The sequence below is a fragment of the Barbus barbus genome (assembly GCF_936440315.1).
Source record: "Barbus barbus genome assembly, chromosome: 28".
NCBI classification, from domain to species: Eukaryota; Metazoa; Chordata; class Actinopteri; order Cypriniformes; family Cyprinidae; genus Barbus; species Barbus barbus.
The window spans coordinates 14,540,776-14,665,131 of record NC_136756.1 but is presented as its reverse complement, the minus strand read 5'-3'; the positions used below and the strand labels follow the sequence as shown (position 1 = coordinate 14,665,131).

General features: G+C 35.7%; 4 protein-coding genes and 1 pseudogene across 6 annotated transcripts; 2 read left to right on the top strand and 3 right to left on the bottom strand.

The window, feature by feature from the left end:
* Positions 1-3,956: 3,956 nt before the first annotated feature.
* Positions 3,957-32,835, bottom strand: LOC306848693 (growth hormone receptor-like). Its single transcript, XM_079383396.1, has 9 exons — positions 32,491-32,835; positions 24,231-24,337; positions 10,847-10,979; positions 9,245-9,411; positions 8,969-9,147; positions 7,181-7,334; positions 6,965-7,055; positions 6,635-6,704; positions 3,957-5,837 (listed from the first exon to the last, which is right to left on the bottom strand). Exons 2-9 carry the CDS (start codon positions 24,319-24,321, stop codon positions 4,914-4,916), a joined length of 1,809 nt encoding a protein of 602 aa, XP_079239522.1. The 5' UTR covers positions 24,322-24,337; positions 32,491-32,835; the 3' UTR covers positions 3,957-4,913.
* Positions 32,836-40,606: 7,771 nt separating this feature from the next.
* On the bottom strand, positions 40,607-45,857 carry LOC306847846 (F-box only protein 4-like; annotated as a pseudogene). Its single transcript, XR_013786019.1, has 7 exons — positions 45,562-45,857; positions 44,285-44,517; positions 43,821-44,041; positions 43,621-43,696; positions 41,620-41,789; positions 40,990-41,180; positions 40,607-40,885 (listed from the first exon to the last, which is right to left on the bottom strand). The product of XR_013786019.1 is annotated as an F-box only protein 4-like (transcript).
* Positions 45,858-47,195: 1,338 nt separating this feature from the next.
* On the bottom strand, positions 47,196-55,170 carry rimoc1 (rab7a interacting mon1-ccz1 complex subunit 1). The gene is made up of 6 exons (XM_079382558.1): positions 54,836-55,170; positions 53,622-53,731; positions 48,898-49,044; positions 48,431-48,562; positions 48,231-48,345; positions 47,196-47,633 (listed from the first exon to the last, which is right to left on the bottom strand). The coding sequence occupies exons 1-6, from the start codon at positions 54,924-54,926 to the stop codon at positions 47,398-47,400; spliced, it is 831 nt and encodes a 276-aa protein (XP_079238684.1). The 5' UTR covers positions 54,927-55,170; the 3' UTR covers positions 47,196-47,397.
* A 2,241-nt stretch (positions 55,171-57,411) lies between these two features.
* LOC306847824 (succinyl-CoA:3-ketoacid coenzyme A transferase 1, mitochondrial-like) lies at positions 57,412-104,842 on the top strand. 2 transcript variants are annotated; one of them, XM_079382005.1, is made up of 17 exons: positions 57,412-57,692; positions 59,166-59,274; positions 59,948-60,038; positions 64,229-64,364; positions 64,532-64,681; positions 64,818-64,924; positions 66,288-66,348; positions 77,014-77,121; positions 77,236-77,350; positions 77,752-77,846; positions 78,703-78,751; positions 78,889-78,961; positions 81,815-81,890; positions 96,666-96,755; positions 101,160-101,240; positions 103,576-103,677; positions 103,871-104,842. In XM_079382005.1, exons 1-17 carry the CDS (start codon positions 57,594-57,596, stop codon positions 103,904-103,906), a joined length of 1,578 nt encoding a protein of 525 aa, XP_079238131.1. In that variant the 5' UTR covers positions 57,412-57,593; the 3' UTR covers positions 103,907-104,842. The 2 variants fall into 2 exon arrangements, with proteins under 2 accessions (XP_079238131.1, XP_079238132.1); XM_079382006.1 differs by lacking the exon at positions 59,948-60,038 and having other exon boundaries at positions 57,526-57,692; positions 103,871-104,403.
* A 417-nt stretch (positions 104,843-105,259) lies between these two features.
* plcxd3 (phosphatidylinositol-specific phospholipase C, X domain containing 3) lies at positions 105,260-121,597 on the top strand. Its single transcript, XM_079382330.1, has 3 exons — positions 105,260-105,435; positions 115,933-116,641; positions 120,093-121,597. The coding sequence occupies exons 1-3, from the start codon at positions 105,333-105,335 to the stop codon at positions 120,247-120,249; spliced, it is 969 nt and encodes a 322-aa protein (XP_079238456.1). The 5' UTR covers positions 105,260-105,332; the 3' UTR covers positions 120,250-121,597.
* Positions 121,598-124,356: the final 2,759 nt, after the last annotated feature.

The following is a 124,356-nucleotide window of genomic DNA, read 5'->3' as shown; positions in this document are numbered from 1 at the left end:
GCCAAACAGCACCTACGGTAACACTTTATTTTAAGATGTCAATAATACAGAATAACTACCTAGTTAAAGGAGCACTGCGTAAGTTCAGAAATTTCTAACAGTTACTGACACCAGTGGCCGTTAGAGGAACTGCAGCCAATCTCATGCTCGTTCTCGGTGCGCACTAGATAAGGCTTTTTTTATTTTATTTTAAGCTTACGAGGAGTTTCCGTGGGTGTCTGGGTTGTGCTGGAGGCTGGTCACTTCTTTCCATCCGCAAAGTCCATTTCAAACACTACCGCTAGTGATTGCCGCTGTAGACGAGAACGCGCATGACGTCACATTTTGTGAATTTTCGCACCAATTCGGACCCGACTCCTCCAGACACAACTGAGCCTACAGGCTGATAGAGGCAACCGTGGTGGACAGTCAAGGTGTCATTCTTCCTATTACATTATGATTGGCTCATAAATGGACAAATGAAAACTCTATCTTAAAGATTTTTTAAGTAAAAACCTACACATAGCCCCTTTAAGTACTTAGTAGTAGCCGTTGTACTTGCATGGAACAAAATGTACTTACCATGTAACTAAGTTATAGAACAGCCTGTACTTCCAGTTTGCAATTATGTAGATGTAATAGGCAGCTACTGTTACACATATGTAACAGACCGAGTCTGTTACACAGCTACTTATGTAACCAAAAGTTTGTTACATATGTGTTGCAGACTTTATACAACGTAATTATGAATGTAAGCTACTTAAAATAAAGTGAATCAAGATTGTACTTAAGTGTACTTCATGTGTATCTATACTGTCCGCCTTATCCAGCTGCACCTTAGTTTGATTTAACCCACCAGCACACATCTTAAATACATATAATACCTTTCTAATTACATTAAAATTACAGAATATTACACAGGCATAAGCTACTTAAAATAAAGTGTATCGAGATTGTGCTTAAGTGTACAAGTAGCTGTGTAACAGACTCGGCCTGTTACATATGTGTAACAGTAGCTGCCTATTACATCTACATCATTACAAACTGTAAGTACAGGTTGTTCCATAACTTAGTTACATAGTAAGTACATTTTATTTCATGTAAGTACAACGGCTACTATAAGTACTTAATTAGGTAACTACTCTGTATTATGACACCTTAAAATAAAGTGTTACCGCACCTACATGTTGTTTGGGAGGGTTTCAAGAAAAATTTTCCTAGGTCATCCAAAAACAAACTCCAGCATATTCAGTTGTCAGACACGACTGCAACTTCAACTGGGACTGGCTTCTATGGTCAGATGAAACTAAAAAATTTGCTTTTTAGCAGCAAACACTCAAGATGGGTTTGGTGAACTCAGGGATAAAAAGTACCTCATATGTACAATGGGGTATATACTGCTGTATTTTTGATGTTGTGGGCCTGGACATCTTGTTTAGACACATGGCATCATGGATTCTATCATACACAAAAGATAAAAAAATCAATAAGTGACTGACTCTGTTAGAAATCTTATAATGGGCCATGTTTAGATCCTCCAACCGGACAATAATCCGAACACAAACCTTAAAAAGAACACAAAAATGGGTCACTGGGCACAAAACCAAGCTTCTGCTATGGCCATTCCAGTCCTCTGACCTGAACCCTGTAGAAAATGAGTGAGGTGAACTGAAGAGAAGAAGCACCAACATGGAGCTGGGAATCTAAAGGGTCTGGAGAGATTCTGGATGAAGGATTGGTCTCTGATCTCTTGTCAGGTGTTCTCTAACTTCATCAGGCATTATAGGAGAAAATTTAGAGCTGTTAAACTGGCAAATGGAGGTGTCAAAAACTATTGAATAAAAGCGTGTCGTTAATTGTGGCCAATGTGTATTAGAGAAAAACTCAAATATTTCCCCCCATTTTAAATTCTTATCCAATGAAAGGTTCGATTTTTGTGAATTTTTGCAAAAATGCAGATTAATTTTCACAGCCTTCTTTGATCATATTTACCAAGGGTGCTGATATTTTTGTACATGACTGTATATCTCTAATATGAGCTTCAGCATCAAGTCAACTCCCCTCCGGCTCATTGTTCAACAGTTTTTGGTCCCATTGGTCTTAGGTGTATCTGTGTGTTCGCACAATAACAAAGGCTTAGCATCATAATTATGGCACTTCATTCTACTGCAGTACAATAGAACACTCAAATTGTACTAAATCAATGATTAAATCAAACTATTTGACAGACTTGATAAGCCTGAGCTGTTATTATGAAAACACATACACTGCCCTCCAAAAGCAATTTAAAGAAGTTTTGTATTTAAATCGATATTTCTCAGTAAATAAAACTGTGGATCTGAGATTAAATACAGAATTTACTTGTGGACTATCAAGAATTTAAGGAAATGTTAACCTACGTGCAGGTTAAAAATAACAGTACATGTTAGACCTTTTGCATACTAAGGAAAAAACTGACCACAAAGTCTGCCTTAGACAAGCAGGGTCTGCTCATGGCATCTGTACAGATCTGGCAGAACATCAACAGGGAAAGATCAGCCTAGTTCTGTGATGTCTGCGAATAGCACAGTATGGGAAGTCATTTACAAAGATCATTTCATCCAAAACATAATATTCTGTCATTATTTACTCACTCTCATATTGTTCTTAACCTGTATAGTGTTATTTTATTCTGTGGAAAACAGAAACACCATAAGTGTCCGGACCTCAAGAACTGCTGGGACTGAATGAGTGAGCCAGTGAACAAATAGTTTGGATTAGGATTGAAATTGTTCAACTCACTGACTTCACTCTTAAAAATAAAGGTTCTTTATAGTCGAAAAAGTTTCTTTAGATTTTTTATTTTTATAAATTCTTCAAAATAGTTATTTTGGGAACTGTTCACTAAAAGGATCTTTGGGGAACCAAATATGGTTCTTCTATGGCATCACTGCAAAAATACCCTTTTGCAAGATTTATTATTAAGAGTGTTCATGAACAATCAAATGGAGCTGAACATTATCACAGAATAACAGCTTCAATTTGGGTTTGTTCATCACACAAAGCTTTCAGTTGACATCAGGAGACTTAGAATATCGTGCAGAAGTCATATTGATGACTTTTATGGGTCTTTAAAGTCATGGTCTATTGTTTTTGTAAACGATGAGGCTAAGATCTGTGTGACGAATCTGCTTAAATATTGATTGAATTGAACTATTCCTTTAGCTTCTGTTGGAATATGCAATATTAATAATTAAGAGCAATTCATTGTGTCAAATGGTTTGCCAAACTGTCTGTATACCTTTAATATACTGGTAAAAGGTTTGGGCACAAATAAATTGACCTCAAAATCAGAATAAAAAATCAAACACTTTGGGGGCACGAATAAATAAAACTCAATCAAAAGAAAATCAAATGCTTTTGGAAGGCACTGCAACTACAACAGACCCCTAAAACAAGTCAGGACCCAGTATTCAAGCATCATAGGCAAACCCAGGACCAATTGAGCTTGTAATCCAAAGGCTCCTCCTTCACCATCATATACCTCCACTGTGCTTCTCTAAAAACAGAGAACATTTAAAAGTCACAAAGCGCTCAAAATAAGCTCATCTATAAAACTTAACAAGCAATACTTTTTCTGTACAAACTTATCAACAGCATTTACATCTGTGATAAATTCGCTGACAGGGTTTCCAATGTGTCTTGAGAACGCTTAACAGTCTATGGTTGTAAATAAAAAAAATAATAATTTGTTTAAGTCTCCAGTTATTACTTCTTCTATTATAAAGCATAATTTCATAAAATAGCTGTAGTTAAAAGCAGCTTTTGTCCCTGTGTAGAGGCCGTGGTGCACAAGAGTATGCTGTTTCTAGAGGACATCACTGAATTAACTGTCCTGACAAGAATTGTAGCCTTATTTAATGTCAAGACTTTGTCTAATAAGACAAGTCCAAAAATTGGCACATCTTTCCCAGCTATTCTGTACTGTAACTCCCATTGTAAATGCATGTACACATTTATAGTGTCTTCTTCAATATAAAACTGCTACATGTACAAAGGTAACACATAAGAAAACTTGCCATACAGTTTGCATTGCACAGCAAAGCCTCTACAAGCGCTTTCTTTTGACAGTTCCCCTGGATACATTAATACAAATAAAGACAAGTTCATTTTTCACTTTTTGAACAAGTAAAGGTAACACCTTGTTCAGTGGGCTAATATCATTACAAAAACTTGTCTCAACATTTTCTAGTCACAATCTCAAATATTACAGTCATATATAGTGATGCTGAAATACACATCTGCACAACCCCATTTTTTTGTGTTTTAGCATACTGAAAAATTTCAGATGGAGCCAGATGGAGTTTATCCATCTGGCTATGGCAGAGGATAAAATGTGCAGAAAAGATGCAGCGCTCAAAATGGCTCCCATAAATCTGGGGAAGCAGTCCACAAAACAATGCAATGGGATATATTTAATATTCCATATGCGAGCAAATCCAGGTTGAGGAAATCACAGTAAAGCGATACGTCTTTCACTTGTGTGTAAACAATTCTGTATAAAGATATGTTTGAATTTATCTTATTGAATCTATTTCATCCCAATGCCACTGTAGCTTTTGATCTGCATCTTTGTAATAAGATAAACACATTTTCAAAATGGTTCTCAGACAAAGCAAGCAAGCATATTTCTGTAGTCTTTTTTTTTTGCATGTAACCAGCTGATGTTTCTGATTGTAGATTGATAACACATTTATACTCTCTCGGCGAGCTAGCATAGCACTACTGCAACAGTTGACAGAAAAGAAACGTTTTCAGCATCTTCCATTTTGTAGCGTACAGCAGAGAAAATTCATGTGCAGAATTTCCATCCCGTGTCATGCCATTCATGCAACTTTGGTTTCCAGCTGTGAGAAGGTACAACAAGACCATGAACTTTGCGCTTTTTAGTCCCTTCATGGGCTCAGGTTTCCCAGAAGGTCTGGGGTGAGGTACCCCATGGGCATGCTTGGCATTGCTGGGAGGTGTTTGTTTGGGCTGTGAGGGCATATCGCGGGCTGTGAGGAAGGAGGATTCAGGAGGAGGCTGTGCTGGGCGTCCACTTCCTGCACCACAGTATAGTCTGACACTGGGGGCAGTATGGGGGCTGGAGGAGCTTCGGGAAGAAGGTACGGCGTCTGGGAATCGCTGGTGGACACCAGGTACTCCCCGTTCCAGAGGTTTCCTTCAACAGCTTGGGTTGGAAATGTTTGGTACCCCTGCTCAGGACCAGGGCAGGGAGGCACGTCGGTGGAAAGTTGCCTGGCTGTGTTCTCTGAGGTGTAGGCTCCATCAGAAACCAGCTGGAATTGTGTCTTCTTCTCATTCTCTTCTTCCTTCTTTTTCTCCGGAGAGTTGTTCAGTTGTCCAGGTGAAAGCACCACTCCTCCTGCTGATGTGAAATCGCTTACTTGGGCATAAAAGTCCATGTTAACCCAGCTGGGCACAGCAGGTTGCGTTTGAATGGGCGTCTCCTCAACTTCTGATGTCTGTTGGAAGCCAAGGTCAGGGATGGACGAGCTGCTTCTGGAAAGCAGAGGGTGGTTATCTCCCCGTCCAGAATGGCCAGGCAGAAGGGAAGCCAAGTCTTCGGGATTTGGGATTTCTGGGTCGTAGCAGCTAGCACGACCTGAATCGTCATTGCTTTTGAAATTAAGAACGTGAGAAGAGCCTGACCGGGACAAGCCCAGCAGATGTTGTGTATCAGAACACTCATTCTTCTCTGCAGGGTCATCAAGGTCCAGCTGGATGAACTCCACCCATGGATCCTCGTGGTAGAAGTCTGGCTTGTACATATCCTGACTGCTCAGCAAAGAATTGAGCTGGTCAAGCTTTCCATTCTGTCAGTGACAGAGAGAATATATGATGTTATTAGATAGGACATAAGTGCTAATGAATAAAAAATAAATTAATTAATAAATTAATTAAAAAAATAAATAAAACTGTGATAGAAAAAATACATTAAATCATTTTCAAAAGCATTTGTATTTCAAATATGACATTTTTTTGTGGGGATAGGTGTGTTTGTTCTGGATTGCTCTCGGGATTTAATTGTTTCTTGCTTACACTACACTCTAAAAATGGAGTATGAGGATTATTTAATTAACAAGTCCCCAAGCTTTTTGGAGGTTTTAATAATTACAGGATAACACCCACAACATGCCAACAAAAATGACCTTTTCAAAACAATCAAATTCTGCAGTGATTCATGCCATTTTGCAGCTCATGCTAGATTTACACACAGGCTTAATCTCGTCAGTCTAATTTTGTAACGCAACAGTGAAATAATTCTTATGCAAGGCTCTGCGTAATGTTCTTATTCATGTATTCACCTCTCATTGTTTTGCTAACAATTGCTGTAATGTATGTTATGTTGAGCAACATACCAGGCTTAATGTCTTTGTCATTGTCAAAAAAACAACAACAACAACAACAAAAAAACAGACAGCAATTCTTAAATCTTTTATCCTGTCTTATTTATCAGCAAAAACACACTAGACAATACATTTTCCATGCTATATATACACATTATAATTACTTGCAGTAGCAAAAACAAGACAAATGTAATTTGTATAAAAAGATTAACAACATAAGGTACAATTTCATGTAAAGTTGTACATGCTTAATGCAGAATTACCTTCAGCAGCTCTGGGTCAATGCCTTTAATTTTAGGTGCAGGAATAGGTGGTAAAAATATTACCATCAACCTGTGAAAACAAATTATGCATTTGTAACTGTGTGTTGTTCCAAGTTTGTGTAGACAGAGCAATTCCCTGCTTATAGCTTAACATGAAAATTAATTACAAAACAAATCTTAAATCTTAACCTTAAATGTTAAAAAAGGAGACTTTGTTTTCATTGAGTAGAATCAAATTTTAATCTAATTTTTTTGTTTTTTATTTTGGGTTGAAATAAGACTATATTTGTGAGATACTCCTTATAGGGGTTTTAAAAAAAATAGTCTCACCTCTGCTGCTGAGAGAAGATGAGGAGGACAAGAAGAATCACTACTCCAATCACTCCAAAAATCAACACCAACGTCGTCGGGAACATTGATTCTGTGCAAAGAGAAATGGTCTTTTCTTACCCTGAAGCAATTTACTTAACTGATTCCTGATGGTTAAGCTGCACATCTGCTTTCACTTTGTGCAAACAACAAGTCAAGTTTCTGGCATCGACTAACCTTTGCTTGGTATCTGTGCCACATGCACAATGATGCTGTAACTGAATTCGCCAAAGTTGTCAAAGGCTGACATCTTGCAGCGCACCCGGACTTCATACTCTTTGTCAGTATGTAAACCGTAGATTGACTGCTGTGTGCCACTCTCTAGGTCCAGCTGCAATACGAAAGGATGAAAAAGTGAATAACAAAAGCACAAAACAAGGGACTGAGCAATAAACTAGCATTTATGAGCCATTACATTTATTCAGAGAGACAAAATCGATATGTGAGAAGAACTGTACGTTTTCTCCAGAGCTGTCAATTTAATGTGTTGAGAAATGGTAAACACATTTAACGTTAATTTAGTTGACAAATTGCAAAATGGATTACAGTGGACTGTAGGCCAGTGATATGGAAATAAAACCATCTTTAAAGCCACTTTTTCAATGCATATTTAATAACAATGACTTTTAATCATCTTTCGTTGAGGGGCTTTTCTCTACAATAATTATTATTTATTTCCTCCAAGCCTTACATTTTTGTACTAATCTAGCTTTATTTTAACCCATAAAGAGAATAACTGTCAAGAACCTCACTAAAAAATAATCCTTAAAGTTCATGTCTGAAACTCTCTTGAGGACACCAAAAAGCAAATGTACTTGTATGTGACCTCAGCAGAGGGCCTACAGGAATAAATGTAACAGTGAAGCATTCCCCTCTGATCTATTCAGGCCTGTCAACATACGGCAGTGATTTAAAATGTGCCTCAGTGTGGTTTTTCTTGTGTCTGCTCAGTCTGGGCAGGACCGCTGGGCAGGCCGGGGGAACGTGGCTGTCGGGGAGTGCAAACCAAGAGAGCCCCTGAAGATCCTGCCAGATGCAAAGATCTCCCAGAACCAAGCCGGAATTACAGAGCACATATGACTGCTCTGGACCAGTGGTGACCCTTTTAGAAAGAGTAGATGAATACTGGCTAATAATGTGTCTCCGACACAAAATTGTATTTCTCAGAATGCTATAAATAGTGCGGTATAGCCAAATTCCTCCACCGCAATGCCTGGGAGTACATCGAGAGAGGAAGCTCAAAACAGCTACAAAATGATCTGTGATGGTCTGATGAACTCCACAAACTTACTTTTAAAGATGGATTCACTAGGTTTACATTATTTCATCCCACAGCACTGCTCATTTTTAATCCTCACTGGCTGATAAAAATATTAAAGGTTAGGGTAACACTTCATTTTATGATGCCCTTGTTACAAGTTACATGTTACTGTACTTACTATAGTAATAAAAATAAATTATGCATAATTACATGCAACTACCCCTATACCAAACCCACATCCTAACCATAACCATATAGTAAGTACAGTACATGTAGTTTATTAATATTACTCAGCTATAATTACATTGTAACAAGGACACAGTCAAATAAATTAATATTAATGATATATTATTTAAGCAGCATTTGTATATTTACGCATGCTTTAATAACCTTTTACTGGGACACTACAGTATTTGCTCTAGATAGATAGATAGATAGTTCCAAGTTTGTTGACTCCATTAGAGTTGTCGACTGCATTATAGACTATTTAAAGCAAGAACATTTTATGAAAATTTTATAACAATTTTACTGTTTTCATTACATTACTTTTATTATAGTGTTGCAAATTCAGGAGCTGGGTGTAAGTTCAAAGCAAATGATATCTGTGACTATAAGTCATGTGTATGGCTTATAATCAAAATGAGTCTCTCCCACACACAATATTGTTACTTTAATAACTGCCTAGAAACATTTTTAGGACATACCATTTCCCAGTGGGAGGCGTTTCTGACCCGGTACTGAACCTGGTACACCAGGCTCATCCAGCCCATCTGCACATCTGCTGACGGAGGCGGAGCCCAGCGCACAAGGATGTCAAAGTGCAACCCTGAGCGACTCACATTCAGTAGAGTCCAGTTCAGCCCAATTGGTGGGTCAGGATGCACTGCAAAGTCAAAAAACTTCTGAAGTCAGACCTCCAACATAGATCGTTCTGTAACTGTATAAACCTTCATGGAGAAGTTTCACAGCTATTAACTCACCTATGTTCTCCACTGTAAAGCAGGCCTCGTCATAGGTTATGTTCTGACGAACTGAGCGCAGCTGGATGCAGTAGGAGGTCCAGATGTGTGTGAAGGTCTTGTTGAAGTAGCACTCGTTTTTTACAGTTCGTGTGTAGTCTGGACACTCCTGCCACTCAGAGAGGGCACTATATGCCAGTCAATAAAGAAAACAATCTTATTAGATGTATACAAATATTAGTCACCTCAGTACATTGCACTGCATGGATTTATTGGTAAATATATGGGTAGTGGACTTGAAGTACTTAGAAATTATGATAAAAACATTATATCATACAGTAAAGTAAAACATGCTATACTCTAAAACCATTTTATACCGCATTTGATAATTATTTTATAATTATTATGCATGCAGTTTTTATGACTTCATAATTAATGTACTCATATTTTAGCAATTAATTTTTTACACCACAAGATATTTAAAGGAATAGTTTACACAATAATGAAAGTTCTGTCATTAATTTCTCACCCACATGTTGCTCCAATCTTCGGAACACAAATTAAGATATTTTTGGTATTTTCAAAATGTTTATGGTTGAACCACGTTTGTCACATGAACTATTTTAATTATGACCTAACTACCTTTCTGGGCCTTGAAGGTGGTAGTTGCGTTGCTGTCTATGCAGGGTCAAAAAGCTCTCAGATTTCATAAAAGAAATCTAAATTATTATTCAGATTATGAATGAAGGTCTTACAGGTTTGGTTGATACTTTAGAATAGGGAACACATATTCACTATTAACTACAACTTTTCCCTCAATAAACTCCTAATTTGCTGTTTGTTAATAGTTAGTAAGGTAGTTGTTAAGTTTAGGTATGGGGTAGGAATATGGTCATGCAGAATAATGCATTAATGTGGTTTATAGCGAGAATAGGTCCTTAAAGTGTTCTCCAGGTTTGGAATAACATGAGGGTGAGTAATTAATGGCAGAATTTTCATTTTCACTATCACTTTAATATAAATTTTACCTTAAAATGTTAAAGGTCCACCAAATGATACACAATTTAAATGAAAAATTCTCAACATTTATCAATATAGGCTGCATTTGTAATTTATTTCTGTGATGGTAAAGCAAAATTTTCTGCCGCCATTGTGCAAGTCTTCAGAAATCATTGTAATATACTGATTTGCTGCTCAAGAAACAATGTTTTCAACATTGATAATATTAATAATATTAATTTAAACATTTCTTGAGTAAAATAAGAGACTTCTTTCAAAAATATTAAAAACTCTTCATGATTCCAAATTTTCGACTGGTATCTAAATTTTCAAATTATATTATATTATATTACATTATAAAATTGGCTGATTTGTAGTCTTCTAGACCCTGAATACTGTTTAGGAATTTAATTGATTAATCACATAGTTTAAACTCTGTCTTCTCATGCTCCTGTGTAACTTCAATCTCTCCATTTTGCCTTTCTTTATCTGCACATGTGACAGTACAAGTTCTGCATCTTGGCAGGAGTAAAGGCTTTTGTTTATTAAATGAAAAGTATCCTCCTCCGCTCTGTCTTTTTAAAACCTTAAGGTAGTTGGTGTCTTTCAGTGTATGTCTTTTACTTTTTTGTCTGGTAGAAGACCCTGAGATCTCCAGGCTCGGTGAGGTTCTGGAAGATCCCAGCGCTCCACCAGCAACGGAAGGTCTCCTGCTCTCTGGAGCGACAGCCCGTAAAATGAGGTCCTCTGCTTGGATCTGAAGCAGGAAGAGAAAAGTGAATGGGCTATAAAATGAATGAACAGCATGTATATACAGTATTATTATTTAAATAGAAAAATACATAAATACATAAATTCTTATTATTATACACTGTATGTGCAGAATGTTATCTTTTGGCTCATTATCTGCTCTGTCCTCTGCAGTTGAGCTCCTCTGGTGCCAAGTTTACCAGCAGTCCTCTCTGTCCTCTGCTTTTGCGCAGCCATAAATAAGCCTTGGAGGGTGCAATTGATTTCTCGTCCTCTATTTCTCCGCTCCTTGCCTAACTGCAGTATAAATCAGCAGAGCTTGCACATGGCACCAGATCCGCTAAAGGTATCAGGATTTTCTATGACAGTGTTTTTATTTGATCCCTTTCTAAATTGTAACTGTAAGAGTAAATCCATGTTAAATTAATACCGGCTTTCGGGATGGAGAGGGCCGTTAAAAAAGCTAATTTACTCTGAAGTAACGTTTCTGCCGAGGATCCCCTACACACCAATTTTTCCCCGTTCTCCTTCGCCCAGCCTCTCGTCTAGTGACAACAAGATGTATTTCCCACGTCCCACAGCTGCTGAGCGCCACAAAACTGCACCACGGTGACACTGGTCAGGACTGATCGTGTGGGGAAGGGATTACCAGTGGCTTAAGTGTGTGAGTTCACAAGCACACATTAACATACACATAAAACGTAAACACAAACCTTGCTTATGATGGTGCGCTGAATTACAATACAATGAGAAAATCACATTATGATGTGATTTTAAAAACAAGGCTACTTCAGAATCACTTTACAATGATAAATATCGATACACAATGATTGTAAAACAACTTGACAGACTGTCAGGGTCCAAAAAGGACAAAAACCAGGGATGCACAATATATTGGTACCACTATAGTTACTGGAACTTCAACGGAGGAATTCAGAATTATTAGATTTATTTAATTGTGCATACTAATTTTTACATTTAAATTACGTTTCCCATTATCTAATGCCCACTTAAGGTTTTTTAAAACACAATCCTCCAATAACTCAGCAAATCTCAAAATGAATATCAATTCTTTGTACTCTATTATAATAATGCATAAATTCACTTATAGAATTTACAAAGACTGATTTTAGTTTTTTATTTTTAATTTATACAGATTAAATTTATTTAAATAGTACAGAATTTTTATATTAGCCAATTACAGAAAAAATATATTTCAGCCATTGTTAGTCATCATTTAATAAAAATTGCTCTCAAATAAAATCTCAAAATGCCACATAAAACTGTTGTTGTATGCAAAAGAGCTGCGTGAAAATTTTTCATAATGCTCCTTTTGTGTACCAGGTATTTAAAAAAGTAACAGTACATGAGAACGACACAGAGCTACCTAAACAATCACTAATAGACACTAAAGCTTTAGTCTGGATTTTCACAGTGTCTAGAACTCTCTCTCTGTCTTCCCCTTTCTGATTCCCAACACTCTGTTATTGCTACTCCCTCCCCTTCGAAATTCCGGCATGTGCAATAAAAGAACCTGCTATGGAAGCGATTAGGTGAACAGATGATTTGTGGGCCACTGTGGAAAGGATGGGGACAGAACAGATAGGGACATTATCACCACTAAATTGTTCCTGGTCAATATTTGGTTTGGTGCTGGAAAGGGGGCAAAAAAAAAAAAAAAACAGCACACACAATTTCCTCTCAAAAAACATTGCAAAAGCAGCTGTAAAAAGGGCAAATTTCAACTTCGGGACCAGTTTCAACTGTGTTAGATGTCAGTTTGGGAAACTTTTTATCACAAACAAACCAGATGTGGTACAAGTGGGAAAAAATTACCAATGTGCTTTGGCTACGCTTTTGATGAACTATAAAGTATAAAACCAGATGCTTTCATGCAAACACAGAATATAATTTAATGTTTTTCCTTTCTTTGCTACAAAACAACCTCCCATAATATTAACCAGAGAAAGCAAATTGTTTGTGGGGCGTTTCACCACACTCTCTTTTTTGATAATTATACAAACAGTGAGTTATGCAGTTTTTGCGCATGAAGCATGAAACTTTTGAGCCAAAGTACTTGCGCAAAATAGAGCTCATCTATCATTCAGATGTTTGGCAGAGCTGTGGAATACTAATCTGCGTATGTGGCTCTGCAGGCGTGAATATTTTGGACCTGTACTGACCAACGATTGCTACTCGAGACGTTACAAATCATTAATGAAATGCAATATGGATTTTTATACACTTGTTTCAGCATGAAATGCACCAAATAAATCTAATTATTATAATTTTTTTCAGTTAGAACTTTAACACTGATTTTGCGAAAGGCCAAAAATGCTTCATGTGATTCTGTTAATTTTTCCCCCACTCCATTTCAGGTACTTATAAATAATAAATGAGCATGTAGTTGCTTATGCACACACCTCCTGCTTGGAAACTTAAATAAAGCTACAGCTTGTGTGGGTGAAGGTTTCCCGCGAATGAAAAACATGATGTTTACTCTGCTTCCCGCAATGACAGACCACCGGTAACTAGGATACCAGCCAGACAGAAAGCCAGGACAAATGTTTTCCACTTCAGCAAGCCACAAACATCTGAATAAATATTCCACATTTCAGCAATTAAACCATCTTGATGGATTGCGATCACTTGAAAAAGCACCTTTATCACTGGCTGTCCAGCAAATGTCTCAATTGGCTCAGGGTTATGAGCTGCTGAGCAGACGCACCATCTTTTCCAGCTCATTTGCTACAAAGACGACAATTTAATAGCAGAATTAGAAGAAAGTGCGTACTTCAGCGAAGCTAAGAGACTGTCAGATAGCATGTGTCCGCTCGCACAGTGTCGGTTACACGTACACTTATGAGAGCACTTACATAAGAGCTTGTGAGCTTCTGTATGTATGCTGTTACAGTTGTGCGTCATTCTGGAACCATGTAAAACTCATTTGACATGCAGTGAGCATCACCGTGCCCTACTGACACTGAAGCACTAAGAAGCTGTAAGTCACATTAGTGGCACTTAATTTAAATCAGAATGTTACCTTGATAACACGACTTTGCTGCATTCAGTTGTTTTTAAATAGAGAAACAGCTAACCACCAAGGTTTTTAAATAACAAGCCTTCTAAAAACAGCAGTTCATTTCAATAAAGAATTTATAAATGAATAAATTATGCCTTATATTAATAGGCTACAAACTCCTTGCAGATTGTAGGATGATTTTATTTCACATTTACTGTTAAATACTCTAACTGAACATTTCAAACACAGAACCTTAAACAATTACTACATACAGTAAAAGCCAATCATACGTCAAGACATTCTATATAAATACTGTACATTACCATTCAAAAGTATGGTGTAATAATTGTAATAATACTTCACAATATTACTTTTTTACAATACTATGGCTCAAATAAATGCAGCCTTGGTAAGAACAAAAGAATTCTTTCAAAAACATTTTAAAAAATCTTATCAACCCAAACTTGTTAAACGGTAATGTATATATAGTACAGTTTACGGTTTCCAGCCTAGTACTGACGGCTGAAAACTGCCATAGCTGGCACATTTACATTACATTATAAATGTTTGTGTGGTGCTATAAACAAACATGAAAACATGCAAGGAATATTTCCTACTGATAGTCTTTGGGTGAATGTGCATGGGTATAACTCCCAGGAAAAAAAAAAATGTGACACGAGTCTCATCATCTGCCATGCTGTTTGTATTTTTATGTGTTTGGTGTGAGGAGGTCACTTGGACACCTCAAGCTATCGGAAACATCACAAAGCGAGTAATCAAAAAAAAATAATCCTGGCCTTTCTGAGAAAAACAGCATGAGAACATTATGTCCCATTAGCATATGGATGCGTTCATTACCAGACAGGGATTCCAAGCCTTTATCACAGAGAAACAGAATATGATTATTATCATCCATTTACCATCCACAGATAGCTGCATGTTTTGTTTTTTTATTTATTCAACAGTAATTGGTTCTGGAAACATTTTAACCAGTATGCTTTACAACTTATTTAGAAGTAAATAATGAATAAACAAACAACATAAATCCAAAGGTCACGACTGTCTTCCTTCATATGGCAAACACATAAAGGAAGCTCATACCATTACCATTTAATGCCTCTTTTACCTTCATTTGCTTCGAAAGCCTGAATTATGAAAGAACTCAGAAAGCTTCTCTTCATTTAAATAAGATGGTTGTGATTGGATAATTCATTACATCAATAGGCTGTTGATGGGTAAAGAGCTACACAAATTGGGTCTTTTTATTTGAAAGCCTATAAGAGCTCAACAATTTGTTCTTTCCAAATTATGCCTGATTAAAGTCCCAAGGGAAGAAGGTCTCTAAGAAAGATCCATTCCTGCAGGGTCATCTGGGGTGACCCTTTCAATTCTTTCAATGTTTATTACTGGTAAATTATAATACACCATAACACACAGCCTGCACTAAAGCACTTGTGAGACTTGAAAATCCATCCGTCATGCTGATCTGTTTACTATTGAAAAGAAAGAAATTCACTTAATACTATAATTTTCTGCTCGTAACAGATTTATATACTACAAGCACACATAATGTTGCAAATTTGTTTTGCTCTGGCAAATCTCAGAATATTTTTAAAGTGACTCCAGTGTTTTAAGTAATCAGATATCAGTCTACACAAACACTGATAACGTGATTTTGGCTTTGGCACTGCTCAGATTCCACCTATATATGAGGAAAATGGTTGAGAGACAGACATTATGAGAACATAAGAGCTGTAGGTGTTTCCAGAACTGTGCTGAACGTGAGAATTTGTGTCAGCGGCTGGGTCAGACTAACATCGGTCTTATAGACTAGCACATAAAAATACTCACTCACAGTTCAGCATGTGCACCACCTGCTCTTCTTTGTCCTTTACAAAAAACATTATGCTGAAAGGGGGGCAAAGAGGACAGGCAGTGGTTATGGAGAAGAGTGGGAGAGATGACCCTATGTTAGAGACACACACTTCCTATAAATAAGGCCCTATGAAATCCATTTTATTTTTTCCATAAATTCCATTAAATTTTTTTCTAAACTCTGTTTTTTTCCGTTTTAATTTTTCTGGATTCCATTTCTTTCTTTTTAATGGTTAAATTTAGCATGCCTAATTAATTAAAATCATGAAACTTATACAATTTAACATCAATATATTAAAGTTTAACAAAATAAATGACAGTTTTAGGGCCCTATATATGTTTTATTTTTTTTCTCATGTTCTGTTTTATTGTTACTAAATTCAGTGTTTAAGCATGTCTAATTATTTGAATGCATAAAACAACTTAATTTGTTAAAATGTATTTGTACAATAGCTCTATAAAATGTTGTTTTTTTCCCCAGGAAATTCTGTGTTGTGTATTACATTTTCTCAGGTTTTCAGATGAAGGCATAAAACAGTAATTTAATTTATATTTTAATCAAATAATAAAAAAACTTAGTTTTTTGCAAACATTTGAAATTTGAACATTATTAAAATGTGATTATTCCTTAAAAAATATTTTTAACAATTTATTATTATTATTATTAGTAGTAGTAGTAGTATTGCGTACATTCTACTGCACAATAATATATTTCAGACACCAGTTAAATTCCAGTATTTATTCCAGTTAAACCAAACTTAAATTTTGACAGGCTGCCATGAATTCCTTTACTTTTGTGTGTATGTATGATATGACGATAGTTTACTCAAATGAAATGGTAAAATGCACATGAAGTGACTCTCAGAGCAGTTCATGTTGCTCATGTATTTATATCCTCATTTAGTGAGACAGCAGACGCTGAAATCACCGCACACTTGAGTGTGTGTGTAGTAAACGGAACTGCGCATCTGTGCCATTCATTCATACAGACACACGCAGAACATGCAGGATTCATAATTAAAGCCCTTTTGCAGCTTAATATTTACAGATAATGGTCCATATTCAATTTAAGAGTAATGACCTACTTTTGATTAATTCATCCAAACTTTGACAAATTCCGTGACATTCCACGTTATACAGTAAATTCCAGTTTTATGACTGGATTCCACTATTCTGTCTGCATTTTCTGCATTGTGGAAAACATAGGGCCCTATATAAAGCAACAGATTTAACATTGAAAAAAAAAAGCCGAAATTTTAAATAATGTCCAGGTCCCTTTTTTCCATACAATGAATAGGGCTAAAGCTTTCAAGGTTCATAAATGTAGCAAAAGCATCATAATTCATAATATTCTATTTTATATTTCAATAAAACTGAATACTAATATTCTATATAATATTCAATATTTGATTATATAAAATATAATTATTTATTTAGGTCTTGTTGTCATTACGCTAGTCTCAGCCTCAGACGTCACACCCACGGACCGTTGGCTAAACGTCTGATGCATATGGCACACTTTTCTGGAAACACTTCAGGAATGTCGAAGTCGTCATCTGACTGGTTGAATTAAACCGGATTTCCGGGAGACACGAGTGTCGCATTTATTTTCAGTCCGCCAGGAAACAAAGATGCCGTGGCGCCAAACCCCCTCGAGAAAGAAGAAAGCCGTCGTGTTTACAAATGTGACGACGAACGCTTATCAGGGTCAACTAAATGCTGGATTTTCAAAAGTATGTGAAATATTTAAAATTCGCGGCATAGAATCTTTAAAATACATCCGAGAGTTTCCCACACTGGTTTGTTATTGTGGCGACATTTCCACGCCCCGAAACGTGACGCTATGAACGAAACGAACTATGATTGGTTGTTTGACATGTCGGTCAAACGGCCTCATGGGCGGGCCTTGGCCAATGAAACCTGCCATAGATTCCAGACCTTCAGCCGTCAGTCTGTAGGTCTGGCTACGCGAGACTATCATTACGCCTGCAATTGTCTGCAGCAAAACAGTCTTGAGGATGAACAAAAAGGTCGAAGGCAGCAGACACTAGAATGCAAACTGGTGTTAAAAATAACTGCAAAGAACGAGTGCACACACACACACACACACACACACACACACACACACACACACACACACACACACACACACAGGGTGTACAGAAAGGCGGGTAAGAAACTCAATACGTTGCAAGTGCACACTTAACACAAACTCCAGTACTCAGATAATGTATAGAGGGAAGCACTTGAAACCACATTATATAGAATATAATGGCAGATTTGGAGGACGAAATCCAGGCAGAGGCATCAAGTGCCTATTGCCATTTGCTAACATGCAAATGATTGTTTTTCCAAATGTAATGTCAAGCCAGTGCAAAGAGCTATAAACAAACGCTGGCCTCCAACTGCCCTGTCTAAGACCGTTATTAGCACAACATCTCTTTGATGTTCAGTGAACACAAATCCAGACCCTCAGGCTGAATTATAGCAGATTTATGTCAAGTGAATCTGCGATAATGACTGTAATCCTCCCTAATAACATAATAATGAGGCCATTACTTGAGTTAATCTACTAAATCAATTCTTTATTGGGTATTTTACTACATAAATAAAAATAAAAAAATTATGTAAAAATACAGCATTGCATAAATAAATACAATTTGATATTGTTATATATTATATTATTATACTTTGACTGACTAGAGATGCTCTTTTTTAAATTGCTAACCGTTTAACATTTTTATTACCACAAACAAAACGTTTCACATTGCTATCCCTCAAAATCTATTAAACAAACATTTAACATTTGCCTCTCATATTTCTAAAACCATTATACAGAATCTGCAGACCACAGAAGGTTTAACCATGCCTGCAGATACAGAGGAATTGTATTATGGGCGCACGTTCCTTGTGGAAAAAGTTTAATGTGAACGACCCTGTGCTTTTGCTCTCCATTTGGCAACTGGGCTCTGTTTTTCTGAACAAAAAGAGCCAACCACTGCCTTATGTAACGTCAAACTTTGCTGTCCTCTGCTGTTCTACTTTCTCTTCGGGGCTCAGCTCTCTCCCTGACTTCACCCCGCTGCCTAGCGTAAATAAACTTCAGCACAAAAGGGGCTCCGCCTGCGTCTGAAACTCCCTGAGTCACAGCAGCAGACTCTCAGGTTGCGGAGCGCTCACAGCGGCCCCTGTGCCATCTGAGGGTTATGGCAGACAGAACGGCGCAGGGAGATTTAAGAATCAACGCCAACATAATCACTAGGCTTTTAAACGCAAAACAACATGCTCTGCAGAAGACATGGCTTCAGCGGTACATGGCTTGGTCCTCAGTGAACATATTGTTAGTGGAGGAAAAATAGACAACTTCCAAGAATTCATTCGTGCTTCCGACCGTTTCCTGTGTATGCACCGATTGCTCTGAAGTCTTCGGCACTTCTGTTTGCTTATTTATTTATTTATTTAGAGGGCAATCCCCTTGAAACAGCTTTGCCTTGGCCATTGTAGTACATCAGGATTGTGTTAAGATCCAAGCTTCTTGGGACTGTAGCACATATTGTGATTATTGTAATCTGAAGGGCTCTTTGATTTTTCAATGTTAGGTCTACCGATAAATAGCACAAACAGATGGGAAGCCAAATGGTAAAGTACTTTATTTATTATTATGTTCATGTGTTGTATTTTTTGCATTAATTATACCCAAAATAAGAAACAACCATTCATGATCAGATGAGAAGTACATAATGCTTTAAACTTTACAGTTAGACAATAAAATTAAAACTATTTTGCATAAATATAATTGTATCCGTAACAATTACAATAGTTTATTATTATTCATATAAATAGTAGCAGTATACAGTTAATATATTCATAATGCATTTTGTTTTAATCACCTAATTATTACTTTTAATGTGTCAAAATGCAGAACTATAATAATGATAATAATAATTATTTTTATATATTCATAAATAATAATAATTATTATTATGTTATTTTTAATTACAATTATTAATAATAATTATATTATTATCATCATTATTAATTTCATTGTCTATATTGTAATTTAAATTTTACTAATTAACTTGTTTATGAAGTTATTTAAATATTATGAATAACAATTATATAATTATTAATATAATAATAATGTTAGTAATTATAATAAATTGCATTATTAATGTATTAGTTAATAACATCACTTATTATTAGTTATGATAACAATAATAAATTATTATTATTATTATTATATCATTACCATAATGTTGTATATATATATATATGTATGTATGTATGTATATATATATATATATATATATACACAGTCATGGCCTAAAATATTGGCACCCTTGGTAAATATGAACAAAGAAGGCTGTGAAAATTAATCTGCATTATTAATCATTTTGATCTCTTATTTAAAAAAATCACATAAATCTAACCTTTCATTGGATAATAAGAATTTAAAATGGGGGTAAATATCACTATGAAATAAATGTTTTTCTCAAATACATGTTGGACACAATTATTGGCACCCCTAGAAATTCTTATGAGTAAAATATCTCTGAAGTATATTCCCATTCATATTCACAATTTTGAGCTCTCCTGGGTGATTATGAACATGAAATTATCCAGCCATGGCTTCTTGTTTCACAGAAATATAAATAGGAGAAATATTATATAAATATAATAGTTTAATAGTATATAATAATATAACTATAAATAGGGAAAACAAAGCCCAAATTCCCTTAATCATCCATCACAACGAGAAAAACCAAAGAATATGTTTTTAATGTGCAGCAAAAGATAATTGAGCTTCACAAATTAGTGAAGTGGCTTTAAGAAAAGGGCTAGAGCAGTGAAAATTCCCATTTCCACCATCGGGGCAATAATTAAGAATTTCCAATCAACATAAAATGTTATGAAACTACCTGGAAAAGGCCGTGTGTCTATATCGTCCTAATGCACAGTGAGAAGGAGAGTTTGAGTGGCTAAAGACTCTCCAAAGACCACAGCTGGAGATTTGCAGAAAATAGTTGAGTCTCAGGGTCAGAAAACCTTTAAAAAAATGGTCAAACAGGCCCTATCACCACATGTTGTTTAGGAGGGTTTCAAGAAAAATTCTCCTAGCTCATCCAAAAACAAACTCCAGCATATTCAATTATCAGACACGACTGGAACTTCAAATCAGACTGGCTTCTATGGTCAGATGAAACTAAAAAAATTAGCTTTTAGCAGCAAACACTCACGATGAGTTTGGTGAACACAGGGATAAAAAGTACTCCATGTGTACAATGAAATATACTGCTGTTTTTTTATGTTGTGGGCCTGTATTTCTGCTGGAGGTCCTGGACATCTTGTTTAGACACATGGCATCATGGAGTCTATCAAATACCAACAGATAAAAAAATCAATAAGTAACTGACTCTGTTAGAAATCTTATAATGGGCCATGTTTAGATCTTCATACCGTACAATAATCCAAACACAAACCTCAAAAACAACACAAAAATGGGTCACTGGGCACAAAACCAAGCTTCTGCTATGGCCATTCCAGTCCTCTGAACTGAACCCAGTAGAAAATGAGTGAGGTGAACTGAAGAGAAGAAGCACCAACATGGAGCTGGGAATCTAAAGGGTCTGGAGTGATTCTGGATGAAGGAATGGTCTCTGATCTCTTGTCAGGTGTTCTCTAACCTCATCAGGCATTATAGGAGAAAATTTTGAGCTGTTAAACTGGCAAATGGAGTTTTCAAAAAGTATTGAATAAAAGGGTGCCGTAAATTGTGGCCAATGTGTATTAGAGAAAAACATTTATTTCATAATGATATTTCCCCCCATTTTAAATTCTTATTCTCCAATGAAAGATTCTCCAACAACAAATCTGCATGTTGTTAATAGTTGAAATTAGCAGCTTGCTTGGCCCACAGCGAGTTGAGTGAGTTGATCCATGCACATCTGATTTATTAGAGACACATTAGCATACACGCATGACTTTGACAGCACAGGCCTGAAGCACTGCCAGTTCACTCTCTCCTCCATAAGATATCATCATGTCTTTGAAATTCCAGCCAAACATGAAGAGTCATGCTTGCCAGACCTCCCTCACAAAAAAGTCCACAAATATGTTTTTATGCAAAAACATATTTTTAATGTCGCATCATTTGAACAATTGACACCCAGGTACACAACGGCGCCACCCATCAAACACTCAATTGTGGAAAATATCCTAGGCAAATGATCTGTTTTATGAAGCATAGCTAGAGCATTTTCATGCGATGCCTCCTGCTGCGTAGAAAACTCATGCACATTATGATCTCATATGGTGTTTAAAAACTCTATTAATTGTCTTGATCAATGCACTCTCCTGACAATTTGTAACTAATAGTGGTGAATTCATACGTTTTAATTAAAACCTGCTTACGCCCCACTGTGGACCTGCACACTTAGTTTTCTTTTCTAAAAATCGTACAAATTCATACAAATTCACCAAAACATAAAATAGTTGCGTTTTCTCATGAGACTGGGTTGGCTCAGGCAGGACATGTTTCACAAGGTAACATATTGGAATAATTAAAGATTTCTGCACATAGTCTGATGAAAATAAATACCTTTTATGCCATAAAAAGTTCTAGCACATCTTTGTTGGAACATCTTTGCATTATGGCATGAATTAATAGCCCTTTCATTAGTTTAAAATATTATAAAAATGAAAAATTACACCATGGACTTGTTCTTCACATCACACTTTTCCAAGAAACCATGCACTCCAAAGGCAATAAGGCAATATTTTCATCCACAGCAGTTAAATAATAGCTTAATAAACAATAAAAGAGTATATATTTAAACATAAAAGCTAAAAAAGTCAAACTTTAATCAAAGTGCTAAAGTCTGTGCTCCAACTTGTGTGCAGCTACTGGGTCATTAACCCAAGTCATTCACTGCATCTGTGAAAGACTATTCCGCAAATGCTACTCACCATAACATATCGATGTCTCCGTCTCAATGATAAGCTACGTGCAGTGAGGACATCCTGTTTAGTTCATCATCCCATAAGCGCCACTGTATCCTGTCCCTGGACTTTGGATGAGCACAGTCAATGTTTACTTTCAAACAAACCCTATTTATTGAAGGACAGTTTGACTAGACCAAAGAAAAATGTTCTGTGTGCTCAAAGATGAATAATCTTGACACAGGCCCAATGATTTTCCAATAATGACCTGGCACAGACATCTACAGTTTAATTCTGAGATTGATGAAAGCCCTTTGTAAATGTATTCATATTACAGTTGTCATTTTAACATCTTACATGTACATTTGCTACAACTACTTTAAAATAAATAAATGTTCATATATTTAAGTATTTATAAATGTATTTGTTTTAAATATTCCAAAACAAACAGACTGATTAATATAATATCATTAATAACTACAGTAGTCAACATTTGAAGTTTAATTATTAATTTACAATAAAATAGTGACGCTAATTAACAATCCATGCCCCCTAACTCCTAAACCCCTAAATTTCCAAGGTAATACATTTTTCTACCATTGGAGTAATTAAAAAAGTATCACCTTAATACAAAGAACATTTTTGCTGTAGTACAGCTGACAAAGTAGCCAAATGCATCCAACTGATGTACAGTATATTTAAGTAAGCAAACAATGAAAAAAATAGGCCAGACTAAATGCATAATCCGCCTAGTACAGTCGCCTCATTCCACCTTGAATAGATCTTAGGGCTCCACCATATTTCGAAATAAAATCAGTATCACAATATGGCTTTACTGTCAAATGGCTCAGACAGTGATTTAATTATATATGTGTATGCATTTTCCAGCATGCCATTACACATCTGTTGCTCACGATACAGTGTTCAGTGTCTGGTTCATTTACTCTTCATTTGCTACTTATTATTTTACAGTATTATTACAATATATTTCTTATTTTGTTTAATACTTTTATTTAATAATAATCACAGCAATCTCAATTTAAACCAACAACCACAATAAAACCATCACAATTATTATTTGATAGTGGGAATGTGGCCTATGAAAGCTGGAGTGGAATGTGATTTTTTTTTTAACTCTGAAATAGGTAATGAAAGAGATTTGAGGTGGTGCTTGTAAAAAGTAAACCCAAGTAAAAACGCACCATTCAGTAAAATTCTTACCAAAACTTTCTGATTCATTCTTCCCATATACAACTATTCAATCATCCGATGAAAATTTCTGTATTCATTCATATCGGAATATAATGCAGAAATACAAATTATCGCAAAATCGGTTTTTTTTCAGTATCGTGACTGACCAACTTAATTGCAAATTGGACTGCTGTGGCAATGTGAAATAACAAATGTTTGTGAGTGCAGTACCTGGAGTGAAGAGCTCGGATCTTGCAGACACCAGTCTGTTTCCACACAGCAAGCCCAGGTACAGCAGACCGAGCAAGAGAGAGTTAGCCATAGCTTCTGCTGTCTTCCTGAGCAGGGGAAAAAGAAAAATCATTATCAGTGGTTCTCCCGGATGGCACCCCTCTGACAAATACTGAGCTGAAACCCCCCGAGAGCCCCAGGGCCATTGCCATCTCCACAGCTTCTCCAATTAATTTCCTTACTTCTTCACGCCAAAGCGCGTTGCTGTTACCGCCATTAATTCTTAGCTGGTCTGTGCAAAAACCTATACGAGGACACCAGACAATTAATAACCAGACACAGCCTCTGCAATGCTCAGCCCTTCCAGCCATACGTGGGCTTGTCATTATCTGTTGGTGACCAGGGGTCTTTTAAGCATGCAGACAGTGCGGAGGATGTTTTCACAGGCTAATACTCTGCATTTACTGTGTTAAACTAGAGTTTCCATTATAAAATTATGCTAGCCCGACGAAAAACCTTTCAAAATGTCAAACGTTCATGCTATCTCAGCTAAAGGTCCTGGTGAAACATCATCTCACACGGAATGAAGCATGAAGAATTTAAACTGGCTTCGACATATATAGTTGTGGATGTGTGACAGAAATACTGTTGACAAGCTGCCATTGTTCATACGGTGATTTATGTATGTGGGGGCGCTTTGTGTGCTTTACTCGTTGTGCTTGGTTGAGTGTCTCGATGACCCTTGTCTCTATTCCCTCGCCACTTTTTGGTCTTATCACAATAATATTCCATAGAGGAGATAATGGTTTGTATGCAATGGCGATGACATTGTGACATAGTGACAAATAACTGTCACAAGCAAGTAGTCTGAACAGGCTGAATCCAGCTAGCCGAAGAGTTGGGCTAAAAATAAGTACACTATTTTTGTTTGGTCACCAGTGCAAATCATAGAGAGGTCAGTGGCGCTTTGGTACAGATGAGTATGATCTCAACAGTCCAACTAAGCCTGGAGATTTATATAGACAGCCTGAAAGGGGAAAAAAACCATACTGATTATAGTTTAAATGTGCGTCAAATATATGACATCAAATAAAATCTTAAGTGAACAATTAATAAATACAATCGGCCAATAAACGTTGTTTAGACTGGCCTCGTTCTGATGCGTTTCTGGATCTGGTTCGATTAATGAGGAGTTCTGGCCTAAGACTTGGCTTCAAAGCTATTTTTCTTCTGCACTTGGCAGTGGATTATTGAAAACAGCACCATGCTATAATTTCCAAATGTGGGAAAATACGCAGTCAGCAAATAACTGGCTTTGTTGCATCTGACCTGTAGCTTCACCCCATCTCAACATCTAACAATGCAAGAATAACAACATATAACCATGTTTTTTTGTTTTTTTTTGCATTGTGATAAATACATTGTAAAATACTTGGTATTTGGTATTTTGAATTTGTATTCACAAAAGCTAGCTACAATATTTGATAAAATTATAGTCAAATATTTTATAAAATTATATTGTTGATATGTTCTTGTGTCCTTGTTCCTTAGTCTCAAGTCTGGTACAAACAGAGTCAACAAGCACGCCTCAAACTCGCCTTGGTCGTCTCTATTCTTCTCAAGAAGATGGCCTTTCTCAGTCAAGGTAGTGGAGAGGCCCCAGTACTCAAAGGAATGCTGCTATCATACAGCAAGAGTGTGTAAAATGCATTGCACACCCATATTGACAGGTCCAATGCTTATTAGCAGGTCTATGAGGCTGAATTGCTTTTAGTAAAGTTTAATGAATTACTATTATTGATAGGATAAAATAGTAAAACAGTGCTATTTTAGCCTAGAAGGAAGAGGACTGTTTGGAAATGCTTGAAAAGCTGCATTTATTTGATCAAAAATAAGTAAAAACAGTAATATTGAGAAATTTTATTACAATATATTATCATATTAAAATGTAATTTCTTTCTGTGGTGGCAAAGCTGATTTTTCAGCAGTCATTACGCCAGTCTTCAGTGTCACATGATCATTAAGAAATCAATCTAATATTTAAATCAATCTAAATCAATCTAATATGCTGATAAGGTGCTCAAAAAAAACATTTCTTGTTATATTCAATCTTACTTAATATTTTTGTGGAATCTGTGATACATTTTCTTGAGGATTCTTTGATGAATAGAAATTTAAAAGAACTGCATTTATATGAAATTGAAACCCTTTCTTCTCATTATAGGCCTACATTTATTTACTGTCACTTTTAATTAATTTAATGTGCCCTTGCTAAAAAAAAAATTGCACTGACCTCAAAGTGAACATTATATTATATTATATTATATTATATTATATTATATTATATTATATTATATTATATTATATTATATTATATTATATTATATTATATTATATTATATTATATTATATTATATTATATTATATTATACAGGCAATTTTATGAGGCATATACAAATGCTCTGCTGTCCCTCTTTTGAGTTTGCAGTCACATTTCCACATTTCCACCATGTGGAGTGTTTGGAGATACTGGGAAGGGCCTGTAGGGTCCGACCCCACGAGGGAGTTAAAGGGGCATGGCAGTCATCACAGAGGGCCTGATTGTCCAGAGAGCCATGAGAGGGAGGGGGGGGGGGGGAACCTCCCTTGAATCTGATTGGCTGAAAGAATTTCCCGCTTCTCGAGTTCTTCACAGATTGCTCAGCACTGCATGCATATTAGGCAATGCTTCTCACACTTTAACCTCCAAAATTTGTCTGCTGTTGATAACACAACCATCTATGGACAACATTTACATTTTTTTGCCATTTGAGGCCCATGAATTTGAAATTAAAGTTACTGCAATGTTTCTATTTTAAATTCCTCATAGTCATGCAAACCTGTATTTAGTGATGAGCTTTAATACAAACACTTTTTTTGTATATATATCTGGGCAGCGTTGTACACTGGGTTGTGCAAAAAAACAGGTCTGTTTTACGTCAGTCGCAATGTGTGGTTGAGTGGATGACAGCCCACAGTTTGTTCAGATTTATTTGTTGCTTAAAGCATTTAGAGCAAAGCTTGATATAAATACAAAATTATTGCTATCAGTGTGGGTTTCAACCAATCCTTACCATTCCACACACAGACCACAAGACTCTTAAAACTATATAATTAAGGGAAATGATGCACCATTAACACTCAGTGCAAGACACACACCTCAAACAAATACAGAGATAGATAGATAGAAAGATAGATAGAAAGATAGATAGATAGATAGATAGATAGATAGATAGATAGATAGATAGATAGATAGATAGATAGATAGATAGATAGATAGATAGATAGATAGATAGATAGATAGATAGATAGATAGATAGATAGATTCTATCCAGAGTCACTGAGTCATACTCTGTTATGATGGTATACTCCAAACAGGAAGTAATACTAAATCTGTGTGCAGTCATGTGCTCAGTTGTAAATCGCTCTTAATGGCACCTATTTAGCAACCTTATATCAGCACTCAGACAATCAAGTAGAGATTAAATCTGAATGACTGAATCCGTGTGCACTAAGCCTAAAACCACTGTGCCTTTTTCCAGGTCTTCTGAGCTCAATCCTGCAATCTCTGATGTAAAACAAACATGTGGGCATCACCTTTAGCAAACTGTGCTGAAACTACCGATGATATCAGTCCATTACATGAATGTTGTGGTAACATGTTACACAAATAAATGTATTTGTTCAAGTGACGTATCATGTTACTTATCAAATTTACACCATCACTTAAAAAGTACAAAAGTAGCATGCATTACTTTTCCATTTATTTACTTTATTTAGTGACAAATATAAATAGAAAAACAAAGATTATTGGAGTATGTTTCACATGTACGTGAAACATGTATGTTCAAACCTAAGGGCATCAGTGGAATCTAATTGGACAAAGAAAAAATCTGAAAGAAAAACTTTTTTGTCAAAAAGGGAACATTTGGATTGTGTAAAATAAATATAAATGTTTCATTGCAGCATGTGTTATTTGCTATTTTTTAAATGAAATAGTGTGATATCATGTACTGTATATTACTTTTTATTGGCCATTTAAATATTTCATCAAGATATTAAGTTAGCATCAGCCAACCCCTATGACACATTAAAATACTGTGGTTAACCCAATTTTTGTTTGGAACATAAAAACTTCTCATAAAAGCAAAATAACACTTCTATGCCTAAAGAACCTTTTTATTGTAGAAGAGAGTCTTACAATAAGAATTACTTTTATGAGTTCCCGCAATGCATTTCTTTTAAAAGTAACACTGTATCTCATATTTAAGCCAAATTAATTACACTAAATCATACACATCTAGTTCTACCGCTTTTTTAAAATCATCTTTATCAATGGTTTACTTGTTTATTATTTCATCATTTACTCACCCTCAATTTGTTCCAAACATGTATACGCATACATGTTTGGAACAAATTGAGGGTGAGTTTTGTCTGTTCTTTTGTCTGTTGAACATAAAAGAAGATATTTTGAAGAATGTAATGTGTTGGTCTCTATTGCCTTCCATAGTAAGGACAATATAGGGACCAGCAACTGTTTGGTTACAAAATATCTTCTTTTGTGTTTAGCTGAAGAAATAAAGTTCATACAGATTTGAACAATTTGAGGTTGAATAAATGATGACAGATTTTTCATGTTTTCATCTAGTTATGGTGAATTAGGCCTTTAACAATTGCCATTAAAATGGATCTCAGTAGTGTTCAGCATGTATGTATTCTTGCAGCATGGCAAGCATCTCTGAATTTATTGCTGTAATCTAATTCTAACATAATCTTCATTAGTGCACTACTGTAGCATAGAACATTTGGCTACTGCAGAAAAGAGGATATCAGACAGTATTAAACCTTTCCTATTCTGATTGATTTAGTCAGAAGATGATATGCAAAGTTCAAAGGTCACATTCAGTCACCTCAGTTGCACAAGCAAGCAAACAGGGTGTTATGGTGAAATAAGTACAAAACCTTGTGTAAACGATTATACATGTATATACATGTGGACAGAAAAAAACTGCATGTGCTGCAGTTTAGCTGGTGGAAAGGGGGTTTAAACTTGGTTAGACAGGGGTTTAACACTTCACTGGACTGTTCAAATAGAGATTAAACAGCAGTAAATGAGAGTCTTTTCGCTTTGTGATGGCAATCAGTTCTGGGGGGTGAGACCCAATCGTCTCTGCTGCTCCTATTTCACAAGGGCATTGGAAAGGTCTGGGTCAGCAGAGCAGGCTGCTGGAGGGGGACAGAGCTACATTCTGCCAAACCAAGTGTGTGTGTGTGTGTGTGTGTGTGTGTGTGAGGAGAGAACTGAGTTTTTCGATTCTGACCCTAAACAAGAAGGAGAGAGAGATATCACGCTTCCAACATCCCTGGTAAACTGAGGTCAATCGTGTTTGTGCAGATAGTGCTTGCAAACCTGTTTGTGTTGCAAAGGTCTTCGAACGTCTAGACATTCTTCATAGAGAGTCAAAAGCTGGTGCATTGTAACGATAAACCATAATACTCTGTTCTCATACAGAGTTTGACACTTGAGCCACATCTAAAAACGTATGAATGTCTTTGCATTATAACTGCTGTTCAAAAGTTTGGGGATCAGAAAGATTTTTTTTTTTTTTAAAGAAATGAATAACTTCTATTCAACAAGGATGCATTAAATTGAATATGGCAGAAAACAATTCATAAGATTTCTCTTTCAAATAAATGATTTTTTAAAACTTTCTAATCATCAAATGATCCTAAAAAATGTATCATAGTTTCCACAAAAATATTAAGCAGCACCACTGTTTTCAAAATTGATAATAAGAAATGTTTCTTAAAAACTAAATCAGCATATTGATTGATCAGCTGTTCCATCACATGAATAAATTACATTTTAAAATATATTCAAATGGAAAACTGCTATTTTAAATTGTAATAATGTTTAATAATATTACTGTTTTTTACTGTAAATAAATATGCAGTCTTGATGAGTAAAAGAGAATCCTAACATCTTACCAACCACAAACGTTTGAATGGTAATGCATAAAATATCAAACCAAATGCCATTTGTTTTTAACAAATTGTAGCAAAAATACACTTCTTAAAGAAATAAATTCCCACAGAGCAGTATGTTAATTAGTAAAACAATATACTACTAGGCTAATAAAACAATACATTTGGTTGCACAAATGTCAGTATGTTTATTAATAATGTGATGAAGTACATTGGTTTTTCTGTTAGAACACGTCAACTTGAGGAGAACACACTTCCACTAAACACGACTTCGGAAAGGGTTAATTAAAAGTAAATACACACTGGCTCAAAAAAGTGAAGTTATTTCTGAGAAAATAGACAGATGCCACTTGGTTTGATATGTTGCATCGAAGTAATGCAGACTTTTTAAGTGTGTTCTTCTAATAGTGTGCAAATACTAATACAATATCTAACCTAAATTATAACTCTTCTCTGATTACCAGCACCTTGATCTCCTCTCTGTGTACTGTGATTTCAGTCAGCACAAAATGTTCCTGCAAGCCTGCTACAAAAAGCAATTACCATCGGCACAGAAAACATTTAATTACAGACAAACATTAAGCTGAAACAAGTAATTGAATTTACTGAGGGATGGCAACAATTTTATAATGACTTAGTTTAAATGAATAATAAATTTCAGGTTCAATAAGAGCAGAACGCATTTCGCAATTGCCATGTGAAAATCTACTAAACCCATAGAGGAAGCATTTCTCTTCTGAACAGCTCCTCAGCATTAGGGAAAAATTTTGAGAGTGGAAACCAGCCGATCAATCATCTAGCGTTTAACATAAGCGGTTCTGTGCATGTTATGCCTTGAAAAGGAAACCTCTACAACCTGTAAGCTTTTCCACAACGAAGAAACATGTCGGAAATAATCTAAATAAACTGGGAATCTTCTCATGTTGCAAAAGAAAATTAATTCTGAATTAACTTCAGAAAAATAACTCAATATATTTGAGTCAGTTTTTTTAGGAATATGCAAATCTGCAGCACTCTTCTGGCTCTATCATCTTAAAACCTCTCTCTTCATAACAAGCCGCTTATGTGCTTCATTCACAGACTTGTTTCAATAAGGGACCCGTGACCCTTCTGCTTAAGCATCTGTGAAATGGGAAATTTGATTGCAGTGCTTTTACATCTCTTTGTTCAAAATGTTGTAGAATTGCACAGGTAATGTCATGGCTGCTTAGAAATATAAAATGCAGGGAATCTCAGATGTGTAGCCTCATTTAAATGCCATTCCTGTCTGAAAAAATGTTGGAGATGGTCAGAATGCATTTTTATAATTACTTCACACATTTTTGAGTTTTCTTCATCAATATTAAAATTCAAGGTGCTTGAAAAATTGATTATGGCAACATTTAAAATTAAGATTTAAATTTTAGTGGGTTGATTTTTTATTATCTGGGGACATACATTTAAATATGAGCATGGAAAGAGTAAATGTAGCTATTTAAATACTAAAAAAAATTAGAAATGTATAAAACAGTTTAGAATTATTTGCTCAATTATTTGAATATTTGCTTATTCGAATAACTCTTAAGTGAATATTTTGCTTAAGTTATTTTTTTATATATATTCTAAAAAGTGCTTCATATTCGAAATTCTTATTTTACATTAGAGAAACAAAGTACTGATTTGTAGAAACAGTCAAAAAAAAAAAAAAAATGCCAACTGCTTTACATTCTCAAACCCCACGTGGAGTTGACGCACCTTAAGTGCCCTAAAGTGTCAAAACCTGCGGAAAACATCTGTGTATGGCATATGCCATGTGCATAAATCCAGCTGTCACGCAAATTCATAACAGGAATAAACAGCAAATGTGTCCATTAATTCCCTCTCTGTTTAACTTGTTACTCTAGCCTTGATTTAACGAGGGCAATAAATATTTTCAAACACTTTTCGCAGCAGATAAGCCACCTGAGGCCCCTTATAAACATACTGAGAAGAGCGAAAACTAGTCTACTTTTCTGCCTTATTCCAACTGTGCAGATCAAAGTTTAGACGAAAGAACAACATCAAATGAAAAAGAAATGATTACTTACTATCAAAAGACTTTCAAGCTGCACACGCAGCGCGCAAAAGTGCTCGATTTCGCAAACTGTGCCCCACGAGCTCTGCACACCCCTTTAAACCAACGCGTAGCCGCACTAAAATACAGATGTTTAGGTGCATATCATGCAAGAACACTTGATAAGAAGACAGCGAAACTCACTCAGCTCCAGAGAAGTTGTCCGCGAGGAAAGTCTGTTGCGAGTTTTCACTTTTTCAGCAGTTCGTTCATCCGGATCAACAGACTTGCGTGTTGTGGGTCTCTCGATATTCTCCCCTTTTAAAACGATGCAAAAACGTGGTCAGATCAAACTCAGAAATCACCCGAACATCTTTTCGGGAAAACTGCTGAACGCGTTGCAGGGTTTTTATGTATAACGCGCAGAAAAGTGTTGACAGGGATTTGTTCAGAGGGAGTGGGGGGTACAGCGCGGATCCTGAAGGGTCTCACGTTGACTGCGTAGCACTTCAAGTCTTCAGATTCACATTTACTGGCTTGCTCAGTGTCACAGGCTCGCGCCCTCTGTCGACAGATATTCCAGTCCTGGCGCGAGCTACGAAATACAGCGCTCTCCCACGCGCTGAGCGCACGCAACATCCAAAACACTCATGCCGCATAGAATCGAGTGAGTTTAATCAGAATAGATCTCGCGCAGAGTTTCTTTTTTGTTTTGTTTTTTTAAATCAGTACTCGTCACTTTTTTTGTCGTATTTGCCCAGTTTTCTGAGAGAGCGAGTTAGAAAGACTCACTCTTTTGGTTACTTATTTGGGAGAGAACGCAATGCTTTTTTTTTAACGAGTTTTTAAAAGACACCCAGCTCAGGGCATTCTTTTTTGTCACTTATTAGCAGTGTTGAGCAATAATAGTAATAATATGTAATTAGGATGAAGTCAGCTAGGCCACGTTTTGATCAATTATTTGTAATAGCATCAAATAAGCTATGCTTGAGATCTAGTGATATTTTTTTTATAAATTAGCACGGGTCTCTTAATTATACAAATATTTTTTAAATGTGAAAAAGTATAATTGTTTTAAAATTATAAGAGTTAGAGTATTAGCTGGTACCTTCTTGAGCCACAGCACAACATTCAGGTAAAATGGGCCAGCTGTTCAGTTAAAATGGACCGGGTAATTTCAGCTGAAATCCTTTTATTTTTAACAGTAAATTAACACTGTTGTCTTTAGTATGCCATACTAACAACATCATAAATGTATTTCATTAAATAGAAAGTTGAAGGAATATTTCATTGAACGATGCAAATGAAAAATAAACTGATCATGTTATATAGGTGTGTGTTTCTGTGCATTGGTGTCTTTTGTGTGCATGTATGTGTGTATGCTTGTCAAATATTTGTCAGACGTTTTGTTTGTTAAAGATTAACATTTCCTGTATACTGTCGGTCTTCACATTGCACTTTTATCCAAAGTGGCTTACAAATGAGGACAATAGAAGCAATCAAAACCAACAAAATAATGCAAGTGCTATAACAAGTCATGGTTAGCCTATAGAAAGGTTTTTTTTTTTTCTTTTAAAGAAAACGAGTAGATAGAATATAGAAAAAAGAAACCTAGTGGGTTTTTATTTATTTATTTTATAAGAAACAAGTAGATAGAATAGAAAAAAGAAAGCTAGTGTTTGTTTTACAAGAAAAGCTAGCAGTTAGAGAATAAATATTCAATTGATAGAGGGTCAAAAATTTTTGTGTGTTTTTTTAATGCAATTTAAAAAAAAAGTATGTTAAGAGTTTGCATGGATGCATATCAAGTTATTGTGATAAAAAAAAAATTATTCTTTGTGCAAAAATTATAGAGATATGACGCTACAACCTTATTAATAGCTTATTTCAGTGATAATATTACAGTTAGCTATCCATAAAACAGCTCGTCATAGTTACTTTTTATTCCTTTTCATTACTTGCACATGGAGTCACCAGTGCAGCAGGCAAGCTTGGGATTGGAAAAGTTTACATTCAGCGGATGTACATTGCAATCGTCATGTTTTTTTATTTTTGTTTTGTTTTTTTTCAGGAGAAAAATGATCTGAACAGCGATGTGTAAGTCGTGGCATTGTGGAAGTTGTGGCATTACTTTACATGGCTTGCCCACCCTCATCCATCTGATCCCGTTATAAATTGTATAAAATCTTTTTAGAAAAGGAAACATTATGAACTTATGTGATTTTTTTGTAAATGCATTATGGAGTATAATAGAGAAATTACAATTAGCTTCAAGCTATACATGATAAATAATGAGATTACAACACTTTTACTTAAACATTAGCCTACATCAATCACCACTTTTTGGTGGTGTGGAGTATTTGCAATGAATTATGACTGCGATCCAGTGTGGATTTTGGTCAAATGTTGAGGCAGAAATACATCGTTAGTAACATTTTAGAAGAAGTTTACAGGGATGCAATTACAACTTTATGTGGGGTGTGTGAAAGAAAAGTAATGTAATTACTGTTACCAGGTAGTAATAATATTAATTTTAAAAGGAGTAACTAATAAAGAGTAATAAATTTAATATTTTTGAGTAATGAGCCCCACACTGCTTATTAGGGAGAGAGGACACTGTTTGCTCTTTTTGGTTATTTAATTGGACAATTTTTCCCTCAATTTTTGTTCAGTTTTGTTTGACAACAGCACTCTTTTGGGTCACTAATTTGGGAAAGACAGCACAATAGTGACATATTTCTGTCATTTTTGTCAGGTATTTGAGCACGACGGGAGTGTTTTGTCAGTTTTTTTTAACTTACCCACACTTTTCTGAATCAGAATCAGAATGAGCTTTATTGCCAGGTTTGTTTACACATACAAGGATTTTTTTTCGTGACAGAAGCTTCTGCAGTGCAACTAGATGATAGTGACAGAACAAAAAACACAGATAATAAAATAATAAAAATAGAACAAGTAAATAGGGAATAACAATATACAAACTGATACGTACAGGTGCAATACAATAGACAGTTTTGTATGTATATTATGTGCAAATTCAAAATGTAAACTAAATATGTGTGTTAGATAAGTAAGTGTATAATACTGTTGTGTGTTCCACAATTATTGTCAAGTGTTCATGAACTGGATTGCCTGAGGAAAGAAACTGTTCCTGTGCCTGGCCATTCTGGTTCTTAGAGCTCTGTATAGCGTCGACCACACGGCAACACTTCAAAGAGGGAGTGTGCTGGATGTGAGGGGTCCAGAGTGATTTTACCAGTCCTTTTGCTCACTCTTGATAAGTACAGTTCTTGGAGAGTGGGGAGGGTTGTACCAATGATTCGCTCAGCAGTCCGGACTACCCTCCGTAGTCTTCTGAGGTCAGATTTGGTAGCTGAGCTGAACCAGACAGTTATTGACAGTATTGAAGTGCAGAGGACGGATTCAATGATGGCAGAGTAGAACTGTTCCAGCAGCTCCTGTGGCAGGTTGAACTTCCTCAGCTGACGAAGGAAGTACATCGTCTGCTGGGCCTTTTTCACAATGGACTCTATCTGAATGTCCCACTTCAGGTCCTGAGAAATTGTGGTGCCGTTACAGTGCTGTTCATGATGGTGAGTGGGGGAGTGCAGGGGGTTTCTCCTGAAGTCCACAATCATCTCCACCGTTTTGAGCGTGTTCAGCTCCAGGTTGTTAAGACTGCACCAGACAGCCAGCTCCTTAACCTCCTGTCAGTAAGCAGACTCGTCACCGTCCTGAATGAGGCCGATGACTATGGTGTCATCTGCAATCTTCAGGAGCTTGACAGAGGAATCTTTAGATGTGCAGTCGTTGGTGTAGAGGGAAAAGAGCAGTGGGGAGAGAACACAGCCCTGAGGAGCTCCAGTGCTGATAGTACGGGTGCTGGATGAGAATTTTCCCAGCCTCACTAGCTGCTGCCTGTCTGTCAGGAAGCTGGTGATTCACTGACAGACGGCGGTGGGCACGGACAGCAGAGTCAGTTTGGACAGGAGGAGGTCTGGAATGATAGTGTTAAAGGCCAAGCTGAAGTCCACAAACAGGATCCTCACATATGTCCCTGGTCTGTCTAGATGTTGCAGAACATAATGCAGTCTGTTGACTGCATCGTCCACAGACCTGTTTGCTCTGTAGGCAAACTGAAGAGGATCCAGTAATATTTGTGTATATGGCTGAGAACATTTTCTTTTCGTCATCTCTAACATGCAGTGAAGGAATAGAACCCAAACCACTGTAAATGTTTGTTTGGACAGCTAGATAAATGGCCTCATCTTTACTTTAGGTCAGAGTTTATCATATGTCTTCTGTCATGTGACCTGCCTTCTAATTATTTAGTGGACTTGGCTCTAATGGAGTAGTTTGACATCTGTTTTTTCCTTTTTCTTTTTTTTAGAGAAACCTTACATGCTTAAATCAAATTAGACATCCTTAGTAATGTTTCCTTGTCAAGCTTAATTTTGTTTCACCATTCATGATCTCAGATGTGAAAGGGTATGATCCAATTCAAGGTCTGCATGTTTTTACTGAAGCTTGCCTGTCTGCTTAGTATGAATTTAATCAATGCAAGGGTTGTCAATTCTCATACCCACAGGTGTCTTAAAAATATATCAGAAATTCAAGTTTTTTTCAAGAAACCATAACATGTAAGGTGTGATAGTCCTGTAGTGAATTTTGATCAGATTTTAGAAGGGTGGTCCATTGAAAGGGGCCCATTCTTTGCTCCCTATAGTGCCTCAGTGAATGAGAGTGGGGAAAAAAACAGCAACTTCACATTAAACGAATGTGGCATGTGAACAAAGCTCTTGGTCTAGATGCTGAGTGTCCAACTTCTCTTCCACCAAACTAAAAACGTTGCACCTTGCCCTTATATTTTATCTCAATAATGTGCATCGCATGCTTGGCCAACATCTGTTGTTGTTAATTGATTTTGAGTCAGGGTCAAGCCCACATTCTTGAACTTCTGAAACTCTGCCAGTACTGTGGTAATCATGTTTTGGAGCCGATTTTTCTTACCGATTTGAAGAGTGTTTAGCTACATGCATGTAGTTATAAAAAGTATAAAAGTAGGAAAATGAACAGCTGGGAGGAAAATAACCTCTGATGGACCTTGAGAAGTGGTATAAAACAGTAATACTTGCAAAATCCTTCTTTTCAGACGAAACATGGCCTTTTCTGGCTCCAAATGAAGCGTAATTCACTTAGTTGGTGTCACACCAAGCTAATGTGTATTTACCTGAGTGTCAGTAGCTAAGCCCCAATTGGATTAGAAGGGCTGTTGTGCAGCCTGTCGACTGGTTGGACACAGCATTATTTTTAAGTTCCCTGAGGCGTTAAGATAACATTATTTGTAAAAGTTGTTGTGTAATTGAAATGTCAGTAAGGTGTAAAGAGAAAAGGGAAACATCAGATTACTGGACAGGAATAGAGACAGAATGCAACCTCCATCCACATTTAGCAGATCGGCTGTTATGTTTTTTTAAGTATCTGAAAAATGCCTCAAATGCTCTTTTTTGAGTTAAAGCTGTTCTAAGAAATTTTAGGCATGATCTTGATCAGATTCTCGAAGGAGTGCCATTTGAAGACTGATTTTTATGTTAATCTTTCCACGTTATATACAGTACACAATTAATTTAACCAGTTTGTCATTCACAAATCAAGTCATTTGAATTATTCACTGAACCACTCAAAGTTTTGTCAGATGTGTACTTCAGAATCTCACTAGCAGAGTTTTATGAATATTATAAATTCGGACATACTACTCTTTTCACTTACTGTTTCTGGCCCAAGGGAAGTATGCAGTTTCAGATGCAGCCATGGTGTTGTTGGAGATAATAGCTTAATAACTTTACTAACATCAGATTTGAACACTGAATCGAGATGATTTAATAAGCACTAGTGTTTTATTAGGCTGTTGAACTCAAAAGAGATGTTTTTACCCATCTGCTGACAGTCTCAGTGGGTGAGTAAAAACAAAGCAATTAGCATGAATGATCCTAATGGAAATTAACGTCAACGAATACAAATAAGACATTTAATTCTAATTGGCAGCGAAAAATGGGTGCGTATGAGGGGAAGGGAGGGGATATGAAAATATTGCTATTGTATATGGAAATATTGCTATTAATCCAACAAAAAGAAACTGCACTGTGTCAGTAATTTGTGAAAAAGGTGGAAAAGCTATGATACAAAATACTCTCCTGTGACCAGAACTGCAGGCCTGTTGCTTAATTTTGTTATCCTGTTTGAGGAGAATGGTTACAGTAATAACGCTAGTGGATATCACAGGTATTATCTGAAGAGAAAATAGGATTAATTATTTTTACAGATAGAAAACAACAACATTGTAAGCTTTTACACAAAGAAAACAGCTATTTGGGAAGGAAAAAACATGATACACTATCAGAAAAGAGATGCTACTCTGTAGACTCTGACCCACAGTGTCATGATGGAAAAATCTGAGTAAACAACTTACATACTAACATAAGAACTGATATGTTAGTCACGTTGTTCATGACCCACGTCTTCATCTCTGCAGCACTGTTTCTGAGATGAGCCGGGTCTATGCATGCAGCTGAAGTGTTTGGCAGAGCTGAATCACATTAAAGCCACCTATGCTGAATGTATTCTTTGTCTTTACACAAAGGATTTCCAAAACAGATGACATCCATTGCCAATTATGTCCACTTAGTCATTGCGCAATTATGTCCGCTTTGCTATTGCAGCATGTTAAGATGAGATTGTTTGTTTGATTGAACATATTTGATTATTTGTCCTGCATCTATCTATCTATCTATCTATCTATCTATCTATCTATCTATCTATCTATCTATCTATCTATCTATCTATCTATCTATCTAACATATGTTTGTTATATCTTGATTGGACAAAGGAAATAGAAAAATCTACAAGATTTGGAAATATACTATAGAACTAAATTGATTTACTTACAATAAACTATAGGGAGCAATTATTATGCATGTAATTCTAAAATAATCCATGGAAATCAGCAGGCAATTTATTCTAAAAAGATTTCAGGCCTGTCTTTTTTATGGGTGCAGACAATGTGCGGTCTGTCTTGCTACATGAAATCATGGTATGAGGGAGTTAGAGAGGGATGCGTGGTGGAAAACTGTTTGAAAAAGCTTCTGGGGAGATGAAAGATAAAATTTTAATATGGAAAGGTCAACACTTTCTCCATTATGTCAAATTTCATTACAGAGCAGACTCATTACATCTCTACCATTCAGGTTAGACTTAATGCATCCAAATTGCAGCAATTACAATTTCATTTTAAAACATCCTTTTTTTCAAGACAATGATTCTTGCTATACATAATAATTTTATGAGTAAGAAAAGAGACTGCAAGAGAAAGAATTCTGTTCTTCCTCTAGGGAAATACAAAAGGACAAAACATAATTTAATACATCTTATTCCACCCGGAATAAACTATAAAACCCACCTGTCTAAAACTATCAAGTGCTCAACCTTTAAAATATGTTGGAAAGACAAAAATACAATGACTCCTGTCTCTTTTCTTTAAGGCAACCTTTCAACTCCTACTAAGTCCCATTTTTCACTATTAGGTGACTCAGTTTGACAGTTTAAGCATGCTGACTGGCAGTGTGGCCTTTAATAAGGCTGAACTTTAGGATTAGTCTTAATTACTCAGTTTAGCATGTTACCTCTGGAAAATGCTGAAAGCATATAGGCTGGCTTTCACTTTAATTAAACAGAGGAAGAGAACAAGGCCGCAGGGAGTCACCGACAAAGAGAAGACAGAGACAAAGCAATACCTAAATATTTCTGGAACATGGCCACTGGATGACCTCCACCCTGAATAAAACTGGGCAGCAGGTTATACAAGTTCAATGCTCTTATTATCGTCTATAAATCATCTTAATAAAGCTGAGGATGCTGCCTCTTTGTGGACAAATGAGGAAAAACACCCTTCAGGAGTTAGAAGTGCTGGAAGAATGATAAAAACTGAACAATATAAGTAATAAATAATAGTGATTTTCTTTCCCCCAAAAAATAGTTTGCAAAGCAAAAGAAGAGGGAAGTAACAGGCAACAACAGTAACAGTGTCTATAATGTAAGTTGATTAATATTAACTTCTTTATTGAACTGCATTGTATCACAATCATAACATGTTATTCTGATTCTGAATAGCACCTGACCAGTCAAATTTCAGACTGTTGATATTCAGTATGAAATCATTTTTGCTTGTGTAACATTGCCTTCAGGGCTATAATTTCCCTTACAAAAATGAAAAAAATAATGCTATTTCACTTTAAAAAAAAAATCTAACAAGTTAATTGAAGGAAAATATTTAGTGCAAAAAAGTCCAATGTAAAACAGTTCACTGAATTATGTAAATTCATTTAATGGTATGACTGTGGTCTCCTCCAAAAGCACAACCATTACAATGGTGTTACTTGTATGTTGTACATTATGGATAGTAAGATGATTAAAAGGCCTCTGTTATAACGCATCCAGCTGCTTTCAGATGTCTGATTGGTTATAGTTTGACTCCAGAGTGCCTCAGCAGCCAATCAATGCCATCCAGCAGTCCTGTCAGTGTTTCCGCAGCGGTGTCCTGCACCTATAGCATGACAAAACATATACTGAAGCCTTATTGCATATACAATATTCATATCTTCTATACTTCGGTCAGAAATTCTTTGGTTATGTTTCCAGATGTCTTACCATCCAAGGGTTGGTCAGTGAGCTGAGATGTAGCTGATGGGCAACGGTCACACAAGGTATCCTGCGTCTGTCTGCTGTCTCGCTAGACACACAGGAGAGCACCAAGATAGGGCGAGACACAGCGCCCACCGCAGGGTCTAACATAACCCTGATCTGGGCCCTGATTTCCTCCTCTCACCTTTGGTCTGTTCCTCCAATACAAAAAAGAGAGACATACAGTATAAACTGCAAAATCACTTTGGGGATCTGCTTACAATGTTTCAGCAAGCTAAAGAAATTCGGTAACACTTTATTTTAAGGTCTCTTAACTAGGTGCTTATTAGCATGCATATTACTAGAATATTAGCCATTAATTAGTACTAATTAAGCACATATTAATGCCTTATTCTACATGACCATATTCTACATCCCTAATCCTACCAGATACCTAAACTTAACCACCTTACTAACTAATAATAAGCAGCAAATTATTAAATTTATTGAGGGAAAAGTCATAGTCAATAGTGAATAAGTGTTCCCTATTCTAAAGTGTTACCAGAAATTCATACTAATTTATATTTGTGTACAAAACTAATTTCAAGCATATAGGCATAAGCCTTTAAATCCAAAGTGTGCTCAGGACAATCATACCTCTTTCTGTCTCAGCATTGACCACAAAGATGAATCCATTCACAGCTTGACAAACTTGATTAAACATGGGGTTGATGCTTAAGGGAATGTTGGACTCACTATCCTCCTCATAGATAAAGAGTTTACTGCGCAGACTGAGGTGCTCCAGACGTGCTCTCTCTCGCTCTGACCTAAATGCAGAGACATAGATGTATATGTACATGTGCAACAAATCAGTGCACAAGCAACATACACCTACTACCTTTCAAAAGTTTGGGGTGAGTAAGAAAATTAATACTTTTCAGCAAGGAGGCATTATTAAACTGATCAAAAGTAACTCTAAAGGCATTTACAATGTTACAAAAGAAAAAAAGAAATTCTGTTCTTCTGAACTTTTTATTCATCAAATAATTATAAATATATCACAGTTTCCACAAAAATATTACGCAGCACAGCTGTTTTCAACATTGATAATAACAGGAAGCATTTATTAAGCACAGAATCAGCATAATAAAAAGATTTCTGAAGGATCCTGTGACACTGAAGACTGGAGTAATGACTATCACAGGAATGAATTACATTTGAAAATATACTGAGATAGACAACAGTTTTTTCATCTCTAATAAGAGTTCATAATATTAGTTTTTATTGTATTTTCAAATAAATGCAGCTTTGGTGAGCATTAAAGACAATAGAAGCTTGTTTCTTTCACAAGATAAAAAGCTAAAAAATATAATTGTGTCTTTATCTCACAATTCATAAACTATTTTCTTGTAGTTTATATCTTATTTGAGAGTTTATATCTTATAGAGAGTGTTAGAGAGTAAAATGTTGTTGTTTTTTAAATAAAAAATAAAACAAATAGATAAAAAAATTGAATTAGAATAGAGAGTGCTAGATTTAGAGGGTCAAATAAAGATGGAAGAGATGTGTTTTTAGCCATTTCTTGAAAGCTGTTCGGACTGAGACAGGCAGGTCATTCCACCAGGAGGGAACAGTTAAGGTAAAAGTCTGTGAAAGTGATTTTGTGCCTCTTTGGGATGGCACAATAATACTCAATTCATTTGCAGAATGCAAGCCTTTAGAGGGCATATAACTCTGAAGTAATGAATTTAGGTAAAGAGGTGCAGAGCCAGTGGTGGTTTTGTAGGCAAACATCAATGCCTTGAATTTTATGCGAGCAGCTATTGGTAGCCAGTGCAAATTGATGAACAGAGGTGTGACGTGCATTCTTTTTGGCTCATTAAAGATTAATCAATGCATTGTTAATTAACTTCAGAGGTTTGATAGAACTGGCTGGAAGACCTGCCAAGAGAGCATTGCAATAGTCCAGCCTGGACAGAACAAGAGCTTGAACAATGAATTGTGTAGCATGTTCCGAAAGAAGGGGCCTGATCTTTCTAATATTCTGTATAATCTGTATAAACCTTTATAAAAGATATAAAAATGTATATCTGAGATATAAATTCATATTTGCATTATATAAGAAGAAAAAGTCAGAATTGGGAGATAAAAAGATTGGGAGATATACTAAATAATTGGGGCAGTCTTGGCCTAAAGGTTAGCGAGTCGGATTCGTAACCCAAGGTTGCGGGTTCGAGTCTCATGTCCGGCAGGAATTGTAGGTGAGGGGAGTGAATGTTCAGCGCTCTCTCCACCTTCAATACCACGACTGAGGCACTGAACCTCCAACTGCTCCCCAGGCACCGTAGCATAAATGGCTGCCCACTGCTCCGGGTGTGTGTTCACTGCTGTGTGTGCGCACTTTCACTTTTTCACTTTTAAAAAACAGAATTGCAATATGTAAACATAAACAGAATGTATGTCTCGCAATTATCACTTTTTACCTTTTTTTACGTTTGTCACAATTGCCTTCTATATTTTTAATCCTTTGGCAGATACAGGCTTCCATAAGACACTGCTTTCAAAAACATTAATCAACAAAAAAATCCAACCCCAAACATTTAAATAGTAGTACATGTATAACACTTCTAAATGACAATATAAAATCCTCTCCCTCACCTGTTAGTCGAATATAAAGTTGCAATATTGAATCTGTGCAGATCTTTGTACTTAAAACTGATTCCAGATCCAATGCCTGAAAAAGTAAAAATACAAAAATCCCATCAAGGTCAAGTGCAGAAAAAGCAACCACAGAACACAACATCTATGTATTCAGTTTAATAACTGACTAGAATAAACTATAAGTAAAGGCACAGCACCATCAATCTGACGCTGAGGCAGTCCTGCAACAGGCAGTACATGAGGGGAACGCATGATCGTATTCATGAGGGAAATCTCTAACTGCTCAAGCCCCGGGCCAAACATGGCAAACTGTGGCTCTGAAACCGGTACAAAGGAGTGGAAGAAGGACGTCACAGATTCAAACACTCTGGGTTGGTGTCGCCATTGGTTTCGACAGGCTGGACAAACTCGTAGATACCTGTGGGTGCCATGTTAAAGAGAATATTACAGTAAATATTAAGGCTTTTTAAATACAGGCTAACAACCTTCATAGATACAAGTTAAAAAGCACTTTTTAAAATGATTTTTCTTTAATTAAAATATAATACAAAAATTTAAATTTTGAATACATTATAAATCTACCAGTGCAACATAAACGGTGCACCTAGAGCTGATTATTTCTGATACTGAAGTGCCATGTGGCACAGTGTTAAGCACTTACTCTGCCATATAATCAAGCTGCATCTCCGAGTCATCCAGCACAGCTGAGCCACTGATCTTGACCTGAGGCACTGATAAATGGTCAACTGACTGCCAGAGTGGCATATCACGCAACAGGAAGTACTTCCACAGGACAGGATCTCGAACCATTGACCGCCAGTATGTACTGGTGCCTCCCAGTCCGCAGAGGTCTTGCGGAGACAGGAAGGTCATAATGAGAAACTGCATGTCAACCTAAGAAAGACAAAAAATGTGTTATGGAGAATTATTATAAATTGCCATTGAAATGTTTGGGATTACAGTAAAACAGCAATATTGCAAAATATTATTGCAGTTTAAAAAAACTGTTTTCTATTTTAGTATATTTTAAAATGTAATTTATTCCAGGGATGGCAAAGCTGAATTTTTAGCAGCCATTACTCTAGTCTTCAGTGTCAGATGATGCTTCAGAAATTATTTTTATGTTCGTTCTAATGTTTTTTGTTCATTCTTCTGTGATAATGTTTTTAGGATTCTTTGATGAAAGTTAAAAAGAACACCATTAGTTTAAAATAGATATTTTTGTAACATTATAAAATACCTTAATGTCACTTCTGATTAACGTAAAATTAATTTCTTTCAAAAATCTTACTGTTTACAATGTTTTGAGCAGTAGTGTAAATAGCACTAATACTAACAATCATTATTTAGAGACATTATCTGGTATTACCGTCTATACAGCTGCAGTTTAGTTGAGATATGTAGTATATTGTATTTGTATATGCAGGCTATGGCAGAGCATGCCACCATACTGCTCTTGTTACTGCAGTATGTAGTATGTATACTGTGCACAGTAAAGTGAGTGGTAAACAATAAGGCTAACTGTTTACAATACTGTATCCCTCTATTCAATTCACTTGTGTGATAAATGAACGAAGTAATAACGGCTGTGAATTTTCACATTTCTTTTTCTCATCTCATTATTTGATCAAACAAGCAAAAAAAAAAAAATATATATATAAATATATATATATATTGTAATTATATATATAAAAATATATATATATAATTACAAATTGATAACTGGACCCCATTCAAATTAAAATAAGATGATATAAATGTAGTGATGTATACTGTTAATATGACGCCTTTCAGTATACAGTGTATACTGTGCAGTAGTTAGTACGTAGTAAGCTAGCATTCAATTTGCAACATAGCCATAATCTGTAGGTTTAATAAAACATCAGTTAAATAAAAAATATGGAATGATGCAAAAAAAAAAAAAAAATCGCGCCTTACCGGCAGGTTATCCAGAGAAGGGCCCGTGACGTCATTACATGGCCCCTTACCATCACTTTGCTCATTTCTTTGTCGTCTTGTATCAAAAAACCTCTCTCTAATACTCCTGAGACTTTGCACGACTATAGATCGGCTCAGCATACTGACACGTATTTGTCAGCAATTTCTTAGAAAGTTTTCAAACTTTTTTTTAATGGAGCAAAGATGTCAATACATTTGCTTTACTTCCTGACATGACGGCCAACTCTTACTCCCGATTTCAGCTGTGAAGTATGCCTGTGAATTTTCCCGGAACTGTCAAAGTTACACGTTTCTCATGTTTTCATAGGCGTGCAACGTCACGCACAGCACTGCATTGTGGGAACTGTAGTTTTGGAAACACCGCCAAACTACACTGGAATAAAGCAGGGTCTATCACTTCAGTATTTGGGAAGACATAGTATGCAGGACTAGAAGTGACACGTATAAATAAAATGAAGGAACAAGTTATCAATGTAATAATTCAAACATAAAAATGTAATAACAGCACTTTTAAATGGACAAACATTTATATTTTATTTGTAATTTGCAAGGGTATTAGCCTATCTAGAGTTTAAAACACAAATTGAATAAACGGTTCTAAATGTCCACTTATTTCTCATATTAAAAATGATTTAATTTATTGGATTTAACTACATTTAAAAACATGAATTTGAATTATAAACCGAATTCCTTAATTTATTTCTTCATCACTCCAAGTGCTTCCTAGGGACCTACTGTGAAGCAGTTAACCTATACTTCAATATTGTTCTTTAAGTGCCCCAGTTACCTACAGATTGTAATTAGGGTCAGTTTTGCAAAAAGCTATAGTAATAGTTATTCATAACCACCAAATAGTTATCTTTTGTGTGAAAGTTTACTTTGGATAAGCATATGATTTATTTTGGTTTATCATCAACAAAATTGTTAAAGGCCACTATACCATTATGTAGTGTTGCCATTAACCCCAAAACTGATGACTGAAATGTAAGATAGTAAAGATGGAGGTTTTGACTACATCTTAAAAGGTTAGCAATAGAAGTGTAAAATACAAGTACAACCTGAACTTTAGCTGAAGACCTTTTGATAATTACTAGGGACATGAAGACAATCAGCATCTTGTATCCATTAACACTCCTCTGGTGTAACAAGCTCTCATGTGAAACCAAAATATCACGCACACATTCACATTTCCACATTTCTTAACCCAAAATTTATTTCAATGAAGACATAAAAAAAAAAATGAACTTCATTTTAAAAAGAATATGACCAAAAAGTTTAGCTTTTAAAAGTATACTATCAAAATACCCAAATTCCCATCTCTGAACATTACATCTGTTCAATGAAAGGAATAAAGATGCAACTTTTAATAAGTGAGCAGAAGAGGTGTCATATACAAAGATGTTAAAAAGAAAAGGTCCATACTTAAAAATGGTCACAAATACTTAAATATGCAACGTATACCTGCATTTTCCCCTCCTTTGTACCATTTCTTTTAACATATATAAATGTAATTAATTAAAAATAAATAAATAAAAATTAAAATAAATAAAAAGTTGTGATGTTTCTCAGCTGGAATTTTTTTTCTTAAACAAATAGTTATTTGTTTATATTTTACATTAGAAGTATTATTACACATTCTCAGCGAAAACACACATCCAGAAAACAAATCTGGACTGGAAGATAAGTGCCTTTTTTGTTTTCAATATTTTCTTTTTTAATCTTTTTTGTTTGTTTGTGTTTTTACTTTTTTTTTTTTTGCTAGCTTCAGAACAATGACATTTTGTGAACCTCCTCTCCTAAAAGCTCTCGCCAGGTTTACTGTAAAATACTAAGGATCTCCTTGGCATTCTCTGTGTTCCAGCCCTGACCCTGAAGTGGCCCCTCACATGCCAGCACATACTTATGGAGGATTTGTGTGCCAATATCTCGGAAATGAAGCCTGTCCTCTTTGCGCTCTGTGGTGTCCATGCTGCAGTCCTCATATTTCACTGCCCAGAAACACATCTCACCAATGTACATCATTGTAAGCAAGTGAGTATCAGAAAAGATACCTAATGGGGAAAAAATAAATGAGTCAGTTTTGACAAGAATATGAACACACACATTTTATTTTGACTAGTAAAAATCATTCTCTAAAAATAACATGTTATGCATGATATTAAGATGAATTAGTAAATAAAAATCAACTGTCTTCTTCCAAAGTGACTGATAAGCTATATGACTTCAAAAACTTTGCATATCATTTATTATTATTATTATTATTATATAGCAAATGTTAATCATAACGAACTTCAGTTAAAAGCAATGCATTATAAAACCACTAGCAACCTCAAAAATGGAGTGGAGTTTGTAGGCTACACATCTTTTCAATGGAAAAATCACTTTCCTTCGTAAATTAACTGCAATATTTGAAGATACTGATAACCCACTGGCTGTGCTGTTTAGAGATGTTATAAATCGTGCTTTGAAAATCCGTCCCTGCAGAGACACAATGCCTGATGTGTCTCACACAGAGACACAATCTGAATTCACGACTTGCATGTCTGCAGTTTTGAGCTCCCAAGTTCCAAACAAAACTCAGAAATGCCACAGAAATCAACCACTTGTCTTTCAGTTTTAGAACAGAAAGTACATTTTCAAAGATGTACCTTCTGCCAGAAAATTTGCAGTTGCAGAGTCATGAAAAACCACACCATCGTTCAGCTTGACTGAGTTCCTCACTTGCAACATTCTCATAAGGTAACGCACACCTTCTTGAAGACACTGTGAAGACACGGAGCATTGCAACACTTACTCAAGTCATGGCCACTAAAACTGGCACTGTGGAGTGAGAGGTTGGTGAAAGAACCTTAAGGAATGTGGCTTTGTTCTTCTTGATCCATTGCTTGCGTTGGTGTAGTGTGTGGCAGTACATATATAATAATGCCCCACGCCTCCAATATAGGCACTCCAGCAGCTCCAGCCCCAGCACAGACTGCACCTGATCCAAACCACAGCATCACAGTACAGTTACTCAGAACAGCTTTCTAATATTATTCAGGCTATGCCAATTCAAGAGTAAAGATTATTTATTCTGAACACCCACATGCAAAGACATGCATAAAAAGTTGCACTTATTTTGCAAACAAACAAACAAAATGATGCTACAGTAAAAAAAAAAAAAATTGCTGCATAAACTGCCACATTTCCTAATTGCACAGGTGGTCTGTAACCAAAAATATTAACCAGTGGGAGTGGATGCCTTATTTAGAAACAACAGCAAATGAAACTAATTGTTCTAAGTAAATATCTTCTATGCATACAGAAATACAACACCTCTTGTGCAGGCACCAGTCGCCCGGCTAACACCTCTGGCTCTGTCAAGTCCTGTAGTAACTGCTGGATTTTGAAAGGGGAAGTGTCCTCAGGAAACTCCTGATCTACAAGCCTGTTTTCCTCATAGAATGTAATGTCCAAGACAACCTGTAGCAAAGCAGGTAAAACAATAGGTCATATGAGCCATTACATCTAAAACAAGGTATCTGCAGTGTTTTTAAATTTAAAAAGTTTTGAAATTTACGACTTTATAAGCTCTGGACAAATAAAATAATGTATGCAGAACAAACTCAAAATAAATCATATATTGCATATCAGACAAACTAAACTCACTTAATTTTTACTTTTTCTGAAAAGACGACAATAATTTTTGCTTGTCTAGAAAATGCTTCTTGATTTAAGAATTTTTAGATATATTTGGACTAGAAACAAGACAAAAACTAAGTAGGAAAGCATTTTTTGCAGTGCACCACTCAAGGATAAACACCTTTATATGATTAATAGACGTTTGAGTGACAACTGCAGTCTACAATCAGCAAGGATTGTTGTTAACATGTTACATGAACTTAGGGGAAATAAACCACTGTCAAACTTCATTTCAGCACTCTAATTTTTGAAGCAGCTGACGGGCTAAATGCGAGGCGTTTCTCCGTCTTGAAACAGGCTGTTACGGGCTGACACTAGCTATGGCTTAGCGCTGCCTGACTTGAGCTGAGTGATACTAATATTACTATACATTTAACGGTATGCTTTACTTGTAGGTCGAACAGTTCTCAAATCATAGTATTATGTACTAATATATAATTACTAGGGGTGTAACGGTTCACAAAATTCACGGTTCGGTTTCGATACGCCACAGTGGTGTCACGGTTCAGTACGTTTTCGATATGGGAGGCGGGGCAATTGGTTACGTCGCAATGATGGAAATATTTATGTTTTAAACCATGAAGGCGAGCCAATGGATATCACACAAGCATGCGTTTGCACCAGGGCTTGCACACGTGCAAACTTTGCACAAGATTTATGCTGGTGAACATCTTAATCTGTCAATTCACTATAAATAAAAGTGAAAGTAAAAATGGAATGACGGAGCTTTCGGCATCTGACGCCGCATATTCTCTCAGAGAGACGAATCTACTTCAACATATGCTGATAACGGTAGGCCTATAGCTGTTTTCATTCATTTCCTTAATATTTCTCTTGTGGCCTGTACATAGTGGAAAAAAAAATAAATGAAAAGAAACGTATTTTGTGTTTTTGAAGGTTGAAAAGGTTGTTTTTGAAAGTCGGTGCTTGAAATAAAAGCTTTTTATTTAATAGATTTTTATTGATGACTGCAGTGTTAATATTTTAATTATAGGACTATAATTAATTGTAGGTAGCCTATAGCCTAATAGACCTGTTTTAAAAGACCCTTAAAAAAAAACATTTTATTGAGGAGTAAATAGCCTAATCTTATCCTCGCAGCGTGTTGCCCGTTACGTCGCTTGGGCTGCGTTGTTGAGCACGGTGGCACTGATATGTCGCACACTTTAAGCTCTTTTATTTTCCAAACGTAATAGGAATAGTCCAACAAATCGTTCGGTTTGTAATGCGTACTGAACCGAAAGCCTCGTACCGAAAGGTTCAATACGAATACGCGTATCGTTACACCCCTAATAATTACATTTAAATTATGTTCCGAACAATATTGGATTTTGCTGATATGATACGTTTAAAGAGAAGCCACTAAACAGATTATAGTGCTGATAATAATAAAATGCTCATAATGTGTTAAATAATGTTCTTAGTCTCTTCTTTCTGTAAGAGGGTGAAATTAAATGCCACATATAGTTTATTGTGTAACCAAAATACCAATAATATCCAGAAAGAAAAACCTACATAATGTGGGAGTTTTAATTATAAACAAGCATGAAAAAAACGTGACTCTTATTTTGAAATATATACATTTTAATACTTCCAGTTGCTTATTTAACCCTTAAATGCATACCTCGGGTCTTTAACGACCCGGGACATCGTTTACTACCCTCTCCCTTCTTCATTTTTTAAAGTTAGACATCAGCTTTCTTAGTATTCCTTAGTCTATTCATTATAAACAATATAACAAGAATTTTTTTTTTTTTTTAAAGAATGTCTATTTTCTGATTAATTTTTCATAAAAAGTGTATAGGGTCGCTAGAGACCTGAGGTGTGTATTAGTGCAAGTATTTTTATTTCTGCGCAAAAATATTCAAATATTTGATGACTTTTATTTTATTCTTCTGTAATGGTTCTTAAAATATCAAGAGAGTTTTTTGCTATTGCAACAGTTTAGGATCCATCCGTGCTGGATATACAGTGCCCTCCAAAAGTATTGGAACAGTAAAGACAAAATTGCTCTGTTGGCTGTGGAGTAAAGACATTTACAAATATGATTAAAAGATGAATATGAGACAAAACTACATAATGTCACATTTTATTATTGGGTGATTCAACACATAGATGTTTTACCAGCTAAGAAGTTCAGCACTTTTAGAGTGTCATCCCTCTATCTGATGTGAGCATAAGTATTGGAACAGTTGCCTCACAGGTCTTTCTAAGTGATCAGCTGTGTCCTGTTGCATTAATTCTTCAGATATTAAAAGCAGGGAATGTGTCGTATCAGTTATATCCATTACTTCTGCATTCTGAACCTTGCATTCGATAATGACACACACAAACCAGGATGAAGATGAGGGAGCTGACTTTGAGAGAAAAGCAAGCAATTTGAATGCTAAAAGAAAAGAGGAAGCCAATTAGAGCTATAGCAAAAACAAAGGGCATGGAGAAATCAAGAGTTTGGAAACCACCAGCGACACCAGCATCCAACAACTACCTGATCGGCTGAGAAAACAGTAGTTGATGACAGACAAATCATAAAAGCTGTGAAAACGAACCATAAAAGACGTGTCTGTAAAATCACCAACAAATTCCAGAAAGCTGGGGTGATGCTCTGACAATCTACTGTCCTCAGGAGACTTTGACACAGAATTACAGATGCTACACAGCAAGATGCAAACCTCTGACCAGCACCAAAAATAGAAAGGCAAGATTAGAGTTTGCAAAAAAGCACAAAGGTGAGCCAGAAGAGTTTTGGAACTGTGTTTATGGACCGATGAGACAAAGATGAACCTTTATCTAAGTGATGGGAAAGCAAAAATGTGGAGAAAAAAATGGAACTGCAAATGATCCCAAGCATACAGCCTCATCTGTAAAGCATGATGAAGATGATGTCATGGCATGGGCATGCAAGGCTGCCTCTGGAACAGGCCCTCTCAACTTTACTGATGACTTAATGTATGATGACAGTAGCAGAATGAATTTGGAAGGGTACAAACCCATCTTGCCTACCAATATTCAAGAAAATGCCACCAGATTCATTGGGAAGTGCTTCATATTGCATCAGGACAATGACCCAAAACACCCTGCCAGTTCGGTCAAGGAATTTATAAGGGCAAAGAAATGGAAAGTCTTACACTGCCCAAGCCTATCTCCAGATTTAAATCTGATTGAACATGAATTTCACCAGCTGAAGAGGAGAGTAAAGGCAGAAACTCCCCAAAACAAGCAGCAATTGGAATTGGCTGCATTAAAGGCTGGGAAAAGTTTTTTTTTTTTTTTTTGGGGAAAAGTATTTCAAAGGATGAGACCAAGACTCTGGTGATGTCTATGGGTCACAGACTCACTGCTGTGATTGTGCGCAAGGGATCTGCAACTAAATAATATCTTTTAATCTTTAATATCGGCCTTATGTTCAACTGTCCCAATACTTATGCTCACATCAATGAGTGGGATGAACTCTAAAAGTGCTGCTCTTTTTATTTGGTTAAACATGTGTGTGTTGAAACGGCTAATAATAAAATGTGACATTCTATAGTTTTGTCTCATATTCATCTTTTAATCATATTTGCAAATGTCTTGACTCCACAGCCAACAGAGCAATTTTGTTTTTACTATTCCAATACTTATGGAGGGGACTGTATAGGTCCGGGTCGCTAAAGACCCGAATATGCAAGAGTGATTGGCGAAACATTCATGCATTTAAGGGTTAAAAAGATGAGAATATGTGCACTCTTATAACCATCTACAACATTACAAATCAGTAATAATGAGCGATCACTTGGCATAAATGTGCAGTGTTCATTTTGCAGTGCTCTGAAACCGTGAGCCTGTAGAATGTGCAACAGTCTCATATTTTGACTATTAACATGCAATGCTATCATTCATTTAATACGTTTTTTCAAAGTTTATTAATTGCATTAGGGCATATTGCTTTTCAGCCTCAAATTTAAAACCCTCTAAGATTATATTTAAGACTTCAGTCCTTTGATGAAACTGAATTCAAGACATTTTAAGGATGTATGGGACCCTGAAAAATCTTAAAATCTTTCTTGAATTAACATTCCCTCTCCTCTCCACCTGTAGCTGGTGTGTGGTGAGCGCACTGGCGCCGTTGTGCTGTGGCTGCCGTCGCATCATCCAAGTGGATGCTGCACACTGGTGGTGGTTGAGGAGAGACCCCCCACATGATTGTAAAGCGCTTTGGGTGTACAGCAATACACAATAAGGGGCTATATAAATGCATCATTCATTCATTCAACATTACTAATTAACACAATATTTTCATATTATTAACTTTTTTTTTCACAAATCAAACATGTTAATATATAGTTACGCTACGCTTAAGGGACTGTTATATGAAGTACCTGTGTATAATCCTGCAGCAGTTTAGGGAGGCTGCTGCTCTCTCCTCCATGTCTATAATAGCTTTTCAACTTGTCTAGTATGGAAGATGCATTCTGCAAGTAGTCATCATCTAGGAAGGGAAAAAAAATCCAACATGTTAATATTTCATATCTAATAAAGGACATACAACATGAGAGTTTATAGTTGGTGGTCTAAAACAACAACAACAGGGGAGATTATATATCGTTCTGGCAAAATGACTTTGTGGAAGCAGGCTTCCAAACATATCTATAAAATGAAAATATTACACATCAATTTTAATGCATGTAAATCTGTAACCTAAAGCACAGCTTTTGGTATAGCCTAAAACAAATCATTAATATCACAATGACAACGAGGAAACTAGCTCTGTAAGTAAGTGACGCTTTGGATAAAAGCGTCAGCTAAATGAATAAATGTAAATGTAAGTAACCAACTGTCTGAAAAGAGCTTAAAACCCTTGTATATGTCCTCTGTTTTATTCTGAACATGACGAGAATGAGTCAATTGAAACATTTGAAAACAAAAAGCATTACTAAGTATGTATACTACGTATGACTGACAGGACCTAAACGCCAATATAGCCAATATAATCTGCATCATTTCAGTCTACAAGTAAATAAACAACACAGAAATGTTATTTTTTATTATTTGTGATTATTTATATATTACCGAGACCTTTTGTCTGGCTGAAGTAGACAAAATACTAATTGAATAATTCTGCTAAAAGAGTTTGGCAGTTCGTTAAATTGCTATTTGTCTCTTATATTGTTTAATGTTAGGTTGTAATAGCACCTTGCAGAATAACTATGACTAACGTTACATATATTATGTTTTATGTTATTTGTGCGTCGTTCTGTATCACTGCATGACCACATGCGTCTTCACTCAGTTTATGCAAAGTACTAGCTAGCCAAATAAATTGAAAAATTACAGAACGTAATAAACGTGATTTTACCTTTTACATTAGCTTGCGGTTTAGTATAAATACTACAGTGTTCGAATAAATTAGTCAACCAAACGTTTGTCGTATAAACGGGGTGATAGCTGTTCAGGAAAATGTTTGTTGTGATTCGCAAGAATGCTAACGTCGAGCGGCTAAGCTAACTAGCTGACAACACCTGGCTGATTCTGCCAGTTATCTATAATAACGAGAGTCTGGTTTTACGCAACTGGCGACAGGAATCCCGGTTACCTGGTTTCTCCGTCCGAAGAGTGGCACACTTGTTATCTAACTCAAAAATCCTCCTTTCCAGCTCGACGCTTCGTCTGTAGTCGTCGGCCATGACTGCGAACGACAGTCACGTGACGAGCGCGCGATTACTCACGTGCAGAGGATTACAGGGATGTTTTGTTCTTACGTTTCATTCATAAACTTCACGCTTGGCATTTATATCAAAGCAAGAGCTTACTTTGTCCACTCTTATCCATATTATCCCTATAACACCCGGTGTTTGATAACGGCGGATTTAAACATTGGCAGAAGTGACGAATGGGAGTCCGATTCATTTTCCGCGAATCGATTCTTTCAAACAGTTCTTTTTAAAGAATCATTTCAAAGAGAGATTCATCAGTTATTTTAGGTTATGACGTAATTATGCCATCACGTGGTGCTATGCTGTGACTTGTGCTTATTTCAAAATGAGACCGATTAGCATTTATCTATTCTATTTTCTTCTGTTCATTTTTATGTAATTTAGTTTTTATGTAATTTACATACTTTTATTGTGGGTTTTATGTATTTTTTATTATTTGCATTTTATTTATTAATGTATTTATTTGTACTAATTTATTTATTTATTTGTATTAATGTATTATTCGTAACAATTTTCCCTGACTGTTGTTGTTATTCTGAAATACTGAAACTATATTGTTTGAATAAAAAAAAACGTAATTTCCTTTTTAAAAAGCACGAGTTGGCTCACTTTATATGATAGTGAACACAAATCCAACACACATTAAATATCATTTAAAAATAGGCAAGCTATGTACATTAATTTTAATATTAGTGTAAATAATAATAATAATAAAAATATTTAGGTTCTGAATGTTTTTATGAGCTGGATCAAGGCTTCAACAAACGCGGGCGCATGATTTGCTTATTAACATTTAACCCTCTCCCTACATCTAGTGATTTTCTATAATATAATATAATATAATATAATATAATATTTTATATTATTTATTTATTTATTAATTTATATTTTATATTTATAATATTTCAGCTCTTGGACCACTTCTCTTCTCTATCTAGACTACATAGCATCACTAGGTTCTGACATTCAGAAACATGGATTTTCGTATCACTGCTACACTGCTCAACTCTATACCTCTCATTCTATCCTGATGATCCAATGATAGCTAATTGCATCTCAGCTTGTCTAACAGTCATTTCTTGCTGGATGAAAGGCCATCACCTTCAACTCAACCTTGCCAAAACAGAACTGCTTGTGGTACCATCAACTCATTGTTTCATCACAATTTCACCATATAGTTAGAAACATCAACCATAACTCCAAGGTTCGGAGTTATGGTTGATGTTTCTAACTATATGGTGACTTTCTCAGACCACATTGCTAAAACTGCCCAGTCCTGCAGATTTTCTTTAGACAACATCAAGAAGATCAGGCCCCTTTTTTCGGAACATGCTACACAATTCCTTGTTCAAGCTCTTGTTCTGTCCAGGCTGGACTATTGCAATGCTCTCTTGACAGGTCTTCCAGCCAGCTCTATCGAACCTTTACAATTAATCCAGAACTCGGCAGCAAGATACATTTTTAATGAGCCAAAAAGAATGCACGTCACACCTCTGTTTATCAGTTTGAAATGGCTACCAATAGCTGCTCGCATAAAATTCAAGGCAGTAATGTTTGCCTACAAAACCACCACTGGCTCTGCACCCCTTTACCTAAATGAATTATTTCAGACTTATGTGCCATCAAGAAGCTTGAGTTCTGCAATTGAAAGTCACTTTATTGTGCCATCCCACAGAGGCACAAAATCACTATCATGGACTTTTAAATCAAATGTTTCCTCCTGGTGGAATGACCTGCCCAAATCAGTCTGAGCAGCGGAGTCCTTTATTTAACCCTCTATTCTAATTCTATTCTTAAAAAAATACTTGTCCCTTTTGCACTCTATTCATTTACTGCTTGTTTTATTCAACCACTGTCAACCACTGTTTAGTAAAAAAAAATACTAACACTATTTGTTTTCTTTTTATTTATAAAATTAACAAAAGCAAAAAAGGCCTCTAACACTAGCTTGCTCAATTCTTTTTTTATATTCCATCTGTTTTTTTTTTAAATTCATTATATAATAAAAAAACTTGCTATATGTACTGCGTTAAGCTAACTGAGACTTGTTAGCACTTGCACATTATTGCTCTTTTGTTGATTTTGATTGCTTCCATTGTCCTCATTTGTAAGTCGCTTTGGATAAAAGCATCTGCTAAATGATTAAATGTAAATATAATATAATATAATAATAAATTATAACATAATATAAAATAATACTATACAATATAATACAATACAATACAATATTTACATTTACATTTAGTAATTTAGCAGAGTGCAAGTCTAAAAGGGCAAGTTTTATTTAAAGAATAGCGTTAAAATAGAGAGTGCTATATAATAATAGAATAGAATAGAATAGAATATGGATCACTGAAACTCAGACATGCGCTGTGCTGCGTTGTTCAGTCTGGAACCACTGAAAGATTCAGAACGAATCGTTCATGCTGGTACAGTGAACAATCACGCGATTCATGAGAATGAATTCATAAGAATGAATCGGAAGTCGCTAGATGGTGGTGACAGGGTTAAATGCAAATAAGCCAATCGAGCCCCCGACACTCCTTCGCTTACTTCATCCCCGCCTATCTGAGATCAACGAGGGCATACTGTCACCATCATTCACTATACACAAAATTAGGCCTGTAATTTGCAGACATGGCGACTCTTAGAGCGCTATCTAGAGTGGAGAGTGTGATCATCAGGAACGTGACAGCGACGATCAAGACGAACATCTCGCGGTTCTCCGTTGGCAAGGTCAGTGTTTAAAAATAGAAGACGGTGCATCCGAAATTTTGCATGATGTTGAACGTGTCGGTGCTTCTGTTTTTGCCCCACTTTCCATTGCATGGCATATATGAAGGTGCAGATCGTATAGAAGGTTATAAATAATCATATATATGATGTGTGTGCATTAGTTTAAAAGAATGGTGTGTTTCAACGCTTATATATTCACCTGAAGTTAAAAGCTTGTGTAACGTTAATTGCATATTTCAGAGACTAGTGAAACTAGTCATTTTGTGCTGCATTGTGTTCTCTCAGCAAACCTTTAAACAGCATCAGCATACTTTTGACCTTGATTTTCAGATGCTTCATGCTTCATGTTTGTTTTCATGTATTTGTTTGATTGTTGACCTGGAAACACATGGTCACTAAGCAATGCTGTCATGAGGCATAAACTACCACAGATTTTTTATCAATAACTTCCATAAATATTCTAGTTTTTAAAATTAGGACAACCAGCACTATTTCTTGGTTAACAGTAACCTAACTCTGCTCTCTCCTACTCACACACCTCCACTTTTGTTCCACCCACCAGTTTTGGCTTATTATATATCACAACATGTGAACTAGACTGCTATAATAACTAGCCCTCAGAACAAGGAGAGGAATTCTCCCTGACCGCTAAGCCTAGGTTTTGAAGTCATATATAGTTATGACACAGTCCCATGCTAGTGTCATGTGGCTGTGAGGTTCATCGGGTTGTACTGTATGCAGTCACAGCAGAAACCTTTGAATGATTGTTTCAAGGAATAACAGTGGTAATGGTCATACATGGCTTCTTTGTTGAGTGAGATATTATGGTCTTTAGATAACTACTGTAACTCAATATTTTTGTTTATTATTATTTAGTAATCCTGCTTAAGGCTGCCATATATACAAAACAGAAGCAGATGAATTATTTATTGAGGCCGAGTGATAAGTGTTCAGCTGTTTCCTCTCCTTGTCCTTTGGTGCAGCATTTGTGAGGTCAAACATGCACTGTTGTGTCAACAAATAAAGATATAAATGAAATGAACGTCTTGGCTGGACTCCCGGGGTTTATTTAGCACATGAGAAAGTGGTCAAACAGTTGTAGTTGACAGAGGAAATAAATCTTATGCCGTTTATATGAATTCAATTTTCTATGCATGCTTTAGGATTCCATGAGAGGCACAGCACTCATGAATGGAAAAGTCAACCACTGATCTATGTAGTATTGTATTCCACTAGGCTGTATTCCTCAAATCACTACTTATATGGAATTGCACAAACACATGAATTTTTCAATGGAAAATTAGGTAGAACATTGACTGGAAGCTTAAAGGATTTCAAGTGATTTACAGATTCATTGACTGTGAATTCAAGTGTGTAAATTTTTCATTAATGCTTTAAAGTTGTTGCCTTTAGTGTTTGTTTTTGTATGTTCGGCCTACTTCATTCACTCTGCTAAATGCCTGTTGTTGGCAGACGGGTTGCTGTTACCTTTCCACTTCAAGTAAACGGTCCGGACAATTTTATTCAGACTCCCTAGACGCCGTCAAAGATATTCCTAATGGAGCGACTATTCTTGTGGGAGGTAAGGGTTATGATTTATCATCAACTCATCCTTTATCAGTAACTGTCAGCTTATTACTGTCTAATTACTAATGCTAGAATACCATTCACAAGTTTTGGGGTCAGTAATATTTCGTTAAATGTTTTTAAATGATGTCACTTTTGCAAGACTGTGTTTATTTGTTCAAAAATAATTCAGCATGTAGTCCATTACTACAGTCTTCAGTGTCACATGATCCATCAGATATCATTCTGTAATGCTGATTTATTTACATTGTAATAACTTTATTGTCACTTTTAATTTACATTTACATTTATTCATTTAGCTGACGCTTTTATCCAAAGCGACTTACAATTGCTATATATGTCAGAGGTCGCACGCCTCTGGAGCAACTAGGGGTTAAGTGTCTTGCTCAGGGACACATTGGTGTCTCACAGTGGATTCGAACCCGGGTCTCTCACACCAAAGGCATGTGTCTTATCCACTGCGCCATCACCACCCCTGGTGGTTAAATTGATTTAAGTTGTCCTTGCTAAAAGTATTAAATTCTTTAAAAAAAAAAATGGCACTGATTTTTTGAATGAGACATTATTATAATTGTTGTATATATTAGTTATATTACATTACAACAGCCTTTCTAAATAGCTACAACAACCATTTTGTAAATTCTTTAATATCCTTTCCTCATTCACAGGTTTTGGCCTGTGCGGTATTCCAGAAAATCTGATCAACAGTTTGCTGAAGACAGGAGTTAAGAGCCTGACGGCAGTCAGCAATAATGCAGGGTAAGCCTTTCTTATAGGCTATGTAAACAACAACTTAAACTCAGCCAAAAACTGTGATTGCACTGATTTGACTAACTTTGTTATTCCACTAGTAGACCTCCTGTATTTCCTGACACATGCAAACAACAGAAGCAGCTTATATTGAAGTATTAAAACTGAGATATAATGGCAAGAACCAACAGTAAATGATGCTTCTGTGATTTTGAGATTTTCATTTGGAGCCTTTGGAGAAATGGCAAAATAACCAAAACAATAAACATCTGAGGTCATTGAGTGACCACTCCATAACCACAGTTGTTCTCTAGATGTCGCTACAAGAATTTCTCCCTTGAACAACGTTGAGAATCTGTGCACAACTGACCACAAATAGAAAGAGATTACCAGGATGAAGCCACCACCTTTTTCTCAGACAGGATAAACAAGTTTAATTTGTCAAGTAGGACCAGGCGTACTGGTAAATACAGAAAAATGAACACAGGGAATTGAATGATCAAAATTCCTTCTTAGAAGGAGTAAATGTTTTTTTTTATGTCTAGTTACAGTCTATGTACTATCTTATTGGATATTGGTGTTTGGTTTATTGCTGCTATGTTGCAGCTGCTGTGAACATGTGACTTCAAGTCAAGTCAAGCCAAGTCTGCTTTATTGTCAATTCTTCCACATGTACGGCGCATACATACAGAGAATTGAAATTGTGTTACTCTCAGACCCTTGGTGCATACAGTTAACATTAAACACGTTCAAATACAGATAATACAGTTTAAACATATGTACATACAACTATACAGCTATACAAATGAGGACATTGTAGGAAAATAAAGAAATAGATAAAGTGGCATAAGGCGCATGGCAGAATAGATAGAGTGTATATATATATATATAGTGCAAAAAGAGCTTATCAATATGAGGACATTGTAGAAAAATAAAAAAAAGAGATAAAGTGGCATAAGGCACATGGCAGAATAGATAGAGTGCAAACCAGTTAAATAAAACAAAACTGTGCAGATATAGGTGTAGTGCAAGAAGAGCTTGTCAGTAGGGAGAACAGTCCTTATATCAGACTATCCGAAGAGGTAGTTTGCAGTCAATGCTGGATGAGGTAGTGATCAGTCCAATGTTGCACAAGTGACAGTTGCTGGTCACAGTTTTTAAGTTGGTGAGGGGGGGGCTCATAGTGTCAGAGTTCAGTGTTGCATGGGGTAAAAGAGGGGAGGGGGGGCAAGGACGGGAGGGAGTTCAGCAGCAACCCACACTGCTGAAGACTTGACACTATGTATAGGCCTCTCTGTTCTGGCATTTTCCCAGGTTGGTTGTCTGTGAATATATTATTGCGTAATTTCTGAAAATGGGCCAGTTATGTTATTTTGGGTCTTTTTTTTTTATTGCTATCGTGACTAGAGAGTGAGGACAGTGTGGGTTGCTGCTGAAGATGGTAGAAGATTGTGATAAAGTCCATTCTAATCATTTTAGTCAGGCTTAAATAAGTCTAAATAAGACCCATAAAAGTACCCTTTTAGTTCAATACATCTGGCTTTTTTCCAGAGTTCCCTCAAGGGAAGTTTTGTCCTGTATTAAATAGAAAGTTCTCGACTGATTCCCTTCTTGAAGTTTATTTCCTTCCCATCTGACTGTTTGAGTCCTGCTGTTCTTGACTGCATTGCTTGTTGTAGACCTTGTTCTGCAAGTTTTGAATCTCTGTGGTAAAACTCTTTCGGTCTACCACAGAGCGACTTCTCAGTGCGACTGCAATGTGAAACCAGCGGCACAGCAGGTTGTTTGTCATTAGCATGCGTAGCTCACACAGAAGGGCGCTGTTTCCTATGCAACTTCTTTCCATCAGCAACCCCGGCTGATACTTTTAACGTGTTGCTCATTACTTAGAAATGGAGTGCTGACTTGTTTGGAAGTAGTTATTGGCCACTGTGTATTATCTGGTTACAGACTGGAGTGTCAAAGAGCTGCCACAACCCTGTTGCAGTGTTAAAGGGATAATTATACAACAGTTAGTTCCATGTCTTGAATTTAATTGGCTGAGAAGTATTCCAAGAGTGCTGATTTTAAGATCCTACAGTACTGGGACTTTTCAATGTTTGACTGTCAGTCTGTATAATAGTGGAGTGGATGTTTCAACTTTTTTGGCAGGTTACACTGTTACGCCAGTAGGTGGCGAAAAGTGACTGTTTTTATGACTGAATGTCACTGAATGATTCATTCCACAGATTTATTTAAAAACACATTCTTTCGGGAACAAAGCATGCGATTGTTGCATTGTTGTTACTCCACTGATGTAGTCTACTCTACTTGATGGAGTGAATGAAAACAAGTGAGCAAATTTGGACGGTGAGTGTGCCATCTGTTGACGATTTCTGGGAATTCAGGGCGCTACCCTCAGTGCATGTGAATTAGCAGCTAGTTGTTGAGCGTACATCAGTTATTAATATGGTACATTATGGGACTGAATGATTCAAACATTGGTTTTGGACACCACTACAAACGGCCGTCCCCTCAAATAACGCACTGTACACGGGTATAGGGGGTTATTTTATGCACAGCCTGTCTTTCTGAGTGAATCATTCATTTAAACAGTTGGTCAAAATAACAGATTCATTCAAGAACAAAACAACACCACTGAGATGCACTGCACTGATTTAACTTCATTTGGAACTTTTTCCACTGGCAGAGTAAGCATAAGAATAAGTAACTTCTGTCAATATTGTCTGAAATGTAAGTGACTCAATATTAACTTGCACTAGTTAAGTTATTGTGCTTTTTATATAGTACAGGAATTACCTCAGTAAATTCTAAGCACATATGACCTAGATAGCAACTTCTTTTTTCCTTTCTCTTAAAACTAGTTTAGGTTCAAGCACTAAAGAAGCCTTTGTCGTTTCTCAGGCAGGAGAAAAAGTGAAGAAGACACATTAGAAGAGAGTTAATGAGAACATGGCATGACACAGTGTGTGTCTAATTGCAACCTTTCTTGGTCCAGTGAATGAGTCGTGACATGAAGTCTGTGCTCCCTGTTGATTGAATGAACCTAAAAATATGCATGCGCTTATAAAACGTCTGTATTAACTTCATCAAACATTTCCCCCTCATGTTTCACCAGAACACCTTTGGTATTAACAGTGTAAAAATGTCCAGATCTGCTCTACTGCACTGACTACCTTTAAAATGGGATAGCCAACATTTTTATACGTCAGTGCGTTTCAAGTCTCAGTAAGTCATGCCATTAGTTAATGAGTGACTAAATCAGTTTTGAGTCACTGCTTCTGTAACTGTGCCAAGCCACCGCACACACCAAACTGAGGAGGTCTGACAGATCTGTAAAATGTTTCATGTTTTCTTGCTGTAAAAATGAGTTGTGCGGCCTTTGTCTCAGTATTCTCTACGTGTTTAGAATTTTAACGATCGGTTTGTTATAGAATGGCCAGTGGACACTGGATTTAGACCTGTTTAGGCAATAAGTGCTACTTTTCCAACAATAGTTCAACCTAAATTGGACATTGCTTTTTTTTGGAAATGTGTATTTATGGGTTTGTAGTTAAGACCGTATCTGAGGGCATTGTGTCTAACTATCTGGAGAGATTTCAACCATAGATTCAAACCTACTTTTCAAAAGTTTAATTTCATCTTTTATTTTTTCTTTTATTTTACATTGACAATAATATGAAATGTAATTGAGCACAGAATCAGCATATTAGAATGATTTCTGAACGATCGTGTGACACTAAAGACTGGAGTAATGGCTGTTGAAAATTCAGCTTTGCATCACAGGAAGGAATAAATATTTTGAAATATATTACAATAGAAAACAGATATTTTACATTATAATACTGTTCCACAGGGTTTCTGAGCACATAAAAGCAGCCTCGGTTAGCATAAGAGACCTAAAACATTTGAGACAATGACATTGTGATGTTGCGACCGCACACATCATTCTCTTTACTAGATCTATGATGTCAAAGGTAGCAAACAAAGAAAAATATCTAGACCATTTCTGACTATTTATTTGACATGGTTGCTTTTGAATAGTTGTCAATGGAGAATGATCATTTTTACAGTTATGTTGTGTTCTTAAGGCAAATAATAGAAGATGATAACAGAAATTAGTTATGTATTGGTTTGAAATTTATGGCATAAGGACATAGTAAGGTGTATTTTTTTAATTTTCTTTATGGTTTACGCAGAGTGGATGACTTTGGCCTGGGCCTGCTCCTTCGGACCAAACAGATCAAGCGTATGATCTCGTCATATGTGGGGGAGAACGTGGAGTTTGAGAGGCAGTATCTCAGTGGTGAGCTGGAGGTGGAATTGACCCCACAGGTGAGACCATCCTTTACCCAAACCTTCAGAATAAACACTTTCCCTTTGTTCTCAATGGCAAGTTTATTGCCAAGTATATGTATGCTAAAGATTTTATTGTACCATTCTTCCAAATAAATCCAATCAGGTGAATTTTGTTTCACCCATTGTACTGTGTTTGTTGGCAGGGCACGCTAGCAGAGCGGATTAGGGCCGGAGGCGCAGGTGTGCCTGCCTTCTTCACTGCCACAGGCTATGGCACACTCATCCAAGAGGGAGGCTCGCCTATCAAATACAACAAGGACGGCACCATTGCCATCGCAAGTGAACCCAGAGAGGTCAGAGCTGCTGCTTTTATATTCCAGTCTTACTGAGTGATACAATAATACAGCTGATGTCTCTGCAGATGAAGTTTGATCAGTAAAAACAGATATAAGATATATATATCGATTTCTACTGTATGTCGTGTTTCAGGTGCGTGAATTTAATGGCCGGCACTACATCATGGAAAAATCCATCACGGGCGACTTTGCGCTGGTCAAAGCCTGGAAAGCAGACAAAGCTGGGAATGTCATCTTCAGGTACAAGTGTCTATTTGTTTTTCTCAGGTTGTTCAGCCCTAGTTCAAATAGACTAGAAGTTGCTTTCCTTAGCTGTACAGTGTCACATGTTCACTGATGTGGTTGGTGTTTTGGCCAAACCTGTAAATAGCTATTTTCTCTCACCTTTCTGATTTAATTTAGCACAATCCCACAGACTATTTCCCTGAAGGGAAGGCCACATGAGACTCTTTTGTAAAAAGTAGACATAAACAGTACCTTATTTTAGATTAAATTTTAAACACAGTAGACAAGGCTAACTATTAAAATGACTGTAATTTCTAACCCAGTCATTTTATTCATTATACAACCCACAGAGAATAATGTTCTAAAAATAGTACTAAAATACATAAAAAAATATAATAGTGATGTTTTTAAATATTCTTTTTAAATGCATTACCATTCAAAGGATGTCTGCTTAACAAAGCTGCATTTATTTACTCAAAAAAAAAAAGTTATATTGTGAAATATTATTACAATGTAAAATAACTTTTCTAATTGTAACATATTTAAAAATGTAATTTATTCCTGATGGTAAAGCTGAATTTTCAGCATCATTACTCCAGTCTTCAGTGTCACATGATCATTCAGAAATCATTCTAATATGCTGATCAATGTTGAAATGTTGAAAATAGTTAAAGCTACTTATATTTTTGTGAAAATCATCATGCATTTTTTATTATACTTTGATGAATAGAAAGTTCAGAAGAACAGCATTTATTCAGCCTTTTTTTTAACAATGTGTGCAAAAGTCGTTATTGTCACATTTGATCAATTGAATTAATTCTTGCAAGATTCTGTTTTTTTTTTTTCCAAGTATTAAAAAAATCTTATTGACTCAACTTTTGAATGGTATTATGTATAAAATGCATTAACAAATGTTATAAAATGTTAAAGTAAAAACACAAAAAGCATTTTGTCATATTAAAATGATAGAATTAGTGTTATAAAAACAGCTGTGTGTGGTATATTGAGTTGGTCTTATGTTGTATTTGAAAATATTTTACATTCCCAATGTTACATAATTTTGTTCAGCGTTTTGTTTTACCACAAGGGTGCACTGTTTCCTTTTCCATTAAAAATGAATGTACTCTTGGTCTGCTTTGGTTAAAATATTTTAGCATGGCACCACTATGGATGATGAGTTGATAATAGGTGTTTTTGACAATAGTAAAACCGATTTTTAGAGCTTGTCATTCTGGCTTGTTTCACTAGATTTCATCATCAGTGCCTCGTAAACAGAGGAAAGATCATTTCAGTCTTTCATATATAACATTTCACCTCAGCTCTGGAGATTTAAAGTCAGTTTTACAGACTTTAATGTTGATCATGTACTTTTTATCAGGAAAACAGCACGGAACTTCAACCAGCCCATGTGCAAGGCAGCCAAGATCACAATAGTGGAGGTAGGTGGATACCACATAACACATGTGCTTCTTTTAGATTCTGTTTGGTGCATTATTACAAGTTTAAAAGCTTGTACATATATCATATTATCCATCCTATGAATTCAGTTGCCCGGAACATGTATCTCTTCGCCTGCGTTTTATTTCATCATTGTTTTTCACATAAACAAAATAAATTGTTAGTTTCATCTAGATCATTGAAGTCCCCCCCCCCCCCCCCCCCCCCCCCCATTCACTCCTTTTTCATTTCCTTTCTACCGAGAGCGCTTTTCAAACACTTGTCTGCATATCAAATATGCTTTTATCTAAGCCTTTGTTAAAAACACGCAGCTACGAACAAAAGACTTATCAAAAGGCATTTTCAGTCGCCATGAACGAACTCCATTAATTAATATGGTTTTCCAGCATTCCATTCTTTCTCTTGCAGCCTTGGCTGGAAATGGTTTACAATGTGACACAATAACTGAATTCAAACCCTTTGAGTAGATATTTCTGTAACTAGTCTTCACCCTTCACAGTCTGTCTACCAATCAATCCATTACTAGTAGTGTCATCAGGAAGGAAGCCTTTTAGCTCACTCATTGTTTAATTGTCTTCTGCTATCAGAACATTAGAGCTTTTATATTTCTGCTTTTCAATCTTTATTGTGGCTATGCAGCAATAGGAGCAGTTATTAGTGGCCAGTATCATCTGACAATACTGTAATTGCAGTCCCACTAAAGATAAGCTTATCAGTTCACTGAACACAGTAATGGTTAAAGGCCTTTTTCAGTGTTTGTACATCTGGTGATGAAAGCCGTCCTGCTAGGAGAATGAATCAGTCGGCTGAGTGCTGAGCAACAGTGTGTATCTTGCATTCTGCCTCTGTTTGACTGGATAAGATGTTGTTTGTGGCAGCAACTCTTCAGCTTTCGCAGCATGGACTCAGAATAAAGATTGACTCATCATGCCATGCGCTGCCATCACTGTTGTCTGGGGATGAGAAAAGAAAACAGTCATCTGGTGTACTACAGGTGTCTGTCTCAAATGTTTTAAAAGATTAACTCCAGGATTCTCTACTTATCCATTGTGCTTATACACTATCGTTCAGTTTGGGAGCAGAATTACTTTTATTCAGTAAGGATGCATTAAACTGATAAAATGTTACAGTAAAGGCATTTATACATTTTCAAATGGTTTCTAATTCAAATACATGCTGTGCACTTTTCTATTCATCACGGTTTCCAGGAAAATATTAAGCGGCGGAACTTTTTACATCATTGATAATAAGAAATGTTTCTTGAGCAGCAAATCGGCATATTAGGATGATTTCTGAGGGATCATGTGACACTGAAGACTGGAGTAATGATGCTGAAAATTCAGCTTTGCATCACAGGAATACATTACATTTTAGAATACAATAAAATAGAAAACAGTAATTTGAAATTGTAATGTTTCCTTTACAACTATTACTGTTTTTACAGTATTTTGATCAAATAAATGCAGCCTTCTTTCAAAAACATAAAACAATATTATGCTAATATTTGGACTGTAGTGTAGTTTGTGAATCAATGATTTTAATACTCAAGAACAAAACAGGGAGCAAACAGCAGAGGGATGACACACATAGTTTGTACATTGCACAAATTGCATATTACATTGCATTGATTTCATTTTGTTCACACCATTAACTGCAAATTCAGACCAAAAAATGACACAATTATTCTAGGGCTGTCAATTTAATGTTAATTTACAATTAATTATTAAAACAATGGTTTAATATATTGGATTCCTGTTATGATGTTCATATTTTTAACATTGTGTGGATTAGTAGTATTTTTATTATTAACATTAATATATAATACGATGTAATATAATAAAATACAGTTGGAGCAAGCTGCAATTGATGAATACATATAGTTCAGTTAGTTAATTGCATTTAGTTCTTATGGAGTTGGTTAATTAATAAATCATATAATTAATTAAGTTATAAATCTAATTGATTGACAGGTCTTTAGTTAAAACTTTAGACCAAATGCATGTAGTGGAGGTTTTGTGCAAATGCTTTTTGAGAGCAAAGTGGTTGTGACCCAGTTTCGTAGATATTGTGTGGTTTGCAAGTACATCTCTTTTTCCAGACAGGACCATCCTGTTATGTTAAGATGATGATGTGAATCATCCTTACAGTCCTTGATCAGCTTATTATGGTCTCTTGAGCTTGATTGGAACCAGCGTAAGCTCTGTCCCATGTTTTACTTCAAAGAGACTGCCATTTCCTTTGGCCCTTCACCTGCCTGAACCCCCCTCCCCCCTGCTGTGTTTGCATATATTATCTGGACACAGAGTACATTATATTTTAAAGCTTCAGCATTTCTTTGACTTTCTGCCATCTGATTTTTCACTCTAAAATAGCTGAGGCCATATTTAGCTCCGTGGAAGGGAGACAGTGTTTTATGATCATCCAGTTATAATCTGCCAAAAACAGCAGCCATGTTGAATTATTTCCTCTCAATTGGCTGGCTGATGAGGCTTGCCAATGGCTCAGTGTTTCGAGAGAAGCGTTCCTGTTGCCTATCAGAGCCAGGCGCTGGAAATACTGATGCCACTGGAGGAAACTGCCACCTTATTTCCTCTCGTTATGAAACAGACAGCGTCCTAATTAACAGGATATCTGATAGCTGCGCATCCATAAAGCTGCTACTTTCCTAATGAATTAAAAAGAAATGATCATGAGCATTAACCAAAGGAAATGCAGATTGCCAAAAAAACAATAATAAAGCAGGCAAAATCGATTCAGCCAGTCGGTTGCCAGGCGACAGAAGCCTGCATGGCAGATCTGTGGCATATTCCAGTTATCCTGTTATTGCAGGTACAATGAGGCCCAGAGCATTGTGGGATGTAAGGGCAGTTGGTTCAAACAAGGCCATATTTGCTACTCGCATCGGTTATAAAGGAACCGATCTGGGTTTTTTTTTCAAATTTTGTTGAAACGACAGGTTGCATGGGTTTTCCAGGATGAGGCTAATTGGTTATTGATGAATTTCATCCTCAAAGGTATTATCTCTCTTCCTCCCTCTGTCCAATTTCAAAACGCTGATTATCCTTTTGGTTTGTTGCACATAAATTACCAGTGCGACAGCTGAGGCGTCGTGAGCAAGATCAGGGATATTGCAAAATGTGAAGCCAGTAGATCGTAGTGTTGATTTTTCAATCCTGTTTCAATCAAATAACCTCCTAGTAGAATATTTGTGTTACTTTATGTAAAGATTTCCTGATTAGTCTGCAAATTCTTAGTTTTGCCCCATCACGTCTTAATCACAACTGTATAGGACACAGAAAGGTTATTATAAATAGAGATGTATTTAAAGAATTATTATCTTAATGGATACATGTTAGTTTTTTATGCAATTACAGTTAGCTTTCATTTTAGATTTAAAGGTTAAAAAGGGCACAAATGCACCAAAAGTAGTATACAGTCTTAGAGTACATGTACAAAAGTTGTCACTGGGGAAGTACCTAATAAGTATTTATTGTTACCGTAAAGTACATTACTAGTACACCTAAAGTGTACATATTAGTACCTATAAGAAACAAAAGAGTACATTTTGAAAAGGTACTGTCCCAGTGACAACTTTTGTACCTTTTTTTCTGAGAGTTTTAACAGTATAACTTGTGAACAGTTTGCTCTTTTAAGTTGAATCTTTTCAATGGATAAACTTGTGGTTCACAAAATGATTCGTTCACAACTCTGAGGTTCTGTTCAGTTGCTGAGTTCACTGATTCACTAACTCAGTGATCTGGATCAGGAGATGATTGTGTGTGTGAAATTTCTTTGCTTCTCACAGATTTACTGTAAATACAAATTTTTGCTCTTTTGATGTTGCCTTGTGATGCCTTTTTGAATACTGTTGAAAAAATCTGGAGAATTACTGGTCAAAAACTGGCAGCATTTTCAATGTCTAATTACATGAAATCTCACATTAGATTTATTACAGTTTTCACCATATAAAGTAAGTGAACAGGTTTTTTTATTATTAATTATTATTAAAACTGATTTTATTATCTGTATTATAATTAGATCTTCATACTATAGATTGCCTTGTTAGTTTATTTGAAAGGCTGCATTCTGTTTTATCAAGGCCCTTGGCGTAGATTCATTTTATGAAAATGTGCTACATGTCGATAAATACCATTTTTAACACATACCTGTTTCTTTAGAAGTCCCCTTCTTTTCAATTGGTGCATATTCCCCTCAAGGGCCACTTGAGTGAAGTGGTAATTGTATTTAGCCTCAGGTTGGCGGCCCCTCAAGGTGCATGCTGCTGATAGGCCAGGACTCTTCTAACATACTCGTACTGAGCTGAAACCTGCTTCAAAAACATCTGGCGAGGAGCAAGAAAAGAAATATAAGTAGATAAATAGACAACACTGTACAAAAACACTACTACACAAAATCAATCCTCAGTACTTTTAAACATACCTGGTTTTGTGTTTTTCAGAAAATGTCACATATTGTTAGCTTAGTTAAAAACTAACGATTTTGGATTTGGATTTGTCTCATCTAACTATTTTTGAAGATTACTGTTTATTTGTGCAACGTCTGTTGCCTGTGCTTGGCATTTGCTATGAAGTGAGACATGCAAAAATAAACACTGAATCATTTTTAGCTACCTGCCTGATTCTAAGCAATATGTAGAATATATCCACTGCATGATCGAGACATTAACTGTTTCATAACAACATGTGTCCATCAGGTTCTGTAGATTTAACCAGATTTGACAAGGATCTCAGTCCAAAAAAAGAACAAACCCTTGAAAAAAGGTTTCTCTGTGTCCCTTAGGGATTTTGGATCCCTGTTTTCCTACTTTCTAGATGTCATCAAGGTTATTTCCATTCCCATTGAAGACCAAACACCACTTCGGAGGAAGATATGTCAATATCTGTGATATCTGTATATGATATGTAATTTATAGCTCAAAAAAACCTGTCAAAAGAATATATTATTTTATAGTGTTTTATTATAAACAAAATAATATCAAACGATTAATCGCATCCAAAATAAAAGTTTTTGTTTACATAACATATGTAACATATGAGTATGTACTGTGTAGATTTATTATGTATCTATAAATACAAACACATGCTATGTTATGTTTATGTATTAAATATATTTTTAAAATATAATAATATAAATGTATATACGTGTAAATATTTTCAAAATATATACTGTATGTGTGCGCATTGTGATTAATCGCGATTAATCGTTTGACAGCACTAATTATAACACAAATTAACTAATTGATAAAGCATAATGTATAATAAAATAATATAAGTCAAATAGCATTGTAAAGCTATACACACACTGCCTTTTCACATTATAAATTAAAAATATAATACAAATGCACAAATATAAAATAGTATATTGTCCGTTATTGCAGCAATTTTTTATAATATAATATAATGCAATATATAAATGTTGCAACTGAAATCAGTATACACACTTTTTTTAACATTAAATATTAAAATATTTTATTATATAAAATATGAATGCATCATAAAGCAGTAATTTTTATATATAGTGTAATATATAATAAAGCAATATAATATAACAAAATATAATAATATAATATAACACTTCACCTCTGTAATTGTTACTTTAAAGGAATAGTTCACCAACAATTAAATTTTTTTTTTAAAGTAATGACAGTTTTCTATAATAACAGCATAAAGATTTGGCCTGACATGAGGTTGACCATTTTCATTTTGGATGTGCTGTTCCTTTAAGCAGTATACTATCTTTTTGTATCTTAGCATATATGGTAAATGCGTGCATGAAGGGTTAATGAGGCAGCAAACGCTGCAGAGAGAGTGTTGCTAACTCCTACAGATTTCAATTTGTGCTCCGCATTAAACCTTTAGGCCGTCTGGAAGCCTGAGCCCTTCAATCACTCTCTGCCCTGCACAGCCCGTCTAATGATAAAAAGCCAAACGCCACCAGCAGTAACCATGACAACAGCAACACCGCTCAATCTAGGCTCATCCTTTTGCCCTCTCTAACAGCGCCGTGTGCAGAGGACATATTTATAATATGCACCGATTTCAAGAAATGTCTCTCTATGTACGATGCACAAGTGTGCTGAATCTGACAAGTAAAGTCAGACTGGCGAGGTCTGTAGGATCCTTAGGAAGCCTGGCCTTTGTTCTCTGTTTGTGCACATCTGCAGGGCTTAAACATGCTTGGGCGCATCGATTTGCTTCTCGGCGAAGTGTTTTCTCCCCCGAGCCTTTATCTGAGCTTCAGATTTTGTTCAGTATTTTAAAAGCTTATTTTTGGTCCTTAAAGGAGTGCTAAGCCGCTCTGTGAGCTCTCAGCGGTGCTGTCTGTGAAACCGTGCGTGTGGCTTTGTGCTGTTTTCACACACACACCACCAGAACAGGTACAACATCAACATTCATCACGGGAGGATGCGGATGAAAACACGTTTATGCAACATGAGACATACTCGCCAAAATGTGCATCAATTTCTGATCACAAAGTTCATCCAAAAATTTAAATATCTTTTAAATCCTGTATTATTTTCTCTGTTCCATGAAACATAAACAGAGTTTTTTAGCAGGATGTTTCACTCGCTATTGGTTGTTGTGTACCTTGCAACTGGTCACGATTTGCAAATATTAAAGCTGCACAAATTAAATATTAATGACTAATTTTGGAGTATTACTAATAATCAGTGTTGGGGAAAGTTACTTTTAAAAGTAATGCATTACAATATTGCATTATTCCCTAAAAAAGTAACTAATTACGTTACTTAGCTACTTTTTATGGAAAGTAATGCGTTACGTTACTTTTGGCATTACTTTTGCGTTACTTTTTAAATATGAAGCTCTAATTATAGCAAATGTAAAAGCCCTTTCACAACAAAAAGTGTAATGAATAAACCTCAGGCTGAAGGAAAAGTAAATTCACGTCTGTAAAGTAGAACGCAGGAGAAGAAGGTTCAACACTCTTCAGCAATAAAAAAACAATGAAGCACAATTGTTAGATTATCTAAAATAATTTTTGCTTATTAATATGGTTGAACTGGATCATCAAAGGTCAGAAGCAAAGACATTGGTTAATAAAATGGGATTAGATACATTTGTAATGTTTAACATATTTAATTATTGGATGTTTGCGTCATATTCTGAGTTTGCATTTCATGGTTTTAATTCATGTTGATGAATACTAAATCGTTTTTTTGTGAGTGGGATGAATTAATGCGCATTCACATTTATTCTAGAACTACAGTAACAGCATGTTCACACAGTCAATAAATGGGAAAAATGTAACTCAGATATTTTCTTGTAAATTAAAAAGTAATTCTAGTTACTTGAGAAAAGTAATATTATTACGTAACTCGCGTTACTTGTAATGCGTTACCCCCAACACTGCTGATAATCACTAGGTCTGATTTTAGTAATGGTAAACACTATCTCTTGTTTCTCGTAATTGGTTACAAGTGCCACATTTGAATATGCAAATATTAAAATTGCACAAATGAAATATTAATTATTAGTATGGAGTATTACTAATTAATCTCCAGGTTTGTTATTAGTAATGGTAAACACTTGATTCATGTGTTTCTTGTAGCAAGTGCCAAATTTGAATACAAATATTTAAATTGCAGAAATTAATTAGTATTGGAGTATTAGAAATGAATTACTAGGTTTGTTATTAATTTGTTATAAAGTTAAACACCATTGGTTCTTGTGTTTCTTCTAAAACGTTTAGAAGTACCAAATTTGAATATGAAAATATTAAAATAGCACAAATGTAATATTCACTAGTATTGGGGTGTTAATATTGAATTAGGGATATTTGCACATTATTTAATATTTGAAGAACCAAATTACCTATCACAGCTATGCTGATGATACCCAGATTTACCTAGCCTTATCTGACTATAGCCCCATTGACTCCCTCTACCAATGCATTGATTAAATTAACAGTTGGATGTGCCAAAACTTTCTTCAGTTAAACAAGGAGAAAACTGATTGCATTTGGAAACAAAGGTGAATGCATACCTTGATTCTAGGGGTCAAACAACTAAAAATCAAGTCAAAAATCTTGGGGTGATTCTGGAGACAGACCTTAGTTTTAGTAGTCATGTCAAAGCAGTAACTAAATTAGCATACTATCATCTCAAAAACATTGCAGGCATTAGATGTTTTGTTTCCAGTCAAGACTTGGAGAAACTTGTTAATGCCTTTATCATCAGCAGGGTGGATTATTGTAATGGTCTCCTTACCGGCCTTCCAAAGAAGACCATTAGACAGCTGCAGCTCATCCAGAACACTGCTGCCAGGATTCTGACTAGAACCAGAAGATCTGAGCATATCACACCAGTCCTCAGGTCCTTACACTGGCTTCCAGTTACATTTAGGATTGATTTTAAAGTACTTTTACTCGTTTATAAATCACTCAATGGCCTAAGACCTAAATGCATTGCTGATATGCTCACTGAATATAAACCTAACAGACCTAACAGATCAAGTCAGTTAAAAATACCAAGGGTTCACACAAAACAAGGGGAGTCCGCTTTTAGCTATTATGCCGCCCACAGTTGGAACCAGCTTCCAGAAGAGATCAGATGTGCTAAAACATTAGCCACATTTAAATCCAGACTCAAAACTCATCTGTTTAGCTGTGCATTTGTTGAATGAGCACTGTGCTATGTCCGAATTGACTGCACTGTATTTTATGTATAATTATTTTCTATTCTAAACTGTTTTAAATTCATTTTAAATCAATTTCCATATCATTTTAAAATTCCTTGTTTTTATTATTATTTTTATTTCCTTGTTTTTACTGCTGTGATTATTATTTTTAATGACTATTTCATTTTCTTTTATGTAAAGCACTTTGAATTACCACCATTGAAATGTGCTATATAAATAAACTTGCCTTGCCTTGCCTAGGGATAGTTGAGCCAAAAAATGTAATTCTATCATTTATTACTTACCCTCTTGTCATTCCAAGAAAACAAAAATACTGACTTTATTAAACAATTTCTTCTCTTCCGTGTTAGTCTCCACCGTGCGGAGATGAACAGAGGTCTTAGGGTTTTGGAAGGAGGGTGAGTAATTAATGACAGAATTTAAATTTTTGGGTTAACTATCGCTTTAATAATGGTAAATGTGCTTGTGTTATTTGTAACCAGTTAGAAGTGTAGCTAGTATGGACTTCTAAGTGTAGTTAGAAGTAGCTAGTATGGAGTGTTAATAATTAATCACTTTGTTATAAACAATTTTTTTTTTTTAAACCTGAGTAGCTGTCAGCACTTTATTCCCTGCTTCTCATATCCTCTAGTCTCCAAAGAGAGATGGGTTAACATTTTCCCATTTGCAGGGCAAACCATCCTCAATCAGGCTGCTTACAGGTTTATTGTTCCCTGTAGGCTCCTCAAAGCTGTCCATATCAATGGTGTGTGAAGTCTCTGTAAAGGCAAAATCAACATCTCTGAATTCAGAATAAAAGCTTTTTCTTATATCTGACAAAGTGTAAGGCGTTTCCACCATTTTCAGGGGCAGTTTGACCTACATAGTATGGCACTTTTTTCAGCTGTAATGGATCGCAGAGAGAGAGCTGATGATAGATGATGATACAGGGCACTGAAGAATTGTCTGCCACTGAACTGTCATCTAGCCTGGCATCCATTTAAATTGTAGGTTTTCAACCCCACCCAAGAGTCGCAAGTCTTAAAAAATGGGTTGTCAGGATAATTTAAAGAGATAGTTCACCCAAAAATTAAAATTATGTCAGTAATTACTCACCCTCATGTCGTTCCAAACCCGTAAGACCTTTGTTCACCTTCTGAACACAAATTAAGATATATTTTGAAGTGTGTGTATATATATTAATAGCCTATTTGTATGTAATAAATTCCAAGACTCAGGGAAGAAGGCAGGAACTAGCAAATAACATTAACATAAACATAAACAACATAACGTAAGTATAGAGGCAGCTGCCTCACAGCTTATTCCTGTATTGACAAAGATGAATTTTCAGCATCATTACTCCAGTCTTCACTGTCACATGATCCTTTAGAAATTATTCTAGTATGCTGATTTGGTGTTTAAGAAACATTTGTTTATAAATTAACATCTTTTCTAAAGTATTTACTGTCACTTGTGGTCAATTTAATGCATCCTCGCTGAATAAAAAAATCTTACTGACCCCAAACTTTTGTATGTATTTGATATATACAATGATATAATGATATTCAGCAGATAAATAGGCTAAATATCTGCATTCTGTTATTGCACAAAATTATAGTCCTCATGAAAAAGGAATCTTATGGATTATGCAAAATAACCAAAATATTATTCATTGCAGGTGATCTGAAGTCCAACAGTGCTTTAAAAGGAATGAATGTAGAGAAGCAACTTATCTGACAGTTTGCCATACTGACAGTACTGATAGACTCTTAGTGTGCTGAGTGCTACAAACTGTCAACATCCTAAACGTGTCTCTGAGAGGTTACGCTTTAACCAATACACACAACATTTAAAGCTACTTAAAACAATCTTGACCGTACTTAATGGGCAGTCAGCAATTCTGCCCATCTGTTGTTCCTTTCTTATTGCAGAGAAACATGACATCTTAATCTCATTGTCATCATCAGCTGGTCTATGTTCTGTCTTCAGGTGGAGGAGATTGTAGACGTGGGCATGTTTGCCGCAGAAGACATCCACATCCCCAGCATCTACGTCCACAGGATTGTCGAGGGAGATAGCTATGAGAAGCGGATCGAGGTGAGGTGGCTTGACTCGTCTAGCTCGTTTCTATCAGTTTTCCTTTATCCATCTATCCTTTGTCATCTTTTTTTTCTTCTTCTTATTGCCGCCCCTCTGTCTGACCTTTTGCAGAGGCGTACAGTAAAGAAAGGCCAGGCAGAAAATCCCAAACCCAAGAAAGACTCTGATATTGTGAGAGAGAGGATTATTCGCAGAGCTGCGCTGGAGTTTGAGGACGGGATGTATGGTATGTACAGTGTTTCAGACCGTGTCGCTTACAATTTTATCGATTTTTAATTTTACGCTGAACACTGAAAATCAAAATTCCGTCATCATTTATTCACCCTCATGTCGTTCCAAAACTGTATGCTGGTTTTGCGAACATAAAAAGGGGGAATTTTGAAGAATCTGTCTTTGCCATGCAATTACAGTGAATGGAAATTGAAGCTTTCAGAACATAATAGAAATGAATCACACAACTTGTGTGCTATATTTCAAGTATATGAAAGTTATATTGAAATTTGGTGACGTTTTCCTTTCATTTTAACCATTTATTATAAGCAACAATGGTTTTAATGTTTGCTGAGAATTTCATTTCCTGTGTGTGTCTCATGCTAATCTGTTAATGCGGTTTGATAATCTTTTTAGCTAACCTGGGCATCGGAATCCCCATGCTGGCCAGTAATTTCATTAAACCAGATATTACCGTCCACCTGCAGAGTGAAAATGGCATTCTGGGGCTGGTAAGCTGTCTTTTCTCAGATTTGTATTGAATTTGCTAAATAGAGTTATAAATTCAGTTATACAAGCATTTGAAAATCCTGTCTGTTATGATTTTATTGTTCTTGCATTCTTGTTTACTGTAATGAGCCTGAAACTGAGTTATGAAATTTTTGAAATGTTGACATGCATAAATTATTTAAATGCTACACTCACGTTCAAGTGTTTTGAATACTTTTATTCATCAAGGACAAAAGTGATAGTAAACATTTATAATGTTACAAAAGATTTAAATGCTAATCTTTTGAATGTTCTTTCCACAAAACTATTAAGCAGCACAGCTGTTTTTAACATTGATGATAATAGGAAATATTTCTTGAGCAGCAAATCAACATATTTGAATGATTTCTGAAGGATCATGTGACACTAAAGACTGGCGTTAAGGCTGCTAAAATCAACTTTGCTTTCGTAAGAATAAATTACATTTTAAAATTAAGACAGAAATTATATTTTAAATTGTAATAATATTTCACAATATAATTGTTTTTACAGTATTTTTGATAAAATAAATGTAGTCTTGGTGAGCACAATGATTATAGTTAGTATGATTTGTATTGTATTATTGTTTAACATCAAATATTACCTCTATTATATACAGTATACAGCAGGTATCATGTATGAAAGGAACAATAATGAATCTAGACACAGAAACGATGTTCTTCATCTACATAAAGCAACAGTTGAATCCTTGGCTCCATTTAACTTTAATTGTTGATATACGTCATATTTATTTTTGTCTTAATATGAGTGATTATTGCGCTCATAAAAGCATTCATAAGTACTGTTTTTTTTTTTTTTTGTGCTTTTTGAATAATTCAGGGCCCTTACCCCACAGAGGAAGAAGTTGATCCAGATCTCATCAACGCTGGTAATAATTATCCCTCATTTTCAAACTAGTAGACAGTCATACAGCATTAGCATTGCATAAATTTCCTTTTAATAACCTAATTTGTCCATTCAGAGCACTTAATGAAATTTCTTTCCATTTCACCCTCACCCTTTCAGGTAAAGAAACTGTCACAGTTCTTCCTGGAGCCGCTTATTTCTCTAGCGACGATTCCTTTGCCATGATCAGAGGGTAAGGACGAATCACATTTAAGTCTAACGTTATTCAATCATATATAAGGACTTTTTAATATATATATTCAGTGTTTATAACCATTCCCACAAAACATTTTTCACAAGTTGACTTTCAGTAGATTGTTCCTCAGAGGGGCTGAGTACTTTGACCCATATGTTGACACTTTTAAAGAGGCCAGTTGTGGGTGGAAGAGCTCACTTAGACATTCCGGTAATAAATGTGACTTTTCGTGTCGAATGAAGCGCTGTGGCTGTTTTGTGGTGGGTTGTTTGCTGGGTGTTAATGGTGAAAGTGAGGGATAGAGCGGAGGCAGAATATGCAATGAGTCGACCGTGATGCTGCCTGCGCCTCAGGCCACGTTGGCTGACATTTTCAGCTCTGTCAAAACAGGTGGCTACTTTAATTGGATGCTTCTTGTACTGCTCAGTAGGGTGAGACGGCCGGAATGAAGGTGCTTTGTCTCTGCCGGGACCGTTCTGGCCTTCACGGAGAGATCGTGCGGTGCTGTCGATAAAGCAATTGACTCTTGCTGGTCTTAAGTGTGTGAGTGAGTAATTGTGCATCCTGTGTGTGTGAATATCAATTTCCTGATGACACTATTTTAAGTGGTGTTTTCCCAGTGTACTTTATGAGGGCCCAAAAGCTACTGGAGTCCAAGACCACTAGGGAAAATATATATATGTGACCCTGGACCACAAAACCAGTCTTAAGTATAATTTTTTCAAAATTGAGATTTATACATCAAAATAAGCTTTTCATTGATGTATGGTTTGTTAGGATAGGAGAATATTTGGCCAAGAGACAACTATTTGAAAATCTGGAATCTGAGGGTGTAAAAAAATCTAAATATCGAGAAAATCGCCTTTAAAGTTGTCCAAATGAAGTTCTTAGCAATGCATATTACTAATCAAAAATTAGGTTTTGATATATTTATGGTAAGAAATTTCCAAAATATCTTCATGGAACATGATCTTTACTTAATATCCTAATGATTTTTGGCATAAAAGAAAAAACAATAATTTTGACCCATACAATGTATTTTTGGCTATTTCTACAAATACACATTTACAAATATGATTAAAAGATGAGTATGAGACAAAACTACAGAATGTCACATTTTATTATTGGGTGATTCAACACATACATGTTTTACCAACTAAGAAGATCAGCACTTTTAGAGTTTCATCCCTCTATCTGATGTGAGCATAAGTATTGGAACAGTTGCCTCACAGGTCTTTCTAAGTGATCAGCTGTGTCCTGTTGCATTAATTCTTCAGATATTAAAAGCAGGGAATGTGTCGTATCAGTTATATCCATTACTTCTGTATTCTGAATCCTGCAATCGATGATGACACACACAAACCAGGATGAAGATGAGGGAGCTGGCTTTGAGAGAAAAGCAAGCAATTTGGATGCTAAAAGAAAAGAGGAAGTCAATTAGAGCTATAGCAAAAACAAAGGGCATGGAGAAATCAAGAGTTTGGAAACCACCAGCAACCAACAACGACCTGATCGGCTGAGAAAACAACAGTAGTTGATGACAGACAAATCATAAAAGCTGTGAAAATGAATCCTAAAAGACATGTCTGTAAAATCACCAACAACTTAAAGACAGACAATCTACTGTCCTCAGGAGACTTTGACACAGAATTACAGATGCTACACAGCAAGATGCAAACCTCTGACCAGCACCAAAAATAGAAAGGCAAGAATAGAGTTTGCAAAAAAGCACAAAGGTGAGCCAGAAGAGTTTTGGAACTGTGTTTATGTACCGATGAGACAAAGATGAACCTTTATCTAAGTGATGGGAAAGCAAAAATGTGGAGAAAAAGGGAACTGCAAATGATCCCAAGCATACAGCCTCATCTGTAAAGCATGGTGGAGGTGGTGTCATGGCATGGGCATGTATGGGTGTCTCTGGAACAGGCCCTCTCATCTTTACTGATGACTTAATGTATGATGACAGTAGCAGAATGAATTTGGAAGGGTACAAAACCATCTTGACTACCAATATTCAAGAAAATGCCACCAGATTCATTGGGAAGTGTATATATATATATATATATATATATATATATATATATATATATATATATTAGGTAGATTAAAAGAATATATATAATTCTTATATATACTGGTTATTTTGATTCCTTCCAGTTATCTGTTTTTGTGCAGTCATAAATTGAAATTTCCCTTTAATAATCCTGTTATTTGCATAGCTGTATGTTAGGCATTAGTGCCATGTCGTTTTGAAAACTCCCCGTTGATGTTTTCTGAGCCTTATCGATTTTTCCACAGGCAGCTGATGCCTTCTTCCCACAAGCTTCACTGTTATTTCTGTTTTCTCCGTCTGTGAATTCAGCAGCGGTTATATATTTAGGCCTTAATTGTCTGGTGCAATAGGGAGCACAGTGAATGGTCATGGGGTCTTTGCTGTACCCGGCACAAGGGGAGTCATGACAGCACATACATTAAGAATAGAGCCCTTCCACCCACTTACAGTCTGTCTGTAGATTCATGAATAAGACCTTCTGACAATCCAGTGGTTTAGTGGTGCACTATTTCAAGCCAATAGGCTCAACTTTTTGGCACACAGGACCTTGCTACTTAGAAGATTTAGTCTAGTCTGTTAGGAAGTGTTGATGTTTTTTGGATGGCCTTTTACATTTACATTTATGTATTTAGCAGACGCTTGACTTGCATCGCATTCAAGTTACAGTTTTTACATTTTATTAGCTCTTGCTTTCCCTGGGAATCGAACCCATGACCTTGGCGTTGCTAGCGCCATGCTCTACTATTTGAGCTACAGGAAAGCCTTGTTGATTTGATAATTTTTTTTGTTTCCTCTAGGGGTCATATCAACTTAACCATGTTAGGAGCCATGCAGGTATCCAAGTGTGGAGATCTGGCCAACTGGATGATTCCGGCAAGTTCACAGCTTCATTTCCTTATTTATACATACGCCAGTACGACCGATTTGAACAATAAGAGTGAGGCTGAAACAAGATTTGTGTAAAATTTCAGTTGCTTCAATCCAGCCATTTGTGTCTTGCACACAAAATATTTAGTTGTTTTGCAGATACTGTATGTTTTTAATTGCTTATAGTTCTGTCCTTCTTCAGTATGTTAAGACACGTGTACAAGGTAAAACCTTATCCATAGTTTCATCATGCATGCATTCATTGCTGAATCAAACCGAACTTCAAGACCATAGCCCAACTCCAATTCTTTCCCTTCTTTCCATCTGCATCCATTCTCCAGTCTCCCGCTGAAATTAACTCGAGAGCTTTCCTTTTGTTTATGGAAATCACTGAGCAGCTAATGACAGAACTCACAGCGTGAAATCAGAAATGATTTATGTAGAAGATAATGTTCTTTGAGGAGCACAAATACAGATGTATGGTCTCATTTTATGCCTGTTACGTCTCTTTTCAAGCAGAAAAGAAAAAAGAAGTTGTCACTCAGGTAGCACTTGTACAAAACCATGAAGAATTGAATTCATAATGTAACATGGTAGTGCAAACGTGCATACCAATTTTGGTCTGTATTAGCTAAACCAAAAGCTAATCCAGATTTTCCGGATCCACATTTGACTTTAGACAAGTCTAATCTGTATTTTTTTGGGTCACGTTCCATGAGTTGAGAACCACTACAGTTAAGAACCACACCGTTGAAATGTACAATAGCCAGTGAGCTAACATGGACTCCAGTTAATCAGACCCACATTGTTCAGTGTAATTCTTTTTTACAGTCATCCAAGTATTGTCTGTGCATCAGTTAGCCTGCTATTTTCCTAAATCCAAAGTCATTGCTTCCCTCTAGGTTAACAAAAGGGTTTCCAAGGCTTAATGAGAGTCAATGTTGGCTGTGTTTTTTTGGAGCCGTTTTTCTGCTGGCTGTCGCCCGTGGCGCCTTGTCCTGCTGTCAGTTGAGGGACTGTCGATACACAGCTGCCCTGCATGCAGACACCTCTGCAGGGTTATTTATAGTTCTCCAGGGCCCTCGCCCTGTCACTGACTGATGCCTCCCAGCCTCCTGGCCCTCTGCGCGTCTCGCTTATCGAGTTTGGTTGAAGGTTATTTCTTGCAAACTGGCACACATGGACCATGAGATGCACTCTGCTTTTAGTGCCCCCCCCCCCCCCCCCCCCCCTCCTTGCCTCGTTTTTGTGTCTCCTCACTTGCACTTTGGTAAGGGCAAAATGTGAAGCACACATTGAAATGCAGAGATCACGCTCATGAAAGATGTGCTACTTAATGTGTCTAAGATGGCGAAGATATGGATTGGTGAGCTGAAAATATTTAAATGAATGCATTAAATGTCAGAGGCTTTTATCCAAAGCGACAGCAACATAGCATTCAGAGTATACAGTTTATCACTTTGTGTGCTCCCTGAGAATCAAACACATGACATTGGTGGTGCTAGTGCTTTGCTTTAATATTTGGATGCCCTGCTTTACCTTTTCTACCTTCTAATAATGGAATTATTAGAAATATTTTTTTATGTGTTCCAATATATAAAATTATTTTATTATAATATAATATTATAAAATTATATATATTATTGATAAGTAATTTTTTTGTGCTAAAACTGACCAGTTTTTATATTTTTATTTTATTTTATATATAATTTAAATATGATTTAATAATATTTAATATTTATTTCTAATAAATGATACCATTATTAATATTTATTTCTAATAAATGATACCATTATTTTATTTACTAATGTAATTTATTATTTTTTTTATTTCAATTAGACTATGTTGTGATTTTTAATTTTATTTTCATCTGGACATTTCAGAAATCTCAGGCTTTCTCACTTTTACCTGCATACTGGTAAAAGAAAACTGCCTACCCATTACACATCATGAACAAAGGCTTTCAGAATAAGGATGTATTTGTACACAATAGTTATACAAAGTATTTGACCTAAATTGAATAGCCTTTACTAAAATGTAATTTTAGATCCATTTATACTTTTACACATTTATTTACATATGTTTGACAGAAACATAAAGCATTCTACTAGCTTAAACAGTGGAGCGTAGCATTAGCATCAGCAAGTTCATGGGTCGATTTCTAGGGAACTGTGCAATGTAAATGTAATGCAAATTTAACCTAAACACAACAGACCAGTAAAGTCTATATTCTCCCGTGATGGTATGTTTAGGTCAGTAGCTGTCTGTGGGGACATCAGGGTACATTGCCAAACATAAATAGGTTTGCATGGCGCACTAGAGTGTGCTGTTCTAAGCTGTCTTTAGCCTTTAAACTCTTAATGAATCAGACAAGCCTGGCAGACTAATTACAATAATCCCTCCAATTACTGTGGGCTCCCCGGCCACCTCTCAAGACTAAAGGGACAACAGTCTGTAATGTAGCCAGAGGGTCTGGAGCTGGAAGACTCATACTATCAAGAGAGGAAGAGGGACGTTACAAGATCCCTCCTCTTCCATCTGCTCATCGGCTGATAGCAGCTCTCTCTCAACAGCATCCCAAATGATGATGAAGACATGCTGTATCAAATTGTCATAGCAACTTCAACAGGGGGCCGGTAACAATAAAAAGCGGAAGAGTTGTCTCAGGATGTGCCAGATTACAGTATGAACTATTATTTATGGGGAAATATTAATGCGAAACTGGTGTTCAGCTATTATTAATCTTCACTTTTTGGACCATTAGTCAACAAATCCCTTGTAAACACTACAGGTGTTATGATGGCGACGGGTATGAAGGTTAATATTTAATTTAACCCGAGCTAACAGGTTGCTAAAACCCAGCTCTCTCGTAGATCATCATTTAAAGTCTTGATATCAACAATTCAGTTTTTACTAGTTAAAATGTTAATTCTTGATATCAGGAATTAGATTTCTACTAGTAGCAATGGCTATTTTTGACATCAGCAATTGTATTTCCACTAGTAACAATGTTAATTCTTGATATCAACAATTAAATTTTCACCAGTTAAAATGCTAATTCTTGATATCAACAATTTAATTCTTTATATCAAGAATTCAATTGTTGATATCTGTAATTGTATTTTCACTAGTTAAATGTCACCATAGGCTGCCATTCAAAATCAATTGTTGATATCAAGAATTAATTTCTTACTAGTTGAAATTCCAATTTCACATATCAGAAATGCAATTCTTACTAGTAAAAATGTCTTTTCTTGATATCAACAATTAAATTGGGTGTCCTAATATCGGTGTCCTAATATTGGCCCGGAGGTCTTTAAGTATTACTATTTTAGATAAAGGTTGTGATACAGATGGTAGAATAACACGCATAAAAACAATAGTGGAGAATAGGAATATTGTATTTCTCTCAGTTTATGCCCTTTGTACTCCTGACCCTACTTTTTTCTCTGTTTTGTCAACCTATCTCTTGGAAGTTTTCAGATTTTGAAATTGTATTGGGTGCAGATATGAATTCTGTAATGTCGCATATCCTAGATAGATTTGGACCCAAGGAATCATACTCTCAAGCTTTGTGTTCTGACAAACTTCAGCAATGTGTAACCTCATCCTCGTTGGTGGATAGTTGGTGTTTATTAAACCCTTCTGCTAAGTCTTTTACTTTCTTTTCTGCTACTCATAAATCCTCTTCACGAATTGACTATATTTTCATTTCTACTTCTTTATCTTCAGCTGTTCGTGATGCCGATATCTGTTCCTTATCTTTGTTGGATCATGATGGAAATTTGTGCAGATTATCTTTGATCCTTTGGCTATCTCGTGCCACTAGATGGCGATTTAACCCTAAATTGTTACAGGATGGAAATTTTTGCAGTCAATTCAGCAATAAATTTACTGAGTTTATTGAAATTAACCAAGGTTCTGTGGATGATCCTTGAACACTTTGGAATGCAGTTAAAGGATTTATAAGGAATAACTCAATCGCATATGCCTCTTTGCTTCAGAAAAACCGACACAAAAAGATAGTTGAACTGGAATCACAGCTCCAGAATCTGACTAGAGATAATCAGCGTTGTTTCTCAGACAATACACTCAGTAAAATCATGGCGGTTAGGTCCGAACTCAATTCATTACTGAGATCCAGGGCAGAATTCCTGATCCAAAGATCCAGGCAGAATTATTATTTTCAAGGGAGTAGACCAAGCCACCTTTTAGCCCTAAGATTACACAACAGTGAAAAGTTTGTTAATATTTCAGCAGTGAAATCCCAATCTGGGCTCATAATGACAGACCCAAAATACATTAATATTGCCTTTCACTCTTTTTACTCTAACCTCTATACTTCTTCTGCTGATGGTGACCCTGACTCTTTTGCATCGTTTCTGTCTAACCTTGTTTAACCTAGGCTGTCAGATTCAGATCCGGAATACCTGGCTGAACCGATCTCTCTTCAGGAGCTGGAGTCAGCAATTCGATCTATGAACATGGGGAAATCCCCAGGCATAGATGGCATTCCAATCGAATTGTATACTACTTTTTGGTCGGATTTAGGCCCCCTCATGTTAGAGATGATACATTTTTCAGTTACTCGAGGCTCATTTCACCCATCTATTAATATAGCTGTTATTTCTCTCTTATTAAAAAAAGATAAAGATCTGACTTCTTGTTCTAGTTACCGGCCACTTTCTTTTATAGGGACTGATGTTAAATTATGTGCTAAAGTACTATCTCGTCGTCTAGAGAAATTTATGAATAGACTAGTTCATCATGACCAAACAGGATTCATTAAATCTCTCTCAGATTCGGATAACTTATGCAGGTTATATCATATTATTAATTCAAATAATAGTTTATCCTCCCCTTGCGCAGTATTATCTCTAGATGCGATGAGAGCTTTCGATCAGCTAGAATGGAACTATTTATGGGCAGTTCTACAGCATCTGGGTCTGGGATCGAGTTTCATAAATATGATAAAATTTCTGTATGCCAATCCAGCAGCCACTGTTCTCACAGGTGCCCGCTTTCTCCTTTGTTTGCCCAATCCTTGGAACCCTTAGCTAAAGCGGTCCAACAATCTGAAACTATTTCTTCCATAATTATACCGAATACTCATCATCATATTTCTTTGTTTGCTGATGATATCTTTTTTTTTCACATTCTATTCCTCATGTGTTGAATTTATTTGACCATTTTGGATCTCTCTGGGTTTAAAATTAATTGGAGTAAGTCATGTTTACTTCCCCTCAATTCTAAAATTGATTCCATGTCCCTTTCTATATCTATTCCATTGGTTCAAAACTTTAAGTACTTGGGGATAGATGTTTTTCTTTCCCTGCAAGAAATCATCTAAAAAAACTATAATGGTATTCTAGCCAATGTATCCTCAGATTTGGAAAATTGGTCTCCTCTTCCTACTTCTTTTCAGGCCCGTATATCGGTGATTAAAATGAATGTTCTCCCACGTATTAATTTATTTTCTTCCATGATTCCTCTCGCTCCACCAGTTGGCTACTGGAATAAACTAGATGCATGTGTTTCACGGTATATATGGGATGGGAAACGTCCTCGTATTAAATTGACAACCTTACAACGATGTAGATTACATGGAGGTCTTTCTTTCCCTAATTTTAGACGGTATGCTCAAGCCTTTTCCCTCTGCCCTTTAGCAGTTTGGTTTGATCCTGACGCTTCTGTGTCTTGGAGAGCAATTGAGGAATCTATTGTTTATCCGTATAAATTGATGCATCTTGTTTTTTCGGGAGTTCTGCTTAGGCAGTGTAAATCTCGGTTTGGTCCCATTGTAACCCATCTCCTCTCCACATGGAGGGATGTTGAAAGACATTCACAACTAGTTACAAAATGGCATAGGCATTCGCCTATTTTTCACAATAATAACCTTTTGTCAGGCAGTACTCCATTTCATTGTCCGCAATGGACTCATAATAAAGTAAACACTCTGGGAGATATCTATGATGACACTGGTTTAAAATCCTTCCAGAATCTTAGATCGGCCGTACGGGCATATGGGGTGCCTTGGAACTCTCAACTGCCTGTTCACCCGTTGCGCAAACTAATCCTTCCTTCTGAGGAATCTCCCTCCTCTGCTTCAGTTATCTATCTCTTTCTTCTTGAGCATTCATACAAACCTTTATCTATTACAACTGTTTGGGCTAAGGATCTTAATGAGCATGTGCATGTTTTATTTTCCGATCAGGTATGGGGTATGTTTAAATTGTCTTCTAAAAACCCTAATCACCAAATGATTCATTGGAAATTGCTGCAAAGGGTTTAGTTAACTCCAATGAAACGTTTTTATATAAATCTGTTGTCTTCTCCTAAGTGTAATCTCTGTTCCCAAGGAGTTTTAGGCACGTTTTTGCATTTTTTTGGGGGAGTGCCCCCCTCTCTCACCTTTTTGGACTCAGCTCTCACAGGACCTTTCATATTTGATGGGTACTGAGATATGTTTGACTCCGCACCATTTTTTCATGAATGACTTTTGGCACTTCACCTTGTCTGTCCAACAAAGATCTTTACTGTTAGCTGCTCTCACAGCAGCAAAAAAATTGCTAGTCAACCGTTGGAATCCTCCTCACACAATGGACAGAAGAACCTGGACTGCACTGTAAAAAAATAAAAGTTGAGCCAACTTAAAATTTTAAGGCAACAAACTTCAGCAGATTTTTGAGTTTTCTCAACTTATTGTTTTAAGTTTATACAAAAAAGTTGAGAATCTCCTTCAAAAATGAGTTGAGAGAACTCAAAAATCTGCAAAAAGCTGGTTGCCTTAAAATTTTAAGTTATAAGTTGGCTCAACTTTTTATTTTTTTTACAGTGTGTGTATTTGTTGGACATTATCTCAATGAAACTCTCTACTTCTCGTATACATGGATCTAACGTGAAAACTGTAAATTCATGGCATTCAGCTTTTAATGCTGTGTCGTCTTTTCTGAAATCTTTGTAAAAATTATTTTATTGTTATTTGTTTAGCTATTAATATTAATGAATGTTTATTATTATTTATTTTATGTTATTTATTTATTTATTTTCTAAGTTTACCAAGGGGTGGGTTTTAAATTTGTACAGTTGCTTTTTGTTTTGTACTACTGTTCCAAAAAAGAAAACTCAATAAACAGTTGTTCACAAAAAAACATGAATTTCACCAGCTGAAGAGGAGAGTAAAGGCAGAAACTCCTCAAAACAAGCAACAATTGGGATCGGCTGCATTAAAGGCTGGGAAAAGTATTTCAAAGGATGAGACCAAGAGTCTGGTGATGTCTATGGGTCACAGACTCACTGCTGTGATTGTGCGCAAGGGATCTGCAACTAAATAATAGCTTTTAATCTTTTATATCTGCCTTATGTTCAACTGTCCCAATACTTATGCTCACATCAATGAGTGGGATGAACTCTAAAAGTGCTGTTCTTTTTATTTGGTAAAACATGTATGTGTTGAAACGGCTAATAATAAAATGTGACATTCTGTAGGTTTGTCTCATATTCATCTTTTAATCATGTTTGCAAATGTCTTATGCAAATGTCATATTTGTTAATGACTCCACAGGCAACAGAGCAAGTTTGGGGGGCACTTATCGAGGGCACTGTACATATATACATATACATATATATATATATATATGTACATGTACATGTAATTGACAGCATAGTGAGACTGTCTTGATTGCGTAATTTGTGATTCTTTCTGGGAGTGTGATTTACACAGCTTTTCACCACATAAATAAAGATGATAAGGCCATAAATTGTTATTTGAGAAGAAAAATTGTTATTTTAAAATCTTGTGCCACAACAGCTTGTGCCAGTGTAAACCGTCTTTTGGTGTTACAATTAGTGCTGAAAAGGTGTGGACTCACCTTATTGAATATGCATAATGTAGGAGTGTCCCTTTCAGATGAAACATTTATGGGAGTAGAGTATTAAAATGAACCACGCAACGCGATTTACTAATCTTTGGGCTTGTCAAATTACTGGTATTTGCACTATTATTTACTACCCAAAAGAAAGCATGTCTTAAAGCAGATAGTAATTTGCACTGTTCTTAGTAGTTTTTTTCTGTATAGCATGCACTAGATAGACACGGTTGTCTATTACGCACACATCTTGCATGTTTTTTGCAGCATTTTGTGCATGGCTAAAGTGACTTTGCACTTAAGTAAAAAAAAAAAAAAAAGGACCTTGCATTTTTTCCACTGCCCACATCTCAGTTTTTCAATGCAAAAACACGTGCTGTGTGAATGGCCACTTCAACCTTTCATATTTCATTTATTTTTGTACTGTTGATTGTTTTCTCATCCAAATTATTTTGAGGATGCGCTCGCGTCCTAGGAGAAAATGCCCCTGAAGCATCGGTAATGGGGATTTTGAATTAGCATTCATAATGTTCCAGAACAGCTTAATCCAAAAACAAATGTACATCATCCTTGAGCTCTCAGAAGAGCTGGTTGGCATTCATTGGTAAAGGAAGGCTTTTGGTTTTTTTTATGGTGAAGTGGTGTTATCTGTCTTTTATGGACAAGAAGAGGGAAAATAGAGCCATTCCATGCTTTATAGTCATGCTGTGTCTGTAATTATAATGTACAACGCTGATGCAAAAAATGGGGTCGAACACATTCTGAACTAGATGAAATGAAATAGTCCCGCTTGCTTCCACATCTAACACCCACACACTCTCTTGTTAAAAAGATGTGATTCATGTGCACAAACCTTAGTTGGGACTCTTAACTCTTGACCCTCACTCAGAAATGGCTCTCATACAGCCTTTCAGCAAGCCCAGACACAAAATTATAGTCCACTTCAAATTACCCATTACCTGATGGAACTTAAGGACACAGAAGTTGCTCCGTCTCTGTTCTGCATGAATCTTGTTCTCTCTTATATGTTTTAGGGCTTTCAGTTTAACGTGTTAACTTAATTATAAAAAAAACCCCACCAAAAACGTATGCATAAGTACATATACACTACCGGTCAAAAGATTGTGAACAGTAAGATATTTTTTTTTTTTAAGTCTCGGTTGCTCACCAAGCCTGCATTTATTTAATCCAAAGTACAGCAAAAACAGTCAAATTTAGAATAAATTCTAAAAATTTAAAATAACTTTTCTATTTAAATATATTTTAAAATATAATTTATTCCTGTGATTTTAAAGCTGATTTTTTAGCACCATATCTCCAGTCACATGATCCTTCAGAAATCTTTCTAATATTCTAATTTTCTGCTCAAAAAACATTTATTATTATTATTGTGTTGAAAACAGCCGAGTAGAATTTTTTTTCAGGGTCCTTTGATGAATAGAATGTTCAAAAGAACAGCATTAATTAAATGGTATAGTGTATAATGTTACAAAAGCTTTTTATTACAGATAAATGCTGATCTTTGGATCTTTATATTCATCAAAGAATCCTGAAAAATGCACTCAACTGTTTTAAATATTTATAATAATAATAATAATAATAATAATAAATGTCTCTTGAACAGCAAATCAGCATATTAGAATGAGTTCTGAAGGATCATGTGACACTGAATACTGAAGTAATAATACTGAAAATCTAGCTTTGATCACAAGAATAAATTACATTTTAAAATATATTCAAATAGAAATCAGTTATTTTAAATAGCAAAAATTTTACTGTTTTGCTGTATTTTGGATTAAATAAATGCAGGCTTGGTGAGCAGAAGAAAAGTCTTTAAAAAACATAAATCTTACTGTTCAAATCTTTTTTTGGTAGTGTCTGCACATTTCATAATAAGGAATTTTCCTATCTTCAAGGTTGAAGTACCCTGCTCTACACCAAAGCTCACTTAGATATGTTCCAAAACGTTAAATATTTTGAACTAATTTTATTGATAGTTTTTGGTATTAAATTAATAGTTAATTTATATTAATATTATATAAATTTATTTATGTCAAAAAAATCATATTAATTTATATAATAATACAAGTAACTGTATAATTATTAATTATACTATGGGGCTGTTGAATGCTTGAATCTTATTGGTTAACAAACGTTCTAAGCAGAGGTGGGTAGAGTACCCAAAAACTGTACTCAAGTAAAAGTAAAAGTACTTCTAGAAATATTTACTCAAGTAAAAGTAAAAGTAATAGTCTGAATAGTTACTTGAGTAAGAGTAAAAAAGTATCGGATAAAAAAACTACTCAAGTAGTTAGTTACTAGTTACTTTGGATCATATACTGAATATAGTCTATTTTTATTTAGATATATAGATTACATTTATGTAATGTGTATACACACACACACACACACACTGCTGTTCAATATATATATATATATATATATATATATATATATATATATATATATATATATATATATATATATTTTAATGTAATTTATTTCAGTGATGCAAATCAGAATTTTCATCAGCCTTTATCCCAGTCTTCAGAGTCACATAATCCTTCAGAAATCATGTTGATTTATTATCAGTGCTGCTCTTTTTAGCTTTCTATTCATCAAAGAATACTGAACAAAATGTCACAGGTTCCAAAAAATATTAAGCAGCAAAACTGTTTCCAACACTGGTAATAAATCAATATATTATAATGATTTCTGAAGGATCATATGACTCCGAAAACTGGAGTAACAGCTGATGAAAATTCTGATTTGCATCACTGAATTAAATTATATTTTAAAGTAAATTAATTATGTATTATCCTATAACCTCTGAAAACTCCTCACATGACTGCTCTGAACATAACGAAACAAATGCATATTGACGGATCTTCTGTTCTGCAAAATGTAAACAAATGTAGAATATATTTTTGCAAGCGTAAATATTGTAAAAATATGAATATTAATTGTGTCTAGAACAGGCCGCCCGCCGCTGCGCAGAGCTAACGCGGGTTCCGCGGGTGTTCATGTCATACTCTGTGACAGCTTATTTAATGTATAAATTATACATTGTATTTAATGTAAGGTACATGTACAACAAACTGGTAATGTCATAGTGGTATCGTGGCCTATACCTGTGGAACAGTAGACAGCACACGCGGTGTTCATCTAATAAAAGATCTTCATATAGCTCTAGCAAACAAGCCTTTGCAGATTTGCTTTCAACTGACTGTAGATCCAAAGCCACGTCTTCAGCGCTCTTGATGTTCTTAAACTCTCTGTTATCTGAGTGAGAACCGCTTCAGAGACTCAGCGCGTGCGGCAGGGAACTGAACGAATCATTCAAACTGATTCGCGAACCGATTCACTGGTTTGATAAAGCCTTTAAACGGAATCGACTCAAAAGAATGAATCATTCGCGAATGGGCATCGTTCTCCTCAACGAGAGGAGAGTCGCCCACAGTAACGAAGTAAAAGTACCGTTTTTTCTCTAAAAATATACTTGAGTAAGAGTAAAAGTACCCATTTTAAAATATACTCTAAAAGTATTAGTTACCCAAAAAATGTACTCAAGTAAATGTAACGAAGTAAATGTAACTCGTTACTAGCCACCTCTGGTTCTAAGGTGTGCAATTATTTTCAGGGAAACGCACGGCGAACGTAGTTAATTCACCAAATGATTTCCGATATTTTAAAGGTCCTTGCAGCTTACAACAGCAAAAGAACCAAAACCCACAAAGACACTGACAGCATACATGCATATAGCAAACAATAGGGAAAAAACTAAATAACTAATCATTTCCATGTTTTTGCCACAAAGTTGGATTTTATTATGTACGTAAAGCCAATGCTTCACCTCGTGGCAGCATCATCATCTCAGGAGTGCATTATTTACTAATAATTCAGTGGCCTGCTGTCAACTGTATTCCTTACTTATATTAATAATATTCATAATATCTGACTGTAAATATAGTAAGTATATTTATAATGAACATTTATTCATGGATCTTGATGAAGTGCATTCTAGGATTGCATTCTTAATGAAAGATGTATTAGATGCTGCATACATTAACTATGTATATATAATTAAATATTTTAAATGTCTATATTTTTCAAATACAATTTTCCTTGTGTTATTTTTTATTTGATTAAAGGGATAGTTCACCCAAAATTTAACATTCCATCTTTACTTACTCATTATTTCCCAAGTCTGTACAGTCTTACGGATTTGGAAATGAGTCAATGATGAAAGAATTTTCATTTAACTACTTTTTTTTTTTTTTTTGGTCAAATTTGTGCTTTAAGGTGCCCTGAAACCAGTTTCTTGATATTAATTTGGGAGAAGTGTCAGCGGCACAGAGGAAAGCCACCTTGCCAAAAGGTTATGTTTCTGGTTAATTATAAAAAAAAAAAAAAGAACATGCATTGTAATACCCTAAAGTTCACAGACTTCATAAGATGTGATAAAGAATTATACAATTCTCTGCAGTTGTTCGGCTCTGTTAAACTACACCGCCTTTTGTCACACTGTCACTGGCACTTCAATTGTTGTCTAGGAAACGGCATTAACGCTAGTCACCGTTGAATTGCCACGCATTTAAATGTCCAGCCGGTTTGTGTAGAAGAGAATGAATTTAGAGGAGCGGATAAGGATGCAAACCAACAAAAGGAAATCGCCTGAAGTGAAGGGCATCATTTCTCATCTTAATCAGCAGGCATGAAAAGCAAGGATAGTGTGATTTACAGAGGAAATATTTGATAAGTTGTCATGGAAACTCTCAGTCTGCTGTCCACTAAAGTTGCTTTTTTTTTCTCCATGTGAAATATCCCCTCAACACATATATATACACACATACCCACACAGAACTTCCGTGTGGCACTTCCCCAACGTGTAAACAGCTCTCCTTCCAGAATGTGCCTCCTTCAAAGCCTGCATAAATGAAGAGGAAAAAAGTCCAGGTGTCTGCACTTGGACCCTTTCTTTCCACCTTGCTTCCTGTTATTTATTTGCATGCTTGTCAAGTTCTCTGTGTTAAGAGCCCTTTGCAGTGATGATGAGAGCTTGATGGTTGATTGATTGATTTGCTCTTTGTGGCTTTGAGATAAACTCTTGGACCATTTTCAATCGGTTAATGCATTATTATTCTTCATCTGACAATTCACAGCTCGGGTTTGATATCCATATGCGTCATTTGATGTGATTTGTGAACTGTTTTCAAGGATGGAAACTCAATGAAAGCTTACATCACCCTTTGGCAATACTTACAGTGCTATGCATAAGTTTAGGCACCCATGCTAAAGTTGACTAAAAAGAGGAATAAAAAATAATCTTTTGGAAATTGAACTTAATGCCTTAATTTAAAAATTATTATTTTATGACTTGTTATTTTAGTATTATGTATTACAGTATTTATAAATATTTGTAATACATTTTTTATTTAATTTTAATGTTTTTTTTATTTTATTTTAACTTAATAATGTGATTTTCATTTTTTAATAATTATTTCTAGTTTTATTTTTAGTAATTTTACTACTCCAACTTATTTCAGTCAATTGTCAAGGCAGAAATTTTCATTTTTGTTTAATTTTTTTATTTTATTTAAGTTTTCATCAAATTTTTATATTTTCTTATATTTCATATTTATTTCAGTTAATGATTTTTTTTAAAATTAGTTTTAGTTAATAACAACACTGCTTGAAATTCCGATCAGAAGTGGTCACAGGAGACTCATTGGAGACGCATGTTACTACTAGTCATGGTCTTTCTCACCTGACCACAATGTATTGTAGTGTGAAATGTAAACTGGGCCTAGCACAATTAAATATCCAACTGGGACAATATTGTGCATCCCTAATCGTTATATATTAATACATAATTAGCCATATATATGACCCTGGACTACAAAACCAGTCATAAGGGTAAATATTTATACAGGATCTGAAAGCTGAATAAATGAGATTTCCATTGATGTATTTGTTAGGATAGGACAATATTTGGCTGAGATACAACTATTTGAAAATCTGGAATCTGAGGGTGCAAAAAAATCTAAATATTGAAAAAATTGCCTTGAAAGTTGTCCAAACTCAAATTTCTAAGAGTGTGCACAAAATGTAATCACCTGTAGTAGAGAAGACTTTAGGGATTCCATTCCTATTCACTTCTTTTTATTGAGAATCTACTCAAGCATTTCAAGCATGTCTGTCTCTGTTGGCGGCTGAAGGAGATCATGCTGGTTGAGCTTGAGCCCAATACTTTGAGAAACAGCAGAAGACATTTTCTTAAATGAATTCCCACAGCTTATAAAATAGTTTTTGGAAATTCCTGTAAAATGACACTACGGGGAATCAGGAAGCATGAACGCTCAAGGCCGTTTCCATTTTTCATAGTGGAGCTAAATTATGGCAGAATATCTAGGCATTTACTTAATGTATTGCTTCAGGGATGGCAGGAAATGTTGTTGATAAATTCAAGAGCAAAACAAAATCTACATGGCACACAACAAGCTTATACTCCTCACGGATTTCTTAGCCTCCATGTGCCAAGTTTGTTTGTGCATGTGTCTGTATTCGAGCATGTTTGGGGAAAAAATAAAAAATAAAATAAAAATCAACGTCACTGAAAAGGCCCTTTTGTTAAGTGACTCCAGCCACAGGTAATCTGGTTTATGGTTTCCTAGCAACAATGCCCTCTCAGATTCCCTCCAAAACAAACCTGACCAAGCTCTCCTGTGCTTCTCAAATTGAACTAAATCCCATAGACCACTGTAGGATTTCATTTGAATTGCTTAATTAATTCTCAGTTGTTTCCTATAACCTGAAATATTGTGTGTGTGTTTGTAATGCAAAAATGTGTTTAGATTTACATGCATGTGCTGCTCATGTCTTACAACATCTTTATTTGTATGTTTCCCTTCAGGGTAAGATGGTGAAGGGCATGGGAGGGGCTATGGATCTAGTGGCCAGTGCTGGAACTAAAGTGGTTGTTACAATGGAGCACTCTGCTAAGGTTGGTGTAATCATATCAGACTGCGTTATACTTGTTAGCAGCTAATTACATGCAAGTAACACTAACCATATAGTAAATACACATAGTTTGTTAATATTACTCAGTACTTGTATAATTACACTGTAACAAGGACCTTAAAGTAAAGTGTAACCAAAAATTAAAAAAAGTTAGTAGTGAATTCAAAAATTAAATGCAATGAAAAGTGACCCATTTCCGACATATGCACTACTGTTCAAAAGAGGTTTCTTTTTTTTTTCTTTCTTTTTTTTAATTCAGCAAGGATGTATTAAATTGAACTGTCTATTCATCACAGAATCCTGGAAAAATGTACCATGGTTTCTGCAAAAATATAATAATAATAATAAAATATGAAATGTTTTTTGAACAGCAAATCAGCTAAAGAGCTAAAGGATCATGTGACACTGAAGACTGGAGTAATGGCTGCTGAATACTTAATACATAAAATACTTACTGATCTCAAACTTTTGAACAATAGTATAAGGTAGTCATTTTAATTTGATAATTATTAGAAGTTGCATGACTTATTAAAAGTGATCTATGTCATCCATGACTTTTCCTAAGTCACTAGAACCACCACTCAGTTTGACGACTTTTCTCAGTCCTGAAATCCCAATTCAAACCCTGTTTTTTAAAAATGTCAGCACTTTTTGGAAGCTACTTCGAAAAGCATAAGTGATGTTTCTTTCTCTTGAGATGATGGAAAATCAGCTCTCAAAGATATGGTATATGAACAGAATATGTTGCGTTGAGCATTATGTTATAAAGGTATTTCTTCGGTATTTCTTGTAATTCCTCCAAGTACTTTTGTTTTAAACGTAGAAGCAAGTGATGACTGCATCGATCAGTTTTAATGAACAGATTCTTATTGAGTCACATTGCATGGCACGTATTCCCTGTGAGAAGGGCATCATTATTTCCTGTGAGTGACAGAAGCTCTTTTCCCTAAGCAGACAGTTGGAGAGGCGTCATTATTCTGAGAAGCTCTCAGCTGTGCAGACAGTGCAATGCATACACGCTGTGTCATGGGTGTATGCTACACATTTTTGCAATCTTAAAGGATAGTTACCCAAAAATTAACATTCTGTCATTATTTAATCTGTTTTCCAAATTTGTATGCTGTTATTTTTTCAGTGGGAACTTTTTGTTGTTGTTGTTGTTTGTGAAAAACATAAAAATAAATGTTTTGCTTCTAGCAGCACAAAAAACTAGGGATGCACAGCATATCGTTACTTTATTGGTTATTTGCTGATATTAGAGAGATTCTGAATTTTTTGTGGTTTGTTTTTGATCAATTTAGACCAGTGTTATTTTAGTTTCATTGACATACTGGTATACTACTATAGATTTTGTTAATATTTTTTTAATTAGATTTTTTTTTCTGCTTTTACAATTATAAATAGTTTTAATAAGTTTTTTATTTTAGTACTGCAAATTAAACTAAATGCAAATAAACAAATATATATTTCCTTGGCAGCTAGCTTAGGTAACAGTTTTTTTTATGATTTTAGTTTTAGCTAGCTGTAAAAAAATAAATAAATAATTATAGAATTTTTGTATAGAAACTTGATTGGCCATACCATGAAAACAATTATTAGCTTAAGAGTATCACACAGAGTTTTAATAATGATGCATCTCTATAAAAAAGCATCATGAAAGTATCCTGAAATTGGCTTGTGCATTGCATAGCAAGTATTTTGAAGCTATATATAATAGCTTTGTATGGCTTCAAAAGATTTGTAATATACTGCATGAGTCACATGGACTACTTTTCCTGCTGCTTTTGTGGTGTCTTTTTGTAGCTTGACAGCCACTATGAACTGTCATTTAATGGAAAGAGCTGTGTAAAGATTCTTCCAAACATTTGACAGCATACGGGTTTGAAACGGTATAAGAGTGCTCTTTAATCTTCCCTGAAACAGTTTTTTAGGTACAGCTTTAGTGGTATGTGCAGTACATTTGGAAATTGTCGATCGACTCACTACATGATGCTGTGAAAGAAGAATCAAAGAAGAATTTAAAAAGAATGTAGTAGAAAGAAATTCATATTTAATTAATCTTTTTTTTCTTCAGAAAGTCATTAGCACGTTGATTCAAAACATTGATTATTAATTATTAATAATATTGATTAACTATATTTTAAATAATAATTTGATATAGATATATTTTATATATATATAGTGCCCTCCACTAATATTGGCACCCTTGGTAAATATGAGCAAAGGCTGTGAAAATAAATCTGCGTTGTTTATCCTTTTTATCTTTGATTCAAAAAATTCACAAAAGTGCAACCTATCAAGTAAAACAATTGAAAGTGGGGGGAAAACCTCATTGTGAAATAAATGCTTTCTTTAGTTCATGTTGGCCACAATTATTGGCACCCAATTATTGCAACATCCTTTTCCCAAGATAACAGCTTATTAGGTTTTAGGTCCAGACCCCAGGACTCAACTAATCTCTACAATTCTCCAGCTGTGATCCTTGGAGAGTCTTTGGCCACTCAAACTCTCCTCCTCACTGTGCATTAGGACGATATAGACACGTCCTCTTCAAGGCAGATTTTTAACATCTTTAGTTGATTGGAACCCCTTAATTATTACCATGATGGTGGAAATGGGGATTTTCAATGCTTTAACTCTTTTCTTTATATTTCAGAGATATTTTACTCATAAGAATTTCTAGGGGTGCCAATCATTGTGGCCAACATTCTTTGGAGAAAAACATTTATTTTATCATGAGATTGTCTCCCCACTTTCAGTTGTTTTACTTCAATGATAGGTTAGAATTTTGTGAATTTTTTGAGTGAAAGATCAAAAGGATAAACAATATAGATTTATTTTCACAGCTGCCTCCGCTCATATTTATCAAGGGTGCCAATATTAGTGGGAAAAAGAGAAAGACACAGACATAGATTTGGATGTTTTGCTGTTTCCATCAAACCCCCTATTAAACCTAAATGACACCATTGCTCAATAATCTATGTCAGAGTTCAGTGTTCCCATCAGTGAAATGTGCTTAAATTTGTTCCAGGGTCGTGAATAGTCTCGATTATGACAGTGGTGACATAATTCTCTTCACACCACTCAGATCACATTGATCCAGGCAGAGATAGAGTGAAAGACAAGAGAGATGGGCATAGAAAGACATGGCTGCTGTTCACATGCTGCCCTTGCTTTGTTCATGCTGGCAGTGGCCGGCTTGGAGGAAGGCTAACAGGGCCAACTGCCTGCCCCTGGTGGGATGAGATCTCTTTTGACATGAGTAGAATTAACCACCATCAGCTATCTAATTATTATCCCCATATCCAACAGCCTATGGAGTCAGCAGGGCCAGTGTATCCATTACGCCTGATGATGAACACAGCTAGCTTAGAGTGTTTTCTGTACCCGTGGGCATGAGTGGATGACGGGGTTGTGCACCATTCAGCATTTAATTCAGAGAGCCTTTTTTAACTTGCAATTCCTGAATCTAGATAGATCATGCGATTTAAAATTGGAATTCAAATTTATAAGAAGTAGTGCAAAGAAATGTATTGCAAATAAATTCATGTTCATTGGATGTTTTTCTCAAAAAATTAGTCATAAGCATATAATTAGATACAAAACATATGGAGCATTTATGAAACAAATGAATGTGTAAATGGGTTAAAAGGTGAAAAATGAATTAATAATGTTTATGTATTTGTATTATAACTATTTAAATGATCATACTTGAATATAATTAATATTAAATAAAAATTAAACATTAACCCCCGGTTTCACAGACGAGGCTTAAACCTAGTCCCGGACTAAAATGTAAGTCTGAGCTGTTGCAACTGAAAGAAATTTGCACTGACTGATCTTAAAATATATCAGAGCCTTTATTTTATCTCAGGATGCACACCAGTAATGTTTTCTCTAAGGCACGTTTATAAAATTGACTTAAATGTCCTAATTGAACTATGGCCTAATCCTGGTTTAGTCTAAACTCCGTCTGTGAAACCAGGCCTAAATGTATGCATATTTAATATTTATTGTAAATAAGTTATATTTAATGTCATGTATCAAATTATTTTACTATGTAATTTACAGAAGTACATTTAAACAAAAATTGTTCTGCATTTAAGAGGAAAAATAGATACACATCTTATGGGTCTTGGTAATTCAGTTTTAAATTAATGAATTAAATTTAAATTAGTTACTAAATCATCCAACTCTCAGACAGTCCTCCTCAATAATATGTATTAATATTATAATTTTAATATAATATATTAACACTAATATGGGTCAAAAAGCATTTTGTTTTTTGAATTCATTGTTTTCTTGTGCTAATGAAACATAGAACATTTTAAATATGAAATATTCTGCATTATATTTTATTGTCTTTGTTTTGTTACATATTTTCTAGGGTGACGAACACAAGATTCTGGAGAAGTGCAATCTGCCTCTGACCGGAAAACAGTGTGTGGACCGTATAATCACAGAAAAGGTGGGTTTAGATTTACAAGAGTCATCGATTTTACCTTTTTATCATAGGAGTATACTTTAATCAACAGCCAGACTCTGCAGGTAAAGAATAAATGTCATCTATTCAGCAGCTTATCACTTCATCAATATACCGAATCAGCCTTGGATAAAACCACAGTGAAAAGCTGTGAAAATGGCTTTGCTCTTTTCTCTTAACGCATGTGCAACAACATAAGGAGGCATGACGAATAATGACACTGCACATAAGCAGTGGAAAATGGAAATCCAATTATTGGGCCAACCCTAATCAAATCTCCTGATCGGAGTGACATTACATATTGACTGTTTTTTTTTTTTTCAAACCCAGAGCTCCTTAATGTGAATGTTACCTAATAATATTATCAGCCCTTCCACATAGTCTGTATTCAGAGAGCAGGGTGGTGGAGACTAAGGATTTGCTGTAGTCTCATCAAAGAGCCTTACTAGATGGTTCAGGGGCTCTTGACTGCTGCGACTGTTCATAGCTGCTGGTTTTTATGGACTGCTGCTGGCACTCGTTGAGCCAACCTCTCATCTCGCCAGTGGTGTCACTGGACTGGATAACAGCAGTCTTTCTCCGCTCCTTACCTGCTAGTCTTCTGTTTCTCTTTGTATGCTTGGCCAGCGTCTGCTTTTGTAACAATTACACACCGTGGTTTCCAACAAAAGGATTCTGTCAACATTTGTAAAGGTTAGACCTCTCCAGCTACACTGCCACCACCTTCTGTTCAGCCTGTGTTTGTCATGCTACCCTGCTGTTCAACACAACCCCTGTCTGTCAGCCTAACAACCTGAGCTTTAGCTTTGCTTGTAAGAAAAACCTTTCGGATCTTTAACCCTCATGTTCTCCAAGACCCCGAGGCTATTTTAATAGCTCAAGAAACATGTTTAGCATTCAGATATATTCAGATCAGTTCATGGACTTATTTTTATGATCAGATGCTTTCATTATGAGGTGTTGTTTTAGAAATAGAACCAATACAGGGCAAACATCCTTGCTTCCTAGAATGCATATGAATCCAAGAATGGCTTTTTGAGCCAATTTGCCACTTGTCATCTCAGCAGCACGCATATCTCCAGCGATGGACGTTTTTATATAAATAATTCTGGCAAGCTGTGATGCGATTACGCCATCCATCTTGCCGTGTTTGACTGTTCAATTCGCTTTCCCCTGATTGTTGAAAAAAAAAAAAAAAAAACAAGCATCCAGTACAATATCTCAGAGGAGAGAAACATTTTTTGGACTGTCAGAGTTTACGGCTGGAACTCTGGCAGGTGGTTTAATCCTATCGCCTACATTTTTACACATCCAAGCAAATCCTCCAGCAATTAGAGGCTCTCATTCAGGTGGAAGAAAGGATGCAGAGACAGCAGGCCCAAGGCAAAGTGACAGCAAGCGTGCTGCCCATGGCAGGTTGTGCTCCACAGGTATTGGGTGAATTGAGACTATGGCAACATTAGATCTGGGTCACATCAAACATTAAAGGGATAGTTCACCCAAAAATGAAAACCTCATGTTGTTCCAAACCCGTAAGACCTGCATTCATCTTCGGAACAAAAATTAAGATATTTTCAATGCATTCCGGGAGCTGTCTGACCCTCCCATAGACAGCAAGGATCCTTACACGATCAAGGCTCAGAAACGTAGCAAGGTTATTTTTTCTTTGTGCACAAAAAGTATTCTCGTAGATTCATAAAATTACATTTGAACCATTGATGTCACATGGATTATTTTAATGAACTCCTTGCTAAGTTTCTGAGCCTTGATCGTGTAAGGATCCTTGCTGTCTATGGGAGGGTCAGAGAGCTCTTGGAATGCATCAAAAATATCTTAATTTGTGTTCCGAAGATGAACGCAGGTCTTACGGGTTTGGAATGACATGGTTTTAATTTTTGGGTGAACTATCCCTTTAACAACAGGCTGCTGGTTTCATGCAAACATGCATGTCTCTATAAACAACACTGTGCATTAAGTTTTGAGTTATTATTACAGTAATAGAATAAAATGTTATATTAATGATGTGCTCACTTGTTTTGAGCCCATTTAATCACTGCAGGCTGAATAAACACAATAAAAGAAATGCCAAAAACTATCCTAATGATTTGCCGGTTTATACTCCTATTTTTCCAGTGTGGTCTCAGACTTTTTAGACACAATGTTTTCATTTTATCACATCACAAAGTGCCTTTTTCTGTGCTTTTTTCACCACATTGCCTTTCTCTACCCCATCTGACCACGTCCTCAAGGTCAGAAGAGTTCACTTACACATGGCTGCGCATTTGATGGCACTTCTGTCATGTTTTCCTTTCTTCTCCAGGCGGTATTCGATGTGGACAAGGACAAAGGTTTAACCCTGATTGAGGTTTGGGAGGGACTGACACCAGATGACATTAAGAAATGCACAGGGACTGACTTTGAGGTGAATGACACAATCGATGAATTACAGAAACACAATAATATTGAACACTTTGCAACATACTGTATGTATTGTAGCCCACTATGACATTTCACAACACACAAAACCCTATACTTGCTTGAATGAAAACTAACAGCATTAGCCAGAATACAAGGTCATAATTTTGACTTCTGCTTATTTTCCTGTTTTTTTTCAGGTCTCTCCTAACTTGAAACCAATGCAGCAAATTTAACAGTTTTAGAAAAAAAAATGCTTAAGGCTGTTTAGACAGCTGATGGAAACCACACACTTTTTAAATCCCCCACATAAATCCTTTTAGGGCTTCAGCTGATGATTTGTGAAGAAATTTCACTGAAGCATGTTCAAAACAACAAATATCCAATAAGTTCATCACACCATCACAGTATCTTCATCTGTTTCAATGATTTCCATGAATGTGCAATCACCTGAATGGTTGTATTAGCTTATCAATATGAGTTTATACAAATACAAATTTGAATGGATTTGTTAGAATGTCAATAGGTATTGAATAGAAAATATTGTAAGTAGGTTAAATAGGAAGTATTGTGTTTATTTGAAAAAGAACAGTCAGTCATTTCATATTTAGATTTTCCATTTGCCCATCTAATTTAACTTAAGAGGTCAGAGGCCTTAAATGTTCTGTCTACAATGTGTACATATTATTTGTACAAAGCAATAAATGTGTATTCAAGACCTGAGCAAAAACCCATCTTAATTGTGTTTTTATATTCATTAACTACTTCTTCAAAATCCTTATATGTGACCCTGGACCACAAAACCAGTCATAAGGGTCAATTTTTTTTATTGAGGAACTAAACCAAATAAATAAGCTTTCCATTGATGTATGGTTGGACAATATTTGGCTGAGATACAACTATACTACAAATATACCCATTCTACTTAAGACTGGTTTTGTGTTCCACTAAATTCGGTCATATAACTTGAATAATGATCCAAGTTATATGACCGAATTTAGTGGAACACAAAAGGTGATATACTTGCAGTCACCATTTACTTTCATCTTTTCTTCACACAGCCTAATGAAAGTGAATTCTGACCGAGACTGTCATTCTAACTAAGATTTCCTATTAAATTGTTATTTGCACCGTGTTATAAAATTATTTGAGAATATTTATGGAAGCTCTGTAATTTAAACCTGTTGTTTTGTCATTTGCGATACATCTGTTACACTTGTTGCACAACCGTTTGTTCTTAACGCCACACTTCACAAGACTTAAGAAAATACACAGCGACCGTGTTAATATCCAGCGTGAAAGGTTGAATGTGTATGATGCACGGATCCAGGATTTGTCCGCCCTGTTCCTCTGTACAACAGTAATTGTTCAATAACATCAAATGAATTAATTCAATCTGCGCGCGCTGAAGTCTATAGTTGCGCCCACACCCAGCACACACATGGGAGGGAATAATTTAGACATCTTCTATGCAACGAGCTTCTAAATGTTTGTAAAGACACTGTTTAAATCCAGAAGGCTGGGGAAATTGAGACGTAGGAGCGGCGCGCGCCGTCTCGGGGGTGTGGTGATGCTCGCGCTGTGAACTCACGCGAGCGCGGGCGCTGAATACTAGAGCACTCCGAGCGAAGCACGGACACAGAGCACCACAGAACAGACGGCATGGCTTCGTCTCAGGGGAAGAGCGAACTCCGTTATGCGGACTGGATGTCAAGTTTACCGGACACCTTGCACAGTATCCCTCTTACCAACCTCGCCATACCTGGTAAGCCTTATTTTGCCTTTTAATGCGCGTATTGGACTAACTGTGGACAGTGAGAAACTGCTGCAGAATATATATATAAATGATTGTGGTCAGGTATTAAATGACTTAACTGACCGTTTCAAAAAAAGTTTTTTTTAGTATTATTTTAATCAACTCTTGTTCAAAACGCACATTGCGCTGAGAGGTCACCAAACGCAGTCTAGATAATATGGGTTCTGCTTATGACATAAGGTATTGTGTGACTAATAGGTTGTCGACATTAATATTGCTCCAATCTAGCGAGTTTATAATAATATTAAGACGTGCGACTGAAATTAAATAGGACACTTGTTGCTCGGGGCTCGAAATCCGTCTCTGCGATGGATTAAGAGACATATTACACGTGTGCCACAGCCTTGACCAAATATAATGTTACGAAATAACACTGAGATTATATATAGAACTACAATGTAGTTGGATGCGCAGTAAAATAACCATATAAATACCAGAGAAGTGAAGAATAATTGCTTTGCCACTTTTTAACTTTACCCAACATATTCTAAATGTTCTCAAAAACCCTAAACATCTTATTCACAAGTAATAGGCTAATACACAATAGCACCCCCCCCCCCCCCCCCCCCCCCCCCCCAAGAAAAAAAACACTCTACACTCTTATAGGTTCTTTATTGCAATCCATGGTTCTATTAAAAACCTGTAACATATAGAACCCAGTATGATTCTTGTATGGCTTTGCGGCAAAAACCCATTTTAGAAACCTTTGTTTTTAAGAATGTAAAACACCTTTCTCACAGGAAGTACTCCCCATAATATTCTCCAATTGTGCAAACAGTGACTTAGATGTGACATAGATGGCATGTATTTAATCATTATAGTAACTGTGATTGTTGACACTGTCCTGAAGTAATAAAAATATGTTGGAATCAGAGGGTGCAAGACTATTAGCATACATGTTCACAACCAATAATGATTCATCACTTGTTGAGAGAATGTCAATTCTGTAGAGACAAATGCAATCAGTGATTGAGCTCTCATTACATATGAATCTGTATAAAGGAATAGTTCAGCCAAAATAAACCAAAAATAATAACATTTACCAATATGTGGATGAGTTTGGTTTGATTCTTCATCTGAAAATATTTGGAGAAGTCTAGCATTTCATAACAAATCTTATGCAGTGAATGGATTCATCACAATATAAAACATCACAATAATCCACAAGGGTTAGTAAATTTCAGCAAATTTCCATTTTTTTGGTGAACAATTTCTTTAAACTTTACACAGCAAAATATCCAGTGTTGAAATCCCAGTGTTAAGGATTTTTAGAGTAAAGTGTTAAAGTTGTGGTGTTGAATTTTAGGGGATTAACACTAGCTAGTGTAAACGGCACCCTCTGACCAGTGTAAATACAGAGAGTCACCCTTATTAACACTATTGAGTGTTAGTTACATCCGGGACATTTTCTCGTGTGAGCGCCTCACACATCTGAAATAGTTTTCACAGACACCATTTTCGTTGCTCGCGATGCGGAGCATACGAGGACGGAAAACTGCGAAATCAAGTGTTAAATCTTACTCACAAAATGTGTTTTGTAATATCATATCGTTTTATAACGATATTTATGTGCTGTGTGCGCCTAAACTTTTCTCAAAGACATTTCCTTTCACTCGTGATGCGGAACAGACGAGGACGTTTCTTTTCTAAAAGGGAAAATCCGAAAGTAAGTGTTTTTAATCTCATTTAAATATATATTTTATAATAACATATTGATTTATAGCGATATTTATATGCTGTGCATTCCTAAACTTTTTCACAGAGAGGTTTTCTTTCACTCGCGATGCGGAGCAGACGGGGAAGTTGGTTCTGTCAAGGAAAACGCCAAAAGTAGCTAAGTGTTTTACTTCATTTACGATATGTATTTTATAAAATAATATTACTTTATGACGATATTTAAATGCTGTGCGAGCCTAAACAATCCGAAACGTTCTCACACATGAAGTGTTTTACCTCATTTATAATATGTATTTTGCAACGTCATATTGTCAAATCAAACCACTGTAAACTGTCCATATCTAAATGACAATATCAGTCATTGGTTCTTGTGTGTCTCATGACCAAATTTTGTGATTTCATTAAGCATAAATTGAGTTTTTATGACGTCGATATGTTGTTATATTAGATTTGAGTGCTGTTTTCATTTAATTAATTTGAAAATAACACTTTTCAGTAAATTCAAACTCTCTCTACTGAGTGAGTTAGTTCATTATTCAAAGTGATTTTATCCTTACAAGTCTTGGAGTATGACACATGAGTTGCAATGAACTACTTTAGACACTTTATTATCTTATTATCTTTAAGCATTAAATTGTGTTTTGTATTCAGCAAAAGTGAGTCGTATGGGTTTGGAATTACAATTTTAAGTAAACTATTTCTTTAATATTGTTACAGATGGTTCATGCTGGCTTAACAGAAACATCGAAAGGAGATGTGCTTGAAGAGTATGAAGCCACTAATACATGGGTAAGCCACAATTCCATATTTTAAGATTATTGATTGTCATGTTTATTTTTTTAAACAATAGTAATAAAGAGTCTGATCTCTTTCTAAAAAAATTATCAACTAAGTTTTTGATATACATGGACTGTAATTTATTTATGTGCTGTCCCATTTATGTGCTTTAATGCTTTTCCTTAAAGGGATAGTTCACTTAGTTCATTTTTGGGTGAACTAACCCTTTAAGTCATCATTTACTCACCCTTGTGTTGTTCTAATGCTGTATGCCCTTCTTTCTTTTTCGGATCAGAGTGGTCCCATGTATTTCTTCTGTAGATTATTCAAAATATTTTTTTTGTGTTCCTCAGAAGACATAAGCTCATACAGTTGTGGAACCACATGAGGATAAATAAATGATAACATAATTTTCAGTTTTGGGTGAACTGTTTTTGTATTGCAATTCATACGTGTCTCTAACATTTCACCTGATAATAGTTTTGATGAATGGATGTGAAATGATCCTGTTCAGTTTTTTTGTATTATTTTTTTTCTTCAATTTTACAGGGACAGTTTGTGATGCTGCAAATAGGAGTAGATATCTTGCTTGGCTGAAAACGGCAGAGAAAAGCATGTTGTCGTGCTGAAAAAAAGAATGAGACTATTCTCTCCAAGGAGGTCCAAACACCAGCACAGACTTTGATTAGTGAGCATTACATTTACATTTACATTTATTCATTTAGCTGACGCTTTTATCCAAAGCGACTTACAATTGCTATATATGTCAGAGGTCGCACGCCTCTGGAGCAACTAGGGGTTAAGTGTCTTGCTCAGGGACACATTGGTGTCTCACAGTGGATTCGAACCCGGGTCTCTCACACCAAAGGCATGTGTCTTATCCACTGCGCCATCACCACCCCATATGCTTTTAACATGCATCCAGTGTTTATGGTAATGAATGGAATGCTGTTGTTTAACCTGATAAATGTCAGCATTACAAACCTTATGATATTAAGAGTACATATGGACCATGTTTTTTGTGTCTTTGCACTGATTTGCTTTGACATTGTTTAATTGTTGTAAGAACATGTTCTTTACATGTATTGAAAACATTGAATGTGAAGACATTTTGGTGCAGGGAAAAACATTTACAATATTTCAATAAAATGAATAAATAAACGTAAACGTGTATTGTTTTGTGTGTTTATTTTTTAATATTATCACCTGAATACTGGTGCAGTGTCGACCAGTTAATCCATGAGTGTTAACTTTGAACACCAACTTGTTCTAGTGTTCCCATCATCCATTCTGGTTTTAATATTTTAAATTTGAAGAGTTATATATAATAAAGAGTTGAAGAGTTTGTTAACACTGTCATAGTGTTAATAATGTTAACTCTTTCAAAAGTGTTAATTTAACACTTTACCAGTGATTCCCATATGTACTCTGGGTAAGTGTTAGTTTTAACTGATGGAGTTAAATTCACTCTTAAATTTACAGTGTAGGCTTCACACCTTGCTTAACCCTGGGTAAACCTAGGGTTAAGCAACATTTCAGTAACACAGCTTTTATAAGAGTGCAGGGTTCATTTTAAACCCAAAATATAGTGACAAATAAATACACATGAATTATTTACCCAGGGTAAAGTATGAACAAACATTAGAACAAGATGACCCAGGATTACATTATTATTATTGCATTATTATCTAGTGCTTTTTATGCCCTACATAGTTCAGAATTGTTCTGAAAGTAAGAGGTTTTGTGTTTTGTATAGTGGAGTTTGGGTAGTTGAACTGCACCAAAGGCTGGAGCTATCAGCCCTGGACAGCTCTGATTAAAACCCCTGATTAACGTCTATGTCGCTGATTTTGACCCTGTGTCACAGGGACCAATTAACTGGCCTGCCACCTCAAAATCATCTTGTTAATCATCAATTATAGATTCTGGTTTCTTGCTCGTACTATAGAGTAAGTGCTCTGACTTCAACATACTGTACAAATGCACACTAAATTGCATGATTTGTATGGATGGCTGCAGTGAAGAAGCTCACCTCGTGCTACTGATGCTGGTCTGTGCTGGATTCATCATTCCAGCAGTAGTATAGACTAGTATAGTATTTGTAAAACAGTGTTGTTGGTGAGGCTGTGAGTGGGTGATGGAAAGTTGTAGTGTAGCAGCTGTTTATCAAAAAGCTCTAAACAAATTAAGGCTTCAGTAAGAGTTCTGGACACGTACCACTCCCACACAGATATCTTACAATGTGTGGTTAACATTAACTCTTAAAGACAATGAAAAATATCCATTAAAATTGAGGTATTTTTGATTTTGCTTAAGCCACTGGTAATAGAGTATGTTTTTCAGTTTAACTGTACACAGATATAATTAGAGAAAGCAATGGTCATTTTAGCTCCTCAAGATCAACTCCAAAAACATAATCATTGATCTTTCGCCTTTGTCTCATGCATATTTCAGTAATGCTTTATTTCAGCCTGAGGCACTTTTGCTTGCATGCTGTCATGTTGTCAGGCTGCTGGAGGTTTGCATGATTTTCCAGAAAAAATAATATTTTTTAGTTTTTTTCAAAACTTGCATAATGCACTTTGTTTTACTTTATAAATCTGTATTAAAGACACCATGAAGAACATGTTCCTTGTTTTCTGTGTTATGCCGGTGTTATTCTAGTGCATGTTATTCCCATGGAAAATGTAATAAAATCTTTATTAAAGCCATAAACTAAACCGACCAGCTACACGGTAAATCACAATGATATAATTTTGGATGTTAAGCATAGAAAGCATGTTAAATTGGATAAAAAGACAAAAATACAAGGCTGCACTTAACAGCTTTAATAAAGGAACAAACTGCCCAAGAAGCTTTACAAATTAAGTAATTAAATTTAAAAACAAAGAACTATAACTATTGATTTAAAGATTGTATTGAAACAGTAAACTTCAGATTTATTGCAAATTATGAATATATATTTAGTATATAAATAGTTTGAGAGCATAGGGAAACTAACTCTATTATTTGGGGTGCTTCCTGGAAGTGGGCAGAATTATTTTGGTGTGATTTGCTTGCCGTGATTCTCTGATTAATGGAGATTTATGTGCAGAATCTTGGATAATGTAGTTTTTCACCAGAAATTAACATGATTATTTAAAATAAGTTGTTGATGGCTTCAACAAAAGCATACCATTAAAAACCTCGTAGACCATTAACCATTATCAACAGTAGATCAATATACAATATACAAGTTATACAATAGTTATACAATACAGTTATACAATATACAATACAGAAGTCTATACAAGTTTCTCTTTAGAGAAAATGAATGTGATTTTTACTTTCAGAAACCAATTGATGCACTCTATAACTCACTTTTAATCTACCTCCATTCTGGTAACATTCACTTTTCACAATCCAATCAATTTTCTTGGAAATACATCATATTAGAAGGCTAAATCTTGAACTTTCTCATTTCTAATAGCAATCCCTTCCTATACAATCATTTTAGAAAGCCATCCGCATCAAACGTCATCAAAGTCTGTATGTGGACATATTATAGGCCCTGATATTTTTAAGCACTGCCACTCAAAAACTGGCTCTGCCCCCTCCTGCGGCGTGAAGGTCAATGTTTGCACTAAGAGAATCTAGTGGGTCTTTTCTTTCCTCTATCGGAACTCTTTTTATAGTCATTCCAAATTAAGAGGCTCTAGAAATCATTGTAGCCTCTCAAACCTCTCTCTAAGATTAAAGATTTGACTGATCCTCCTGTTGCAACTCAACATTGTTTACTTGCAGCATCAGTATTGGCAGTATTTTGGAGGTCGGCTAGTCGTCCTCCACATACACACTTGCAGAAACATGAATCATTCTCCTATTGGCAAACAAGTCCCCGGGGTGTGGGGTGTCTTAGAACAATGCCTTTTATGCAGAGGCGGGCTTTTGTGTGGCTCTTATACTACTGTGCTTTGCTGGATGGCTGGCTGGTCATCACCCCGTTACAGTCACCATTGTCACCTGCACAAGCAGCAGGACCGGGGCAGAGGAATTGTGTTAGTGCTGAGGGTGCTTGTGCTGAAGTGACAAGCCCACAGAATAAGCAGGACACCGCTGCTTTATCAGCCACCTGTGCCTTGAAAGTACGCAGGGTGTTGCAGTTCAGTGACAGACATGGAACCAGGGCTTATTAGGTTTTATGGCGAGCCATAATTGATATTCATGCTACAGCTCTCATAAGGGAATGTGTCTCTGCCCCTTAATCATATTTAGCATGTAATCAGCTTTTGAGTGGCAGCCAATGACAGACACTGTAGAAACAGAAAAATCTGTGGGTTATGAGTGTTTTGCTTTTTTATGCCATACAAATGTAAACACTTTATTTTCTGCAAATTTTGCTGATTAAAAGCAACATTATATGAGTTACTAAAGACATATTCCTGTGATTTTTCTTTTTTTTTTCTTTTCTTATTTCAGTTTCAGTATCACAGTGGCAAATAAATTTACTATAACATTTCACCTATTTAATGTATTCATACGGAATAAAAATATAATTAATGATGGGATAGACCAGGGGTGCCCAAACGGTGTCCTGCAGAGGTTCGCTCCAACTTGCCTCAACCACCATTTCCTGACAGATCATTCATACACACGGCCACATACACACATACAAAATGATTTCAATTACTTAAAGTTGCACTAGAGGCATGAAAAATCGTAATGGATTCAAACCTCGAAGGCACCGTTTGCTCTTGTCTGATTCATCTTTAAATCTGTCCATCCATCCAATTGTTCATCCATTAATCCTGCACTTTAGACTCAAAAGAGAGGATTTTTAGTCTGCCGTGTCTCAATAAACAAGATAAATGGGAAAGATTAAGTGACCAGGCATGAAATTGCACAGTCACCTTGGGGAAAATAGTCACTTTTCCTGTAATGATTACTTTTTTTCCTGCTGAACTGAGAGGCCTTCCCCTGTGGTTGACAGTGACATGTCAATCTTTTGTGATACGTAGTTACATCATGACACAGCAGCCTAAGGGTTCACAGTAAGCGCTTGAATAGAATCTGGTGTATGTGTTGCTGTTGCTGGTTTTTTAGTATGACCAGCATGACTCTGAGCTGCATGATGTTGGACAGGTAACCCAAGGAGATTTTGAAAGATCATAATTCATTCTAGCCCTATACAAAAACACATTCAATCAGAAGATAAAGGCTTATGATGAAAACACTGCAGTACTTTCTCGTCTGGGTTTGTTCAGCAATGCTATGAACAGGTGTTTTGTGTCATACATATAGGTGTTTTGTGTATAATATTTTTTTGTTTGTGTTATAATATAATTAGCTTTTAATATATTTTACTGTAGACAGGTCTGTGACTTCTCTGCACAACAAAATTGATTGTTTCAGTAATCATCTCTGGATTGCATGTTTCAAAAACAAAAATGAGTCTTTAATCCACTCTAATGTGCCTCCTCTCAGAGGTTCAGAGGTGAAACATGAGCCCAGTCAGTCGCTTTTATTTTGTTAAATGGTCCATTTTCCCAGAAATAATTTTCCTCAAACCTTCCTAATATCAGGTCAGTGCATCTCAAAGCAGGGATCTCATAACAAGATACTCCTTTGCATTTAGCTGAGGAGCTATTAGAAGTTCAGAACACCAAATAAATGCACTGGGTCCTCATGGAGCTGTAGTTGTTCAGGCCTGTTGAATTTCACATGGTTTTCTTCTGAATACAGCTTCAGTGTAAATTCACTTTTCCTTTGTCTTTAAGTTTTGCACAACACGGAGAAAAGACAAGTTGCTATTAATTAGTTTTTTGAAAAACAAATTGTTTTTTAAAATGTGTTTAAATGTATGCGTTTGAATGTATAGTGCTGTCTTCATAAAAACTGATTTACAGTTACGCTCACATCTTATCTCCCTTCACAGTCTCTGATTTAATGAGACGTACATGGAAATTGCGTTAGTGGAGACTTTCCTCCGTTTCCACGTACCAGAAGGCATTACCTATGTTAAGGAGGGAAATGAGACATATACTGTTACTCATTAATCTGAATTTGACACAGGAGGTAACCAACAAAATCTGTATATTTCCAGGTTGATCTGTTTAATGAACACTCATTAGATATACGACACACGTTATTGTCATAATAGAGACAGATTGTCATTGAACTGGGAAAACTGTAGCAAAGTTGCAGTTATTTCTTTTTTTCTTTCTTTCTTTCTCCTTGGCTTGTTAAAAGCAGCATCTAATGCTTCTATCGTTTGGACTGTTTTTGTTGTTGTGGTGATTGCTGAGATGTCTGGCAAGCAGACAGCTGTTTTTCTAATAGCCCTTTCCCATGGTGAATGTTGATGCTGCCTTCAGATGCAGAGCTGCATTGTTTATTCATCAAAAATAATATTCGGAGAGTCTCTCTCACACGCACAGGTTATAGACTGCTTAATGCTTTCATTTAATTACATTAGCAATGCATCTATTTAAATAGTTGTTTTGATTTTTGGAGATCAAACATAGCACCTGGCTTTGCTCTGTATTTACATTGAAAGCGTGCTTGTAAACTCCATGTTATTATCCTGTAGGCCCTGGCAACGCTTTTCCTCCTGCTGCAGTGTGGATGCAAGTGTTGGCTATTGCATTATTCCATTTAACCATTACAACAGCCATTATATGTATTCTTAGGTTCCTGCTGTACAAAAGTACTGCATATTGTCAGGCAGTATTAGATTTGAGTCTTTTTCGTAGCAAGTCACCTTAAAATCATTGTTCTCATCGTTTTTAGAGCAGTACATTTGATGGTAATGGTACATTTGATGTGCACTCTTAGTCTTGTGCATGCCTGTGAAGTCCACAAGATAATAAAGCAGGGATATTCGATAACTTTACCAGCAAAGGAGACAAAATTGAATATTTTCGGGGACATGCCAGCCAGAATATTCTGTCAATAAAAAGCTGGGCCTGTATTCACAAAACACCTTAAGGCCAAAAGTAGCTCATAACTCGCTGATTTAGGAGAAAATCTTAAAAATAATGAGCGTGCCAATCCTAAATGTAAGACTCCTAACGTTTTGCTCTAAGAGTATTTCACAAAGTTTTAGCACTAAAACTAGCTCCTAAATCTGTGAAACATTAGGAGCACTCCTAAGTTACTACACTTATCCTGCATTTTAAAATCTTTATTTGAATATGGAAATTAACATTTTATATTTTTAAACCTTTATTTGAATACGGCAACATAATATTGTGCTCTACAATATTTCCATGAATCTCTGACAGAGACTATCAGCCAATCACTGCGTGCATAGTTAGCATGCTGACATCATCCATAGCAGCAAGGTCAACCCCGCCCTTACTCTTAGCTTAAGACTTCTCTCTATTCCTTAGTAAAAGTCTCAGCAGCTTTGTTAATAGGTTTTAAGGGAAAACTCTTAGCTAAAAACTTTTACTGCTATTTAGGAGAACTCTCCATAAAATGTTTTGTGAATACGGCCCCAACTCCCTACTGTTTTTTGCTGTATGATTTGTTTTTACTACATGAATTTAATATTAGTACTTATAGTTTTAATTTTTAATTTGAAAATATTTAGTAAAAATATAGTTAAGTATGAACTTAAACTTACTAAATTACTTTATCGATCCACTGAATAAATCTCTATTATTAAATGTGTACACTACCAATACCACTACCAATTAGTCTGAAGTGATATGTCAATAATTATGTTAAAGGATTTGAAGTATTTTTAGTATGAAATAAATGTTTTTTAAATAAATTATGGCATAGATTTTTTTTTTTTTTTTTTACTAGGGTTCTTCTATAGCATGTTTTGAATGTTGTCATTATCATTCAACTAAAACTGGTAATTTTTGGTTTTATACATGAAATAACTATTCAGATCCCTTTGGAATGTTTTATATGAGCCAGAATATTGCATTTGTTCGCTCAGTTGTCATCATTTTTATGTTCTCTCTTAATGAATTTCACTAACTCAGAAATCTTTTCATCCAGGTTCCCATGACTCCTTTAGTTTTTACATCGACGAAGCCTCACCAGTTGGGCCGGAGCAGCCTGAGACCGTGCAGAACTTTGTCTCTGTGTTTGGCACAGTGGCCAAGAAGCTGATGAGGAAGTGGTTGGCGACACAGACCATGAACTTCACCAGCCAGCTGGAGGCAGGCATCCGCTTCTTTGACCTCCGCATATCCACCAAACCCAGAGACCCCGACAACGAGCTCTACTTTGCACACGGCCTGTTCAGCGCCACCGTACGCGAAGGCCTGGAGCAGATCAGCACCTTCCTGGCCTCCCATGCTCGCGAGGTCGTGTTCCTGGACTTCAACCACTTCTACGGCGTACAGAACCTCCATCACGAGAAGCTGGTCCAGATGCTGCGCACCATCTTCGGGGACCGACTCTGTCCGGTAGTGTTTGCTCAAGAGGTAAGCCTGAAGTACCTCTGGGAGAAAGAGTATCAGGTGCTGGTCTTCTATCACAATCCCATGGCTCTTGAGGTTCCTTTCCTGTGGCCTGGTCAGATGATGCCCTCTCCTTGGGCCAATACCACAGATCCCGAGAAGCTCATTCAGTTCCTTCAAGCCACAGTAAAGGATCGGAGACGTAAGGGCACCTTTTTTGTGTCCCAAGTGGTTCTCACTCCCAAAGCAAGCACCGTCATGAAGGGTGTAACCAGCGGTCTGAGGGAAACCATCACAGAGAGGTAGGCTATTGTACAAAATCCATTCTGTGAAATGTGTGGCATCAAAGATCATGTTGACTCATTAGATCTCACTCTCTGTTATCTTCAAATCAGTGCCAGGCAGATTTTTTACAGTCCCAATTTAATCTCATTACAGTTATTAGCCATTGCTCAGAGTCTCTAGGGCTTCACTGACCAGGGTTTGGCAGGCTTGGTTTGAAACATGAAACTCTTGGCAGAAAGCAGATTTCGAAAGGGCTCTGGATGACAGAACAACATATTCAATGCATTAATTCTAGAGTGCACCAATATTCTGCTCATTCAAATGACTGAGAGGGGGTCTTTCCACTTACCGCATGGAATACATTGGCATCTGCGGCTGTCAAAGGATGATCTTCTGTTATTCTTTCTCGCCTGTCAGCAGGCATGATATATAGTGTGCCACTGGGCATGCAGCTAAGCACAGCCATAACAGCATTGGAATTGTAGAGAAATGTAATAATTAGATTCCTCTCAGCGATTCTGGTTTCTTAAAATAATGATTCTTTTAGTATTTCTGAAGAAGAAAAATTTGGAAAATATATTTTTTTTCTAGCTGATTAGATAATAAATATTTGTAAAACAATTCCTGCAAAAAATGTTTTCCCCAGACATTTAAATGACTCTTCATAGTCTTATCATAGATGCAGTACATAAAGTTGGTGTTAAATATGCAATACTAAATACTACTATAAAATACCACCCATACACAAAACTCACAATGCTTATGTTTAACTACACATAGTCATATGAATAACCAGTCAGTGAAGTCTCACGATAACTAAATACAATTACAGTTTGCAATACAGTTTGATTCACTAAAAAGAACCAGCTCATATGTTTGGGAATCATTTTGACTACATTAGTCATGCTGTGTGGATTTGATTCATTAAAAGAACCAGCTAAAAATGGTTTATTCAGTAATTAGACTACACTTGCCACATATGTTTTTCACTATACACTGCTGTTCAGCAGTTTGGGATCAGTACGATCTCTCTTATGCTCACCAAAGCTGCATTTATTATTATTATTAAAATGCAGAAAAAAAACAGTAACATTCTGATGTATTCCCTTGTGAAAAATAAATATGCTAAAATGTATTTGAAATCCATTCATTTCATGCTAAGTATACTAAAAAAATACATTTACATATTTATGTACTTAATAAAAATATCCTGCAATTGTACTTTTGGTATATTAAACTGGTATACTTAAAGTCTTCTAAATTGGAACAAATAATTTTGTACTTTAATTCCAGTGATGACAAAGCTGAATTGATCTTTCAGAAAACATTCTCATATGCTGATTTGCTGCTCAAGAAACATTCTTATTATTATCAGTGTTGAATTATCAGTGCTGTTTAACATGATACATTCTCTTCAGGATTCTTTGATGAATAGAAAATTCAAAAGAACAGCATTTAAAAAAAAAATTGAAATCTTTTATAACATTATACATGAATTTACTGTCATTTTTGTAAGTTTGTGTCCTTGCTGAATTACAAGTATTAACTTCTGACCCAAACTATTAAACAGTAGTATAGATTAAGCAGCGGTGTTGTTGGTACCAATGCATAGTCAGCAGAATTTGTGTGATCCTGTTAAGAGAACTGAGCATCATTTTGTCAAGGTATTTAAAAGAGTGGAACCATACTGTATCTGAACTGTAAACACACCTTATGATACCACCTTCATGCGATCCACATACGTAACTGATCCCCCTGAGTATTTGTTGAGGAGCAGCACATTATTTCTTCTTAGTGTAACTGGAACATTAGCTAAAGGGCAGAGCTGACACCAGCGTTAGTCACTCTGGTTACAGGAAGACTCATTCAGAAGTCTCATTTCAGCATGTAGCAACATCTCAAGCATCAAATCTCTACTTTCAAAGGAAAATGCACACTTTGGTCATACGTTTAAGTTCATTTTATCCAGGCCAAAGCTGATGTGATAGATTGGTGTCTTTATTTTTTGCATCGACTGTGCTTGATGGCAAATTAATTATAGATGAGGGGAGAGGTGGGGCACAGAGAGTAAAATGATACGGTCTCTGCCAGCACACTTGTTAGCTGATAAAGCCTTCTAGGCCTTGCATCATCTGAGAGTGAGCAGCAGAGCATGAGATAACTCCTGAGTCATAGTCCTCACTGGAGTGAGTCTGTGTCTGCCGATGTGTCCCCACTTCAGGTGCATCACCACCTGCAGACCATTTATAGACAGACCCAGCAAACAATGCATTTTAGATTTGTTCCAAAATCTTGTGAGCTGCCTGCCTAGACAGTATCCTAATCACATAATTTAATCATGCTTGCTACTAAGACTAGGAAACCCTGCTTCTGCCACATAAGAAAAAAAATAATATTGCTTTGGTAAATAATTGTGACATAAAAATCATAATTACGACATAAAAGCAATTATGACATAAAAACATGGAATTAGAACAAAATTGTTTTCATGGTTTTGATTTGTTGCAGTTTCAACTTTGATCTCTAATTATGGAGATACTTTGATCTTTTTTATCTCATAATTATTACTTATCTCTTTTCTGTGTTATAATTAGGCTTGTATGTTATAGTTATGATTTAGCAAAGCATGATTTCTTATGTGACAAAGTCGAAGTTATGACAAAACAATTATGACATAAAATATATACTTATAATGTTGAAACAATGAGATAAAAATTCATAATTATGACAAATGAGTTATAGAATAGCTAAAATTCTGATAAAAGATTTGCTTTGTCATAATTGACTTTTTGTGTAACATGTTTAATTTCATAATTTAGATTTTTTGTCATAATTTCAATTTTTATCCCATGGCCTTATTTTGACTTAGTGCCTCATAATTATGACTTTGCAAGTCATTATTTTTATTTAACAAAAGCAAGATTTTTTTTTCTGTGGCAAAAAAGTGCTTCCAGATAAGATAACTCATTTTGACCACATTTTAAGACAACATTGCATGTATCCTTGAACTATGAGATGCGAGAGAAATGTTGATTTATAAACACACTCATAATTCATTCAATTCTAAAAAGTATTAGTTAAAATAATTTAGTAATTGAAGAGTTATTTTACATTAAATAAAAATTTAAGTTTCTGTAAATAAATAAAAAAACTAAGAAATTAAATTGAATCTTTACTATTTCATCAAAATGTATATATCTTTGCATATTAAAGTATTGCATCATGATGCAAGATGAAAAACAAATCACTTGTGATTTGAGACTGCTGTGTACTTTGCACGAGGAGCACTATTTATATGGCATATAGTGTTGCAGCTTACATTCCAAGTTGGTCTCTTATAAGTTACATTTCAGTCAGGATGCTGCCTTAATAGGCAGCTCACTATGTTTTGAAACTGAGCTATTTTGTGTTCTGTGTGAGAACAAATCCCCTTAGATTGAATCGACCTGTATATATGTGTTTTCTCAGGGCTCTTCCTAGCATGATGCAGTGGATCCGCTCACAGCGACCTGGGGAAAGTGGAGTAAACATCATCACGGCCGATTTTGTGGAGCTGGGGGAATTTATCAGCGCTGTTATCACCCTCAACTACTACCTGGATGATGAGGAAGAGAACGCCACCTGAACCTCCACATCTCCCACATCGCTTGTGGTATCAATTACTTGCTCCCTCTCTCTTTACTGTATTTTTATGTTTTATTGATTTTTATTTATTTATTGGATCATAGAGGCTGTGTCCATCTGACATTTTTAGGGCTAATGGAAACCATGAGAATGATAGTAGTGACCAGACACGGTCAGGTGGAATAATTTTAGGTTTTGTCTGAGGATGAACAGGGACAGATGGTGATTTAATTTCTTTCTGGGCAAAAAAGGTGACTGGCCTTTTCCCATGTTTCTCTGCTTCCGATCTGTTGGACTACTAGTTACTGATCTACATGCTCGAAACCTTGATAAGTTCTGCCCAGATTCTGCTTCTGATCAAAGTAACAGTAGCATTAACTAATTTCATGGGAATAAATATCGTTTGTACAGTGAATGTGATGCTGAATCTATAGTAGGTTTATTTCTAGTGGTCATAGTAACTTGTATGATTGTCGAGTTGTAAATACTTGTAAACCTGTTAAATTGTAACTTTGCTCACTATTTGTCATGCCCGAACATAAGTCAAGAGTTGAGGCTCCCTTCGAGGCTTCAGTCTGGTCTTACAGTGTTGAAGAAGTGAACTATTAGATGTTTGTATTCACAACCAAAAATTGCAATTGCATGTAACAGCATTTTTGCCTTTCTGCCGTTATCAACACTAATAAGTGAGGCTTTGTATCTACATTTTTGTTGTCGTCTCTCCGACAGATTCTTTTATATATCCGTGAACAACATACATATTCTTTGCATTTGCACTACTGTGACTGTGGACTGTTAAAGAGTGGCCACTGAAGTTGCAGAAAAAAACCCAATACAATCCATCAATTAATAATGCACAATTTGCATTCAATTGTAAACAGGCCTACATAAACAAACACGCAAGAGACTTACTTAATGAGTGTGAACAGACTTATTATAACACCATTTTCTAATTAGCCAGACTAATTGGGTAAATGGCCATGCTAATTGTTTTAATCACACAGATGCCAATTGAATTTGTTCAATATATGACATTATGAAACAATGTCCCACAGTGCTGCCTTCTCTCTTTTACAGTCAGGTGGCACTGGAAAACTAACTAGAAAGTTTGCAGCATTGTTTGTTTATTGAAGTGTTTAAATCGTCTTTATTAATGTTACAATCCCATGGCCAACCTGGATCATGGATTTGTGTGAATGCATCAATCATGCCTTTGTACAGTATAAAATTGCATGTAGTTATAGGTCAATAAATTGTATTTACATGTAAACTTTCTTTGGGTATATGTCCTAATAGAACATTTCTGACAAATTTGGTGTACAATAAATGTAAATACTGCATATATACCACATAGTGTGTGTTTTTTCCTTTTTATTCAAAAATACATTAAAATGCAATAATATATTCAGTTACTTGAATACAGCTTTTTTATGACAATCAGAAAAATGCATAAAATAGGAAGTCTCTCAAATCCAGTTAATTAGAATTATTTTTATAACAATGCAACATTAGTTTGTGGTGTGACTCAACAACTGCATAATATTTAAGAATTAAAAATTCGTAGTATTAATAAAAATATATATATTTGTATGATCTCATTGATACGTTTCTTTATGATCTGCTTATGCACAACTAAAGGCCTCTTCACAAGAAAGGACAATAATTATAACAGTACTGACAACTATAAAGCAGCCTATCAGATTCCATCTCAGTTTAAAGATCTCGAGCATTTAAAGTGGCAGAGGACATAATTGCAGCACATGCTTAGAATAAACAGAACGTTATCATCCACTGGTGTGAAAACAAATATTGTTATCTTTATAGTTACCCGGCTTAAAGGGATAGTTTACCCAAAAATGAAAATTCTGTCATCATTTACTCACCCTCAACTTGTTCTAAACTTGTATGAGTTTCTGTGTTGAGCACAAAATAAGAGTTTGAAGAATGTTGGTAGCCAAATAGTTTGATGGACTTCCATAGTATGGAAAAATATCAACTGTTTGACAGCATTCTTCAATCTGTCTTCTTTTGTGTTCAGCAGAAGAATGAATCATACACATTTGGAACAACTTGAGAGTGAGAAAATGACTACATATTAATTTTCAGGTAAACTATCCCTTTAAGGGTTAGGTTTAGAGGTGGACCCCCGTCCCCCCCTTAAAAGTCTTACTTTTTAACTCCAGTCATACAAACACCACCAATCTGCCAAAATGTAATGCTTTCTCATGAGATCGGGTTGTAATGTAATCTATACTAATGGATGTACAATCATAACTGATAATGTTAGTTAAATACAGTTAAATTGCATGTGCTGAAATTCTTGCTCCAGCTCTTCTATGATAACCTCCACCAAATGAGCCACGACTGTTGAAATCTATTGAAATGCAGATGAGAAGCTAATTTGAATAAATAACGAAAGAAAAAGTAACAGTGATGTGCAGTTTGCCAATTCTCTCTCTGAGATACCGAGAGCAGAGTCCGTGGCCTCATTACATGCTTTCTCAATTACAGCTATTCATTGCTGGCAGAGGTCCGCTCAGCTTGTTTTGACAATGGCACTATGCAGCTGTGAAAAACCTCTCTTTCACTTATTCAGAGCACTATGTGCTCTCTTTTCTGATTGTGAGCTTATTAGTAAAAGCTGTTAGCCTGCTGATTGTATTTTTCAAACTGCAACGAAGAAGTGTTGCTATAACTGTGATTCTCTAAATTAGTGCACAGCAGATAAACAATCTCTGCTGTTCAATGGTTTCATGGCATGTAACTGACCTTTTGAAAATCACACTGAGATGTTTGGATTTAGCCAGAGTGATTTTAGCCAGATTGCTAACTTCTATACTTAACTTCAACTACACAATCTTTATACAAAACCCTCCTCTATAAAGATATGTCAGCCAGATAGAGTATTCAAAATGACTCGCAGGCAGAAAACCTTTATGATTGGCTAGTTTTCTAAGGGATGCTCCCCTGATTGTCTTTATTGTTTACAGAGTCTATACTTAGCCTTAGCCTTTAGCTGTGACACAAAGATGTTTGATTTGACAGGACAGTGATATCTGTCAGGTTATGGGGACATTTTATTGTATGAATTGTAAAAAAAAATCATAATTCTGCATTAATTTAGCTCAAATTAATTAGTTAGTTGCTAATAATTTATGTTGTAATAATATTGAGAGGAATTCTGTGTACCATTACATTTGTTAAGATGAAGAAAATGCTCATTTCTTTTCTGTGGACAGGCTATGACATCTCATTCAGGGGCAATAATACTGTTCACTTGATTTGTGACTGTAAATTAGCACTTTCTAGGTGGGAAAAAAATCTAATCTAATAATAATTAAAAACTAATATAGCTACTACTATTATTATTATATTACTAAGTTATTATAGAAAATGTTAGATTCAGTGCCGCTGTGGTTTTCTAATGGATTGGGGTGGAAGCTTGAGTTCTGACAGTAATTCAACTACTTAATCAGCAATAATTCCCGATTCCCAGTCCTAGATGTATGTAATTCTAGAGAAATGTTTCTCTTGGGGATAAATAAAAACTTGTTGTGGGAGGCAATTATGATATAATCATTAGTCAGTTTCCATTTCTGATTAGGAGTGGACATCGTCTGACTGGCTCTTTCTCCTGCCAACTCGATCTATTCGTGTTTGACTGTTGCCTGCAGCGATATTAAAAATGCTATTCAGATTGCCAAATAAGGTTGGGCATAAACCTCATATTCAGTCCACAGTGTAATTACAAGCAGCATGGCACCATTTTGAAAGCAGCACTGGCATAAGATAAGAGTTTCCTTAATCCCAGCATGCTTTCAGACAGGCAGCTGAACAATATTAGCTAGTTAGAACATGCTAGTTTGACAGCATCCATTTACAGCCCATTTTGAGTCAAATAACACAAAAGTAACTGTATAAATAACTTTTTTTTTCACATTTTAGGGATGTTAACAATTTAAATAAATACTGAATATTGCTGCATGTATCACAATTCAAAGCAGAGTACTTGAATTTGCTAGTGGTGTAATCAGTTGTTTTTTCAAACTGTCAGACATTGCAAATCTTGACTGTGAGGTTTACTCTATATTTAAGCTGGATTCTTCAG

Excerpts from the sequence above, each read along its gene's own strand:
- LOC306848693 (XM_079383396.1), bottom strand. The coding sequence starts at position 24,321 with ATGGCTAACTCTCTCTTGCTCGGTCTGCTGTACCTGGGCTTGCTGTGT. Across the intron at positions 7,056-7,180 it reads GGCACAGATACCAAGCAAAG|AATCAATGTTCCCGACGACG; the intron begins GTTAGTCGATGC and ends CTCTTTGCACAG. Across the intron at positions 6,705-6,964 it reads ATCTTCTCTCAGCAGCAGAG|GTTGATGGTAATATTTTTAC; the intron begins GTGAGACTATTT and ends TTGTTTTCACAG.
- rimoc1 (XM_079382558.1), bottom strand. The coding sequence starts at position 54,926 with ATGGCCGACGACTACAGACGAAGCGTCGAGCTGGAAAGGAGGATTTTT. Across the intron at positions 49,045-53,621 it reads TGCTGCAGGATTATACACAG|GTTGTCTTGGACATTACATT; the intron begins GTACTTCATATA and ends GCTTTGCTACAG. Across the intron at positions 47,634-48,230 it reads TGCAAATTTTCTGGCAGAAG|GTATCTTTTCTGATACTCAC; the intron begins GTACATCTTTGA and ends TTTCCCCATTAG.
- LOC306847824 (XM_079382005.1), top strand. The coding sequence starts at position 57,594 with ATGGCGACTCTTAGAGCGCTATCTAGAGTGGAGAGTGTGATCATCAGG. Across the intron at positions 81,891-96,665 it reads TGGCCAACTGGATGATTCCG|GGTAAGATGGTGAAGGGCAT; the intron begins GCAAGTTCACAG and ends GTTTCCCTTCAG. Across the intron at positions 103,678-103,870 it reads GCACAGGGACTGACTTTGAG|GTCTCTCCTAACTTGAAACC; the intron begins GTGAATGACACA and ends GTTTTTTTTCAG.
- plcxd3 (XM_079382330.1), top strand. The coding sequence starts at position 105,333 with ATGGCTTCGTCTCAGGGGAAGAGCGAACTCCGTTATGCGGACTGGATG. Across the intron at positions 105,436-115,932 it reads TACCAACCTCGCCATACCTG|GTTCCCATGACTCCTTTAGT; the intron begins GTAAGCCTTATT and ends CTTTTCATCCAG. Across the intron at positions 116,642-120,092 it reads AGGGAAACCATCACAGAGAG|GGCTCTTCCTAGCATGATGC; the intron begins GTAGGCTATTGT and ends GTGTTTTCTCAG.